The 138,949-nt window shown below is 42.2% G+C and overlaps 4 protein-coding genes and 1 long non-coding RNA gene across 9 annotated transcripts; 3 read left to right on the forward strand and 2 right to left on the reverse strand.

The window, feature by feature from the left end:
- The first annotated feature begins 23,976 nt into the window (after positions 1–23,976).
- On the forward strand, positions 23,977–27,297 carry b9d1 (B9 protein domain 1). Its single transcript, XM_080487175.1, has 7 exons — positions 23,977–24,170; positions 24,285–24,353; positions 24,722–24,833; positions 24,943–25,039; positions 25,379–25,441; positions 26,186–26,253; positions 26,991–27,297. The coding sequence occupies exons 1-7, from the start codon at positions 24,108–24,110 to the stop codon at positions 27,146–27,148; spliced, it is 630 nt and encodes a 209-aa protein (XP_080343301.1). The 5' UTR covers positions 23,977–24,107; the 3' UTR covers positions 27,149–27,297.
- Positions 27,298–30,241: 2,944 nt separating this feature from the next.
- Positions 30,242–49,003, reverse strand: epn2 (epsin 2). 4 transcript variants are annotated; one of them, XM_080487176.1, is made up of 10 exons: positions 48,756–49,003; positions 41,906–42,652; positions 40,881–41,035; positions 35,970–36,082; positions 35,684–35,788; positions 35,190–35,328; positions 34,614–34,766; positions 34,107–34,199; positions 32,035–32,268; positions 30,242–31,112 (listed from the first exon to the last, which is right to left on the reverse strand). In XM_080487176.1, the coding sequence occupies exons 2-10, from the start codon at positions 42,331–42,333 to the stop codon at positions 30,775–30,777; spliced, it is 1,758 nt and encodes a 585-aa protein (XP_080343302.1). In that variant the 5' UTR covers positions 42,334–42,652; positions 48,756–49,003; the 3' UTR covers positions 30,242–30,774. The 4 variants fall into 4 exon arrangements, with proteins under 4 accessions (XP_080343302.1, XP_080343303.1, XP_080343304.1 ...); XM_080487177.1 differs by lacking the exon at positions 48,756–49,003 and adding an exon at positions 47,916–48,165; XM_080487178.1 differs by having other exon boundaries at positions 30,636–31,112; positions 34,170–34,199.
- An 8,841-nt stretch (positions 49,004–57,844) lies between these two features.
- On the forward strand, positions 57,845–91,532 carry grapa (GRB2 related adaptor protein a). Its single transcript, XM_080487477.1, has 5 exons — positions 57,845–58,217; positions 64,073–64,170; positions 65,255–65,374; positions 76,209–76,377; positions 90,227–91,532. The coding sequence occupies exons 1-5, from the start codon at positions 58,140–58,142 to the stop codon at positions 90,410–90,412; spliced, it is 651 nt and encodes a 216-aa protein (XP_080343603.1). The 5' UTR covers positions 57,845–58,139; the 3' UTR covers positions 90,413–91,532.
- LOC308124475 lies at positions 69,991–88,258 on the reverse strand. The gene is made up of 3 exons (XR_013936303.1): positions 88,061–88,258; positions 83,228–83,299; positions 69,991–71,836 (listed from the first exon to the last, which is right to left on the reverse strand). It is a non-coding gene; the product is annotated as an uncharacterized lncRNA (long non-coding RNA).
- Positions 91,533–97,706: 6,174 nt separating the features above from the next.
- On the forward strand, positions 97,707–126,125 carry LOC308124473 (uncharacterized protein). 2 transcript variants are annotated; one of them, XM_080487476.1, is made up of 7 exons: positions 97,707–98,488; positions 99,373–99,540; positions 119,670–119,794; positions 120,323–120,856; positions 121,682–122,042; positions 122,439–123,512; positions 124,599–126,125. In XM_080487476.1, the coding sequence occupies exons 1-7, from the start codon at positions 98,036–98,038 to the stop codon at positions 125,055–125,057; spliced, it is 3,174 nt and encodes a 1,057-aa protein (XP_080343602.1). In that variant the 5' UTR covers positions 97,707–98,035; the 3' UTR covers positions 125,058–126,125. The 2 variants fall into 2 exon arrangements, with proteins under 2 accessions (XP_080343602.1, XP_080343601.1); XM_080487475.1 differs by having other exon boundaries at positions 120,323–122,042.
- The last annotated feature ends 12,824 nt before the right edge of the window (positions 126,126–138,949 follow it).

Raw genomic sequence — 138,949 nt, forward strand, 5'->3', positions numbered from 1 at the left:
GTCTGAGATGTAATCAACTGAAAGGGTAACCCCTTGTGGCCGAAATGTTCAATTAACTACTATTCTGTCAGTTTTTCAGACTTGTCCTACCAGAAGTTCCCTGCAACTGCTTTTCAGCATCAATGACAGATTAAAATCTCTTTGCTTCCCAAAAACCTGGCAGCAGCAAAAGTCCACAGCTGGACAGACAACAAAAACAGCTTCCGCCGTGGAAATTTCGACCATGGGACAGTGTTTGACAAATGATCTCTGCAAAGTGGATCTCAGAAGCAATCCAGCCCCAGAAGACCGTCTGGTAATTTCAGTGCAGGTTGCTTGCAAAGTGGTTGCTGTGACAGTGTGAGCGGTTGCAAACAAAGAGGGGACACTGAAATCAGCCGATCTTGTCAGCCATGCCACAAACCTTTAGGAGTTTAGATACTAAAGTGACCCTTCCTCCTCCCCTGTTGTTGTTCCTCTTTCTTTACATCATCCCTCCTTCTCCATACATTCCCTCCTTCTCCCACACACCCCCATCAGAATGGGGATGCTGGTCATGCAATGGCGGCCTTTAAAGTCATCACAAAGACAATAAAGCATCAGGCTTTAACGCTGATATGCGTGGGTCTATGCCAATGATGCTTGTATCCTGCCGAGATGAGCCTAATCACATTAATTCTGACCAAATAAGCTGAAATGACTGCAGACAGGCCTGCTGCACCTCATAAAGCTGCAGCCCCCGCGAGGTTTCATACGGCATCATTAATTTGGCAAGAATGGCACAGGCAGTGAATAGTACATCCTCACCTTTCTCTTTTAATGAAACTGTGGTGCAGTTCATTAACTTTGGATGTGTGATCTCCAACACCTACCCTCCACAAACAGGACCTCTGGTAACCAACCTATCCACTCTGTCACCTCAACCACTCATTGACTTTCTTTTATAATGCATGTAGTCTTAAACAGCAGGGTATTTAAACATATGGTGTTTGCTTTGATGAATAATCACAGAAAGATGTTTGTGGGCTCTGCTCCATGTGAGACTTGTTTCAATACATTTCTAAGATTGTAGTCATGCTGAGCCAGCCAAATACACTGCCACAAAAGTGCTGCTGAAGAAGGGAGCTTAAAAACGGCATCGATTTTTTTTTTCTTCAAGTACTTGAAGTTCTGTTTTCCTTTCCTCCGACTCGTGGAAATAATACCTGAGTCTTTCAGCGTTAAACCCTCCACTATGTTCAGTCATTTGCTGCTCCTGCTGATCCACTTTGTGTCTGTCTCCCGGCAGGCACTGTGGAGCTTTCTTTGCTTTATTTCTACAGAACAGCTGATTTGTAATCACTGCCATTGACCTTTTCTCATCCTCCGTTCATTGGATATGAATTAGAGCCACACAATCCCCCAAAAAGAATGAATTCCTGCTTGACACAGCATCTGCTTCACGTAATTAGTTTTCTATACCCGTTTTTCCGAGGGTCACTGGGGGGCTCGTGCAGCTTGTACTAACCAACAAGCCGAGCTTCCACTAACTGCTGGAGTGTCTCATTACTCCTGAACTAACTTACTTCTCCTGACAGCAACATGGAAGATGTCCGAACATCAGCATGTCACCACAGTCATTGTGTTTATATTGCACAGTTTAGACAATTAAGAGAAGCTAAAACTTTTTTGTCTAATTCTGTCGACACATAGATATATATGTACAACTTTGTGAACTGCGTTACCACATTTCAAAGTTCAACATGTTTTGAAGCTCCAGGTGAATCTTTTTTTTTAGAGGAAAGTTGCAAAAATGGTTCTCTTAGTTGGCAAGGTTGCAGATCTCTGATCTATAATGCCAGAAATGTCAACAACGAACAATGCTAATTGTTAGCAGCCTGCCAGCTGCTTCTGTTCGAGTTCCTGTTCCAGTCGATTGATCTGTACTAATGTGTGAATTGGATCATGTGAGTGCATTCGTCCAACTATGAAAACTTTGACTTCAGTCAAGCTCGCATGTTTCACTGTACTTTAAAAGGCCTGTTTTATTCAGATTTGTTGCCTTAATTCATTTTGGTTTTAGGTGTTACCACAAAGAGTCACTGAGCCCACCAGATCAAGACCCGTCAACATCTCAGTAGATTAACCTCGCCTGTTTTATAGCTGCTTCTTGTCATTGTCATTGCCTCATAAATCAGTTTCATGAATCGGACTGCGAGAGATTGCACCGTCCCTGGGAGAGCACGTCCAGTGGGACGCTGCCAGGAGAAACTACCAGATTTTGATAATGACTCATGAAACCACCAAACCAGAATAATGTGTGTGCAACACAGTTCCGGCAAACGGATGTAACTTTAACTTATAATATAATGGGTGAATCTGTTATTAGATCAGCGCTGACAGCTCAGATTACATGTATGTGTGAGCAACAGTACAATGTAGCTATGTGACTATTTTACGGTCATCCAAATTAAATTAAACGCTTCAGTAACTAGTTAACAATCATTAAAAATAAATACCGTAATAATTATGACGTGTTCATTTTCTTTTGTTTTAAATATGACATCTTTTAGCAGTGTTGAACCTTTTTCTCATATTTATATTTTTTTCTTTTTAAACATTTGGACAGTTGTGACGGTCTGTAGCAGATCATGTAATTAGATTTTTCATGACTGAGAAACACCATAAACAAAAGACACCAATAAAATTGTATCACACATCTCCATCTGTTTCGCAGAGGGCCAATCACATAAGAAAAAAGATTGCTGTAGAATATATAGGGAATTTAGTTCTTTGCTGTATAACGTCGAAACATCCAGGAAAGCTCCATCTTAGCGCTGTTGGCATCTTTATTTGGATTTATCTAGTTCCTGTAAAAGTTAAACAGACACAGCGATGGACATTTATTATCAATCTGCTGTGTCATTAAGAATCCAGTGTTGGAAGAAAGTGAATAAACGAAGACAAAATTGTGTCAAAAGAAAGCAATATGTGGAGTCATTATAACCGCAGCAGGCTTTAGATGTTATGAAGTGCCTTTCTTCTGGAAAGCCTGCCTTTGTGCGAGGCTGACAGTATTAGCATTTGCCAATCCGGCTTTGTTTTGCCTTCCTCTGGCAGGATTGAACTTTTTTTATTAATGTTTGGATTACTGGGTCATAACAGCCCCTCGTCTGGCTGTACTGTGAAATATCGTATTATAGCCATGTTTACATAAATCCAGCCTTCTCATTTGTTTCATGCATAATACTGCACACTTCTTTCTACATCCAGCACAAAGCATCCCCTTGCTTCACTCTGCGCAAAAGTCAGAGGTCATGCAGGCAATGGCAAAATTGTAAACACACAATTACGCCACAGATTTGATCCTAATCTTGACCGGGAGATGCACGGCTTTGCGGTGTTGAACTGTGTCCACGTTATACCCTGTGTCATGATTGCTGTTCAGTATGGAGATGACGCCTCCAGGCTGTGTGTGCCAAAATACATCAATACATCACAAGAGCATCTTATCTGGCGACACTGGCAATGGAGCGACATCAGAAGGATATCACAGCAGTCAAGTGGATAATAAAACTGGGTTTTGCGGCATCTGTTAGTACAGTGAATTATCTTGTGTACTACTCTGGCTGCAGGGGTAAATGAAGAAGTTATGCATATTTCTCTAACTAGGCCACAGGGGATGGGGGGGAGGAGGTGGGGGCAGCTGGGAGGGGGTGTAATGTGATTGTCAAGACATGCAGAATTCCCACTTTGCTGCACAAGCTGGGATGGAGGCAAAAGGTGGAAATAAAAGAGAGAGATGAGGAAAATTGCGAGATGAAAAAGTGGGCCGACGTATAGGAGCAGACCTCGCTGATATTCACTGAGTGAAAACATCAATATTCACCCTCTGCATATAGCTCAACAGTGGGCTTGATTTGCCCTCGCTTTCTTTCTCTCCCCCTGTAATGCTGCAGAGCTGGAGAGGACTTCTTACTCTTTCATGTGCTCAGCACTGTGGAATCTATAGATAACAAGCACACAAACACAAGCGGACAAACACAAGCGGACAAACACAGATACAAACACACACACACACACACACACACACGCTGTGGCGCTGCTGGAGCAAAGCAACACACTCGGATGTGAGCGTGTGAATGGTTAAGAAGGTTTTCAGGTTACTCTGTAGTTCAAACGCTTACACAGAAGAGAAGAAGAACAAGAAGAGAGGATGGGGCGGGGGGGGGGGGGGTTGTTGCTATGCAACCAGACTGCGCTAGTTTGAGAGCATAAGCATCTACTCTGCTATGATTTAATGCGTGTGCGCACGCACGCTCGTACGTGCACACATGCATGCACCCACACACGTGCAGAAAGTGTGGGAATAAGCCCAGACAGACATAAACAGTCCCGCGCCTGCTGCTTACCAAGTGTTCAAATGTTTGACATGTGTGTCACAGCACAATCTCCTTCACTCACACATCCGCACATTTTTCCCCTGATCACTTATCAGACATACAGGCTCTTTGGAAAGTGCACAGAAAATTACTTTTTTTTTTTTTTCTTCCCCTCAGCGTGATAGAAATCCCTCTTGCGGATAACAGCTTGGATCAGAAGAATTAAAAAAGTGTATTCAGTGAGAATGTCATTCCACTCTCATATGACCCACCAGGACAAATCATACGATATGTATGAATAGCTCCTTTTATTCATTGCTCTATTACCTCCATGTCCCACAGTGTAGTTTCCCCAGACAGAGCATACCTTGATTTCCATGTTTTAAGTGGTTGCATTGTGGGGAGAGCACCTCGGCAGGCCTGTCACATGACCCCTTACATCCATACTAATCTTTAGAGCACTATGGACAGGCGTGTCTAAATCGGTATCATTGCTGAAGGAAAATTTAATCTCTCTGGTACTGTTTCCCTTTTGGCAACAAACTCTTTTTGGACTGTGATTCAGCCCTCTGAATCATCCAATACTAATATAAGAGAGAAGACCAGAGGAAACTAATAACATGCTGTAACTTTTCACCTGACTCTGGAAGTCTTTCTGAAACCCTTTATGGGAGACTTTATGAAGGAAACGACGTTGCAATTTATTATGATTTTTACACTAAGATGGGGGTAAACCATATTTTATAATTTCATGTAATTTATTTACCAATTGAATAATATAAATAATTTCATCATTTTGCAACATACTATTATGGACAATAGTGAAAAAGTAAGGAATCACCATGGCAGTATGAGATTGCGTATTTAGGTATATATAGTGTTCAAAAGCATTACAAAGACCATCATTTTGTTGTCACGATTTTAAAAATAGATATTTATGCAGTAAAGTAAAATGAATGATATTGACATCCCTGTAAGCCACAGTCTACAATCACAGTGAATTCTGCCTGGTGCTTATAATTTCCATACATTTTCCATTAACATAAGAAATTCAGCCTCATTTCATGCGCTCGTCATGCCATATTGAAAATTACTCTTCTACCTGTCCATGGTGAAGATGTATTCAAATAAAAAATTAACTACAAAGGTGGTCATAACCTGCGTTAGGTAAGTTTCTAAACATTGCAACTTGTATAAAGTTACTAGTTACTTAAAAATTCAATATTGGAGTCACTTTACAAATTAGTTGAACAAAAACTAGACAGTTACTTGAGGAAGGTAACTATTAGGAAGTTACTGAAAGTAAAAAGTAAGTAGTTATTTAAAAACAAAACTTGAACATTACTTTTCAAGTGAAAACTTTTGTTGTTTACATGACATCAGTACTCGGCGTCACTAAAAATACCACCTTTTGAAAACGGCTCCCAAAGGTGGAACGTTTGGTGGAAATGAGGGGGAAAAGCAAACTTTTCTGAAATGCTGCTACTGTGCACGAGCGAGTAGATGGGCAATAACAACAACGTTTACCACCAGAGTGACATGACAACCAGCACATATTCCCCATTTACGTGCTGTGTTGTTGTGTAAACGGGGCCTCAATTCTTGAATTCTTTCTCTCAATTATGAAATCCTCATAATGTGCACAAATGCTATTTTGGTCTGTTTGAGTTAAATGATTATTAAAGCCAGGCGTTTTAGAGCAAATGATCCACTGCAAAAGCGCCAGCGAAGGGAAGCAATTATTCAGCATTTATGCAAAACTCAGCGTAACACCTGTTCTCAGTAAAGCAAATTAAATCAAGTAAGCTGGACTTATTCATATGATTAAGTCCAGCTGACTTCATTCAATTTTCTGTGCGGTGCCTCTTAACTAAACTAACCAAACTGATCATAATTTCAATAATGTCCTTGGGGATTTCTATCTTTTTTTTTCCTTTTTTGTTTTTGCCCCACCACTGCCTCCGAGCACCTGTTCCTGAAAGAAACAGATAAATGAAGGAATGACAAGGAGAACAACAAAACGGCTGAGGTGAACTAACAAGATGCAGAAAGCAGCAGCATCCGGGAAAGGAAAGATTATGTTTATTTAACAGTTGCACATGCCGTACTTTCTGGGCATTGCAGAAGTTAACGTCAGCTCATGTTGACTAACAGAGAAACTGTAGTAATTCTCACTTTCAGGATCTTCATTATGTGTGATGTAAAAACATGCCATACTGTACATATGGCTCGCATCATGTGATGCCAGGTTGGGGAAAAAAACTAGGTTTGGAGTGTTAAATGTCCCTGAAACATTATATCCTTGTGGAGCAGCACATGGATGCTTCAGTAATCCTTCACAGTTTTAGATCAACTAAAAACAAAGATCAGCACCATTTGCAAAACACAAATCTGGTGTGAAATCACACATTTTGATCGTCGCTACTTCATATGTTTTCTTTCATTCCTACTTGATTTTCCAAACATGCATTGCCATGTGGATCATGTTTGAGAGATGTAAAATAACCCTCACCAACATTATTAATCCAATTATTTTGGACAAATGTTGGAATAAGTGGAGAAACTGTAGGACGCTCAGGTTTTATGACAATTGAGCAGCATGATATCTACAGCAGTGGGAGTATCTTTTTTTACATATAGTTTATTCTACAATAGTAGTCAACCAGAATATTTGCTCTGTCCAAAGGGGACATTGGTAAAAACAAAATTCCTAATTTTGGTTTGGTGGCTCCTGTGGTAATCATCCAATCCCATAAAAAGTGGTTTGAAGCCCCCATTTGTGCGTTGAAGTACTCCTTGATTATGATCAAGTACCTTGGCTAACAGCTGCTTTGGAGTGTGTAGGTAAATGGCTGAATATGACTAACAGTTGTACGTATTTCAATTTGTATAAAGTGCTTGTAAGGTATAGACAAAACAAAAACAAACAACAAAGCAATGTATGGGTAGAGATTAATCCTCTGCTTTCTCGACTCCCCTCCAGAACCAAAGTTAGTCATTTCTAACCACCACAGCAGAGATCCACCCAGAAAGAAATTTGTTATTCATTTCCTAAGTATTTAAAATAATCATTGAGTGTCCTGTCAAAACAGAAAGTCAGGCCTTATCAGTACCAGGACCTGTGTGCGTGAGGATTTAATCAGAGCCTTTACTGACCACCCAGTGTTAGATTACTTGTTATAAACAGGATTGAAACACAAAAGCCGTTGGTTACATTTTGGGTGAAAGTCAAAGATTCATGTAAAAAAAAAAAAAATAATTACACCTGCCATGTCTGATTGTAATCAGCCTGTAAGAATGAATGGACACTAAATGGTAATGTTTTGTCTTATAAGAGCACTTTGTGGACAAATAGTTAGAGATACTCGCAGGACGTTGTCTTCAGTAAACACCCAGGAGTGCCTAAAGAGTGTCAAGAGACTATTTGTACACAATGTCAGTTCGACGAGTGAGTCACAATTTCCACCTAATGTCTTCTCCAATGTGCAAAGCGGCGATGCCTGACGCCAGCTATCATGTGGAGTGTGAGTTTCCCAGTACGGGACCTGGCAGCGTCGCTTCACCAGCACTTGTTCTTGCTGCATGCATCTGTTGATTATGATGACTTCAGATTTTTCTTCCTCCTTTTGTTCCCATCATTCTCAATTTATTACCGGTGCCACATTGCCCGGGCCTCGCAGTCCTTCGCTTCTGCTTGCAGCCTCGCCTCTTTCACCCACCACCACCCTTCTCGCTCTCCATTCCTCCGGCCTTCCCCTCCCCACACGGTCTTCAAAGCAGCAGACAGAAGTCTACAGCAGGCTCTGCAGCTCTTAAAATATAGATTGTATTGCCTGTGGGACCCTGCCTGCTGCTCTGTACATTTCAAACACCAAAACGCAGACTGTGGTACAGATGTATGTGTTACATATTCCACACCAGAGGCATCCAACACATTTTATCCCTACATATGTCCCCCAATTAAAATGCAGTGGTTGAATGGTGTCAGCGTGATGCACAAGAAAATGGACTGGAAGTATCACTGATCTTCTCTCTTAAGATATCGTTACACTTAATCTTTATATGTTCAACTCGACAAGACTGAATCAGCTGTCTGTTCTATTTGCTCCCTTTGCTCAGTACCCGCCGTCACCAACATAGTGTGGTGTGTTGACGCTTGTTCATGGTCATTTTATATTCACTGTCATTTATTTATGACACTGAAGTCAACCAAAATAAATAAATTAGCAATAAATGAAACTATAATAGAAGTGACAGACAGACCAAAGCTCTTATTCTGAGAATAAGCATAGGGGTTAGGCGCTGAAGGAACTCTAACATGGTTCACAGTTAGAATACGGAAAAGGAATATAGACTAGATAGAATAGATACATTAAGAATGACCAAATAAATACTGTATTTTCCAGACTATAAGTTGAACATTCTCCAGCTGCTTGGCTGTTCATGCGACTCATGTATCAAACTATACTGGTATGTACCATCTAGGAACCACTAGGCAGCGCTGTATGACAGCAAAATGCCAAAAATTCTTCTTTATTATTGCAATGGACAAAATAGCCCTCGTAAAATCTTGCTAAAAAGAAAAACCCACAAAACAGAATTAAAACGAAAAATAGTAAATGTGGTACAGAAAACAGAGGCGGAGCGTCGTAAAGAGTTTGAATAAATTAAACTTGTGAGGGACTTGAGAAAATTAGAGGAACTCTTACTGTGTTGAAGAAAACAAAAAAATGCTAATTGCGTGCTAAAATCATGACGGCCAGAGCTGGAGGGATAAATTCATTGGCTGATCGTTTTTACTGATCGTAGAGTTAATGTTGGATCGTCACTCTATTTTAATTCGTTCTTTTCTTTTTCCTCATTCTTCCCAGAATCCATTTAAATCTAGCCATGGCCAGTGCGAGTCGGATCGGCCCACCATCACAACCACTTTTCCGTCCATCGGTACATAATGGGGGGGGCGTAATCTTTCCACAAAAATGCTTTTTGAGGAAATGGGCCCGTATAAGTCCATTGTAACTGTACTCTCTTGGAAACGGATCTCGTGGGACAGTTCCCACACGTTGCACTCTGTCACTCTCATTCTCAGCCACTCGCCCCGTTCCCCTCGGGTTCCTTGTTCACTCACTTGTACGAGCTCTTGCTTTCATTTCCCATCATCCCTTCTTTCATTATTGATCACTTCAAAAACCTCTCAGATCCCTGGGAGTCGCCCTGCCCAGACTGAGTGTGTGCACGAGCGTTTTCCCTCCAGCCAAATGCGACTTCAGGACTCACTTTGCCACACTGACATCAGTAGTTGCCGGGCATGTTCATCTCTACATTGACCCTGTTGTCTGGGCAACGGCCATTATATTGTCACAGAAGCACTCAAGCTAATGGAATAGCCATATTAATGATGATGCCCTGTCCCTCCATTTGCACCCCCCCCCCCCTCCTTCCCCCCTCACGCACATACAGATATGCATATGTTACGTACGACTTCCGTGATGAACGGCTTCTTCACTCCTCAGACGCCAGCTATAAATCGATGACACTTTTACCTGACCTCGTTTCTTTCACTCGATTCCTGACGTGCACCCAGACACCGCCGCGTGGACGGAGACACAGGCGCCGTATTTACCCAGAGACGTTTACCGTGTCGATTCAAGTTTCACTCAGTCCATAATGTCAGCGTGTGAGCAAACACATGTACACGTTTGCCATTTTAATAGACATGAGCCGGGACACAAATATATACACACGCAGCAGTAGGAAACGTTTATGTCATGATTCGCTTTTTGTTGAGGAAACTCTACCAGAGGCGCGTCTCTTTCTCATGTGTTGTATGTTTAGACTCACTCAGCAGTGATCAGCCGGTCCTTCGGATAATGGAACAGACGTCAACCATGCCAGGGAAAGGAAATATTACAGTGGAGACTGGATGCACGGTGACGGATAAATGGATTCAGCTTGTCAGCAAGTGGAAATGTGTGTGTGTGTGTGTGTGTGTGTGTGTGTGTGTGTGTGTGTGTGTGTGTGTGTGTGTGTGTGTGTGTGTGTGTGTGTGTGTGTGTGTGTGTGTGTGTGTGTGTATGCTTTAATCCATTGGGAAACAAAATGTGATTCAGCACTTCTTGTACTTATTTATCTGATACTTATTCATCTTAAGCCATCAAGCCAAAGACTAAGGTTGAGTAACCTGGAGACTCACATAATGTGAAAGACTTATGACCTTAGACACCGGTTAAAAAAAAATAAAACAAAGAGCAACAAATAGATTTACAGTCTTCCATAAAGTTAAATGAAGTATGATTCTCCGTTCTTCTGGGTCAAGGCTTATTTTCAATTATAATTCTTTATAGTACAGAAGTAGATCAAATGGAAAGCTTAGTCTGGTCAGACTTTTTAATGACGTTAAAATCATCGTGAATTTTTACACTGAACTGGCAGCTGCGGACTCCACTGCTGGATGGAAAACTTTCATTGAATTTTACATGACAACGGTGCTCAGAGCCACTGAAAATGCAACATTTTGAAAATGGCTCCCAAGGTAGAACTTTTTGAAAACACTGAAAGGAAAACGTAAAAACAACGTGTTTCCACTTGAAAAGTTGTGTAAATGGGGCCTAAGTGTCAGTTTAGCAAACCTTCCCCCTTCAAATCAAAAGACTTCCTGACATGTCATAGGATCGGGTCACGGGAATAATCCAGCCAGATCACTGGCATCATCAAACATCTGAACAGCTCATAAAATAAGTGCAGAGGTTACCGAGTGAGAACCAGGCTGATTCTCTTCTCGCTCTTATATTTTGGAGAAACTAATTTAAAAAGGGTTCAAGATGAGTTCCTGACATCCGCTAGTGACAGTGAGGTTTTTTTTTTTTTCCCAGTGCGCATAATTCATGTGCGACATTGGCAAGTCTCAGCAATTTGTGTGAGTAAAATTGAGAATCTTTGAAAAATGTTTCAAGGTATTTTGGAAATTTCCTGGTGAATTCTGTTCAAAATTGGTTTCAGCTGTGACAGACAGGAGCTCAATACGTTGTTGTTTTTGTTTCAGAAACACATGTGATATCGGAATCCGGTTGTGAATCAACTACCAGGCGTGAAATGATCTTTGAGTCAATAAAAATCAGCTTGGTGCACATCCCGTGGGTTACTCCTTTGCATTTAATACAGTTTTGTTTGTCCCATAGCAGAGAGTAAAGTAAAATTACACCACAACAGTAATTTTGTCAGTCGGCTGGGTTTTTTTGGGGGGGCCTTTTCCTTCAAACGGCGTTCCCCAGGGAGCAGTTGTGGTACCTCAAAGCCAAATGCTGTACAAGCATGATATCGACTTTGATTAAGAAGTAAATTATATGCAGTTGCATATTTCATTTCAACCACACTGCATATTTATCCCCGATTGCCAACTTTAAACAAATTAAGGGCTGAGTATGAAAAGAGTTTCATAGTTTAACAACTCTCATTCATAAACAAAATTTGATCATTTTTCACTTTAAACTATTTATCCTTCGCTTAACAAACAAACAAAATAGACTGTCATGATTATTCTCTTATCCGACAGTCTTCTTCTGCACCAGAATAACCAAAGCTGTGCAGTCTTCATTTGGTCCACATCAACACAAACAAAAGAGCAGGTCATTCCTCACAGATTAGTTAGTGAGAGGTCAATTTTGTCCTCATATTACCTGGACTTGCTTACAGTAACACACTTAATTCTGGCATCACACAACATGTTTTAATGCAACTAATGCAGAATAATGCTGAGGGGCTTTTAACACAGAGCGAGAAGAGACTGCAGCACACCAGCTGCACTTCGTCAGCTTCCTGTCAGTTTATCAATTGATTTTAAGATTTTACTGCTTGTTGTAAACGTCCGGATTGTCAGAGTCTTGCTTACATATGTGATTTCATAGGAGCCAGTTTGCTGCCTGAGATTCTCCCGAATACTTCCTGGCTTGACACTGTGCCTTTGTAGTTGGACAGACACACGGTTGTGGAGCAGTCACATTAACCCTTTGACTCGCATGCATGTGTTTCGTTGTTGTCGTGAGGGTCCAGTCTTAGAAAGTGAACACATGAACAAAGGGACTGAACCACAACCTTGGGGTTTAAAGACAGCCAGCTCAAACTGAACCACAACAAACCACTCACTTTTATGGCTTCAAGATGAACCTATGTTTTGTTTTGTTTTTTAATGTTATTGTTGTGAACTGCCCATCCATCCTCTATACCTCGATCGGTTGCAAGGTTCTGGTACTAATCTCAGCTGACTATAATCAAAGGCACATCACAGACCAAACACAAAGGGACATCTTTTCACACACACACACACACACACACACACACACACACACACACACACACACACACACACACACACACACACACACACACACACACACACACACACACACACACACACACACACACACACACACACACACACACACACACTTCATTGTAACGTATTAACCTCAAGTGCATGTTTTTGGAGTAAGAGGGGAAACTTTAGTACCACTTATGTGTGCAGATGCTACTCAGAAAACTCCCTAAGCCCAGACTTGAACCAGATGACTTGCCACAGCACCACTACACCTCTGTGTGGTAAATTGTAAGGCGCATTTAAACTCTGGCTTCAAAAGGAGACAGGGGAAATCACAAGACATAATTTCCTTCCACTCTAACAATACTTAAGCAGTGTATCTGTTTGGGATTGTTTATCCTGCCCAAAAGTCCTCGTAGCCTCTGGGAGTTCCATCAGGAGAAATTATTTAATCTTATGATTTCATACAAAAGCATTCATACCACCATAGATCATAGCTTACATCTGGGAACATAGCTGAGTGAATCCCCTGGCCTCCTCAATCTGTCCCAATATAGGAAAAATGTGAAAGATGACCACTCAAGCCATTTATCCAACCATCCATTTCCTAAGGCTGTCTGTGTTCAGGGTCACAGGGGGGTTGGGGTCTATCCCAGCATTCACTTGGCCAAAAGCACTGACATGAAGGTTCCTCAGTGACAGATAGTTTCTATGAGACCTCACATAATTCAAAGGTGTCTTTCAAGAGCACTTTTTTTTTTTTTTCCTGATAAGAGTAGAATCACTTCGAGCATTTTTGAGGATCTCCATTCAATCCAAGCAGATGACAACCACTGTGACAAGAAACTCAATACCGGGCTGAAAACTTTCGCTGAATTAAATGGTGCATGTCGATTGTGCTTCTGGCCACAACACTGTTGTGTTTGACAAACCAGATGAGTGACACACTTACCTCATAGCACCAGTCAAACTGTTGGAGAGCTTCGGACAAAGTGGCGCCTCCTTTTCATGTCTGTTTGCTCCACCAGGTGCAGCCCTGCTGAATCATCACATTCAGCTGTGTTTCAGTAGTTCCAGGTGCCGGAGCAGGCATTGGGAAATTAGCAGGTGGAAACATAGCAGCAGATCACAGCATCTGGAAGCCCTTTGACACCCAATTGAAAATAATGAGCCCCCGATTATAGATGTATAATCTATGGCAAAACCTTTCAAGCCATTATATAACCAGCTGTTAGATACGGGCGATAGTTTTCTTCACATCTAAATAATTCAACTTTTTCATAACTGACAGTGATCACTCAGCAAAACAGAACAATCAGAAGGTATTTTTTTTAGAAAATGCTGAGCTTTGATTTTCGTGGGTCATCTTCAATGGACACGAAATGTGCAAATACTGAAATACTGAAGAGGCAAGTCATTGTCCACACTTGCAAACATGAACCTTTATTATTGTGATTCGGGACTGAGTTGAGCAAAAACTCCACAGTCTGGTTGAAGAGATCAACACTGTGGATGTTTAATTATGTGCATTAAACAGAGGAGACAAAAAATCCGCGGCTCCTATCCGACAGTCTGAAATACATGAAACATTCCTCCTGATCCCTTTTTTTTTTTTTTTAATCTGAGCCAACAGTATCATGACTTATTACTCCAACACTGGGGAGCTCAGCCGACCAGGCTGACCTTAAAGACTCACTCCAGTGATGAATATCTAAATAACCTCCCTCTGAGCTGTTCAAATCCATCTCTGCTTTTCCTCTTCCTCTCCGGCAGCTGCTTGATTCTCTCGCTCCTCTTGTGCCAACACCGAGATGGTACATGGAGACAGCTGTCTTTTTCAACTAGTCGCTCCTCCATTTTTTTATTTTTTTATTTTTTGTCCTTGGAAGTTTCCCCTTCACCACCTTGTTCCCTTCCCCCCTTCTCTTGGTTCCTCCTGTCTCCCCATGAAGGACAGAAGAGGTCACAACGCTGGGCCGGAGCCTGCAGGCAGAGCTGTCTCTTGGAGAGGGAAAGACAAGGGTGATATTGCTTGGAAATATACCATGAGAGTCCTGAAGTCAAAGGAACCCCGGCGGCTGTTTCGATCTACATACATGCATATTGATATGCTGTGAGAGCTATGAGCAGTGTTAAAATACAAGAGTGCAGGAAAGAAATTAGGCTTTAAAAATGAATCTGGGTGCCGCATTCATCCACGCCTTATTAGATTGTTCTTATCGCATGCTAAATTATGGTTTGAATTTCTTGGATCTTGCTTGAATGACACAAATCCAGGGGAGGAATTATAACGTCAATGAATGTGACACAACTTCTTTCCCTTAACAAATGCGGTCCTTTATGCAGTTTTTAAAAGTTGTAAAATGAATCCAAAGAAAAATGAACGAATGAATGAAAAGTATTGAATAAAATAGCTCACAAAAATGTCACGTAACAAGTAGAAATGTAATCTTCTTTGTCTTCCCAAGAAGAAGGCTCCCACCGTTTTTTATTGACCAAAACAATATAACAGCCTCTGTATGCTTACAGTACTCCAGCCGTCAATCATTCTTCTGTCTTCTGTCAACGTCTGGACAGGGCAAGCACAGAAAGACGGGCAATTACACACTGACATTCACACCTACAGGCAATTTTAGAGTCAGCAGATAACCTCAAACACGTGTTTTTTGACTGGTGGAGGAAACTAAGGGGAAATCTACACACTGCACACAGATAGTACTCTGTAATCCCAAATACTCCGGTCATTTCGAAGCAAATGTAAATAATTAATCAGAAGGTTGTGTGATACAATCGGTCTGTGAGGGCCACCTTTAAAGATTTTTTTTTCCACACGGTTTCCTTTCCATGATTGAATGAGTTTCATAGGTGCCGCAGTGGCATTTTCATGTGTGGATATCCTTTTACAGACCTGCAGTGCTCCATTTGTTTTTACTGTGTAAGTTCATAGCTCGCTGGCTGGAGCTCCATATCACTGCACAGATACTATAACGGCTGACTCAAGTGAGAGTGAAATCTGCTCACTGAGCACCTGATCTGATGTGTGCAACAGTTCAAGACGAAGCCTTGGGCCTAAACAGACCGGACAGATTCTGGACTGATAGGCTCATCATGGCGAAGAGGTGCCGGAGTCTGAGGCACAGGGAGGAAAAGAGGTGAGGGCAACGTGAGGGAGGGGTGAGATTATAGTGGCCTCTCTGAGAAGGAGTGCAAAATTATAACCGGGGCAACGTACCAGTATGGACACACAACTAACATTTCCTACTAGATAGTTTGGAGGTTTCTCTTCTTGACAGACAGAATGCATCGACTGTTGCAGGTATCGTTACGCAGGTAGTGGTCTTCATAAAGCCACCAAGACGAGCTGGTGTCGAAATGATTAATGTCTCCTGAATAAAGGGGCAATGCAACACAACCTGCCGTTACACGTTAATATCAACATATACTGTAAATGCAAAGGAAAAAACTCTGCTGACTTTCACACTCTTGTGTTCTTTCATTTGCACCTAATTTGATCATCTACTTTGACTATTAAATCACTTGTCTTTGATTTCATTATTCTTTTGTAACTTCAAATGTCAGTACAAAGTGAAGTACTCCCAAGGTGAGCAGCGGCAGTCCAATAACAGAAAAGGTGGGGACGCGTCACATGTGAAAAGTGGAAAAACTGGCTAAAGCTGAGCCTGTCATTGATTTTTAAAGGTCTCACATTCTCGATCCAGCTGACTGTCATGTTAAGCAGGGCCCCGCTTCATATGACACAAGAAGTCTGAAGGGCAACTGTGACTAAGATTGCAAAACGTCATTATTTTCACGGGGGGTTTCTTGAAATGTCACAGTTCTATTCATTGTATTCAACGAAAGCTGATTCCCACTGAATTACTCCATTAAGCAGAGTCCTGATATTGGGCATGCAGCCTCATGGGGATGAGGAGAGACGCTGCCAGAAACACCTGTGCTTTTGGACTCTGACAAGCCGAAATCTGTCCTGGAAAGAAAAAAAAATAAAAATAAAAAAAGGGCCTGCAGGAACGTGTTGAGCTGTCTCCTTCAAACATGCAACACAGCTCACCGAACAGTGAGAACGATGTCAAGCACGACCTGCGCACACCCACACAGTCCTGAGAAGAGGTGCTCTGTGGAAAACCGAGGGGAAACACCTGCGTGGGCGGCTCACAGACTTTCAGGACCTTCGGGAATCAAGAAAATGGCTGGTTAATAGTTTCTTCCTCTGCTCCGTCACTGTTCCTCTCAATAATTTCCCAGCAGACTATCTGCTCCTGCTCCTTTCCCTTCTTTTTTTTTTTTTTTTTTATTATTTTCTCATCAGTTATTCTTCCTCCCTCCCTGCCTATCTTTACCTCTCCAGCTGTATCCGTGCTGTCATTTCCTTCGGGCTCATGTCATTTCCTCTGTTGTTGGCTCTTCTTCTTGTCCACCCACGTGTCGTACTTGCTCCTTCCCGCAGGCAGTTGGGCAGCAGGTGAAGTGTGCTGGTCTCCTCCGAGGAGCCAAGTCACCGAACCGGTGGTCAGAAAACATTAGTCACGGTGTGAAACTTTAACCTCCATCAGCATGTCTCACTTCTCGACGCTGATTCTGTGTATACTCGTGGGTGTGTGTGCGTGTGTGTGTGTGTGTGTGTGTGTGTGTGTGTGTGTGTGTGTGTGTGTGTGTGTGTGTGTGTGTGTGTGTGTGTGTGTGTGTGCGGGCTCCTTTGAACACTAGATAAACATGACTCACAAGGTTCTGCTCGTCACACATAACAACTTGTGACAGGTAAAGAGAAGGCCATATATGGTAAGTGTTTCTGCGTGGAAGCCAAAACAAGAGTGTAGCATTTCTCCGCATACCTCCCTACCGCCGGTCCAATTCTGTTCCCTCTCTTGTTTTTCTCCTTTTCCCACCGCTGTTTTGGATGAATCACGCCCGCCCAGTGGATACCTGCGAGGAGCACTTCAGTGAAACACTATTTTCTCCATAGACGGCCTCCAGAAAGGAAGCCATGAGAAATATATGGAAGAAAACATGCCTTGTCACTTTCAATCACACGATGGATCTGTGAAGGACACTGGACAGCCACTGAAGCGTGTCTTCTCATGTTGAGTGTAATCACAAAAAGTCCCATTAAATGCACTCGGCCGTTTCCAAGCAAAACACATGGATGATGTATAGAAACCTGGTATCTGACAGTATCTTTGTAACATGTTTGGGACCCTTCATGTTCAAATTTATGTTGCTAAAATCCGTTATTGTCAAAAAAAGAAAACTTTGTGGGCTGCAGAGTGCCCTCTGGCCTCACAGCTGAAACATTCTTCCATTCCATGTGTGGGTTTTTTCCAGACACTCCGGCTTCCTCCAAGAACCCGAGCGCATGATTTCCAGGTTAATTGGTGAGAATAAATTGCCCGTAGGTGCAAATGTGTGTCCGTCTGATTGTCTGTCTCTCTGTGATTTGTCTGTGCATGACTGACGTCCTCAGCTGCAGCGTCTCTCTGACCAGTTGAATAAAGCGGAGATGAAAGATGGATGGAACACAATGTTTTTTCTCTTTTTTTTTTTTTTTGTCAGAAAATAGAAAGAAGAATATTCCATTGGTACTTGTGGTTAGACCTTTCCTCACTATTTAATCCGAGACCCATTTTGCAGAATTTAAAGTTTGTCGTCTTCCCTGATGTAAAAAGCTTTGCACAGTTGTGTTTTGTTTTTTCTGCTGGTCTTTACTGGTTCGCAGCTCTTTTGTTCTGGTCTCAGGTGGCCTCCAGTCCAGTTGAGGTGCTGAATACTATTTCGCAGTGTTTTACGGCGTTAGATGTATAATGAGTGTCCGATCATTTTTCTCCACAATCAAACAAACTGGTTTTTATCAGGGAAGATATCATTTATTACGGTCCGAAAGTCCTTTTCAGACTTTGTTTTGAAAACTCCAAGTAGATTTTATTATAATTTTGGCTGAGAAAAAGCCTTGTGTTTGGTCTCCAAAAATGCAACAATCGTCCTTAGTGAAGCTTCTCTTATCTCTTCAGAGAGTCTTGAAGTGGTGATCTATATTCTTGGTTACTATTACTTTGCTCTGACTCAATAAACAACCGTATATAGGAGCAGTCTTAGTTCTCTTCCAGATGTCTTCCGTCGAAGAAATATGGGGGTCACTGTTCCTGCCGGCTGACATTGCAGAAAACCTTTTTTTTTTAGCATTTCCTACACCTGTAACTTAACAAAATGTTGTCTCTAAGCTGTGCAGACAAGGTCATCCAGTTTCTTTTTGTCATTGTGTGTGGTCCAATGGGCATTGTCAGCTATATGGAGAGGATGGTGCCTTTCTAAATCCATCCATTCATCCATCTTCTACTTGCTTTATCCACGGTAAGGTCTCGGGGCTGGTCCCAGGTCGGCGGCCGATCACAGCTCTGACACAGAGAGACAAACAGTCGCTTACAGATTACTGCTAATCCACAGCCTCAAAGTCACTAAACATAGTTTGTAGATTTGGGAGGAACCTGATCTATGCAAGCACAGTGAGAACATGCAAACCGGAGACAAAGATGATATTGCATGTATAATAGTGTTAACTTCTTTCAAATCATGACCCGTCTTTAGGATTTAAAACGGGTGGAATTCAGTCAAGGTCTTAGGAAAATACTTAGTTTGTTTCACGAAGTATTAAAAGTCAAAAAATTATATGAAAGAATTTGGGAAGATGCAGCAATGCAAAGGTTGTTATTGAAGTTGCACTTTTAGAACAAATCGTGTTTATTTATTAGACTTTTATTTTCATTGGCCAAATAGGCTGTGTTGAGTTTCAAACTGAGTAGGTCTATTATACAATCTATTGTTTTACTTAAGGTTTTAGTGAGAGGCATAACATTAAGAAGTCTAATAATAGAATATTAAAACTTATCATTTTTTTGCATTTTAATCGTCTGATATTCAAAAGTGAATAACTTTTGTCACATTATTCATCTTGTTCTGTTCATGTCGGAAAGTTGTTTCTGAAAGAATCAGTTCAATTGCCAGACGACCCGAGTAAATTCTTTTTTTTTTTTTACCACAATAAAATGGATTTTGACCAAAAAAACATATTAAACCGTGCACCTGTGTGTGCGACCAAATTTGTCTTTGTGCTATTGAAATATTTAGCTTACTAGTAAGTGTACAGTCCCGTGATGACAGGATCATTTCGCTTTGTTTAAGACTCACGCCATTTTTGTTGCGGAAAAAGAAGGAGAAGTGGATTTTCTGAGTGGTTTGCGACGTAATTCATTTTTGACATTTCTGCTTAAACCACACAACCTTATTTTACTCGGGGAGAGATATACAGGAAAACAATGGAAGTAGTAAATGACGAACTCCCCCAAAAAATAAAACATTGGTTTGATCAAAATAAATTAGTTCTCAATGTTAAAAAAAACCAAAATATATAATATTCAATGACAAAAGAAACAGTGTTGATGTATCAATAAAAATAGATGGGATTAACATTCAAAAGGTGAAAGAAATAAAATTCTTCTGCTGCAGCCTCCAAGGGTGTGTGAATGTGTGTGAATGGGTGAATGTGATGAGCTATGTAAAGCGCTGTATAAGTTAGTCCATTTACCATTTACTATTTACTATTTTTCAAATGTATGCTGCTAAAATGTTATGATATAGTTGATTATAATATTCTTCAGGTTTTGTATAACGCCAATAAACAACCAAGAAAGGTATATATATATTTATATATGGAATAATGTGAAATATTAGATATTTGATTTGGGCAAACACCAAAATAATGGTTATCTTTCTTTTTTGTGTTTTTTTTTTGTATACTATAAATACTGTAATATAGAATGCCCCAAAAAAATATCGGTAAATATGTATATATTTAGAATGTTGAATATTGAGAAGATATTGAGAGGCAACTAAACTCTAAAATGTGAACAGGAAGTTTTGATACGAAGACTGTATATTTTTTATCTTATTTTAGATTTTTGAATGAAATAAAGAATTACAACAACAAACTATTTACGGATCTGTCCAGGTTTCCAATATGTGTCCCCCCTCCCCCCCCCCCCCCCCCCCCCCCCCCCCCCCCCCCCCGCAATGTTAAACTCATTCCTACGCCCTTGGCTGACAGTATCAAGACTGTTTCTCTGAATCAGACATTTTTGCAAGAACAAGAGGGACAGGAGAGGTGGAGGGAGAACAAACGGGGGTCAGAGAGGAAGCTGAGGTTTAGAGAAAGAGGAATATAGAAAGAGAAAAACAGAGGGACAGAGACAGGACCAGCGAGTGTGAATAAGAGGCAAAATGGAAGAAACGTAACATGTTGAAGAGATAATGAGGAAAAAGAAATAGGGACGCTATTGCAAGAGGTGGGAAGAAGAGGAGCTGATGGAGAGAGGCTGGATGTAAGGGGGCGATTCAGGACACCGACAGTTTGGAGGAAAAAATAATAAGGCACAAGGACAGAAAGGGTGAGGAGAGAGAGAAAACATGCCCCCGCTGTATCAGGGTGAAAGGGCACAATAGGTGGAGGAGGAGGAGACAGAGGGGGAGAAAAGGGAGCGTGTGTGTTGGTGACTTTAGGAATTCACGTTAGATGTCTGTCAGCTCCTACCAAGTCATTACTTCCTTCATTTCTTCATGGGAGGAGAAAAAGGGGCTGAAGAATGGACAGAAAGGCCAAAGAAAAAAAAAAGAAAAAGAAAAAGGCTGACTGAGTTTGAGGAGAGCAGACGGGCAGAGATGTGACGGGCTGGTGGAGGGAAAGGGAGCTGCTGTTTGGGCAGTGATAAAGGTCAGAGCCTCCGGGGGGGGGGCACGGCGGTCTGACAGCAGGACGCACAGAAACCAATCAGATAGTCAGAGATCGAGAGGTGAGGGGAGGGGGCAGTGTGTGTGTGTGTGTGTGTGTGTGTGTGTGTGTGTGTGTGTGTGTGTGTGTGTGTGTGCCGAGCCGATAGAAACAGCTGATTGTCCAAATTAAAACCCAAATAGTTAATTACATGAACAAAGGCCACTAATGGCAACGCAGACTAGTAATTAGTCTGTTGCTCTGCTGTTTGAGTGCAAAGTGTGAGCTCCTCATGGCAAGAGAATCATGTGGGAAACGTCGCACTGGACCCACAATAATCACCGTCTTCTCTATGACAGCTTTGTTCCTCTCTTGATGTTGGAGACAGTGTCCACGTGACCTCTGTCCCAGCCTCTCTCATTACTTACTGTTCTCCTTTCCCAAAAGGTCGAATCGTCTGCTGATGTCGGGACATCGCCGCCGCCACCGAAAGGAAATGAATGAGCTTGTAAAGTGCAGATGGAGATGGCAGCAGGACATCCATTTTCAAAGAGATGTTGAACGGCTGACTTATGAGGTGGATTCCCCTGTGTGGACGGAGTAGGGGCGGGCTCCTGAAAAAAAGACAAAAAAAACCTGCTGACTGCACATTATCTATTCATCCATCCACTTTCCAGACCACTCAGTTCAACCTTGGATCACAGGAGGATGATGATCCCAGCTGACCGCAGACGAAGGTGGAGTAAATCTCGTGCAAAGCTCCGGTCCATCACAGGAGACATACAGTCATTCTCATGAGCCATTTATGAATCACAATCGAACTCAAAGGCATGTTTATGTTTGATAAGTAAAAATGTAAATATTACTTTAATGTCATGTATTGAGACTAAAACTGATTAGTAATTAAAACAAGCATTCTTTTTTTTTTTTTTTATTATCAAGAGGGAAATTGTATAAATAAAGTGCCACTCACTCAAGTGAATTGTCTTCATACATCTATTCAAATTGAATAACTTCAGTTCTCTTCCAATACAGGAAGTTGTTGCATTTCGGTCGTGACGACTGCCAACATCCTCACTTCATTAGATAAAACAGATTTTAAATTCCCGAGAAACATACCTTGCTTGGAGGAGCTACTTATAGCTGAGCCAGCAAAGAGGATCAGAGGACACAGTTTCACAGGCTCATCCAAGTCTTGTGGACTCAGAGGGACTCCAAAAAAAAAAAAAGAAAAGAAAGAAAAAGCAGTAAGCTGTCATTGAGAATGCCCACCGCGTCTCCAGCCTCCTTCTTCCTGGGCGTCATTGAGTTTGTTTGGGTAGAACATGAGTGATCATCTGAGAAATGTTTAAAGAAGTTACCAAAGTTTTCTGGCAATTGGATCAAAACAGACTTTCCCACTCTTGATTGAATGTACTTTATCCAATGGACCATAAAGAAAATTGTGTATGACAATGCTAAAGGGGACTGAAAAACGTTTCCAACAGTGGGAATGCAATGTTGAGGTAGATATGAAAGTTATTCTTTGTCTTTTGGCTTCTCCGCTCAGGTGCAGCCACGGTGGACCACCAGCCTCTGTTATTGGCCCCCTCTGTTGTTACACCGCTCAGCCGCATGCAGATTTCTGAAGAGTAGCGGACACAATCCAACACTGGGACCCAAGATGAGATATTGGCATGAACGCTCTCTACTTTGTTGGTGAAAGTCATGTAGTCAGGGTGAGTTTGAAAAAAAACATAATGCAACAGCTATAGAAGTTTTTTTTGTTTTAGTTTTCACTGTATTTTGCACCAGAAGGTCGTATCGCAATTGGCAAGATTGTCGTAATTTTCAAGAGTAATTGTTTTTATTTTGCAAGACTATAGACGATTTCATCACATACACTAGGCGGCACCACAAAGAAATGCTTTAACATTTTTTTAAATTTTAGGTTATTATGGCACAATTTTACAGTTCTGGACCATCCATCCATCCATCCATCCGTTGTCCACAGCTTATCCAGGCCTAGGTCGCGGAGGCAGCAGTCTAAGCAGGGATGCCCAGACTTCCCTCGCCCCAGAAACTTCCTGCAGCTCTTCCGGTGGGACCCCAAGGTGTTCCCAGGCCAGCTGAGAGACATAGTCCCTCCAGCGTGTCCTAGGTCTGCCCCGAGACCTCCTACCAGTCAAACTTTAATTAAACTGTATTATTATTATTATCTGTCGTACTTTCTGTAGGATTGTTTTTACATGAACTATTCAGTCTGTGCTGTTTTAAATTGACCCTTGGGGATAACTTAAGTATTTTGAACCTTGAATCTTGAATCTTGAATCTTGAATATCGAAGGAGAGGCAGGCATAAAAAATTGCCTCTGGAATTTTCCAGTTCAAAACTATGCAGCTAACCATCAAATATACTTGTTCAACCCTCCACAAACCTTTTTTGCATGAAAAACAGGTCGCTCAGAGAAATATGAGGGGATGAATTTGGCACACTTTCGCCACCTTGTGGAGAGTGTTAATATTGCAGCAGAGCATCCGCGCTCTCGTTCATTTTGGATCCAATAGGCCGCCGTAGGAAGGAGGAAGCGTCGCCTTAGCAACGGGGGGAATTGTGCTAAATGTAGCTTTAACAGGTTGTCAAAGTGAATGTCGATACTCTACAAACGACTTAATTCCAAACTTTATCCAGCGGGGCCACAATGGCTACAAGCAACCCGTCCGTGTTCCTCCTGACGGTGAACGGACAGATTGAAGGAGCCAACGTGAGTAGCGCTTCTTGTTTTAGCCTCATTTTACAGCTAGCATTAGCCACGAGCTAACCAGGTCATGTTTACATTATACTCGCTTTTTAAAGAAGGATATTTCTCATATTCCAGTTTCCGGAGTTTGACAACTTGTACTGCAAATATTGTTTCGTCTACGGTCACGACTGGGCTCCCACCACAGTGAGTATCCATCACAACCACCCTCCCAGCCAGAAGAATTCAGTACAGATTAGAAGGATGAAGTATCAATCCATCATAGTAGTACTATTAGTACACACACTTCTCCTGAATCTAAAGTTCCAACATCGTTTTATTGTGGAAGAAGAGCTTGATAACTTTTTACACTTTACACATCTAATCTGATGTGCTATGTTTAAATGTAGAAGTAACTAAGTAATCTTGCATTTGATTACACCACAGATTTTTCTGATAAATGTGCATTTAAAGTAGATTTTCGAAGGAGTTTTACTTGAGCACAAGCTGGGAAGTTTTGTCTCTGTGTTATTTCAGCAATCTGGTCTGTTCTTTTGTTTGTTTCTTCCTGCCAGGGTTTGGAGGAAGGCATCACTCAGATTACAAGTAAAAGCAGTCAGTCTTCACACAGGTTAATCTGGAACTTCCCGCTGGAGACGACATTCAAGAGCACAAATCCATCTGGATGTAAATGTTTTAGAAATTTCTTTGTAAATTAGTTATTTGAGGAAAATAAACAGGACTTGTAATGATTCTTGATTTATAAAGTTTTTTGTTTGTTTGTTTATTTCTCAAGGGCCTCAGCTTGTTGTGAGTGTGTACGGTCCAGATGTATTTGGCAACGATGTGGTCAGAGGCTACGGAGCGACGCACATCCCCTTCACATCCGGACAGTCAGTAGATCTTCTGTCTTGATACTTTTGATTATTTGATAGAGGGGGCCCACTTTGTATTGAGACTCTTTCAATTGAGAACTGTAGTAGTGACATCACACTTCTCAATCTACAACACTATGAAACTGGATTAAGTTTGAGTCCTAATAAGTTAAAACAGTAAAATATCAAGCTGCAGATGTTTGTTTTTTTTGTCTAATATTGCTTGATCAGTTAGTTACTCTGTGTTACCGCACAGCTTTGGTGCCACATGAGATAACAGAATTGTTTTCATGTAGTCTAATGAGGAAGTTCTCCATTGTGTACTTTTTAACACTCTTTTTTTTCCTCTTACCTCAGCCATACGAGAGTAATCCCCATGTTTGTTCCTGAGCCAACGTGGCGACTTCAGAAGTTCACAGGGTGAGGAGAAAGGCGTGTGTGTCAATGTGTGTGTGTGTGTGTGTGTGTATATCAGCAGCTGGGAGGCTGATGAGCCGTGCCTGCAGTCAGTCTCAGAGCGTTATCACATATTTACAGGTGTGTGTGTGTGTGTGTGTGTGTGTGTGTGTGTGTGTGTGTGTGTGTGTGTGTGTGTGTGTGTGTGTGTGTGTGTGTGTGTGTGTGTGTGTGTGTGTGTGTGTGTGTGTGTGTGTGTGCTTGCTGGCCAGAGGCTCCAGTGTTACACCTCCGTTGGGAGGGAATACTGTGTGTAGTTTGTCGGCTGCTGTTATCGGTGCACAGTGCATGGAAAGACACGCGCACAAAGGTATTCACACTTCATTTACCCTCCTGACAACACAAGAGTTGTGTATCAGGAACTGGGAACAGTCGCTCTGGGTTCTTACAGTTTTTTAGGGGAAATTGGATACAACACTGAGGGGTTAAAAAAAAAAAAACTTTTCTTCTGAGCTGTGTTCAATTTTACTTGTATCGTCTGAGAAGTTCTCAGGAAAAGGTTAAGATTTGTTAATTAAGGTGATCAGCTGATCATCATAGAGTCTAATGGGCTCTTCAGGCTTTAACACTTAACCTTCACTCATCTGAAAATAAAAGGGTCTGATGAGACAGAGAGTGAAATACAATGAGACTGTAAAACCTTCTGATCTCCTTTCACGCAGTTTTTGAGGATCTGGTATCTGAACCTATTTCTCTTCTCTTGTTCAGCTGGTTGTTGGGACGGCGACCGGAGTACACGGACCCTAAGGTCGTGGCCCAGGGGGAAGGCAGAGAAGGTCTGTGCTGCATTTGTGTTTTCCCAAACAAACGCATTTACACTGCTCAAATAATGTAGTTCTATATTATGGATCGTGTAAATACAAGTAGTAGTTAATCTGCACATCAACGCTTGATAAGTAACACGATTACTTATAATCAATAAGAGGTCAGATGCAGAATTAGGAAGAAAGATTTCAAATCAAGGTCAGATTGAGAGCATAATTGGAAAAAAAGTACAGATGAATAAATATCAAACTGCATTTAACTGCACGAGAAATATTTTATCCGATCAGAGCAAACTGTTATAATTTACAGTAATCATCACCCGGTCTGTTTTTTCTGTGCTCAAATACCTTTAAAAGCCTAAAAAAAAAAAATGTCAGTGATCCTGTCAGGAATGAACCCAGTAGAACAAAAACAATAAACAGCTTTTGAGTATTTGTGTTGTAAATTCTCCATTTGACAAGCACGTGCAGGCCAACTGCCTGACAGCAGAGCAGCGTTTGACAAACTATCATCAGCTCTGAACCAAAAGAAAAAGTCAAACAGAGGAAAAAAAAAACATCACTATCCATCATCCAGACAGCTGCTCTATCTGAAACAATGTTCTCGTATATACCACTTATACATCGAGTTACAAAGTACTTCAATATCATGGTGGTCAGGGGGAATCTGTGGCTCATGGTGGAGTTTCACCCTAAACCCACAATCTTGCCGGTGTTCCACCGTGGCGTGTTTTTTGTTGTTGTTGCAGTGACCAGAGTTCGCTCCCAGGGCTTCGTCACCGTTTCCTTCCACATCATGACCAAAGACATGAAGAAAATGGGTTACAACACAGGACCGTCCGGCCCCAGCAACGCACCGTCCGCAACATCCAGCTGGTCCACAGAAGAGCGGCCCTTTGACCATTAGGGACTCAAGTTTTCTGCCCCCCCAAGAACTCTTTGCAACACAAACAACTAAAAAAAAAAGTTTACATCCTCAGATCTTTTATAATAGTCCTGAAATTTCAAGTTATGTTTTTTTTTAAGCTTTTTTTAAAATAAATTACTTTATCAAACTATTGTGCTTGAACTTCCATCTTTGCTGCTCGTTCTTTAATTCAAACGTGATCCAAATTGTCTTACATTTTCACCGGCAAGGTTAAAAGAATAGACGGACACCCGGTTTACAGAGCTGAGGTGATACACATTTATTTTAACCAATGCAGCTACAGTTGTCCTCCTCCCACTGTTTGCGGCCTGCTGCGTTTGTTTTAGATGTCGTTAAAATACCACAATGACTTTTCCTACAAAAAAAAAAAAAAAAAAAAACATTACACAGAATAATAAGGTGTACAGAAGAACAGTATGTTACAATAGTACAAATGATAAATTATATTATACAGTTATAATGCCAACGGGTTGAGCACGTATCCAAAAAAAAAAAAAAAAGCAGCCTGCTCCCAGTACTACGAGAAGGGTAACTACACAGACATTAAAAAGAATAAAAGGAGGCTGTGTGTGCATATAAAGACAAGACAGCCCGTAAGGTGAGTTAGTCCTCTTGATAAAAGCATAGTGAGTACAGTAACACCGAGGCGCTCGCTACACACAGGCCACATTATTCACTGCACCCGAGCCACGACTGTGAGACTGCTGCCAGGGACCAGGAAGAAGTGTTCAGTTAAAAGGCTTCTTTCGCCGCCGTTTGGACTTTTCTCACAATCGCTGGAGTCGAGCTTAAGGCCAGGCCACAGTGACGTCAAGGCCGGTGAGAAAGTGACGCGTCTCGGACAGAATATTGTAGTTTCTTTAAACAAGACTCGATTAGCAAATCTAACTTTGCCAAACATGTCAAGTGTAAAGTTGTTTTTTTTCTTCTTCCTTTTTTTCCTACCCGAATTTTTGCATATATGTAGTAGAGATTAAAAAAAAATGTTTGCTGGTCTGCAAGTGTCACATCTATTCATTCATTCGGGACCCCAGGAATTAAAAACAAAAAAAAAACACCACCACCACCACCCTCAACATCATACACACTGCTGGAGCTGCACTATGGCGCCATACTGCCCCTGCTTTTGCCTGAGAGTAATGAAGGTCTGCTCAATGGAAATCTCCACGGTCCGGCGAGTGTAGCTATCATACCACCACAGACCACAAGGGGGCGCCAACCCACGCAATAAAAACAGAAAAACAAAACGACAAGCCTTCCACAGTAACATCATTGGCAGTGAAGTGAAGACAGTGACTGTAACAGAAGATTATTCCACCTCATGGTGAAGCTCATCAACTCAACTTGGAAATGTGCTGATTTGTTTTTTTTTTTTTTTTCATAAACCAAAAGTAACACTTTCTTATACAAACTCTGGACAAAACTGTAAAACAGTTCTGAAATATAAAAGATTTCAACAAATGGGAGTCTCTGATAAAAGGGGGGAGGAGAAGGGGGGGTAGAGAAGTGTGGGTCTCCTGTTGAAAATTCTCCCGAGCTCGGCATCCTCAGAAATCACAGTCGTGTGACTTTGGTAACAGTTGTGTTTCTAAGAGAAGAGAAATACGAAGCCATACCCATAGGGTGAGAAAACTAGGGGGGGAAAAGAAAAAAAAAAACGAAAATATGACACATGGCTTAGCTAGTACACAGCTCAGCGGCTTGGCTATGGATTAACATCTAACGAGTAAATAAAAAGAAAGTAACTTGTAAAAGTCAAACTGCGGGACTCCCTGCGCTATCGTGTGTGTGTATGTGTGTGTGTGTGTGTCCCCGCTCGGGAATGTTCTTGTAGATAGATTAGCCGCGGCAAATCCAGTTGACGGTAAAACTTCTCACAATGCTGAGTAGCCGGCGTGGTCTTTAAACTTTCTTTACAGGCTCATCAGCTGGCGACGTTCGGCCACACGCACACACACGCGCGCGCACACACACACATTTAAGGCTGCCTCTGCCTAAACTTTGCTGCTTTGAGTTACACAAGTCAATTTCCACGAACTAGTGAGAAAGGGGGATAACCTGCTTGTTAAAGTACACTTGGAAGTTAAATGGATCTCATGGATCTCATGCACACACACACACACACACACACACACACACACACACACACACACACACACACACACACACACACACACACACACACACACACACACACACACACACACACACACACACACACACACACACACACACACACACACACACACACACACACACACACACACACACACACACACACACACACACACACACACACACAGCCTTCCCTCGTCCCTTTGACCCTAGAAACACTCTTTAAAGAAAACGCCCGAAGCCTCACTGCACCCACATCACTAAACGCCGACGCCATCACAGTTCATGTCGTTTCCTCCAAACGCAACAGGGGAGCAAATCAAGCGGCGAACAACCTCTGGATGTTAGTATCCGAGCAGTAACAGTACACCTGTATTTAAAACAGAAAAAAAAAAAAAAAGAAAATTGTTCACTCATCTTTTCATGTCCTCTGAGAAGTTCACTGTTAATCCTGTGACCCGTTCAGGTCAAAGTTCACGTGGGAGGTGAAGGGAGGGGGAGAGAACGGTCCGAGGTGAGGGGAAGTGGCCCGGACCAGAGCCGTGACTGAGTGGTACCAAGAGACGAGGCAGTGTGTGTGTGTGTGTGTGTGTGTGTGTGTGTGTGTGTGTGTGTGTGTGTGTGTGTGTGTGTGTGTGTGTGTGTGTGTGTGTGTGTGTGTGTGTGTGTGTGTGTGTGTGTGTGTGTGTGTGTGTGTGTGTCTCGTCCCAGTCGGGTTTATTTTAGCGGCTTTGACTTCGTCCCTAATCTAAGGTGTAAAGGTGAGCCCAACAGTCGCAGAAAAAAAGAAAAGTAAAGAAAAGAAAAGCAAAAAATTGTGCAAAATTCCTGCTTTGTAACATGCTCACTCACACGTACACAGAGTATAAACACATCTGACCATTTCGCATCCTTACTCCAGTGTGTGTAAGTAAAACTCACTGGAATATACACAGTGTAAAAGTACTGAGATGTGCACACACACACACAAACACACCCACCCACACACACACACACACACACACACACACACACACCAGCTGACAGGGCTTAGAAAAGATTAGCTCTAGTGAAGAGATAAGATCCTGGTATTAGTACAGACTCTCCTGTCGCTCCACCACAGACGAGGAAGGGAGCAGGTCCTAACAGGAGTGGTGAGGGCGAGGAGGCGAGTGGATGATGGGAGGACACACACCGGGGGAGGGAGGGGGGGTTCCTGTCCTCCATCAGTGGAAAAACTTGTAAACACCACTGCTACTCTCAAAAGAAAAGTCTGTGGACAGATGCAAACTATTTGTGGTCAGATCAGTTTGGGACACACAGGACTAGGCAGCTTGTAGCATAGAAAGGAGGAGGAGGAGAAGGAGGGGGGGGTTACGGTAGAGGAATATCGGTTATAAACAGGTAACTGGGACAAGACTTCTCTTTGTTCATTTGAAGCTTTTGTAGGAGCGAGAGTTGTGGAGAGGTGAGGGGTTATTCTGAGCCGAGACGTCCCCCCATCGGTCCTCTCACAAAAGGAAAGGGTTGGTGGTCCCGGCGGGCTGTGCCCCCGCCTGTGGGGGCATGCTCATCAGCGGCTGAGGCATGGACATGGAGGCCGGGATCCCTGCGCTGGCCCCCACCCCACCGACCCCCACCCCGGGCATGGAGTGGCCCATGGCGGTCATCCCGGCCAGGGGAACCATGGTGCCGGGATGAGTGGGCACGGAGGCCATGGACATGGGCTCAGCCATGGCAGCGAAGCCCGACGGCATCGGGCTGACGCGCATCTGGTTGAGGGTAGGGGGCACCGGCTGGCCCACTTGGAAGGGGTTGGCGAGGGGGGCTTGAGCAGAACTGCCGCCGCCTGGATGAACAAATCACAGAGGAACATCTCATGTTACCAGGGACCCTCGATATATTCAACCTGAAGCAGTAATGGCTTCTTGACCGCATGTCTAAGACACTGCAAGTCCTGGGGTTCGAACCAAGGTCCTCCCACACCCCCAAGACGTAACCCGATGCACCACCAGGACGACAATATGTTGAATCTGGAGAACTACATCCTATTTGGGGCGTGTAGTTATCTGAACTAGAGAGAAGTTGGCGTCTGGTGCAAATTAGGGGCAAAAGAAAGAGCACTGATACTGGAAGAAATTCCAAAGCACAAACAGATTCTTGTTATCGACTTGAGGGTTTTCATTTATCACAAACCATATTGTTGTCACAATACATGGCGACATTATCACAGCTTCATACGTCTGTTTGTAAAGAAAGCACACTGCACCGCGAGACAGCGTGTCTTTAACTAAACTAAAGCAAAGTTAGAGAATGTTTATAACTGGAAACGGTGACATATGAATGGATTTGGTCAGTTTTACACCACGTTGTTAGATATCAAAGTGAATATTTGTACTGAGTTTGAAAGTTTTGAAGCATATATACTTCCATTTACAAATATTTTAGTACCATATATCTATGGGCTCTCTAAAAGGTTGAGGAGAGGATCAGATTGTAAATGATATCTGTGACTCAGCACCAAACTGTCCTGTAAGTTCATGCTTGCATGTGTTCCAACACGCTTCTTGTGGCTTACCGACCTCACTCTCACTGCGTTATCTAATCACTGCAAATTAGCCGCCGTGTTTACTTCCCTTAGAAAGCCGGTCTGGAATGTCGATATAAAAAGCTTGAGTCGTTTACCTACAAACAGCACCGTTTAGGCTTTTTATTTTTTTCTCCTATGGAATCCAGGACAGCCAGTGAAGAAACAGAAAGTATGCCCCCACCTGTTGAAGCCAGGAATGGGTTGACCACCGGTGCTGGCTGGGCCGGTTTGGTCACCAGGGAGTCCAGGTTGACCAGGGCGGCATTGGGCCCCAGGAAGGACTCTGGAGTTTTTCTGGTTGGGAGTCCGCCGATGGAGGACGACATGGAAGTGGGCAGGGGGTCGAAGAGGTCCAGGCTGCCGCTGCTGGCCAGGCTGACTTGGGAGGGGACAGAGGATGCTATACCTCCTTCTCCTGAAGAAAGAGAGGAGGAGCAACAGCTGTATTTCACAGATTACAGAGGTTTTTTTTAATTCAATTTTTCACAACACCTAATATTTCTCCTTATATATTTTCACAGTGCAGAACCTATTAAATCTGTGTTATAACGTAACGTACGGATACAGTGTACCCAGAAAGTATTCACAGCACTTTTTATCCACATTTTGTCACGTTACAGCCTTTTTCTTGTTCTACACACTTATAGCCCATAATGACAAAGATAAAACACATCTACACAAGTATTCACAGCCTTTGCCATGAGACTAAAAATTGATCTCAGCTCCATCCTGTTCCACCCGCTCACTTCGAGACGAATTCTACAGTGTCGCTGGAGTCCACCTGGAGGAAATTCAGGTGATTGGATATGATTGGAAAATGCACACACCGTCTATATAAGGCCCCCAGAGGTAACAGTGAATGCTCGAGCACAAATAAAGCTTGAAGTCAAGAGAACTTTCTGCAGATCTTAGAAAGAGGATCGTCTCCAGGCATAAATGTGGTGAAGGATACTGAAAACTGCCCAAACTGCCCAAAGGTAGATGTGCCACGCTTGTGGCATCGTGTTCAAAAAGACTTGAGACCCTATTGCTGCTCAAGGTGCATCAACAAAGTATTGAGCAAAAGCTCGGAATACTTAAGATAATTCAACATTTGAAAAAACCCAGAAAACATTTATCACATCATTATGTGGTATTGCTTGTAGAATCTAATCCATTTTGGAATGAGGCTGTAATAGAACAAAAAGTGGAAAAAGTAAAGAGCTGTAAATACTTTCTTGATGCACTGTATAATACCTCAAATAGCTATGATGACTGTGCATCTTTGATAGGAAAAGGATTTGTTTTGGGGTGATTTTGGAAAGTCCTGAGCCAGTCATACACAACACAGTGTGCTTATGTGCACTCGACCACCCACATTCCCATTAACTGTAAAATAAAGCTGTGTTGATGCAATAAAATGGTTAGAGGACACTATTATGAGAGGACATCAGAGGCAGACAGCCTGGCTGTTTGTTGCGGAAGCAGTCAGACGGCAGAGGAGACATTCATTAAGGCACTCGCATGTGGACACACAAACCCGGGATACCAGCAACCCCCCCTCCCTCCCTCCCCCGCACACACGGAAACTACAAAGAGGAACTCTGCTCTCATGGAGCAGGAACAGAGATTTTGCTGAGTTTTCTGGTACAATCAGATTGAAAAATAATAAATGTAGAAGATTTCAGCCAGATTCAGTGAACAACTTGTCCGCAACTGGTTCTGCAACTCCACGGAGGCCGTGTCCTCTGAAGGTCCTTGACCATATCAGCATTGTGTTTGAGTTAAGCTGGCGTTACGGTTGGATACTGAGGCCATGCTTCCCACGCTCATAGATTACAGAAAGACACTCGCGTCTGTGCCAAAATGTTTCCTGGAAGACTTTCTGGCACAAACCTGAATTGGGTTTGATTTAAATGCATCAAGCGAGATTTTACAAGTAGAGATGGGAGTGTGTTTTCACACAGTGAATGACCTGGGTTCCATCATGAACTTACAAGATGCCTCAGATCGCACTACAGTGATGATGAAACCAGACATGAGCAAAGAGCCTTTTTTTTCTGCCATTAGATACAATGACGGATAAATCTAATAACATTTGCACCTTTAAGTCAATCTCTCCAAATCATCTCTTTGCCCAGGTCTGGTGACATTTACAACTAAAGACAAGACATACGTGTGTCTGTGCCCTGGAGAGACAGACACTGGGTCGGGGAGGACGGACGGACGGACAAGGACTCCACGTCATTAGAGAGACAAAGACAGGGTGAGTACCAGTGGGGACAGAGGAGGAAGAGCGCAGGCTGTCAAACTCTGAGAAGTCTTCTTTGGACGTACCATTGGATGCAGTGAACAGGTCAAAGCTACCTGGAAGGAGACATCGCATATACACAGACAACAATGTACAGAGTCGACAAAAAAAAAAAAAAAATCACAAAAACAAACAATAGATACACACAAAGACGGGTGGAAACAGACAACAGGCGTATGATTGATTATGAATACTTTGGAAATAGACAAATGAACACAATAAGCAACTAAAAGCATGCAGATGGGTGTAAACATGGGGTAGTGTGTTATTTGATCTCTACAAGTTTCAGAAATATATGAGACTCCAAAGTCAGCAGCAAAAAAAAGTATTGCGTACCATTGTAAAAAGTTTTCATGTATAGATTTTTACTTCCACATTAGTTCTGATCAAACTCTGTGCTGGATGTAAAGTGTTAGTGAGTGTAATGAACGCTGCAGTAAAAGTGAGTCGGTTTCTCGCCGGTAAGTCACCTGCGTTGGAAGTCTTATGACGGGCCGCTCCGGAAGCCCAGGGGTCAGAGGCAGGGGTGGAGCTGGGCGCCCAGGGATCACCGCTCTTCAGGGGTGGGACAGAAGGAGAGGCACCCCATGGGTCCGCTGGGGCTGCCGGCTTAGGCACAGACCCTGGAAAAATTCACAAACTCTCCTTGTTAGAAAAATACTCTTCACTTTATTCTGCTTATGTGTACTCCTAAGTCTTTCCAAAATCCCCCCCCCCACAGTGTTTCTGTCACTCCTTAATTAAGCTGAATAGAGTATTTTCAAGTATCCATCCTCACAACACCAGCCCTTCACACTGCTTTTCTTCACTATATCTTCCTCTAAACACTTCCCCCTCCCCGGCTCTCAGTGCAGTAATGCTGCCGAGCCAGTGGAGCGGCATTCCTATTTAACAAAGAGTCACAGTGCTTCGAGCTGCAGGTGGAGAGCCGAGATCTCTTTCACGGACGCAGCAAACCGAGTCTGAGTGATGACAGTCATTATGGAGATACCATGTGATGGTGCCGCTTCTTTTTACAGTGTATTATAGTGATCATGAGTGTGTACCATAAGGTTGCCACGGGTCTGCTGAAGCAGCAGCGGCTCCAGCTCCAGCTCCAGCTCCAGCTCTGGCTCCAGCACCCCAGGGATCAACACCGGCACTGGGCTCAGGAACATTCATCAGATCCATCAGAGTTGACTGTGGCTTCAAAGTAAGAAGAAAACACAAGGAGGGGGGGGGGAACCCACAAGAAACAAAGAGAATGTCCAAATCAATAAATACCAAGTGGGAAAATATTACTCATCACAACACAAAGCCTTGGCCGCTGAGATAAACATGAGCTCCAGTCGGGCAACTGTAATTCCAGAACATTTCCACTCCTCAAAATGGAGTTCGTTCAGGCAGAATAATGACGAGTAAACTCAGTCAGTTGCCAGTTAGTGGCGTCATTACTGCTTCCGAAGGAGCAGATAGGGTTGGGAACAAAAAGAGGATAAGGAGCAGCAAGATTATTTCAGAAGCATGTCTGTGATTATGGGGGAATTGAGTCACTTCTTACCTCTCTCTTTTTCTTGGGCAGTTTAGCCGAGACTGGGTCTTCTTTCTTGCTCTCCTCCAAGGCCATCTGTAGTCGAAGATCGTCTCCTCTGCGTATGCGGTCCTCCTAAACACAGAGGCAGCATTAGCAGCTCATATATGATATCGCTCATTAAAGATTATTTTTGTTACTTCCTTTGAATTCCCATCTACCCAAAAGCAAAGGCCAAATACTTGTGAATGTCTACTTTATTTCTTCATAATGAACACTGATTTGTGTGTTTGTGACGGTGTGTTTCGGTGTGTACCTGCTCTGCAGCTTCTCTGCTCATGGCCAGGGCGAGTTGCAGCTGAAGCTCTTCCTCTCCACTGGTCTGAGGTCTGGCCTGCTCCAGTTCTGAGCCCGCATTGGGAGATGTTGCTGCACGTGCACAACAGAGAACGTGTTCATGTCAAAGGAAGTCTGTGTCTGGGTGGAAAACCTTTTGATCCTCCAAAGCCAACAGATGCAGAAGGAAAGTGACTTTGCATATTCCCTGAACTTGGTAAAAGCAAGGTACTACCAGCTAAAACATTTTCTTGGGAGCAGGTTAAAAAGAAAACAAAAAACAAAAAACAAACCTCATCACAAAACATTCCATTCGTGTCACATGGCTGTACTCTTCACAGGTAAATCCTACAATACCGGTGAGATGGGCTATAAATGACAGTATCCGTTTGTTTGTATGTGTGAGGCTGAGCTATTATAAGTCTTCAGCGGGCCTGAGAGGGACGGCAGGTCTATTCAGCTTATTGGATTAGGTCGGGGCCATGTGGCAGCGCAGAAAACACAGACATCACACGTGGCAAACAGATACACACACACACACACAGGAACCATCTGGCCTGGAGGGAGGCGTTACAACATGTAAAGCCACTCATAAAGGTAGCCCACATTGTTGTCATTAATTCAGAGCGCGAGTGTGCGTTTTTCAGTGTGGAAGGACTGCATGTTGTTTCCATGGGAACTTCCACATCACCCGTCATTGTTTTGACTTTTCTCTGTATAGAATGTCACTCTTTCTCCTTACATCAGTTCTCTGTGAATGTTGTGGGTGTGCAAACTAAATGTTTTATTCTGCTTGATTTATCATTTCCGACACGATGATTCATCTGCAAAGAGGTTGTTTTTTTGAGTTGTTTTTTTTAAATCCTCTGTCGACAGTCTGCACTGTCGTTGTGTGAGGTGTAAAATAATATTTATTTGAGGTGAAGAAGAAGAACAGTAAGTCAAAACATTTGGACTTTCTTAGCTGCAAACACAGACCAGACAACCTCCCAAACACACTTGGATTTGAACCGCATCCCACCAGGCTGGCACAGGAAAGTCAAGAAACAACAGCGGCACGAATACGAAGCAGGAAAAGAGCGGTTCTGCGTTTCATTTTCATTCGACACAAATGGCTTCGAAAGTTCTGACTAACATCTTCCTGCTCTATGAAGACATTTTTAGCACCACATGTCGCATCATCAAGTTTTACAGTAAATTAGTCACGTCATCCGTTTCCATTATGAGGAAATGATACATTTCCTTTAACAGTCAATCTGTTTCGCCTTTCTATTAGATTGCTCATGATGTGCGCTGCTGTCTACCACGTAGTCTAATAATATGTGATCGAACTTACAGGCAGCCAGATTTTAAAATGTCTTATAAAGATTTTATTAATCCCGGAGGGAAATTCTTGAAACTAATCAACGTGGCTGCCAAATGTAAGGCGCCCTCTCCATCCAATGGGAGCAGTTTGAGGTTGCTCAAGACACTTTGTCCGATGGACCGTGAAGATTAGGAATCGAACTTACAACCTCCCGATCACTGAAACGGGTTGAACCATCTCGAAGCAGAAGATTTTGTCCCGCTTCATTACCATGCTGCAGAATGAGGTGCTAATAGCCGTGGTTACATGGACCGTAAGCAGTCTCATTAAAATCCCCTCATGTAAACAGCCCTCTGATTAGACTGGTCTACACAATACTCCGCACATAAGCAATAATCTTAATACAACCGTGTACTGCATTAACATTAATAGCTTTGTACGTTTAGATTTGTTCGTCCAAAGAACAATGCACTCTCTCTCTTTATACTAGCTGTGATCTGTGTTTTTTTTGTGTTTCTGAACTTTCCCCTGCTGCCACCATGAATGAAATAACTGGGACTGTCAATGGATTTTACTGTTTGAATAAGTTAATTAAGATCAGACTTTATTGGCCCCACAAGGAAAACTTTTATTTAATTTGTGTTAAACGCAGAGAACACGGTCATACAATATTCACAGTTCAGTCAGTGTTTTCCGTTATGTAGATTGAACATGTTGATATTGTAATAACAATAGATTTGCAGCCACAATGAGAGGTTAACAGAGGCTGTAATTCACAGATCCATCTTTAGTACTGGCCAGCTTCTTGGTAAAGCTGGATGTGGGATTATGCGTACATGACCAGAACAGCCATCCTGGTACCGTTTAATGAAAAACTAAATCTTATATTTTCTTAAACAATTCATTATATCGGTCTTTACAATTGCAGTCCAACTCTTAGTGTCTCCTCACACTCCTGCTTGTTTCCTTGTTCTCAGCTTAAAGTAACTCCAGGAAAAGTGACCAGGTAAAGGTGTGCTTGTTTAACTTACGGAACTTGAGTCACAGCTTTCACAGCTCAAGTGTCTCACAACAATGGACAGCTACTACTGTGCGTTATGCCTCCTGCCTATGTATTGTAAAACTCATTAATACATTCAAACAGTTCCTTAAGCATTTGACGTGAGACGTTTCTTTCCATTTCCTAAAAGAAAACAAAGCTAAAGTTTCCACTCCCCAAATCTAAAAAAAGGCCGGCACAAAATGGAAAGTATGTAACACTTCGGAGCAAGTCAAGAAGACAAAAAACAAACACGAGTTCAAAACACACACACCAGTTTCTTGCCTACCACCGTGGGAATGAACCATATATGGATAATCCAAATTTCTTCACGGACACGACTGCCTGCAAGCAGGAAACGTCTTAAAAAAAAACTTGATTTTCTGGATCACTCATGTTTCCCTCCACCTTTTATCAGATTTAAAAACGTGTACCAGTTATTTCCTGTAATTTTTTTTTAATACTTTCAACTTCTGATAGAGTGGCCTTTAGATAGGCTAAAGAACTCTAGTGTCACACAGAAGTATGTGAGGCAACCACAAACTGATCACATGTAAAGCCACAGCGTTTTATCAATGGCCCATTGAGTATGTTCTCACTATTTGATCCTATAATTTACAAGCAGAATCGTATGCCCATTTCGGTGTGGGGATTACATGTTCTCCCTGTGCGTATGTGGACCTCCCTGCAATCTTATTGCATAAATCTGTGCAATAAAACTGCCAAACTTTAGCCTCATCAGCTCATTTTAATATGTATGTGTACTACTGAAATGTATTTTTTTTTTCAAATACACTTTAAAAAAAACCTTTTTCTTAAAAAGAGGATAAAGGCAATAGTTAAGTCGATAGAAATACGTAAAACATTTTCAGTAATAGTTGGTTTTTGTTCAGGATATTACAGCCTTAAACACAATCAGGCTCTTTCATACCAATGCATGTTTTTATACTGTGTTTCTGAAATTGGGGCCACCAACACCCCAGGGGGTCATTTAAAAATGATCATTCACGAATGATTTATAAAAATGGAAATTTAAGGCCTGAAAAACTGGTCGTCATAATATTCTTTGTATAATATACATCTTAAAAAGGTATTTACAGGGTTAAACAGATTTTTTTTATTTATTTTTTTAACCAAAAATGAGAAGGTCATGAATGTATTGATGGGTGTACATTAAGCGTCAGATTGCCAATATAACCAAAATGCCAAAAGCAGACGTTTAAAAGGAGTTGAAAACATGATCAGTTTATAAGTTACAAACATGATTCGTGTATTTTTGCTCCAAGACAATTCATTGCTTAAGATAAACCAATGTCCACAGTTTCAGACAGTCTGAGAACTGTTTGCAGAGTTTACACCTGCACATATTCATTCATTCATTCACTGTCTGGCCAACAAAACTCGGAAAGTTGGACTGGAGTCCCACAAATCCCCCCCTGGCAACTTCCCACTGTGATAGCTCAACTCCGTTCTGATTGGCCGGCCTCCCATCAGTTTGCTCAACTGATGACTCAGCTGCGGAAGCTTCCGCCTCCGGACACTCTCAAACATAACGTACACGTAGGAATGTGAGCCACACAGTCAGCCATGAGCACAAATTCTGTGTTCCCCGTAAAGATCCATGCGGGCTGAAACCATATGCGTGACATTAAACACACACACACACACACACACACACACACACACACACACACACACACACACACACACACACACACACACACACACACACACACACACACACACACACACACACACACACACACACACACACACACACACACACACACACACACACACACACACACACACACACACACACACACACACACACACACACACAGAGAGAGAGAGTCATCCTGCTGTGTACAAAGACCTGGGGGTCAGAGTGTAAAAGGAAAAGAGGCCAAGGTTCACTCTTTCACTTTTTTTTACCATTCTTACTCTCCTTTACTACCCCATTTCATGACGTGCAAGCCATCAAATTATATATATCTATTCAAGTACACACAGACCCTCGGCTTAGATCTGAGTTTTGAAACACCATAAGCAGCTGACAGTCCACCGTCATGTACTCGGCTTTTCTGACTGTCACTGTCACTCTGCTTCAAGAGAAATGAGGAGATCGCTGAAAAGCAGAGCGGATTCCTCTGTCATGAGGATAAAAGATGATTGGGGCGACTATCCTTCCTCTTCCGTGTGTGTGTGTGTGTGTGTGTGTGTGTGTGTGTGTGTGTGTGTGTGTGTGTGTGTGTGTGTGTGTGTGTGTGTGTGTGTGTGTGTGTGTGTGTGTGTGTGTGTGTGTGTGTGTGTGTGTGTGTGTGTGTGTGTGTGTGTGTGTGTGTGTGTGTGAGTGAGTGAGTGAGAGCTGAGGAATGCAGCTCGACTACAGGACTCAGAAAAAAGGGGGAGGTGCAAGTTTCGGGATGTAGGCCAAAGTTACACCAACTGGGACACAATATCAACCAATGGCTTATATGCGATTGAATTGAACAAGGAACAATTCCTTTGCACGTATACGTGTGTTTGTTGAAGAAAACTCTTACAGCCGTGGTAGGAGGCAGGCGAGCCCTCTGATCTTCCATACTCTTCACTGTAAGAAGTGGAGAGGTTGGGCTGGGATGAGCCTCGGCCAAAACCCATCTGAGTGCTCCCTGTGGACACCTGGGCCATGCGCTCTTTGGTCTTCAAAGCTTGAGACCTATAGAAAGAAAACCACCACATGAACAATCCTCGACCCAAGTCAAAACGCTTTATTTCAAGCACTAGGTCCAACAGGACCAATAGTAACTGGAAATCTGAGACTAAAACAGAAGATCAAATCTATTACCGTTTTAAATGGATTCAGTTAAAAGAACCAAACAGAAGAAATGCTGGATTAGAATTAAACATGCATTGAAACAAATTATGAAGCTTTCCCTCGAGTCGGTTCTTGTAATTTACTTAATACTGATTGCCCTGACTTTCATCACTATTAATGAAATACTATGTTACAGAAACCAAGTTGTGTTTACAAGTGAACTGATAAATCATATTCATCTTCTAAATTTGGTGTGTCAGCATGTTATTCAAGCACAGACAGATTAATTTCATGAAAACCCATTATCACTTGGTATGAACACAATTGGTAAAAATCAACAGCAGGAGGCTCCACTTATGGTGCTACTTTTTTCCCCCATGTTCACGTTTGTAATAGACCTCTAAATGTACCATAATAAAGTTTCGGACAAAACCATCCAAGACAGACAACCGAATGCCAACAAATTGCAAATTCACTGCACACAGGAAGACATGGTTTCAATGTAAGTAGACAGTACAGCTCAGGAGTGTTCTTAAAGGCTTTTTCCAGCTCTGGACATCACACCACTGAACACAAAGTCGTATTCAGTCTGCAGACTGTATCGACAACAACAAATCACTGGCTGCACAGTGGATGGTGGAACTTTTAGGGTGCAGCAGGGATCGCATTGTATCCCTGTTGCATATTATAGCCAACTCTACGGAGTCAGGTATCACTTGGTATACGGGTCTTTGGTAAAGTCTTGAAACACCGTCTCATTGAAGGACTCACCTTTCTCCTTTCAGACGGTCCTCGTCTTTGAGAAGGACCACGAGCTGCTTGCTCTTCTCCCGGACGTTGATGCCCTGGTCTTTTCCGTCTCGGTCAATGTACTGAAAGTCCTTCAGTGTCTGGATGGCGAAGATGTTCTCCTTGCACTGCAGCGCCACTCGCTCCGAGCCCGTCTTGATCAGGTAGTCCAGCAGGGTGAGAGCCTTGTAGACGTGGCGCCAGTTCTTGCCGTGGTCGTTGAGACGCTTCCAGATCATGTTCATGATTTCGCTGAAGGCCACCACGTTGTAAGTCAGATCAGCGATCTCCGACATGAGCGAAGACGACGGGCCCCAGGGGTCATTGGACGTGGCCTCTCTGACCTTCTTCTCTGCGTCAGAGTAGTTGTTAACCATGTTCTTCATCTGCCGGCGGATGGTGCTGGGCATGGTGATGGCGGTGGTGATGGGACAGACGGAAAGAAATCAAATGCACACTCTCGCACAGGAGAGGAGGGCGGAAGCCAAACGTGTTTGAAGATGCAAAAAGTGTGAGAGCTTCAAGTGAAGCTTATGTTGTGTGTCTGCGCGTGTCAGTGTCCTTTCTCACAGCATGGCGGTGTTATGAATGTCCGTCTGGTTTGTTTGTGTGTGTCTGTTTATGAGACTTCTTCAGGCCAGTGCAGTGTTCCTGAGTCCTCCAGAACTGTGTCTGTTAAAACCATCTCCACACACACAGTGCAGGCAGCACACATGACCACGCCATCACCTGGGAAAAACACACAAACGACAGGAGAAGATCAGAAAAAAAGCCGTCCGGGGTAAGGAATTCTTGGGAGGGGAGTGATCCACATTAGATTGAAGGAAAACAAAGGAAGGTTGCACTGAATTGCCGAGTTGACAAATTTATCGTTTCATGCACTGAAATGTATTGTGTACATATGATGAACGATTCAACTATTCCACACTGAGGACTCTCATATGCTTGAACATCTGGTCGTTGCCAACTCATCAAAATGTCTTTCATGAAAGTGCCATTGTATTTGCAACTTCCACAGCTTATCAAACCAAGAGCGTGTGTTGATTTGCCTGAATATGAGCAGCTGTAGGACCTTCCATTCTGAAACTAGACAAACAACATGTTTCATACTTTCACACTTAGATAAGCAATTTCCATGCCTGCCTCCTTCATATTTCACAAGGCTGGGTGCTGTGACTAGAACGGCGTTTCCACTTTCATAATCTCCATTGAGCTTACAGAAACTTGAGACAATGGTAAAATCACCCAGCAGGGTGTTAAAACATGAATAATACCACAACAGTCAGGTCTGTGCAGTCATCCTGTTCCCAAGCTGTGAGGAGGAAAGGCACTCTTGAGGTGTGCTTGTGGGGACAATCAAGATATGCGAGATAGGAAGTTTCTATAAAACATCAGTATTCATAAATCCTACATTCATCTGATACGCAAAGCAGTCCACGCAATAAGTAAATAAGTGGACGTTCGCTAATATTCCACAACTTTTACCGAGGCCAGTGACCCCCAAATAATCAGGATGCATCATGACAGAAAAAATCTAAATCTTCTATCTCTTCTATGTTGATACTTCTCTTTACACGTTTGCCACACAACATTATGATCCGAAAACATGTGTTTGGAGAACTTGGTGGGTCTCAAAGAAGATAAACACTTCTAAAGTCTGATGATTAGTTGAGATGTGACAGAAGACGACTCATTTAGAAGGGAACAGCTTTCGCGTAAGGAGTAACTTCCTCGTAGACAGCAGATTGGAAAGTGGGTGTAGAGACAAACAGCTGTGTAACTTATGAAACGGAGCAAACAGTCATGAAGCAACTTTTTCATCACAAATTTGATCTTTTCTTCGAGTCTTCCCATTTTCATAACATTTAGTCACAAAACATGTATATCATTTAAATAATTAGCTTACTTAAAGCATTTTTTATTTTGATCTCCAGGAAGCAACTTGAGAACTGAGGTTCGAACTTTAGGTTGAGGTGAAATTACATCAATGTGGTCTAACAGTTCGATATTAACTGAACACAGCGAGCAGTCGCTTACACAGTTGTAAACAAGTGAAATATAAAAATCTTTCCTAAATGATTATTGGCAATAACACACAGTTTAGGGTTTCAGTCTCAACCATGTCCGGATACCTGTGATGAATTATCTTATTCAGTAATCTGATATCCGCCCTAAGCGTGCACAGACAGGCCCTACCAGCAAATGCTTTCACAAAAAGACGCGCAAATAACGTGTCAGTTTATTTACTCTCTTATAAATTTCAAAATGAGCTATGTGGACTGACACTTGTGTGTATGCGTTTTGTTTCGGGCAGCTTCCTGTCGAGCGGAGCCACTGAGAGACAGCTGGCTGAGGGAACCAGTGTGAGTGCATGTGCAGGGTGGGGGGGGGTACGAAAACAACTTGGCACATCCCATAAATTCACTTCACGCCAGTGAAACGTGATTCCTTTGGAGCATGGCAGTCAGCCCCCCACCCCCCATCATCCTCCTCCCGAACGTCCCCTCGTCACCCTCCTCCTCCTCACTCTGCATCCGCATGAATACGGCTCAGACCTAATGACACATCTGCTGTTATAATCACCTATTCACCCGCAGAGGACAGGAGGAAGAGAGGAGAGTCTGTCTCGTCCGTCCCACCCTCCGGCACCCCCATCGCATCCCGGAACAGCCCCCACCAGCAGACACCGCGGCCGGCCTCCGCTCGGCCCCTCTGAGCTCGCTCGACTCAGCACACAAGACTCGTGTCTGACTGTGCAGAAAATATCCGTTCATGTGTCAGCGCAGGTTAACTGCATCCTAACGACTGATCCCGTCAGGAAGCTGCAAACTAACAGCAGAACTGAATCCAGTTTTAAACTGCAATAAACACGTTCAGCTGTATCGAACAAACACTGAGGCCAAGAAGAAACTCAAGGGAGACGTTTCCTCTCGTATATAATCGAATCAATTAGTCTGTGTTACTAGACTGTTATTTTAAGAAGCCATGCAAGCGACTCGTACTCCATCGGGAGCAACCCGGAGTGCAGTGGATTGTTGAAGGACAGTTGGACATGTGGACAGGGCGAGATGGGGGGATTGAACCTCCAATATTGGGACTGGAAGATCAATCAGTAAGCTAAACATCCCCCCGCCTCGCCACAAGCAAGAGCCGCAGTGCTTTCAATCTGCCTCCCTTTTACAGGGATGGCTTGGACACAGCTTCAAAACAGCATTGTGGGAAATAAAAGTATTGCTAATGACAACGTAAAAAAATAATAACGGATGTAGGCTGAGTGAGAAAAAAAACAAAACAAACTCCAGATGACTGCTGCTGGTGCACTGGCTTGTTTGACATTGTGCACGTTATCGCACGCAGTCTCGTATGATGATCTCTCCTTTTGACTTATATCACTGAGCCCGGATGCCAAGGCTAACCTCCAGAGTGCTACAAAAACGTGATAACTCGGCAGAATTTAAAATCCAAATTACTTATCAAAGACCTTGACTGAAGGCTTCAAATGGCTTTATTTAATACACACACATTCCAGTGGCCATGCTTCAAATACTTTGCAATTAGTTTTGCTACATTTTTAAATTTTTGGAGCATTTTCCCTGTTTCCCACTTTGGTTAAATTTTTGGTTTAGCCCACAAATTAGTGAACACAGAGATCTGTCCATGTGTAACTCTTCTCTGATAAGACGGTGTTAAATATTTAAACTGGACCATATTTGACAATACAGATTTGTGATAATTTTCTTTTAAAATAAAGTAAATATTCAACTTTGGAAGTGATTCTTAAGTTTCACAATACAAATAAAAAGCCAATAAACTCAGAAAAGTAAAAGAGAAATCCTCCTGTAAACACAAGTCACAGTAAATTAAAAATCCATGTTTATCGAACTCGGCCTCAAGTGATCACCGCTTTATGCAAAGTCATGCAGAGTTGAAAAACTGGAGCTAAACGATCTTGAGGATTTCTGTTTCATGCAAATCAAATCTGAAACCAGGTGAACTTCTGATTATCTATCAGATAATGCGAAAGGAGTTAAGCTGAATCCCCCCCGGAGGAATCTGGGGGCTGTGATCTGATCAATTCAGCTTCAGGGCAAACGTATGAGTGGAACACAACAGCTGCAGACTACTTATTAAGACTAAACAAATAATTCTAAATAAAACCAGCTAACGAGCATGTGAGGAGTTGTGTTTCAGTTTTGATAGATCAGCTGTTATGTTATACGTTATATTTCAGGCTATGAGGCTATGATCGCAAATAATCTTTTTTTTTTAAAGGACAGTGTGAACAGCAATCCGCACACATAGAAGATGTGACGCAACACAGCTCACTGTGTCCACAGAGACACCATATTTCTCAGGTTGTGAGCTGATAGCTAACAACTAGCATTGTTAGTATTTCAGTATAAAAGGTACATTTTAGTGCAAAAACATCCTGTTTCATAATGGGCAAAAGGTAATGCTTGAGCGGTCCCCAAAGTGCTTTATAATGTTAATCACATTCACCCACACACCAGTGGAGGTAGCTGCCATGCAAGGTGCTCGATCCATGCATAGCGAGCAATCTGAGGTTCAGCTCAAGGACACGTCGACATGTAGATGAGAGGTATGGAGAATTGAAGCAGCAACTTTCTGATCGGGTGCGCGGTTTGTAACAAATCAAACCATGTCAAAGAGTTAAGGGAGTTATGATTATTTTATTTGTGTCAAGACCTCCATCCGCTCTCACGATTTCTGGGAAGTGAAGCAAGGACCCATCCAAGATGGCAGCCATGCAGATCAGTTTCAAATGAAAGCAGAATTGACATGAAAGTGGGATGAAATGTGACATGATTGTTCAGAATGAGGTAACCATCTGATTCGGGACCACGTGTGTGAGGAAAATTTGATCCACTTTCACCCGCTGTGTGATTGTAGCCCGAGACACCGGAGCTCTGATCAACAGGTGGAACGCTTGGGCTGATTTATAATTCAGGTACATCCAATTTCACTCTCAATTAAAACACTGCAAACAGATCGGTGAGTGGCTGACCTGTCAGTGACCTGGCATCGTCCATCTAGAGCACACAAACAGACAATCACAAAAAGACACATGTGATCAATGAACTAAATGACCAAATGGATGGTAATTACTGTGCTGTTAATGCTTTAAATGGCTTCATTTTCAATGCAGTCATTTAACTAGCATGTGTGCGCTTAAGGTTCTCATATAAACAGAAAAGATTCACTATAAACAAAACTGGGAGGTCAATCTTAAGACAGCCCAAGTGTTGGTAGAAGCTGGTAACGTGTGATTAGCATTAGGAGCAGAGGGGAACAGGTCCACTGATCTGGAGATAGACGCTTGCACAACAGGACACCTGACCGTGTTTATTTGCGTGTTCACATGAGGTTGCCCTGCCCATTCCTCCACTACCTTCTCAGAAGCTCTCAGTAGAGTGGCACTACTACATGCAACACACACTAGTAATTAATCCTCAACTGTGAGAAGAGGATTAAGTTCCACATCGCCAAACGAAGAGTCGTATCAAGTCCATCCGAAAGACAATGACGGCAATAACTGCCAGGTTTAAAAACCCTGAAGTGTGGGGAGCATAAATCCTGATCAGAGTGAGGTGGAGACAGGAGAAGGAGCCACCGTCTGTGGGCACATCAGCCCCCCTTTTGTCCTCCCTGTCTGGTGGAGAGAGACAAAGCCAAGTGAGGGACGGTGATGCTGCATCTGTCACCCCCTGTGACTGACCGATCATCCTCACAATGGACAAAAGCCCTGCCCCTCACTCTGGCCACGTTAATATAGGATCACTACAACTCAAAACCAAACACCAACTTCTGCCACTGAGCTTCATTTAACTAAAAACAATGTTATAGACGTGTATCGTTAATATCCGCCGATTTAAGGCGAAGCGTGTGAACAGACAGCGCCCAAGCCCAAAAGGAAGATCGCTGAATATATTTAAAAGAACAATTTATATGAAGTCTGGCATTACTGACTCACGTTTGCGTTGCAATTAAGCTGTCATTTGTATGAAAGGACGATCCACCAAGGAAGAGGAGATCCAACAATATCTTGACATGAAATCACGGCGCCTCTTTGAATGGATGTGATTGATAGTTAGCGCTGGAGCTAAATCGGCTCAAGCTAAAAAAAGAAAAAATTAAAAATCACCAAAAAACTCATCTAAATCCGCTTCGATGTTGGGTGGGATGTTCCAACGATATATTCCAACAAGTTACCTGCTCGGATTGCGAAATAACGAAGGGTGTAGCAGAGGGCGGAATAACAAGCAGCCGATAGCAAGTTGAGAGCAAAACTTGCGTCAAGCTCGCAGAAGAAGCTAGCGAAAGACGTTAACCCCGGCTCCGAGGAAAACTAGTGTTAAAAAAAAAAACCTAACAAAACAAATAAAAAGTTTGACAAATCTCACGCGCTGCCGCTCTCGGACAACCACTCCCGGATGCTCGTGCTTGACGTATCGATCACCAGCGCCACGTTACATCGATTTTCTTCCCGTTATCAAAACTTATCTGTTGAAAAGTTGGATCAAAAGCTAGTTCTCGTCACTCCAGCCGGCCCCGAACGTTTAAAGCCACGCTAAACGCAACAACTGTTGCTCCCTCTCTCCGTCCGAATGTAGCGCACAATTTAATCGCATTCGCGGGTCTCCTTAATACAGAAATACCGAGAGCGGATAGTTTAGCGTTTGAGCGCAGTGAAGTAGCATGCTAAGCTAGTAGCCGCTAGCAGCCCAGACGGGTGCTCGGTGGAGACATCGCCACGGTAAAGCCTGGAAAAACAAAACAACTCGGCTCTCTTCAAAACCCCACGACCACTCACCTGGGTTCTAGGGGAGGCTCCGTCACGCTCTTTTGTCACTCCCGGGGGCCGTGCGCCCATAAACGGGTTCGGCGAATTCCCCCCACCAAAAAAAAAGACGGAGGGGTGGAGAGGAAATCAAAACAAGAGGACTTATGTCGGCGTCCAAAAAGAAGGAGCTTGTTGCGCCTCCGCCTTTAGCTTGTGCCGCTGCTAATGCTAAGCCAGCTAAAGCCAGGGACTACACGTATCTCCTCCTACCAGAACATGGCGGGCAGGCCCGGGGGGGGGGGGGTGGAGGTGGGGGTGGAGTGGGCTGTGGAAGCCGGGAAGGGTGTGACCGAGGCGGCTCGACTTGTCCGGGATACGAACTGAGATCCGCCTCATCCACCAGGCCGAGGAGTTAAAAAAAATAATACAGTGCGGGTTCCAACTTTACAGCAACAGGGAGACACACCGTCTACTATAGTGAGACACTGGTGGGTCTCGAACTGGTCACACCAGATCAGATGGGAGAAAACTACTGAGGACATCGGGTTCACTCTTCTTGATAAAGAATAATAAAAAACAAAAACATCACCTCAGTTTTTACAGGAAGCTTTTCCACACATCTACAAGCAAAAGCATGTCTTGATGTGTCCATACAAGTGCGTGTTGCAGGTGTGTCCAAACCACAAAGTTTGCAGGACAGCATTCCATCAGTCAGATGTGTAACTGTCTCCTCCTCCTCATCATCATCACCATCCTTATCAGGATCATGAGGATGGGAGGGACACAGTGACACGCACATTTTTGACACACATGCCAAGCACACATGCATAACCTGCTTTTGTGTCTTCTCGCCTGTCTATGAATAGACACAAAAGGTCTCATGCAGAGTGTACAGCGAGCTATGAATAGAACTGCATGTCTGTTGATGAGTGTGTCCTTAGAATAGGCACCGAAGTGTCACAGTTTTACCTCGGTATAAGTCCGATGTCCCTGTTAATACACCTTCCCTTCTGGGTGGCAGTAAGTATTTCATTTGGGTGTTTTATCCCAGGTCTTTATATAGTGTGTCTCCCTGAAGCTTCCCCTGCTGCGTTCAGAGCCCAGGATAAGCCAGAGGAAGTCTAAGCAGAGCTGATTTAGGCCTGTTTGTTGTTGTCTGTGTGAGAGGGGGGGAAAACGTGGAGTTCGTTGTGTGACAGTACGTCATTACGCGCTGTACTTGTAGTATTTGAAACATAAAAGAGCTAAGGGATGGAGGATAACTGCGTGTGTATTGCATCTGAGTACAAGAGAAGCAAAACAAGCAGAAAACCTTTAAACAAGTGTGGCACTTTATTGTTGAGCGTGATCACATAGAGCAGGTGATCCAGAGAGAAAATTAGGATTTTGCTGAACGTATAATCCAACTCCTGTGTTCAAATATATGTACTTGGCATATTGGGCTATATATTCGGTCTCCCAGAAAGCTTTCTTATCTTACCCAACACAACGTGATCAACATATTTCCCTGCAGGTCACTGAATCCAGGAAAGGTGAAGTCACAGTGCGTTTGTCTCGTGACATCACCTCTCTGCAGGTACTGTTTCAGCCAATAGATGTCAGGATTGTTCCATTTTTGTAATGATCGGCGGCTTCACGACTTCTACTGCCATCCAACCTTCCGTTTATATTCAAACGTGCTTTATCCAATGTATGGCGCTGCAGCTGATCCCAGCTGACTGTGAAGGCAGGGTATACACACGAGAGGTCAACAGTCGACCACAGGACAAACAAAGAAACAGACAAGCACACATACTCATACGTCAAGGCAATTTAGGGTCACAATTTAGCTTTCAGTACATGTTTTTAGATTGTGAGAGAATTCCCACTAATGCACAGGGAAAACATGCAAACTCAGCACAGAGAAGCCACCCAAAGCCAAACATTTTCCTGTTAAGCGATACCATCACAGATCGTCTCTTTTTTAATCAACCTGCTGCCTACATGTCGGCCAGCACTGCACCTATTAAGAAACTCACTGGCCTTTAAAATACTATTGGAAAAAAAAAAAAAGGGAAAATGTATCTTATAAAACCTGAATTTAACTTCAGAAATGATCTTTACACATGAGGTAAACTCTAAAAAGGTTAGGCCTGGACTTCTCAAACCACACCTGGACTTTTTTAAAACAGAATGTCATTTTAAACTTGATTTACAGGTCTTTGAACTCCACCTTTTTCTAAAGCTCAGAGCAGGACTCTTCAACCCCTCTCTGGATCCTCAGACCCAGATTCCTGAAAGTTGACTCATTACTCCCCAAACTGGACAGATCTGAGTTCTTTAAAAGAGATCCACATTTGTACCCACTAGACTTAAACACAGTTTCCCAATAAGTTGGTCAGAACTTTTTAATACAAAAACAGGGTTCTTTAAATTACAGATTAGGAAAATAGACGTTTTCAAACACCAGGATTCATCAAGCCTAACCTGAACTTTTTTAACGATCATCATAAAACTATGAGATCGAACTGTCGTCAGCATAAGAATACTGAAACTTTCAAAAGTATCCAAACACCATGACATAGATCAGCTGTACAAATAATTCAAAGCTCAAATGTTCCACGTATGAGAAGCAATATTTCGCCTTCATCATATAACTTGTTTCTCGTACAACAGCTCAGGCACGTCCTGCGCTAAATTCACTATTAAATGGCAACCGCACATGTGAGTCATGTCAATCTGAATATCTTTTAGCAGCGTTAGTGTGAACATACAGGTTTCAGGCTGAAATGCACGAGTCGGATGCTTCAGTTTCAAAACCTGCAAAGTTACACAATGTGGAGAAAAAGACGGGCTGGATTGATTATTTGGCCTGAAGTGACACGCTTGGGCTCCAGATGGAGTCAAAACCAGCAAAGAAGGGAAAAAAAAAAAAAAAAAAAAAAACCCAGACAGACAGCATGAAACAGGATAATGTATAATACCTTTCACTTCAGCCAATTTAAGAGCTCAATCTTTTCATATGCAAATGTGATCATGCCGGAGTCGCGGTGGATTTTACCTGAAAAAGAACTTAGCTGCTTCGACAGCTGACATTTCCATAACTTTACAGCACACTGCCTTCCTAATGAACTACTCCGTTTACTTTCAAATGTTGCTTGTCAAAAGCCTCAGCAATTAAAATTCTTTTTGATTTCCTGTTAATATTTGCATGAGTTTGTACACAATGAGCATGAGCCACTAAAAATGTATTTGTACAGAAGCATATTGCACAAACATTGAGTGCGTACAATTTGAATATATGTTTGCGATAGTGTAAAGTACTGGGAGAGGTTTATGCTGCCAGATTACCGTGACTGATTCAACATGTCTGAGGAAAAAAAAAGGTGCAAATCAATTTAGGCTTCAGCGGAGACGCTGCTGTTATTCAGACTCAGCTGCCCCCCACGTGACTTTCATTCGCAGACTTTATTATACGATACTTTCTGTGTGACACTTCTGAGGTCTTGAAATCTATTTGGGGTCGCACACTTTTTTTTTTTTTTTTTTTGCCTTTGTCTTTTATGTGGTCCCAATTTCAAATGTATTTAAACACTGATATGTTTGATCCGACTTCATGGTCACTTGTCACTTTGTGCTTGTTCAGTCTTCCCATTGCCAACACGAGCGATTCAGTTTCCATCAGCTCTCTCTCTTGCGTAAACAGGGCGAAGCATGCAAAAATCATTTGATTTGCTCTCGTTTCCGCTTGACGCCTCTCACGGTGTTGACCGAAAAACACGCACCAACTGAAAACGCAATTTATTTGCACGAGGATTCAATTGACCAAACTTTACACAGGATTGTAGTAAATTAGGACCATTGCGGTATAGCTTTCAATTGTTCCACAACTCATTACGGGCAAAGGCAGGGTACTCCCTGCCAACAGATCACCAGTCCGTCACACACACTCACACCCACACCGACAAAAACACGTGCTTTTGAACTGTGGGAGCAAATGAGCTGGCCCCCAGAGAAAACCACCCCACACACAGTAAGAACATACCTTACTACCATTTTTTTTCAATCTGTCCATGTGTGTCAACCTTATCCAGACCGGGGTTGAAGGGGGAGCGGTAACCTCTTCAACGGCTGGACAGAGTCATCAATCAACCAACGTCTATGTCTTTCATGGGAGTAAGAAAACCCACTCAGGCACAGAGAGACCAAGCAAACTGTGAACAGAAATACCCTGTAGGAAATTCAATCTTCTGGTTTTGAAGCAATAATGCCCCCTTCCTTATTTTTTTTTTTTTTTAGGTGACAGCCACTGTGTGACGAATAAACCACAAAAAAAAAAGAGAAAAAAATCACCCAGAGTGTAAGTGTAAAACGGAAAGACAAGATGTTTGAGCGGTGAGCTATTTTTCACTGGCATAATGCATTTTACCGTCAGAAGTCTGGATGCAGTCACTCATTTGTGCATACAATCACACACTCGTGGTGGCGGCTGCAAAGAGCTCTACTTCCAATTGGAGCAACTTCAGCTTTAGTGTCTTGTTCAAGGACACTTTGACGTATGGAGAGACGGAGATCGAACCATCAACTCGAGCCGCACGATAGGAGTTAAACATGCAATAATGTTAAGTATTGTGATCGCGAAATAACTCGGAATAAATAATTAAAGAAACACTTAAGTACATAATATACATATTTACTTCAATAACAGTGTTTTATTTCCCTTTCTTTGATCAAATTTTAACCAGATGCAACTGGGAATAATATAAAAATGATACTGGAGGCAGCATAGTGGACAGAATTAACATTTTTCAGATGGAAGTTGCACAAATGCTCAGAAAGAGTGGAAACAAAACTGATGTGAAACTGAGCCTGAGACTAAACTGTCTTTGAAGGGAAGTTGAAACACTCTGTGCCCACCTGCTCTCTTTCAAACATTGCCCACTTGCTTCCGTTGACAGGCACACACACACACACACACACACACACACACACACACACACACACACACACACACACACACACACACACACAACACACACACACACACATGCACTTGCTCATCTATTTCATGGCCTCTGCATCACTGCCCTTAACAGGATAGAGCATTTGTGTGTCACTCAAGCAGAAAAAGGCACAAGGCTGCATACTAGATGAGCCTGTGTTGTATGTGCTGACAGACATGCACCACCAGTGTAGCAAAATTAAAGAATGGATGTCAGATAACGATGAAAAAAATAAGACGATATCGAGACTTTTGAATCGTCATTCTCATTCTCTCATCAAGAAATGTCTCCCGGTGTATGGACAGCTGATGTTACGCAATGGTGGTAAGGCCAGTTCATAAAAGTTTTAACCCGCCATTTCAAACATCCGCTGCTATATTTGCCAAAAAAGGACAGAGGAAGTGATGCACGTGCATCAGCTGAGTGGCTCGAACAAAAGAGTGTGAGCAGGGAGTACCGCTGTGGCTGAGACGACAAAGAAGAGAACCACCTACATACCCTCAAACTCAACAAACTGAAAAAAAAAACTGAAACTCAAATATCATTAATTCTGTTTGAAAAGTGAGGCTGACACATAAATGCAAAAACAAAACAAATGAATCACACATTTGAACATGTGCATGATTTAAAAAAAACACATGTTTCCACAGGAATGTTGGTCTGCAAATGTATCGGTTTCAGAATTAGGCAATGATTTAAAAGATGTTGTTTAATGACCATGGTTTGTGTGGACATTTCAAAGGAAACTTAGAAACGAATGCACATAAGAAGGGAAAAAAGTGAGGCCCCAGACTGGACATTGGCTCCTGTGCTGAAAAGCAGTTCCACTTCCTCTTCTTTTGTTTTTCTAACACCACACATATGTAACCCGCCTCTCTTCCTCCTGCAGCCCGTCTTCTCATGGTTGAGTCAAGCTGCCATCTGACCGGGGATTTCCTGGTCAGCTCATTCGAAAGAAACCATCGTCACAGCTTCGCTTCTGTTTCCTGCTTTGTCTCATTATCCATTTTTCCTTCTTCTCTATCTCTGATTTGCAATCAGTCTCCCCTTGTCTTTGACATGCAACCAGAATTGAGCCCTTTGGCAAACACTTCTGGCACCTAATGTGATTGTTGCATTGTTGAGCAGGGAAGACATTTATCAGGACTCTTCCTGTTTCCTAGCACTCACAAGAATCCTGAATCTCATTTGACAAATGTGTTTATTAACCGTTTTACACAATTGCCAACACACAATTCTTGGAACTGCGAATGCAAAACACAGATTCCAACATGAAGTTTTCATGTCATGTAGACGTCTGTTAAAATTCATACTGATATAAACACCAGTGGTCAGACTGCTCCAGAGAGACATTGAGATTAAAATCAATTCATAGACCTGGTTCAGATAAAGTACAGTCAAAGTTACTAAACCTTTACAAAAAGCTTTGCCTAACATACAACTACTGTGATTTTCAATTTCACTGGCGCATGATCAGTGTTTTACCTCGGGTTTGATCCCCACTGCCCCCTAATCCACTTCAGGATTGTATTATGAAGAGCATCCGGCCTAAAACTTGCACCAAGTCAGTAAGGATCCACTGTGGTGACACCAAAACGGAGCAGCGGGAACAAGATCATCAATTCTCAGCTTTTTTTGCCAAACCACGTCGTCCGAGGACTTGATGAAAGGAATCTGTGGTGGAAGCCAAACATGGAGGGATTCTTGATTCAAACAGAAAGGCTTCCACTTCTAAGTTCACGACACAAACAGGATGCTCTTCCTGTTTCTTATCCCGCCGTACGCGAACAAACAACACATCCCAAAGTCCGCCCAGGACTGTGAGAAGGTGTGTGTTGAGTGCTGGCTTACTTCCAAACTGTCCAGAACTATGGACCAATGATGTTACGATCATTCTTTCCTTTTCTATATCATCAATAATACTTTGTTAAACTTACAGCAAAACATGCTCACCACCAGAATTATGGAATTATGTTACCCAGTGTCCTGTACTGTTGCTTTCACATAAAAGCAAGGATGGCGATTTCAGTGGAATTTTCTATATTTACAGATCTGTTTCTAAAAAGAAGACGAGAGAGACTTTTTTTAAAAAAGCTTGTTGAATGTAGTTTTCTCTCTTTGCAATCCCCACTATGTTTTTATATTGTCAGCTCTACATAATGTTGTTAATTTAAAATGCAGCTACACTCCTCGGAGCCAGAAGTTCATCTCGACAATGAGCTCTAATGGTTATTGTAATTACAAGAAAAGGGAAGCAGGGTAAATGGTTTAACGAGTGAAAAAGTCTTGGAAGGAGCAATGGGGATGATTTTAAATAAGAGTTTGAGTTAAGATGAGATAGAAACAATAAAGGAAGGTGAACGTCACAAAACATTACTATTGCGAAACATTTTTATTACTTATCTTAGAAGATGTTATCGTATCAAAACATGATTATTGTTAGCATGACAAGAAAAGTGTGACACACATATTCATGAAAAACTCCAAAACTCGTGTTTATTATCCATACAAAGAACGAAAAGTACAAAATGTTGTATTTGATGAATTACTTTTTTGCTTTAACACTGAAATTAATCTTATGCAATTAGAAAGATATTATGGCCATTTCCCTTTTAAATGTGGGATGAGCAGCACAGCTGAGTATGTGGTCTTAAGTTATATGGTTCATGTCTGTTGAATGAAAACATGATTAAATTGCCAACTTCTCTGGTTTTCATCAGAGTTCAATCATAATATTCACAAAATGAGAGTCATAAAAGTCAAAGGCTGCTTGGTATTGAAGTAGATGTTGTCACATTTTGTCATGAAAGCAATCCACATACTCAACTCTGCTGCTCATCCCACAAATGCACTTGTTGCAGTTGTTTGGTAAAGTTGACTAATATGGGGAGAATGCGGAGAAAACGCTGATAATATCATTCTATTAGAGTGACACTATTTGAAGCGATGTATGACTCAGTATCAGAAACCAGAGCGACAAAATGATGAAGGTTGTCAGATTTTTTTGGTTTTTAAGTTGAAGTTTCTTCAAAATAGATCTGCACACAGATGAATTATGGGATCAAAGCTGAACTCGACTGCTATCGGGGCCTTGCCCTTTTCCCAACGGCATCAATAAACTGAGCTTTAAATTAAAATGCATTTTTAGTGTTTTCGTTCAAAGAAGGAACGTGATCGATTCTGCTAAATTGAACAATACAAGCATTCCCTTTTACAAGCCTACTGTACTCTGCAGCACCTCCGGCAACTCAGATGACATGAGTTGGGAGAGATTATGATAGCTGTCTGCTGCTGCTGTCAAACGCTGACAATATGATGCAAAATTTCACATTATGATTCATCAGTCATGGTAAATGTTTTCTTCTTTTGTCTTAGAAACATTCTCACGGTTGCCTGGAAATCCTTTCTGGCATTTTGATGTGTGAGAATAAAAAAAAAAATGCACTGTCGTTCCAACAGACGCCTCTTCACAGCAACCCTGATGCCTCACAAATGTGAAATTGTAATACAATATACAGTACATGTGCAAGCAGGGAGATCGAGAGGACTGCTTTCCTAAAAGGAGAAATGTGCTCGTTTCATTACGTCGAATTGAATTCTATCAATTAGTTGTTGTTTTTTTTTTATCTTTAATTGAAATCCTTTCATATGATTAGTTGATGTTTTCCTCTATCTGTCTCACCGTATACTGACCTCAACTAACAACAACATTTTTCAGGTGACGCAGGTGATGCGGTCGACAAGTGTGAAACGACAAACCTGCTCTCGATTTTCTCTCCAAAAGGTGTGAAAACTTAAGCATGCTCACAGTTTGACAGAAGCTTCCATCCAAACCACGCGCGCACACACACACACGCACACGCACACGCACACACACGCACACACACACACACACACACACACACACACACACACACACACACACACACACACACACACACACACACACACACACACACACACACACACACACACACCTTCCACAAGCGGAAGCCACATTGAGCATGTAAGACAAATATATACACAGGAAGTGCCTCCCACTCTCTTGCCCCTACTTGCTCTCTCTCTCTCTCTCTCTCTCTCTCTCTCTCTCTCTCTCTCTCTCTCTCTCTCTCTCTCTCTCCCTGCATGTTACTCATGGTAGTGTGTTGCTGAGCAGCAGCCAGTCGTGCTTTTCCCCGCGCCGAGCTCACTCTCTCTTCTCTCATCCTGTGCTGCGACTCCCTCATACATTCTGTTGCTCAGCGGACAGAGGAAGACCTCTCTTCTTTCACTCCTCTCTCCCCTACTTCTCTGTTACTCCCCTTATCACCCTTACTCCTTTTTCCACATTTCGACCCCTTGCTGCCCCCGCCCCTGTGACAGGGGCATTAGTGGGGGTCCCAGCGTGTGTGTGTGTGTTTGAGTGAGTGTGAGTGCTGGGGGGTTCAGTATGGAAGCAGTGGCTTTGTATACGTTCCGTGCCACAGAGAGCGATGAACTCAGTTTCAACAAGGGAGACTTGCTCAAGGTAAGATACTCTTTAACTTTTCTATCTATCTATCTATCTATCTATCTATCTATCTATCTATCTATCTATCTATCTATCTATCTATCTATCTATCTATCTATCTATCTATCTATCTATCTATCTATCTATCTATCTATCTATCTAGTTCTTGGTGCATGTGTAACACAGTAGAGTATCAGAACAGTGGACCAAGTGATCACCCACCTCTCACTTTTCTCTCTCTGCCTCCGCTGTGCTAATTACAACAATTATAACTTTCATGTCTGACAGCTCTCGCCACTCTGTATCCAGGTGCTGCTGCTGCTGCTGCTGCTGCTGCTGCTTATTAAAGAGAGATTAGTGTGAACATCCAGCCATGCTTGAACTTACCTGGTAGACGAGGCTGGTACAGAACAAAGAATCAGCTGTGGAAACTCTTTGGTGGTGTATGAATCTTGTAAATGTTAACCCAATTGAGAGAAACCTTTGAATATTTTATGGTATGAATCTGGCTTTCTTTTCTTGAGTTAAAGATGCAAATAAAACAAAAGCGTTTAAGATGGAGCCAGCAGCTGCTTAGTTTAATTTAGCCTAAAGCCTGGAAACAGGAAGTAGTCTCAAGCTTCACTCGTGAAGATCCCGTTAACAGCTCCTCTAAAACTCGGTAACACGTTGTAGCACATTTGTTTTATACCAACTGAACCAGATGACTAAAAACAGTCATTTTGTTAGTGATTTTTCTTTAATGTTCAGACTTTGTTAGTTGCTGATCACTCCTCTTAGTCAAGACATAACCCGACACATATTGCTTCCTGGCATGGCAGTGGTTAAGACCATCACGTCACAGCAAGCTGGGGTGGGTTTGGACTTTCAAGCTTTGTCCTCACTTTCATATCATTGGACCAAAAGATATATAAAAACCACAAGTCATCCAGCAGTTATGATGTACAGAACATTCTATGAATTCTCTTTCACATCAATCATGATGAACTGCGACGGTACGGCACTTCGAAAGTCTGTCACGTCCTGTGGTTGCTTTGTTTCAAACTCTTTGACCGTTCTGACTTCAATCAAACTTTAATGATCTTTAAATGAACAACCCAGGAGAAGTGGGCCGCTTCAAGGCTTTCAATCTGACTCAGTGAGCTTCTTGTGCAGGGTGCAGCTATCACACTTCCACAAACAAAACCACTCCAATTCAGCCAGGGTTCATTTGCACCAAGTATGAAGTATGTTGGCCCTGAGTTGTGATGAACTGGTGACCTGACCAGGGGTTAACAGCTCCATCCTCCACTACATTGATCCAGGCAGCTGATATAACAGATGACTGGATGGATAGTTCCCCACACAAAAAATGAAAACATGTCATCTTCAGGCAAGCAATTATTCCTTTTGCCAATTTGTTGGCCAAGCAAGGATAACCGTCAATTTAGTGACAACATTCCATCCGTCCACATGAAACTTAACCAGTATCTCTTAAAACTATAGTTGTGATCTGGTCGAACCTTTCAATAGCTTGCATAATGCTTTGTTTTTTTTTCCTCTTCCTGATGGATATCAGGCCAAATGCAGTGTTGAGATTGTTTCTGCACAGCTGGAAATTACCGTAGTAGAAAATTGTCCCTCTAAGACATCTGCAGTAAACCTCAGATTTACAGAGAAAGCGCTGCAGACTGTGGCACCAGCTGTTTGACTGTCATACACAGACAAATCCAGGACTGAGCATACTGGGAGATCATTTTTATAACTGGATTGTGGGTCAGGTCAAACTGTGTGTCTGAGGTAGCTGTCTTTTTTCACCAAGATTGTACTATTTACGGCTGATTTTGTTCTCTGAACGGCATTGAAAGGCATTTTGTGGCTCATATATTCATCTAAAGCTGACTGTAACACGTGGACGAATGCTTCTCATTTCTATAGTCTGCCATGTCTTTTATATAAAGCCGAGTGTCTGTGTGTAAAACGGCCAACATGAGGTTTCCTTATGTTTTGATATAATCAATTAGCAGTTACACTCAGTGTTTATGGTAACTTGTGCGTTTATGGATGCAGTGACGCACTTACACGACCTAAACTGGGACCAACACGAACGCTGCAGAGTTTATGTGCCACACTTTCTCTGCTCCTGCTGGGATAAATGGCTGTCTTGTCTCTCGAGCTCCAACTCTGGTTCAGACTGGGGTCAAACAACACTTTTAAATAAGTTTTCACATTTTTGTTTTTTTCCCCAACTTCCTCTTTAAAGCTTTACATCACTATATTGACTCATAATTTCAATTAAGAAATCACGACCTTTCTAGCCGAAACACTTTCTTTAGGGGACAGATTTTTCACAGCTTGTTGCCAATGTGGACGAGAGCAGAAACGTCTGTGTGTAAATCTACTGGGGTGCATTGTTGTTCGTGTCTAATTGTGCAGCAGCCATGTGGAACTGGATCAATCAGACTGAGTGGAGTGTTGACTCATAAAGAAATGATAAAAATAGCTTCATAGAGGAATAAAAAAGTTGTGAGCTGGAAGACAGTTTGGACAAGTTTTTACTCCCGTGTGATTGGTTTTCCCTGGCAAACCGTGACTAAAGGCTCCTGCAGACGGTTTTAACACTGCTATAACTTTCTTACCTGCACAGAATTCATAAATGTGTGTGTGACAGTAAGTTTGATAGCACGGTGTTGCCCTGCACAGAATTAGAGTTATGACATACTTCAATATTCTGTAAATCATTTACGGTCCGTGCTATCAGGAAGGAAACAAAGTGAACTGAGCATAAACTCTCCACTGTGGTAGCATTTATGTTCTTGGACAACGTTAGTACGATAGTCAAGTCATTTTCCTCCACAGTTCTACTGTTTGCTCTGAATTTTGAATATATATTTTTATATTTTTTAGTAACAACATTGACTACTTGTCAGATTGGACCTCTTTCCAGCCTCATTAAATATTTTGAGTCCAGTTTTTGCAGTCAGCTGCCATATTTGTGTTGTACATTTTGTTTTAATTTCAACACTCAATACCTACATTTCATAAAAAACACAATTAGATGTTATTCATATGTAAAAGAAATTTCTTGGAGCAACCGGCTGACCTAATTACATCGTATTCCACAACTTATACTAAAAATAAATCTCTGAATAGCCATATAGGCAAAAATTTTCACTGGATGTGTTAATGTTCTGCAAAAACAGGGTTTCCATCAGAAAATAATGCTCTGTAGTTGTAGTTGATGGCTGAATGTGGGCACGCATTGTTGTTTCCCCATTTTGAGGGTTAATTATGTAATTGTTAAAATTTATCAGTAGCAGAGTTAGTCAGAGCTGAATCATTGTGGTGATGGTTGTGTCCAAACGTCAACAATTTTCTGTATACAGATTTGAAAGGATCTTATATAAGAGCATAATTTAGAATGCGTGCCCCACATGAATAATTCACATCTAATATTGGACATGTTCAACATTCAAAACAGCTGGATCAAGCAGTGCTGTAAGATACAGTGAGGTGTGTTACTCTTATTTAACAGCTTCACTTCCTCAATTCTTAAAAATAAGAAAACAATTTAAAAGTAGACATGAAGGCTGAGTTTTCTCTTCAAGTTGAGATCTTGTGCAGTTCTCTGAAAAAAGTTCGATAAAAGTTATCCAACTAAAATGTTTGGGATTTTTCTCCTCGTAATACTTCATGCATAAATTTTTTTTTAAAATGTCAGTCGCTCCTGGAAACAATAAAATTAAAACAGCATAGCAAGAGACTGATACGTGAAGCGGAAAGGGTGAGGAGCGAGGGTTGGTTTTTTTTTTTTGCTTCAAACTGTGGTTAATAAAGTTAACATCTGTGACTCATATATTCACAGAGCTAAATTAACTGAGGTTATGGAACAGTTGCTTCAATAAATGAGCAGAGAAGAGAAAAAATAAAAAATAAAATCCCCAACTGTGATCCTCCAGATTGCAGGCCATCACGCCGTATTAAAATGTCTGAATCTGTTTCAAGAATCGTTGACGTCCGACACCGAAACCACCAACTTATTAAGAGGGCAATCATTCTGGTCTGTGAGTGAGCTGCCGCTGATGCCATGAAGGGTAAACGATTTCCAACAGGTTTTAAAATGCGTGTACAACTGTGCAGTGAAAAAACTGCAAGCAGCTGATGCATGAAATGAAGTTTAAAGGCGGAGAGGAGAGAGGGCAGAAGTGACCCCGGCGCTCACCATCACAGTAAAGAGAGGGGATTAAACTCATAAAAACATTTTTGTGATGAAGTGGAAAATATTGTATTCACGATGCAATTCGGAGATCAGTATAACAGTCCCAGGCAGTGTGAAAAAGATTTATAAGCCCACGTTCATTTAATTAAGAAGTGCATTGGATTACTTGCTCTTTGAGGATATTGTAACTTAACTACAATAGATACATAAAATCTACTTTCTGACTTCAAGACTACTATAGTAGAATTTTGTTTAAATGCCTTGCATTTTTATGACATATAATATCTTTCTTTTAACAAAGAAAATTACCATTTTGTATTTACATTTATGGTGGGATTTATAAATAACTTATTTCTTATTTTATAAAATTGATTTAAACATAAATGTCAGTAAATGGGCTCAAATCAAAGCAATTAAATAAGGTTTAAAAGTAACTACTTGTACTTTTCCTTCAGTATCTGTACAACTGCTCATCCCATACCGAAGTTTTGTGAAAACAATGTGGCGAAGGCACAAAAGAGCGAGGCGGCTCAGCTCTGTCTGGGAGATAAGGTATATAAGAGGTTTATGAAAATGTGTCACTGCGGGCCGGGCAGAATAAACAAAACAACATCCTAAAATATCAAAATGACAAGGCACGTCACAGCTGGATTAGAATACAAAAATGACGAAAGAACATAAGCTGAGCATCAGGCAGTGAGACCAGAGAGAAACAAACAGGTGAGTATTAAAGTGGGAAGCTATCGCCGTCTCTCATAATTACAGACTGTCTTCTGCCGCCCTTGTTGTCTCATGAGCTTTTCTAAAAGCTGCCAAAATAATAATAATCATTCTGATTACCAGTCCCGGCTTTATTCAAAATGAAACTGAATCCTGAAGCAAAGCAACCAGAGCAAAAATGAGTAGCTGTCACTTGTTTTTTTTTTTGTTTGTTTGTTTGTTTGTTTGCTGGTTTCCAGCCACTTTCTGTTTTTGCAAGAATCCACTGAAATGTTGTGTTTTCAACAACTAAAAGTGAGCTTTATTTGCAAGTATAAGTCAACTGAACAAGTCAGTCTTCTCTACAGCCGTATACCGTGGTACTCCTTGGACAGGCCACCATTTTATTACAGTGCAAGCACACAGAGACAAAAAAAACCCCACTCATAGTTCCTACTATAAACAATTTAAAGTCATCAATAAAGTTCAAATACATGTTTTTGCTTTGTGGGAGAAAACCCAGGCACGTGTGGAAACTCCACATGAAAAAAAGCCTACAACTGGACTCTATGTGGGGATATTTTCACTGTCAAATCAGACGATATTTGCATGAAATGAAGCAAAGTGTGTCAGTTTTGTTGATTACATAATCATGCTTGTGACATTTAGGTAAAATGGCCAGGTTAAGGTCACTCGTGTCTGCTGGCCATCATGTGTGTGAAGGCTTAATGTGGCATTTTGAACTTGCCAATATCCCCCTCCAATTGGAGTGAATCGAGGGCCACACTTCAATTCAAGGATGGATGAGAGCCGCAGTCCTGGATAATAGAAGCAGGGAGGCCTGGCGAGGCGGCTGATGTACAGCGAGAGAGAGAGGGATGACAGTGGCCTTTCAACTTAAAGTAATAGCCTGCACCAACGTCATTATGGGCAACATTTCACTTCTGTGCGTGTTTGTGTGTGTGTTTGCTTCCAGATCACAAACATGGAGGATGATCCCAACTGGTACACAGCTGAACTCCACAACAGGAAGGGCTTTGTGCCGAAAAACTACATCAACCTGCGGCCGCACGCGTAAGTTGAAAACGCGCCGACACATCTCGGGCTAATCTGCGCGGCAGATGAACACATTTCACACGTCCAGCGCTGTTTTATCTGAGCAGCTCATCAGTGTGAGGATGTGTGCAGCATGCAGCTCCGGGCATTTTGCTGCTCTGCTTTGGACATCTGCACTCCGGCAGAAGGCTGCGATACCCAGAGGGACACACTCACTCCATCCCTTACGTAATCACGCATGATACAGCCGTGTGTATGTGAGTGTGTGTGTGTGTGTGTCTGTGTGTGTTTGTGTTTACAGTGGAGCTGCTGGTACACTCTGTATCTCTATCAAATGGTCAAACACCAGCTGGGCTGTGACAAACACTAAATTGACAACAAAGCCATTCCAGCGGCTCCAACTTGGTATTGAGCACTGACGCACAGTCCAATTGGAGATTGTAAACTCTTCTGGGGCAAGTTTGTTGCTTCTTTGTCTGTTTTCCATATACTGCCTCTTACAGATTTATTTCCGGCGCAACAGAACTTAAAGAAAACAACAATCAATCGTGACCTCACTGAAAGCGTGCTATAATTTGTGCACAGTATTGGATAGGATGCGCTCTCTCTCCTTGTTTGAGTCATCAAATGGACCGTTGTTGCAGGTTCACAAAAGCAGAATGCCATTTATGCGAGGCTTGCATCCAAGCAAGCTGCTCGTCTGAGCAAGACTAATGAGCAAGAGATTGAAATGAAAAAAATGACACTATTACTTACGCTCCGCAGCTGACATCTGAAATACAGCCGTTGGAAATTTCAGTCTATCTTAAAATAACTTCACAAATGTGTGAGCTGTTTGTAGTTTTTTCTGTCGTCGCAACGCTTTCTTTTACTGTCCTGTGAGGATTCATCTACTGTTTCGAGCTGCTGTGATATGCAGAAACATTCTCCTTTCTCAAGTTGGGAGTGTGGAATTGTGCTTGAGCTGCTCCACTAAACAAATACAGTTCATGCATAAACCAGTAACATGACTGACCTCCTTCTTTCTTGCTCACTTAATTTTTCTCTCTTATTCCCCCCCCCCCCCCCCCCCCCCCCCCCCCCCCCCTTGTTTGGCCTCCAGCTGGTTTGCCGGTCGTATATCTCGTGGCGTGGCAGAGAGCCGGCTCAGACACCGGGAGTGTGGAGCTTTCCTTGTCAGGGAGAGCGAGAGTGCTCCTGGAGAGTTTTCCATGTCCGTCAGGTACGGGATTATTACTCACACATGTACACATACTGGAGGATCCTCTTTTGCACTAAACTGCACGTTTGCATTTGTATCCATACAATCGCTCTTACACTCCCATAGCCTCTAATTCCTGCACAAGACACGTTTCCAGCCTCAATCCCTTTGATCTTATGCAGTCTAATTAAATCAGCCGATCTATCCAGACAGATACTGTATGCCTTGTTTGTTCATGAATTCAAGGGTGTTTGTGTTTGTAGTCTACATGATGGTGGCGTGAGATCAGAAGAGGAGGTGGAGGATGAGGGTTAGAGGATAAGGTGTGGGGTGGAGAGTAAGAGGGAGGATCTGCAGCCCCTCTGGCCTGATGTGAGTTAATCCTGTCTGGCACAGCGCGGCATCTGGAGCTGCTGATGGGGAGGATCGGTTGTCTTGTCAGTGGATGGCGGTCAAGAATGCAGCTGAGGCTTGGTGTTCTGCCCTGAGGAGGTTGGGGGGGGGGGGGGTTGTGGGAGGTCCAGAGTTTGTGTTCTTGGTGAAGATCTGAGGTGTTTGTTCCTAAAGAGGCTCCTGGGGCTGTAAGAGAGCCTGGCTCAAATCATTAGTTAGTAGTTGGAATTGTGGGTAGTTCTGTGGTCTGTGGAGCAATTGCCTGGGCACAAAGGGAAAGAAATAGGTTGTCAGTATTAGGAACATCTGAAACAAAAAATTACAAAGGGGGGAGTGAGGGGAAGTGAGGTGTAGCTTGTAAAAAAAAAAGAAAAAAAGAAAAAAGAAAGATTTGCCAAGAGGAAGCAGAGCAGATTTGGATGCGTCTTGTTCTTTTTTAGCTGTTTATAGATGTCTTTCTGGCAGTTGTTGTTGGATGGTGTAGCAGCTTGAAAAATGGGTCAGGTGTTTGTGTGAGTCTGCAGAGCTGGTGTGTGGTTTTTTTCGGGCGCTGACAGGACTCCTGTCAGAGGAGACGTCCTGACAGCAGGAACTGTGGTGACTTTAGTCACAGCTCAGCTCGATCCGGCTCTGACGTCAGCCGGTGGAAAACTGGATCCATCCTCACAGACAGGAACGAAGCCAAGATGAGACTTCTTCTCCGTAAATTGTTGGTGAAGACAGAAGCCGTACAATATAATGCGTCCAGCGTGAAGATGATCTAATAAAGTAACAATAGTATAGTAATATTTGGCTCCCATTTCTTAAAATACAGATCTTGATCAGATGCACGGTGGGTTTTTAAAGACAAAAGACTTTGCAAACAGTGTGATGATATAACGCACTGAAATTGCAAAGATGTGAAAAGTAAAGCCATTCTTTGCTTTAGTCGAAGTACTTGTATTAAAAGCATTACCACAAGGTATAAAAGTAAAAGAGGTCATTTGAAGAAGATTCCTATGTCCCTTCTGTTCTTCAGTCTAATAACTTCCCAAAAAGGTTTATTCTCTGAATCTGTTCTGTCATCGCTCCCAGTTCTCCTTGTCACGAACATCCCATTCAAGAGGCACCATTTTACTGTGGCTTTTTCTTTTTCAGTCTTTTTTTTTTCTTTCCGCATTTTGTGCAACAGTATAGAAAAATGCATCATCAAGGCAGCAGCAAACAGAACGACCGTCAGCTTTGTTTAAAAGAAGTCCGTTTTTTTTCTCCAGCTTGAGTTTGTAAGAAAAAGAAAAGGAAAAGAAAAACGGCTACTGCATGTCTGACTGTGAACATACAAAGCAGGTTTGATCAGAAATCGATTCAGGGCCTAAAGTAGAATAAAAAAAAAGTATTTGTTTGTTGTTAGTTCAAATGTGTTAAAAAAAACTAACGAAACTGTGTCACACCTATTATATATATTCAGACCCCCGTGATCCCCTTTGACTTTGCTATCACTGTGAATATGCCTTTCTCTGGCTTTATTTTTCACCACAAATCTAATTAACCATCCAAAAAGATTTGCTGCATTATTTAACGCTGTGCTCTGCCTTGTCCTTCAAACTGAGGACGCGCTGACCCTCATTCTCTGCAGGTTTTACTTTGTTCACAAATTACACTGCCTCATACAGCTGCCCTCCAAATAAAGTAAAGCGTCTGTTTAGCCCCTCGAATGAAAATATCCGAGGTAAATTCCATTATTAAACTTTAATAAATATAGTTTGGGGGTAAACACGGTTCAGAGTATAAAATCAATAAATTCAACAAATCCTTATGTGTTGTGAATTGAACAATTGTTTTGACCACGCAAAGCCTTTATTTTATTTTAATTTTTTTTTAAACTCACCGTTTGCTACTTAATACTTTTTGAAAGCTGGAATATGTGGCAGGCCACAAGCTGCAGACGATGTCAGTGGGACTGTCCCAATGGGTAATTTAGTAGCTTATTTTTGGAGAGTGACGCGAAGCGGTGCCAAGCTCGAGTCTTACGCCGAGAGATGAGGGATCCATTTTGCCTCGCCGGCCGTTTTCCCCTTCTCTTTGACTCAGCAGTAGATGTCCCCGAAGGACACAGTCAGTCTTCGCTGCCATGTTAGATCTGTATAACTGCTCTCAATTAGGAGGTTGTATTTCTTTCTGGGGGGGGGGGGTACGCTCACATTGCTGCAGAGAAGACGTGACTTTCACCGATTTTCCAGTGGAAATTCTTACTTCCTTTCCACACAACCAATATCAGTTACGCCACCTCCATGAGTCGCTGAAAGCAACAACTGTGTCTCTGTGAGTCATCAAAAGACATTCTAGGAATCATAACTGAAGCGAAGACAGACCCCACTCAAGAATCAACAACATGTCAAGGTGTAACTCACCTTCATCACTTTGCACGTGGTGTTTTTTATTTTGTTCGTCCCCGGCTTCTTGCAATCCACACAGAATTTATATTTCTCTCTTGCTTCTTAGTATGAGCGGATGTGACCTTCTTTTACCGTTCCCACAGTAGATTTTTATGATGTGGTCAAGCTTGTTTCTCTCTCCGTTACCGTGCAGTCACAAAGCTATGCACGTACACTCACACACGCATGCATGCATGTACACAATTGGTTTTCCTGTGGCCTTTATCTCATAGGAAGTGAAGTTCATGTAAAACAAAAGGCATTTTTGTTGCCTGAGCAAGTTGCTTGTATGAAACAGATGTTGGGCAACAACAACTTTTGGAGTATCAATTCAGGTGCAATTCACGTGAATTGATTTATACACTCTGTGTACTTTTAATCTTATGTGTACGGCCTAACTATGCATTTGTTAATAAGTCGTTATTGAACAAATGATCAAAACACATATATATATTTAAGATTAGATTAAATTTCCTTTTTTTTCTCTTCCTCTGTGGTTATCAAATCAAACTGGTGGAGATCATGCACATTTAGCATGATTGGCTACCCCATTTACCCCATTTTCACCAGAAATACAGGAATACTGAAATGAAATGTAACTCAGATGTATTTTCACAAGGTATTTAAACCCTGTGTCCTCACTCTTGTTCTTGACTTGTAGAAAAACACGTACCTCAATTTTTCATTGAGCCAATCCAATGTAGAACAAGCCCCTCTAATTTTAATTTCAACGCCCCTCTGTTTTGTTTTTGTTTTGAAAGCTTTATTTTCCCTTGTCGTTCATGATCGTGTGGGTAACCATTGGATGTGTTGTAAAATCAAAATTTGACTCAATATCGTCAGTCAAAACATAGAACAATCCAAAGAACTTGACTGTTTGATTGCAGAAACAGCATCTAAGCAAAATCGACTTTGTTTTACACAAATGTGATATCTTTAAGTGTTGCACCCTTATTAATGCCATTCAAGTGAACTTCAATGCTATCATTTCATCTTATTAAAAAAAATGTATGTACAAGTCAACATTTCCAGTTGCAAAACAAATCACCAAACAGTGCTATAGAAAGTTAAAACGGGTCACTATCTCTGACTCAGCTGACAGAGCTGCATTGCTCCAGCTAATAACTGCTAGTACTATGCTGTGTTGATTTGAGAGGTTTCACACATGCTCGTGAAAAAAAACAACAACAAAAAAACAGTTTCTCTGTTGCTCGGGCATTTCGGTGTGTTTGCTGCCGTTTTGACAAGCCCTCGCTGATCACTGACTCATGCCTCCTCTGGCTGATGGCTCATCCACTAAGTGCTGAATCGGGCTTTTCATTCAGCTTCCTTGTCATCGGTCACCATTAGTCTGTTATCAGGGACATTACTCCCAGAGAAGAACCATTAAAGGGAACTGACCCTGTGGGCAATATGCTTATTTTACAGCTACATGATCGTCTCTGAGCTTAGGAACACACACACACGCACACGCACACACGCACACACACACACACACACCCACACACACACGCAGAGCGGGTCCACCACCCTGTGACTGTCATCACTTCAGGGGCAATTTCACACTTGGCGCCCCTCAGAAAGAGTACATTCGTTTACATTTCAGTTGGATAAATGAAGGCATGTGAGGGAAGTGTGTCAAAAAGTGCATGTCAGAGTGAGGAAGTAAGTCCGTCTTTGCTATTTGTTACTATGCCACTAAGACATACTTTGTGAAATTATCCTTTTAGTTCCATCACACATCTTTGAATAATTTCCACTCATACTGACTCCTCGCAAAATTAAAAGTCTGACAATTTTTTTTTTTTCAAAAAATGTTTTTTTTTTTTTAGCTCTTTTCATGCAGATAGCCACTGCTAAAACAGGCTTGATCCTTAGCTGAACAGATCACATGGTTTCACCTCAAACATCCAACAAACAGATGATTGTATTTAGTAAGGCAATGTTATTTTAAATATCAAATAATCTTGATTTGGTTTCTTCCTTTCTTTTCGCTGAAATACTTAAAAAAAAATGACCTTGCTCATGAGTTTAAGGGGTTAGACAGTTTGATTATTCTGTTTTAGCTGAAAACCAGATTAAACTTGATACAAAGTCTGGATGGTTGTCAGGTTAGTTTAGATTGGCATAAAACTTTAAGCATGAACGAATCAAGCTTGATTTTATAAATATAAAACCACTAAACAACACCACTAATGATGGCGATCATCTTCTGCTTTCATGATGAATAATAATCATGACATTTACATGTTTGTTTGGGCTTGGGTGCTAAAAATGCAACTGGTTTGATAACAAAATATTTGTTTGGACACATTTTACCCATTATTATTTTAACTGATGTTATTTTTAGTGCACTGTGGTCCTCTTCTTTTAATTATCCAGTTAGGCTTTCCAGTTTACACCACAACTCAGGCTGGCATGATTTAATCCCACAGTTCAGTGACCAAAATCCAATTAAAAGAGACGAGAACATAAATACGGAGAGGAATAAACAAGATGGAAAATGTAAAATGAGATCAAAAAGAAAGGGAGAGGAAAAAACAACAGGGGGAGGGAAAGTTTATTGCTGTAGGTGTGAGTTCACTTTTTATTTGTCCATGTTGTCATATGGAGAAAAGGCTTAAATAAAATCCGACAGGAAGATAAACCTTCTGGAGGGATTGCCTTCTCTCTATTAGCATCCTCTCTTTATTCATTTATCTCATGTTGTGTAATCCGTATTTTATCATTTGACTTTTTGCTCCATCTTAAGTGAAATATGGACATGGCATCATACACGAAAACAGTCATATATATGTCAATAGATCATAATCTCTGCACTTTGCTGCGGTTTGAGGGGTTATAAATGATTTTAAAGAACTCCCGAAGGATGTCTCTGTAAGTCTTTACATTTTGCTTCAGTATATACGCGTAAAAATAATTCACAAGGGACCTTACAAATTGGAATACCTCAGTTATTACTTATGGCAAAGTGACTGTTTTAACTAGTTTGTTTGTTTGTTTAACAATGATAAAGCTAAAGTTGTATTTCATCAAGCCAATAAAAAAGAGTAAGAGTTAGTGAGATTAAAAAGGAGTAAAAAAAACCCTGAAACCTTGATGCCCTCAGTCTGATCAGAGATACAAAAATTAGTTGATGTTTTCTCATGTAAAGCACTTTGAGTTGCTTAGTTGCCCAATAATCTCTTTAAATATAGTTTTCACCCCAAAAAATAAAATAAATATTAACATATGTTCAATAACTTATTTGTGTGGAATTTAAAATGTTTTTTGTTAAACGATGAGAGGGTATCCAACTGTAAATCAAAATGTATTAGTAAAGAAAATCAATAAAGTATACAAAACAGCACTGGTTTTTGACATTAATTAGATCCTTTTTCCATAATATCAGGTTCTATTATGTATAGTTAACATTAGATGACTGTACAGTCGAACACATGCTGTTTTTTTTCTTCAACGGTGATTCACTATTTTGGACTTTACAGGCTTTTATACTAATTGACAGTTTGTGCTCTAAGAACAACACACACGTTTACATCATTGATACAGTTGGTCTGCGTAACTCTATATCGTGACTGCAGAAAAACTCATTCATTGTTCTTAATGTTTTGCACACTAAGGGTCATTGTGAAGTTTCTTCTCGCTCCTGAAGGCAGAATCCTCTCTGAACACATCACTGTGGAAACATACAAACACAGAGGCACACAATCTTTAGATCATGAGAGGAAACCACAATCTAAAGAAAATATCCCCCGTGCAAACTGGCAAAAGAGCTCCAGCCCAGTGTGCTGAAACTTGTTACCTTCACGGGGCTGAACAAGATTTCAAGTGTTTCAAATCATAGCAACACCACGTATTTTCCCCCCGTAGCTTTAACCTAGTTTTGGTGGTTTGTTGCTCGTCGGCTCTATTCTGCTGAAATGTATCTAAACTAATGAGATTATACATTCCCTCGAAGCAGCTGCAGCTCTGACAAAATATTTCATGGCACCTCAAATCTATATTTATTACTTGGATTGCAGTGGGAGGATGACTCCACAATGACTCCACCTGTCCAATGATACATCAAAAATACAACAGCTTGCCTTGTTTTTAATTCGCATTACTTCTTCCCTCTCACCTCACCCATCTATTGAAACCAGTGATGCTTTAATAATGCTCCAAGCAGTCCCGAATCCCTCCCACCTTTGCTGACATGCAAGGACACACTGAGGAACGCTGTAAAAAATCACACACACGAACACACTCAAAGACAGTATGCAGCTTCTGCAAGACACGGAATACTCCAGACAGTCTTGCACACCAACGCTGGGACGCTGGTTGTCACAAATGCATGATGTAATCAGTGATCCGTGGCACATGCACGCAAGCGCGCGCGCGCGCACACACAATGCACACGCCGAGTTACGTTGACAGCTGGAGGTGTCACTGTGTGCCTGTGAAGTATTCCAGACATCTGCAGCGGTTGAGAGGCTGAGCAGCCGATTAGAGGAGGAGGGTTGCCAGAATGAGAGAGACGGCAAGAACATGGAAGTGAGAATAGATTGATGGAGGAAGTTCAGAGACGGATGGATGGATGACCTTCACGCATCTTAGACTTGTGCTGGCGCAGAGTAAAAGTTTTAAAAATAACTTCTGCATTCAGCCACAGTGTCCTATCTCCACATCTATTTCATTTTCTCTCTTCCAGTCACTTTCTCACCCTCGTTGGCTCTTAGTTTCTTTCTCGCTCATTTCCTTTAACTTGGGCAAAAAAAAAAAAAAGAAAAAGAAAAAACATAATCTCTCTATCGCTGTGGGCCTTAATTACACTGGATCAGAGAGATGAGAGGGCACTTGGAGGGAACGCTTTGTGCGTGTGTGTGTCGATGTGTGTGTATGTGAGTGATCAAACTGAGACAGATGCTGTCTGCATTATATCAGCAGACTGGTTCTCCGCTGTCTCTGGGTAATAATTAATAAAAACTGTCAATGTGACATCACCTAAAATCGGTATTAACTACAAAAGCACACATTATCACTCTCCTCTCCTTCACGGTGTGCCGTTTGTCTGCTTCCGCAAATCTCGATGTGTAACCACATTTTAATTGCACATCATAACTGTGAAAATAAAACTCCTAAAACGAGCAAAGGGGTCAAACATTTACTCATCAGCATGATTAATAAAATGACCTTAATAAAGCATGAAGGATATTATATCTGATCTCTACTTTGACACTCGCATGTAATAGCTCCCAGGAAAGCAGTGATGTGGATGAAAGTGTTGCTTGTATTTGCACCTTGTTAAGTGGTCTGTTAGCTTAGCGCGTCAAACATAGTTGTACGTCTTCCATTTTTTTTTGTTGATATTTTTAATATTCTTGCTTCAAAACTCCCGTAAAAAATTCAGACATGGGAGGCTTCGTATGGTGTTATAGCGGTTATATATATATATATAACCGCTATATATATATATACGTTTTTGTTTAGTGTAGGTTTTAGTGTGTGTAAACGATGGGAAGACGGTCCTACTGCAATGTTTTTTATTGAAGTTTCTACAGTATTTTAGTTAGTATCTGTGTATTTATGCAAATAGTTTGCATATTGCTCAGCAGGTCAAACTGGGTGTGAAGCTTGGTGTGGTTTAAGTTTTGCTTTTTTGATAATTGAATGGATTCCGGACAGACAACCACACTTAAGTACCGTGACATGGCGCAGTCTGAGTTTTTAGTGGTTGCACTTTAGTGGCAACATCAGTACATTTCAGTGTAAACTGAATGAATTTAGACGTCATGGCACTGACGTGCTGCGCCAGCTGGACACATGACGTTGATGTGGAGAACAGGTGGCAGGAAAATTGAAAAAGATGCGTTGATAATGATGCGCTCTTTTTCTCCGCTGCATAATTGCGAATTCCCAACAGGGAAAGGCTGTGTCCTGTTTACACCCTGTCTTTATCCTCCTCTCCTTTCTTCTCTTCTCACCACACCTTTTTCTTTTTTTTTTCTCTTTTTTCTTTTAATTATGTCTGTCATCTCTGAGGACTCATTGCTGGAAGAGACGGGTCAGTAACTGAACCCCACCAGTAGGGAGTAGCAGAGAGCACCAGACAACGTGGGGCCAGAGTCGGGGGCTGGTGGAGAAAGAGTCTCAGAGAAAACGTTAAGTCGGTGCGGCGTCTGTGTGTGAGCGAATCAGTGGAGTTCAAGTCTGAAGTGATGGAGACAGCAGATAATAAGAGGAGCTGAGATATGGAGAGAAAAGTTAGATAGAAGTCAGATAATAGAAAAGAGTGTGAGAAACCAGCCCACAGGCGAAGCAGAGAAAGGACAGATAACACTCCTGCTCACACAGAATGAGTTAATTTTCAAAGGCCAGCTACAGCAACGGATTCGAAAATACGTCAAAAACTTCAAATTTGACTGAATGCAGCCCGCCTGCTTTATTTTCCACTCCGGTTTCATCATTTCTGAGCAGTCTGACTGATGCTGCGAGGAGAGAAATGAGGACGTGCGGGGTGAAAAAGAGGCGGCGGGGGAGAGAAGGGCAGGGTGGAGGTGCAGCTGAATGCCATGCAGTCATCAGGGAGTCAGCTCTGCTTGTTCACAGAGCTCAGTGTTGTGAATAGAGAAAGGAATTGTGGGTGAAACGAGCCGGTGCTCATTTACTCTGTGTGAGCTTGGAGCGGAGCCCATCAGACTCGATACAGGAGGAGATCGGTGAGGTTAAACCACAAGTGTCACATTGTGCTTTTTCTGGGACAAGTGCATCTTATTAATTGGGAGGATCTGCGGAATTTAATTCCACACCAATTGTGATTTTATGATTCAAAAAATACTGGAAAGGCAACATTATGACTCATTGTATACGAAGATGACATTTTAACAATCATTAACATAAGCCTTACACACACACACACACACACACACACACACACACACACACACACACACACACACACACACACACACACACACGCACACACACACACCTACTCTGTGAAGTGTTTAGAAATACGGGGGCGTTGTGCTGATTTCTGCCGCATATTAGATGCAGTTATATAACGGTGTAATCATGGTGAGATGTCCAGATTTCTAAAGATAAGCTGGCAAGTTACTTAGCAACAACCACAGAGCAGGACAGGAGAGCAGGTACGACTGCCAAAGAATCCCAGCCAAACTCCTTTAATCATAACAAGGCCCGCACTCCGGCACCCAGGCTATTCTGGGCTGTGCCATCGGCCTTATTTTACTATCATTCCCGACAGCCAATTTAACACTTAATTTTCAAGGGTGTTACACTGTGTGATATGATTTTTGAAAATGTCATTTAAATGAGCGCAATGTCGTTTTTCTGCTTTGCACACAAACCCCGAAGACCCACAGTGCAGGCCCATGGAAATGTCACTGTCTCCTCTTTTAGTTCCAAGAAATTACGCGCACAATAACAAAAAGATTGCACTGGTAATTGCCTCCAGTCTGCACTCATCATACTGATTTAGAATGTGCACCAGGGTGGGATTTGCTTTCTAAATGTAGTGGCCTTATGAACTTTCTTGCGTACTTTGATCAAATTCTTCTGTTTTAGTGTTACTTTATTATCTGTTTTGGCTTCATCCAGTCATAATGGATAGGAATCAAACATGACACAGAATAAGGGTCATACTATTTCTTTCTTTTTTTTTTTCTTTTTTTTGGGAGGACACAACAGGACTTCACTGAATGCACGCCAGCTCCAACAGCTGACAGCTGTGTAGTTAGAAGGGAGGCTTTGCAGACTGAAGGCCAAGACCGTTGCGTTCAGCCCAATGCTGGTGGAAATATATTGTATGCAAAAAAAAGAACATTTTTAATGTTCCATTATAAACCACCATAGTCAGGCTTCAACATACATAAAACAGAGATTTGACCAAATGAAGAGAAACCTAAACTAAATGTTAAATGTTTCCTCTCTTTACATTTCAAGAGATGCTTGAAGATATGCTGCTATGTGCCGATCATCACCCCGTTTTGACCAACTTTTTAAACTTGACTAATCAACATTGATGAGATTTTCTCTGTGTTTTGCAGTTATGGGGACCACGTTCAGCACTTCAAAGTGCTGCAGGATCGCTGTAGTCAGTACTACGTATGGGACGAGGCCTTCTCCTCTCTGAACGAGCTGGTGGAGTTTTACCACAGCAACAGCATCGCTAAGGAGAGGACGGTCTTCCTGAGGGACCCCGAGCACTTTGCCAGGGTGAGTCGGCAACTCCTGCTGTCAAATTCCTACTTCAGTCACACAGGGAGCAATATTTTTGACCAGAACGTGTTAAAAACTTTGGAAATTATTGCACAGATGTAAGGGAACGTATGAGTGTGCAATTTTTTGGTATATTCACTACTGTTTGCCAGGGCTGGTAAAAAATCAAACCCAACCAGAAATAAATATATTTCATAATCTAGTTAAAGCAGGGCGGCCAGCTTTCACACAGAGTGAAACTTAAAATTCTCTGTCATGCCATAAATGCTTTGTCTCTCGCTGAATAAAAAAAAAAATATTACTTGTCATGGTATTGTACATTTCAACCCTACTTTCCTGTAAATTCCTGCACCGGGACCAGCCCATATCTGTTCTGAAGAGGAAAGTGTTGCCATAGAAAATGGAGCAATCAAAGAAAAGGCTTCCTTGACGAAAAGGGGTGTGGCGTGTGTTTGAGGCTCAACACAGCTGAATCAAACTTGTTGAAGTCGCAGTTGTGGAAATTTAGAACAGGTTGAATAACCTCCGTGTTGATGACTCACACGCATAAGTTGTCATTTACACTGTAATTTCCCGTTTTTAAAAGGTCAAATAAAAAGGTCGGATTTCTCGGAAGTTCTCAACCGTCACTGCAGAGGAAGGATGAAGGGACTTGCTGTTTTGCGGGATTCCTCTGAGTCTACCTTATTTATTGATCCCAAAGTAGCTTGTTACTGACTCAATTTACCTTTTCATGGTTGACAAAAGAACAGCATCAAATTCAAAGTATTAAACTGACAAATAAAGCGGCAACGATAAAAGTTCATTTGAATCGACGTGTATTTTTATAAACCACAAATAACAGATACTTTTATTGTAACAGAGTCGGTCTTTCGGGTTTCATGTATATCAAAAATCCTTTTAAACTTTGTCTAAGCTGTTTTTCACTATTGGATGCATCTTTCCTTTTATTTTACTTATAGCTCTGGTGTTTTCTCTTAATATGCTGCTCATATTTCATATATCCACTGTAAATCACTTTTCTACCCCATTTTGAACACGTTCATTTGTACTGCTTCACGCCATCCCGCCCCTTCCCTCATCGTACATCAGCGATACAAGTTGCTCTGTATCAAAGTATAAGACAGCGTGAATCATCTATCTGTTGTCAAGTCAGAATGTCAGGACAATTATATCCAGCTATTCAAGTGTTCATTTTTGCACTTCACTCCGACTGCAATGCATCACCAGCATTTTTATAAAAAAATTTTTTAACTGGAGCTGACAGCTAAGGGGAGAGCTCCATATGTTGGAGAAATGTCTGAAGCTGCGATTGCGGCAGAAGGGTTTGACGTAGAGGTGCAGCTTGTAATAAAAGATCACAGGCCTGTCGACAGTTTGGAGCAGAACCAAACCCGTCATCCAACACGCTGAGTCAGAAAGACTGAGCATCGCACTGTCAACCAAACCAGAATTTTGAAGGGAGTCATTTTACGAGATTAAGGAACATTCTCATCAGTCTCAAATACTATAGAATGAAATGATGGCTATGCATTATCATATATGTGTAGACTTATAACAACATACTGGGAAAAAAAACAAAACAACCTTGTCATCAGTATAACAACAGTATCAGTCTGAGCGCTGAAAGGAGGTATAACTGACAGGTCGTTCCCATGATGGCGTCACCATGGGAAAAAGCTGTTGTTACTGTCATTATGCAGGCCCGATCACATTGCATGATAACTATTCCTGGGAGTGGCAGGCGAGCCGCGCCCGCGGGCCGACGCAGGTTGCCGCGGAGGGATTTGATCCACAGTGATTCTGGCGTGACAGCATGTTTACGTCACTGTAACATCAACCGGATGCTAATACTTATCGCATTATGTTCATGTGTGGCCCGACACCGGTGATCCTCGGTTCAACACACAGCCGAACATGAGACAGTTCACACAGGATGGATCTGCCTGAGTCATTGGCCACACGAGGCTGTTTCATTACATCCAAACAGGCCTGTCACTTCACAAGGCATTGTTTTGAGCGAGGCTCACACATAGAGAAGTTTGTTTCGGTGATCGTGTAGGACGTTTGTGTATGTTCTGTATGTCTGACAAATAATAAAGAGATGATAAGGGAAGTTTTTTTTGTACAGAAATTCTTACATTTTTCCAACTTATCTAGAAAAACAAACAATTGACCTTATATGGACCAATACCAATCAACGTAAACAACACAACAGAGAAAATGACATGTTCATTATTATCGTGGAGAGGGTTTGCTGGTCCCTTCGCTCCGCGGGACTTTGTGAACGATATATGTATAACGTTGAGGTATGTAAATTGTATTTAGACGAGATGTTTCATTCCAAGTGTTTATCCGTCATTCAAACAAATTGACATTCAAATAACATTGATGCTACAACAAAGCACAGGAGTTGCTATTTTACAATATAAATTAGTATAAATTACTTGTTTATGGATGAGCAATCATATCAGGTAAAAAGGAGGTCAACGTGATAACGTTAATTTGTCCATGATGAATTTTTCAGCAGGTTCTCAAACTAGTCCTTCATTCCCCAATGCAAGCTGTAATAACATAAGTACATATTTGTCAGCTCGAATTATAATTTATTTTTTTTTAAGAAAATGATTCATACAGACTTTAATACAAATCCCAGAAGGAATAAGTAATTGACATGAACATGTTGCACTCAGCTTTATCTGGATCTCATTTTGTGCTCCCTATGCGTCGAGGATTAAAAGGATGTGGCGGGTTACATTGAGGTCATTTTACTCAGAAAATATAGTATGTGCCTTCATGTATGTGACCGGCCTTCAGCTCTTATGTATCGGTAAATAGAACAGCATAGATGTCGAAACGTCATCTGACCTTTATGGTCAAGGGTGATATGGTTAATAGGCCTTCAACTTTTCTTCAATTAGAGACACCAGTAAATAAAAACAGGAATGATAATTACATTTGAATGTGTCTTGAGTTTTCTCACGTCTCAAATACCTATGAAACGTGGCAGGATAAATATCTAATAACCTTTTTCTCTGATTTCTCCACCAATATATTACATGTTCAGCGATGATGTGACAGTCTGACTGTGCGAGATACTTAAGCCGTATCTCTACTTACGGTTGCACAGTGTCGAATACCCTCATTAAGGCGGCATCTTACCAAAGCATCTCTAAAACAGATGGGAACCATATTCAGGTGCTTTGTCCTTAATGCTACCATCTGTTTTCAAAGCACTTCCGCAGATGGGATCTGTTTGTGACCTCTGCTTTGACTCCCCTGCTTCATTTTGCCTTAAAATCAAGTTTTGGCTGAAAAGTGCAACGTTCAGAAATTCAGTTAGTTTCACACAGAGAACACAGGTCCTCTTAATATTACTACACCGAACACAAACATAAACACAACACTTTGGTTTTTTGCCCCCATTTTTTTATGAGACTTTTTCGGTGTACACCAAAGGCTTATTTCTCTTGAATATTGTTCACAGATGTGTCTGTGATAGTGACACGTCTCCTTTCCTGAGATAATCCATCCACCTCACAGGTGGGCCATATGTGTGATTAGACAGCAGGATTATTGCACAGGTGTGTTTTAGGCTGGCCACATTTAAAACGCCACTTTTTAAATGTGTGATAAGATTTAGACTAAAGTGTTGCATTTAAATTTTTAAGTGTACATTTGACATTGTGAAGTGTGATTCGCCATGCAGATAAACCCAAAACACACGGACTCTGCTTGCTAATAAAATCAAATCTATTTTTGCAAATAGAGTCCTCTTAATCCTGCACTGTGGACCTTAACCAATTATCTCACTAACACGCCTGCAATAAAGAAAACAAAGCAAAGACGCACTGACATCTGAGGTGGTGGCCTGCAGATAGCCAGTCACTGCTGCTCTGCAATATATTGCAGATAATTAGATAGGAAGTGGGGTTAGTGGCCAATGAGTCACTGCTGTTATTAGAACTGAAGTGACAGAGGAACTCGCACATACAAACACTTGCCTGACAATATTTAAAACAAGTTGACACATTGTGTTTTCTTCCCTTATTTTCTTCCTTTATTTGATGTGATTCAATAACACACAGAATACCTGTACAGAATCAATTGGTGAAAAAGTTTAGCGGAAAGTTAATTGTGCTGGATATTTAGGATGGTGTAAATTTAATGCTCATTTCAAGATGATCCACACTCATCGATTTTAATGAAGAGTGAATGCTACTTCAATAAATTGTGTTTTTTTTTAGATCGATTTCCATGTGTATTCCTGAGTAGATTGTGTCTTTAAAGGAAGCAGGATTTGAGCTTTTAATCGTCTTTTATTGTATCACTTGGATGGCGTTACTGTCATAGGATGGCAGATACTGTAAGTTTGATCATATATTGTTTGGGTGTGAGGTGATGAGTGTTTTCAGTGCAGGTATAATTCACCGACTGGAACAGGCAAGTTTCAAATGAGTGTGACAGTTCTGAAACCCAAAAATAGACTTTGGTTTCTCAGAGCAGCTCCTCAAAAATGTGGGACTTTTTTATAGAAGCAACCTGCCTTCCTCCTGCACACTTTCAAGCTCGCTCCAAAGCATTGGGGGAGGTGAATGCTATACTCTAAACCAATGCAGCTGGAGCAGGTGCCAGATATGAATTTAGCTTAGGGGCTTCATGATGGTAGTTAAATGGATGAACAACAACTGTCGTCCCGGAGGAGACTATAAAACTATCTGGCCTAAATACTGTGACAATCCCCCTAAAAGCAGCAAATAATACATGAAAATATCAGCAGGTATTTGTAAGCATTTGTATTTCTGGGATTTGAATTTATTCATATTAAAAAATGACATGCAAATGTGCAATGCCAATATGAGTTGTTTTGAACCAGTGCACTGAAATTGTAATGGTTATTAGGTGCATTCATAACTCACGACTATTTGTTTTATACAAACAATATAAAGTTGAAGAAGATTCCTTGACACAAACAGTATGTTTTGATGCCTTGTGGGAACATTGCATTCACGTATATTTATTTCTTGCAGATATAATTTAAACTACGGGGTGACACTTACTTGTGTAGCACTAATCTTTATCTTAAACTAACCTAAAAATATTTTCCTAATAGTGACCTCTAGTTATGTCCCCTCAGTGACATTAAACACACTCAAACACATGCAAGCGCCCTGAACCTTGCGTGCACACTCTGGTCCGAAACTGAAATGTGATGTTAGGACTTCTAACCTTGTTGTCGTTAGTATAATGATAACAATAGCTGCTCTTTCTGTCTCCTCAAACAACTCATTCAGATAAAGGTCATACGTCGTACTTCATTTCACTGGATCTACTTGTTTGACTTGATTTAAAACAAGCTCAAGTAACAAACACGGTTACAGTTTCTTTAATCAAATATTTCTGTTTCATTTTATATTCATACTCCACTTATTCTCTTTATTATATTTCTCTAAACACATTCAGTAGCCCTGACTCTTTGTTTCCATAATAAAGTTGATTGTCTGCTGTGACTTAGCTCATTTACCTACATTCATCCATTCAAAGTCTCTTTCTGATCTTTAGCATGGCTAAAATATATATATCCTCATAACAAATAATTTAATTCAACACTGTTGCAAACATGACTAACTTTTTTTTTAGAAGAAGTTGGATTTACAGTTTACTGTATATAGCTACAACCAACTACTCATTAGTTAATTCAGCTCTAATCTTGAGGTTGTGTCTCCCCCATTAATAACAATACACAGATGAATCTCCATGTTAAAGATATGTTTATTTAAAATGTACTGGGCTGTCTGTGCTGTAACATGACAACAGAAACAACCTTTATTAGTGTGGGTGAGTCTATAAAGGACTAGTCAGCAAAGTATATGGCATGTAACATAAGTGTAGATTATCACATTAAAAAGTGTGTTTAATTTTATTTCTTGGTCTTTACTGTTACTTGACTATTACTTGATAGCCTTCCCCTGGTTCTTTGATGTGAGTTTCTAGTCGCCTCCATACACTGTATAAAATAACGCAGGCTTTATATCATATAATGTAAATTGCCTCAGGTTGGAAAGCTAAGGCTATCACATCAGGAGAATGCATATTTATGTTTGAACAGGATGGTATTCTGCATTATTCTGCCTCGAGGTTGAATCCCATGGTCAGAGGTCACCTTGCAGTTTTATATCAATGTAGAGCTCTAATAAGAGTTGCGTGTCAGCTTGACACTGGATACATCTCCCGCTATACAACTGTATGGAAATATATTTTTCTAGAATTATGCTGGAAATAATGTAAAATTGAATTAGCGAATCCACCAACCGAGAATACTTTGAAATAGAAGTCTTGTGATGGCGTGTCATAGAATTCCTTCCTTATTTATCAAGATGTGGCATCATTTACTTTATACACAGACGTGTGTTTCGATATATGTGGTTGTTAATATATTAGTGGTTAAGCTAATTTGATGGTTTCTCTCTCATAAGCACATTGGATGTGGATTTATTGTACTCCATGTGGCCATGTTGCTCTGTCATATCCAGGAGAGATCATTTGAGTCTGAATCACATCATGTCCCAAAGGTCAGCGTGGCGTGCTGAAGGTGCTGAATTTACCTCTATTGCTTTGTACCCTTAGAAAATGTCTGTCTTTCCACGTGAGATCACAGCTGCTTAGTCATCCCTGTTTGTTTGTACACGCATTGTTTTCTGTTCTGTAATTGTTTCTAATTTTCATCTTGTGCTTTATCCTCCAGTTATTTTAGGGAAATAAAAAAATATATATCAGCAGTGTTAACCACACATTCAGTCTGTATGCAGACAGAGAACAAAGAACAGCCACAGAAACTCAGTCCAACCTTTTGGAGGTCCTGGTTTATATTGGTCTTCCAGAAGTTACATCAGTGGTCTCAGTTTCCCTGTAGGTGGATCTGCGGATTAAAACCACATGGAAACATTAATTTTAGCTGAATTCCCAACTGCCTTTTTGACTGTCAAGTTATATAAAATCACAGTCGGCTGGTGTTTGTATCTGTGGGGTTTTATCTTGGCCTTCGGCATCAACAAAGCTCTTACGCCCACCGTCTCTCACTGAGTGTTTGCACTCCGTCCTAAATTCTCACTCTATAAAGGCTTTATTTCACTTCCAGGCTATAGGCTATCTTCACCTGACCATGGCAGTAATGGTGATGCTATATTGATCATATTCAATTGGCATTTGATGTTAATATTTATTCATTTGTGGCACACAATTCAGTCGCATAAAAAGCAGGTTTGCAATTGACTTTGGTTGTTTTGTTTTTTTTTGTTTTGTTTTGGTGAACTATGAAAGCTAACACAAATTGGGGGGGGAAAAAAACAAGAAAAGGCTAGAAAGTGGCAAAACGGAGGAGCAATAACTTCTCAGCCTTTGTCCCGAGGGCCAGATAACAAGACAACTTCAGTGCCAGACGTGGAAAACAAGCCAGTTTCTCATATATCCTATATCTGCTCCCTCTGTCTTTTTTTTTACACTTGTTCTGTATGCTGCTTCAGTTCGTACTAATATAATAGTACACAATTCTTGTGTTATTATCATCACCCGACTTCCATCCATACAAAAGCAAGCTAGGAACATTAATATTAACAATAAGTAAAAAACTACTTAAATCTGTTCCATCAGATTATCAAACCAATGATGGCAAAAGGTTACCGTGTGGACTTAAACTCATGTTGGAGGGAAAAAGTGTCAGTCAGGGGGTGGAGGGAGTACTCAAAATCAGATCAGGTCCAATTAAAGGTTCAAAGACGCTGAAGCCCTGAAAAACCAAACAAGCAAAGGGAAGGTGCAACAGGGAGTTCAGAGGAACATGGCATGAATAACCAGAGTTACGACGGGAGAATAAAACTGGTAGAATGGAGACAAGGATGATAAACGGAGATGAACAGAGAAACGTGGACAGACTGAGGCCAGGTTTACGCGTACCCGAGTTCTTAATAAAATGAATATTTACCCCTCTACGTTTACCAGACAAACTTGATACGCAGACCCGCATATACAGCTGGTTCAGAGCTACTATGAGCATGCCAAACCTGTAGGGGGCAATGCAACGAGAAGCACAGAGCCATGAGAATCCTGGAAAAAACACAACGTCACGAACGGTGTAAGTTATTTCCTGTGCTGCGATAATGGCGAGCGGTTCGTTTATTTCTACCGATAAAGAAGCGGAGCTCCTCCTCAATGTGGCGGTAGAACATAAAACGTAAAAACAACCACGGCGTTCACTGTATCCATTTTCAGCAGTCTGCAAATGAAGCTGTAAACACGGGTCGCACACTGCTGACGCGTCTAGCGCATATTGTGACATAAATTTTCTCTTACCCCCCTTTAGACGCAAACAGAGGCGCAGAGGTTTTCTAAATCTCCACTGTGGCCGGAGTTTTCAGCAACCATCGTTTGTGGTGACTCGTAGTTGTGTTTATGTGTAAATGCAAGGCCCAAATGCAGAGAAAGATCACAGTCTTTGTAAATACACGGGTACGTTTAAAGGAGACATATCATGCTTTTAAATCCTTCCTTTTTACATATAAATCATACAGTTGTGGTCTATATAAAGCGGAACTGCAATGCTTGGGTCTGAATTCCTCATTATTAGAGCTCCACAGGCCCCTTTTCTACCCCTTTTCTGATGTGCTTCTGAGAGCAACTCGTTTTGGGGCGGTCTCTTCAAATGCAAATGAGACACTTCATACCCCGCCTCCTCTCCAGGTTGCAGAGGTGACACTCAACGCCACCCTGTTCGGCCATCTTTGTAGTTTGATAGAACAGATACAATTATCTAGCGGCGCAGAAACTTTATATTCACACATTATTTACAAAATGTCAACAACGGAAGATTTGTCCATCCAGCCATACATGTTGGAGCCAGAGTCGGACCCGGCGGAGCGAGATGAAAATGACGATGATGCATCTGAAGAACAACGTCTTCATATGGATGTAACGCAATGGTGTGTTACTATATTTACACTAACTTCTCCATCCATGCCCACTACTACAATACTGCCTGTATTACAACGACTATTTAACACAGAAGTTACATTATAATCTAAAACGAGCACACAGCGCTAACATATGAAGACGGTGCAACTGCTAATGCTAACAAAACAATGACAGGGACGTCTTATCATCAAACTTTTTAGCGTTATATACAGCTTACCGAAGTGCTCTGTTCGTCGTCTCCATAGATAGAAGGAACTGACCGCTCAATCAGACGAAGTCTTTCGGCAAATCCTTCTTTATACTGGCGGAGGTTGTTGAAGCAGTCGTCCTTAAAGTGCTTCGCGCACACAAAAATGACCTTACCCACAGATGTGGGTACATTTCTGTGAAAAATAAAACTCAACCAGGCACTTCGAAAAGGTTCTGATGCTGGGAGACGGTGTAACGAAGCATCCAACAACCAAACATTTCGACTTATCCTCTCGTAACTTCGGCACCCTTAGGTTGGACTACAAAATCGCAGCGAGAAACAAAAATGGCGGATTGCTCGAAGTGTCGATGTCCTAATTTGGCAGTTCCGCCGGGAATACTGTGACGTCATTGTTCAAAAAACGTAATAGAGAATAGAAAAATCGAAACGGATAGCAAAATATGACCAAAACAGAATATAAAGATATCAACGGAGCACCTGAAGAGACTACTTTGAACTTTTCTGTACTTCTAAACACTCTAAATATACAACAACATGCATTTAAGGGCTAAAAAAGTGGATTTAGCATGATATGTCCCCTTTAAAGGTGGCCTTAAACTACACAACATGAAACATACCATAAACAAGTGAGACCAAACAATCTTTTTTGTCCCCATATGTTCACTTTTTACTTTCAGTCCAGGGCATCCGGAGGGATTTTATAAATTCAATTACATTTTTTTGTTGCCGATTCCACAAACTATAAGAAAATATTTAAATTGAATGGCACTTTACAAAGAAAAGCAAAGCCAAATCCAAGTCTACCATGAGCAAAATGGCACAATATGAAGACCCTTGAAAAGAAATACTATTATCTTGTCACCGAGTTTTGATTTTTTTTATACCGAAGAGGTTCATTCATATGATTGTTTCATCATTATTACAGATTGTTTTAGAAAGAATACATTATGTTGAGTAACTCATGAGAATCCTCTTTAATTGGCTCTTTGTTTGAGATGATAAAAATGTGTCTGTCAAATAACTGAAATTTCCACTCATACAGAGGAAGCATACTTTAAATATATTATAATTATGAGGCATCTTTGAGAAAACTTTAAGCATCTCCAGGCTAGGGGTCCTTTTTCTGGTTAATCCAAAAGTATGTTTTCCCTATCTCCAACTAAACCTAAACTAACCTAAACTTGACAAACATACCAGGAACCACAAGAAAAACAAAACGTGATCATATTGAAGCACAAAACGTTTTTTTTCCAGATTAGGACAATTAGAAATAGTTTCACAAACATGGAAATATTTTGATTACAGCTTTAATATGAGTAAATTAATAAAAAGATTTGTGTTTCGTGCCCTCCTATTGTACAGTCTTTCCAAACTTATTTCACATCAACTCATCGTATAACTTCAAAATGTTCTTATGTCTGCATGGCAGATTTTTTTTTTCCCCCATTTCATCTCCCAACTTATCCTTAATATCCCTCTGTCACCGTGTCCCTAAGCTTTCTCTTCCAACAAAGACCTTTTTTGTGCAAAACTTGGACCTTTTCTTGACACCTTGTCATGTTTCCTCAAGTGCAAACTCAAGCCATATCTTTTTTTTTTTGCCTTAAGTGCTCCCTACATGAGTGCAGAGACAAATCTAGAGCAAAGCTGCAGTCCATTGACGTTGCAGAGTAATTTGTTCCACTGTCAGAGCTCTCTCTGGTGCTGGAGTGGCTCCTGGAGCTGATGGTGATCACAGAGTAACAGAGCGCAGCTGATATGGACAGACTGTATTTTTCCCTCCGAACCTTTGCTCCCCACAGCCTGGCAAAGAAAAAAACGAATGGCCTCTCCCCGCGCTGCCACGTACACTTCAACAGAAATACTCGCAGAGAAAACAGAGGCCTGCACATACATGCTTGTATATGTGGACACTAATAGTCTAGACTGGATCCACAAAACAATGAGATATAAAACCGGGAGGATTTATAGATCTGCAGGCTGATTGGTTCCATGTCTCTTGGTCATAATCCCGCGGTGTGGTTCGTGTGTGTGTGCCGTTCCCTCTGTCTGCTTGGCATCATATTGGATCTCACTGTGAGACAAGTGCACTGTCCCCGCGAATAAAGTCAAGAACGGGAACATTTATGCCAGGACGCACGCACACACACACACACACACACACACACACACACACACACACACACACACACACACACACACACACACACACACACACACACACACACACACACACACACACACACACACACACACACACACCACATCTACTTCCCTCTATGCGTCTGACAGCTACGAGGTTAGTTAGGTTCAAGATGCTGTTCTTAAAATAGCCGCTTTTCTTCTGCTACTCCTAAACTGCTTTCACTTCACGAGTCAACAGAGATCAGAGAACAGCGGTTATGAGGAGGGAAGAAAAAAAACTACTTTGGTGAATTCAAAGACAGGCACCGTGAGACGGAGACGTCGCTGCATCTGAGGACTGAATTAAAAGCGGCTCACCTTCCCGTGGACCGCCGTCAGACGTCGCGGCGACAAACGTGTCACTGTTGTTTTGCGGTTGACGTCTGCGTGCAACTGTCTCCATAACGCCTCTTCGTCTCACGGCTGCCTCTCTTTGTGCCCAACTTGATTTCCTTTTCTCACTTATGATCTCCATGAAGTACAGTTATGTCGTGGACTGTGTAAAAATGCTTAGCTCTGACAAAAAAGAAAAAAACAAAAAACAGATGTCGCTTGTGAGGAGAGACGTTGTCTTGTCTCATTTTAAACAGACAGTCTGAAAAACACAAGCTGTTTACCAAGACAAAACTCCAACTGCTGTTTGAGTTTAAGTATTTACCCTGACTAAACTATGGGCACACTGACAAAAACCTGAAAAAAGTCACTATTGTAACTATAAACCCCAACGGGGGAATCTTATTGGTGCATTTCTGTCAGTATGTCTAATTCTACTCAGACCTTAGGAGTTGTGTCGGTTTATCTTTTGTCATTCCTTGACATAGTTTAACAGGCAACAACTGACAATTGGCAATGCCAAATGTGCAAAGCCTACAGTAAATCCAAGAATTAATACCACTGCACAGAGAGTGAAGTAGCGTAAACCAGAAAGAAATCCAATAAAAACCAAAGATTACTGCATGTTTGTCTTGAAACAGTGCTGGGTCTGGGGTTAATTGTCGGGGTTTGCAGAAGGAAGGGCTCAGTTGGTGAGACGCCGCTTCACAATGAATCTGAAACAATAAATATTGCTTGAATTGCACTGAATATATTCAAATAGTATTCAGTGAGACAGAAAAGTAAGAGTGACCCTTACAGGATTAAATTAGCGTAAAAATAATAATTTAATTTGGCAGCATCACGGATGAGGCATTGTGCACTGATCTATAAAGTAATACCAACAACAAATTATTCTTATGGTATCTGTTGCCCAAAGCCATTTTTCACTATATAAGAAGCTTTTTCTGCAGTTGACTAAACCCCTGCAGCCACTCGAAGGCAACAGAACAGAGATATTAATAAATCTGCAGACCCTGATTTTTTTCTCTAATTTTCTTTTTGGGGGGGGGGGGGTACTGCACGAGCAGACTGTTACAGCACATACAAACAACAACTGGCTGTACAGTCAGTGTAGCTTGCCGAGTGCTTGAATTCTCACGCATGAGGAAGCTGTTGGATTAGATTTGGCTCATCAATCTCATGTACAGCATGTTTATTTTAGGCTTGAAGTTTAATTCTTGAATTACACAACTGTGTCTCGTTTATGGGTGGGTTAATGGAGGCAAATTGATGCAGTTGTAACATAAATATTTTTGAGAATGTATGAATTCTTTTAAATGTTAAATTTGATTTAAATAAGCATGCCTTAAGTTCCTCCTTGTATTTTAATTTTGTCACTAAATAAGACACCCTTCATCGATAGTAAAGTGACTACATGCCATTGATTGTTATAAATATGCATTACCCACGAAGAAAAAATAAAAATAAAAACCTGATTTATTAAACTCATTTATAAATGTAATCGGTCGAGACATTGCAAATTTTGTTGCCCTCAAAACGACCAATGACAATTCCATCATTTTGAAGATTAAAATGAAATACATGTATCAAACATATCAATATCTTCTTTATATTGATTAAAGTTGCTATATGTATATGTATATGTATACGGTCCTATTTTGGTAAACACTCTTATAACAACAAACATCCAGGTCGAGCCTTTCTTTGAGGAGTTTGCATGTGTGGGTTTTCTCGAGATACTGGCATTTAGTAACACAATAAAAATATCTGTTTGAGCTTAATTGGTGTCTTGAAATTGCTTTTATACCTGGAAATCAAAGTGTGTATGACTGTAAAGCTGTTGTGCTATGTGTGTCTCTCCGTGTTTGACCTGTGACGGGCTGTTGAAGTGTCCAGGATGTACGCTAAGCTTGATAAAACAGCATAGAAAATGGAGTATGTATAAAATTAATTTTCCATGGCTTGGTTCCAGTTTGCACTACACGGGCTGACAATCACTGATGTGACTGTTGTGTATGTTTCATTACTTTTATCGAGCGGTTTTGCGATAAGCTTTTCCACCCCATGAGTCATGGTTATTATTGTTCTCAAACTTTTTGACAGGATTTTGATCAACTCCTCCCTCTTTCTCTCTCTTCCCCTCCGCAGCGTCCCCATCATGCCCACGCTCTCTTCGACTTCACACCCCACCACCCGTCGCAGCTACGCTTCCTGCGGGGGGACGTCATCGAACTCCTTGACTGCTCTGACTCGCTACGCTGGAGGGGTCGCTGCCATGGACGTGTGGGATGCTTCCCCCCAGAATATGTGCAGCCCATTTACCAATGCCAATGACCTGACATGGCTAAAGAAAACACACAGCCGTTCCTTGGTGGGTTTTCAGAGAGACCACCTCGACACCGCCCACCCCTCAAACACACAAACACATTTTCTCTGATCTGTACTTCATTTTTGGGGGTGAATGACTGATGGAGCTGCCACCGAGCCGCTCATTATCTTACTGGCTCCGCCCATTTCCACGTGACGTCCCCTTATCGGGAGGAAGCCTGTCCAGGACTGCTGCCGAAGGCCCGTCGAGTTCCTCCGCCTGACCCCACAACTGCACTTCCTTTTAAACATGTTAACATTCACACATGGACCTACACACTGTGGACCTCTCTCACACTTACACACAGTGAAACACACACACACACACACACACACACACACACACACACACACACACACACACACACACACACACACACACACACACACACACACACGCTACCAGCCATAATCATTTATTACAGCTTATCAGCACGGGTGCAGACTTGATCGAAGTAACACATGCACTAACCTGTTGGGGGGGGAGGGGGAGGGAATGTGCGGGGGGCCTCAGCCAGCTGAAGAAAGGAGGTCAGCGTTTCCTCCGCTAACAGATCTGCTCCAGTGTTTTGTCGGCATTCCCACGAGGAGATCCGGTGAGCTGAGCTGGGACACACAGAAAAGGCCTTGTGTTGTGAACATTTGAGCCAGACTCTCTGAGCAGACTGACACAGCAGATTCCCCTCTCTTAGTCTCAGACCGGGCTTGTGTTTGTGTGTGTCGGAGAGAAGCAGAGTGTTTGAGTGTGAAGGGCGTTTATATACAGTCGTAATGCATGTCGTGCTACTGAGAGATTGATAGATGGGAATCACATCAGTTGACGTTGTCTGGATGTGTGTGTGTGTGTTTTTTTTTTTTTTTCTTTCCTTCGGGGGGGGGGCTAGCAGCACAGTGCACAAACGTATTAGAGAGAGCACTTTGAAATGAACACTGCCCAGATGTCGCTTTCTTTTGACAATAATCTGCCGAAAAGTGTAAGATGCTTAAGGGTTTGTTTCCATGTATTTATTCTTATCCATGTGTAATCCTAATATACAGACATTGCAAGTAAAATGGAAACGTCGTATAAAAGTTTGGTTTCTGTTGCAACGAATGTTGAAGAAAAAAAAAAAACAACCAGTGATTAACATTGAGAACATGGACCGGTCTTTCTCAACCTGTAGTGACAAATCATTTCAATAAAGTGATACATTTACCTCTTTGAACCTGGAGATTGGACATTATTCTCACTAAAACTGTGTCACAATAAGCTCTCGAATTCTGTTTTTTTTTTTATCATACCAGGATACAAATGTTTCCCATTTGCTTGGTGGTTTGGCGGATTTGAGCCTCTTTTGCCAGTCGGTTTTGGCCCGTGGGTCTTATGTTTGACACCCCTGCTCTAAATTGCTGAAAGTTCAAGAAAATTCTCATTCGGAAAGTTTCATCGTCAACAACATTAAAGCCACGTACAATAGTTTCTAACTCACTTTGACAAGTTATAAAATTTAAAAGTCTCAAATGTTCAATTGTGTTTTAGTGGTTGCACAATTTGACATTAAACAGGCATCAAAGTCTCATCTTCATTGCAGAATTTCTCTATTTTATCAGTTAGCATGTTTTTTTCTTAGTTTTGGATTAAAAGAAACAATTAACAAATATCCCTTTAAAGCATTGAGAACCTAAACCTGTATTCTTTATTGATTATGTGGATTATTCTGATAATAACATAATTGTATCAATGAATAAAGTGACTTAGAACTACACTATATACTAGATAAGCTGAATATAAGTAACTCCAGACACTAAATTAATTTCATTATTACTTCTGCCAAGAGAGAGTTTATTGACGTGTGTTTTTTTGCCGCCAAGACAGGATAAGTTAATACCCGTGCAATAAAAACATTACATGTCCCTGACGTTGGCGCTCCGAACTCATCATAAAGTGACGAATGCAGCACCGCCTCTCTCACCAGAGCACCATCAACTGAGGCAGGAGACAGGATCATCTCTCAGCCCTGAACCGCTTCTGTCGGGTTGCCTGTCTCTCTTTTGTGTGGTGTTTTTTGCTTTCTCTCACTCCTCCTGACAAAGTCACCTCCAGCTTGTCAGTGACAGTTATTCGATAAACCTCGGGCATCCAACGGGGCAGAAGGGGAAGAATAAAAGCGTGAAAGGTGTACCAGGAATAGTAACGCTGTGTTCTTCCTCTGATCTCTTCAGAATCTGCTGAGTCACATTCAGCAGGAGCTGAACGCTCGGTGGTGCGCTTTGTTTTTTGTTGGGGTTTTTTTGTCTCCGTCATAATGACATATCTGTGTCATACACTAAAACTGATGTGGTAAAACTAAACTAAACCTCTTAAAGAGGCAAACAGAGAGAAAATTGAAATGGAACCAGACTAGACACTGAGCATGGTACAGAGTAAATAAACAAGGAGAGAGAAGGAAAAAAAAGCTAGAATCAGAAGAAAGGCGACAAAGAGGCACGTCAGCGGCTCAGATGTGATTGACAGCATAAAGCGGGTGTGAGCTGTGACATCAACGCTATTTCAATTCCAGGCCTCAAAAGTAGAAGCAGTAAAACAGTTGAATCAGTCTGACTGATGCCCGGTTATTTGGACGAGTGTGAAGATGGAAATGATCTGCGCACAAACCAGTCAAACATTATAAATCAGAAGGTTATGAGACAGTCGCATTCTTCTAACCATTAAGTCAATAAGTAAAAGGTGACAGGGGTGATTGATGAGTCAGCAGACCGGATTTACCTTCCGAGTCACGACACAGAGCATCAGTTGTGACAGGCAAACATAGTGAAGGTTGTAAATAATTCTGGCTCCTTTAGCTAATGCTGCCTCATGAAAAGCCACATTGAGCCATAATTTCAGAAGTGATAACACAGCTGGCCTGCAGCTTGAATATATAAACATGCCAGGCATGCAGCAAATTGGTTTTCTTGTTAAATGACTCCACAAGCTTCTGTCCAATCCTGAAGAAAAAAAAAATCTTTAAGTTGTGGAAAAACTAAAGCAGATTGCAACATTATTTTTTTTTTTCATTCTAGGACGCTGTAGTTTCAGCTTGAGTATCTACAATAGCACATGATCTGAGTTCCTCAGCCAAAAATCACAGAAATTTCACAGGATGTGATTAAAAAGCGGCCTGAGAAATGAGGGGGGGGGGGGGGGGACAGCCTTGCAATGCATGAAACGTACATGGTGCTGGGGATATTTCTGAACACCTGCACAGCATTAACTCCACCCTGAATCTATTTCTCCAGAGGACTGTGGCACATCTCTCTACAGGGACAAGCTGCCCTCTCATCGCGCAGAGGAACATTTGCCAGATCCTGCAGAGATTAGATTGGGTAATTGACATGATCCAGGTGAACACGTACACAACAAAACAATTTGCACGGCCTTAGGTGTTTACATCTTTTTAGAAAACATCCAAATTATTAATTACATTTAACAAATCTTACAACATTTCAACGACTGCTGTGATTAATGAGGGATAAAAGTGCAAGTGTCCATCCTCTTTGTATCATCGGCTATCATAAGATCAGTCTTTCACTGCCTCACCTTCAACAGCTCATCAATAACTGTAAAAAACAAACAAACAAAAAACAGGTACGCTGTGGGATTTTGTCCCTCCCAGATAGAACATGGGAATGTTTGTGCCTGCTGCTACTTCATATAAATACATATCTGTCAAAAACAAATACAGAGGAAAATGACAAAATGTACAACGGGACACTGATTCGACAGACATTTGATTATTTGCAGGTTCACGTGAGTATAAAACAAACTAAAAATGTCTTTGTCATGTATTTACACTGCCAGAATAGCCGATGGCTCGGTCTTTCACTTCAGCAGAACCCGGCCCACGTATAGCATCTCTTCTTTCCATGCTCTCAATTCCTGGTGAGCTTGGCCATCTTTTGATGATACTGCTGATGTGAATGGTTGACGTACAGTATGAGGGTATTTTCCTCCATCATCTCCCATTCAGTAGAGGCTGACTGTCTCCAAACATCTTGTATTGCCCACGTTTATTGAAGTGTAACAAAATCAAGGACAGCTGAGATTGCACAATCCATAAGAGGCTGTAGCCAGATTAGTTTATGATCTTTGCTAATCCTTAATTCACACAATGCACTTTAACATTATAAAAAAAAAAAGGGGGAGAAGCTCTGTGGAGCTGTCAAACAAGTGACTGTAAGTTGCTCCTAACAGAAGTCAAAACCAATCCGACCAGTGTCAAAGTAAACAATATCTGCTGTCAGGTTGTTGGTATGTGAGTTCAAAAGATTGCTTGTAATTTGAAAAGGATTTGGAAATTTGCATCATAACCGTGAAAATCTCAATCAGTGGTGTCAGACTCATTTATGGAGCTTGAACTTATGTTGTCCCGCAGCACAATAGTGAATCAAAATGCATTGACCAAAACCAACTTTAGTTTCACCCAGTAAACATTTATCAACACATATTCAGTAATCCCAAAAACACATTGACTGACATGTATTGATAAACAGTTCTGGGTGAGCTGCAGGCTATAATACCTCTCTACTCAAAGTAACACCTTTGTGAACTCCTTCCCTCTGATTAATGTCAAATAATTACACAACAGATCATATTCCAGGCTGTATATTGACAGAAATCAATACTGATAATCAAATCGAACTAAGGTGAATCATCTCTTTGACTTCATTCAGATTTCAAATTCGCTTATAAAAACGTTTCGGAAAAACTTAAGGCGACAACTTTGATGGTAGTGTCTGTCAAAATGGATTTATTTTTTATTTTATTGCTGTTACATGTTGCGTAAATGTAGCCATCATTAAGTCTCAATTATCATACTTGGGAAATTTGATATATTCTTTAATCACCACGACATATATTGGGCCTGGTCTACTAAAAAGCTTGTCTGTGTAAAACTGAGCACAAACAACACAATAGAAGCTGATCTATTGATAAAAATAATATCACACACTATCCATTTAATATGATTGGCAATAAGGAAATACGGGTGGTGGTCTCAGATCACCCACAATAGTGCTGATAGATGAATGTATAATGATGATATTTCCTACAATTACACTACAAATCTGATCATTATGCAGTTTCTGGTTTTATCAGATTATACAAGTGATCATGTAAACAGCATAATGTCATTTAATTGATCAGATAGTGGAAGTTGCCTGAATATGAAGAATTGGATCAGCACACCTAGATTTCTGATGTACATGTATACCCTTTAACATGATGTATTCCATTCATTTACATATGTGCATCTGTTGTAAAAAATTTAAAAAATCAACAGTAATAGGTGGCATTACATGCAAACAGCAATATTTTTCCATTAATATAGTTTTGCATGCTTCAGAGACCCTGTCTACATGAGAACGATGTCCTCAGAATGATATCACTCCCTTGTTCATTTGCTTACACTCACCATTACTTGAATACAGTGATGAGTCCTTTTCAAGCACAAAAATTTGGAGTTTGATGTTTGTTGAGGAAGGAATGGAAAATATATATTTGTGCAAATAAATTAGAATTTGACACCCAAAAAAAAAATACACAATCTAAGAAATGATCCACAAACTAAAGTCATGGAGAGCCCGGTGTAGAAACCCTTCGTCTCAGTAGCGGCAGCGTCTCTGCTGAATGCAGGTCAGAAGATGTGTTCTTTTGAGGGTTTGTCAGGCGTGATCCTCAGTCCTTCCTGTGTGTGGATCGGCTTATGTTTGCACCTGTCTTTCTAGGCACAAGCTTTTAGTAGATCAGGTGCGAAGAGCATTGGGCGGATCCGCAGGATGTTTTCATAAAAACAGAAAGTTTAAGTCGTTCACCACTCACACGTACTCCAAAATAACCCGACTGAAATATTTAAAGCATGGTTTGTTGGACAAACCACGTTTTGTCAGATCTGATTATTACAATGATGCGATTACTTCTAGTTTTTATGTTCATGTTAAAAAAAAACAAAAAAATCTACAAAAAGCAAACAAAAAAAGTTACACATGCAGTAACTCTCTTGTAAAAAATGTCAAACCCTGTTCTGACTTGTTTTCAAGTAATATGCTGCATTTTTCACGTTTCAAAGTCAGGTTGAGGCGCTGCTATTCTGGCAGGGAGATAAATTAACATGACAGAACAGGTAAAACAGCCCCGCACAGTGCTGATGGTTTTCACGTGATATTTTATCTGTGTGCAGAGCTGACGGCTAATGATTTAACAGAGCTTGAAAGAAAGTACGCACCGCCTCATTAATCACCTCAATGCTTTAGTCAAAGCTGCAGATTGCATATTAAAACTGCTGGTCTGTAGGTCCAGTAGCAAAAGGTCTTTATGAGAGGTGTCAAACATACAGTCCGAGGGCTGAAACCAACTCACCGTAAATTCTAATCTGGCAAACAGGAAAGCCTGGCGTTACAAAGTGTAAAAAAGTATAGAGAAGAGATTGACTAAAATGTTTTTTTCAATGGAAATTGTTGTTTCAGCCTCACTGTACCTCTGGCATAACCACCATGGTGGTCCAGAGCCTTCAGCCGCTCAGTCCCCCACCTCTTGAACTCACTTCATTGAATCCCTGGACACGTTTAAAACTCATCTTTTTTTTTTTTACTCTCTTGTTTTTATTTTGCTGCTCCCATGTGTTGTGTTCCCTGGCTTCTTGCCTAGTTTATAGGACCTTTGTGTGGCTGTCCACTATGCAGCTGCGACACTGCAATTTCTCACCTGTGGGATTAATAAAGGTTTATCTAAACAAGCATATCCATGTTAACAACGTTGCTCTACTGCTAATCCCTGAACATTTTGATGATATTACTATGTTTTTTTAACATGTTTTTTTTTTTTAATATATGTTCATTGGACATTGACCTTGGGTGTCCTGAATGGCACTGATAAATAAAATGTATTACCATTATCCCTATTGTTTCTAGTTCATTTATTAGGGGTGGAAGTGTTTTAATCACAACAGCCCATGTCACGCAATACCTGAGCTGATAGGCCATTATTGATGTAGCATTAACATCAGATACACTGTGAGAACACATTCACAAAATATGCTGTCGTGCTGCATTCTGAAAATGTGGGTCTTGTTTTGTGTTTGTTTGGAATTGCTTTTTAAGTTTGCCCCAGTGATCACAGTTGAACAGTTAATGGTTTTTCAAGTATTGTTAAAATATATTGAACTGAAAGTAAAGTTTCTTCATGATGTATTTATGCCTGTCTGACTCATCCGCTCTGTATAATTTAGTTGTTGCGTGGGTAGGCGTGTTTCACCTGTCAGGGTCACACCTGCCGGGCGGTGCTCAGCCGCACTCGTTCAGTGTCTCTCGCCGGGTGCGTGAGTCCGTCACTGAGGAGAAAACGACAATGGCTGAGTTTTAAACACACGATGGCAAGAAAAAACAAGGCTGACAGAATTGGGGAACAACGTGAAAAAATAAAGTGTACCAAGCCTCCAGCGGGTTCACTCACATGCTCCGGCCGCAGACTGGAGGACAGAACGCTTTTATACAACTTTGTTAATCACAACAAGCCGGGAGAAGTTCAGAAGAAGTGAGAGGATTCTTTTTTTTTATTGTTTTTGTGACAGAATCATGGCTCTATCTCAGATACAATGCCTGGACGAAAACAACGTGAACCCTCGGACGCACCAGTCCAAACCGGAGTTCTTCTACTGCGAGGACCAGCGGCTCGCGCTCGAGACGCTGCTGCGCGATGGACGCGAGACGTTCCTCAAGTACCTGGAGACGCGCGGCCTGAGGGGCTTCCTGTCCGACCTGGAGCTGGACGCTCTCTCCGCGGGGGTGGAGACCTACGACCCGGGAAAGGACGTGTTCCCGGAGACCATGGAGGACGAGCCGACGCCGCTGTCCCAGCACTACTGGCCCGACCTGTCGGACACGTCCATCCCGGAGATGGACCTGGGCTGGCCCGACAGTGAGGGGTACCGGGGGGTCACGCGCACCACCGTGTACACGCAGCCCCCGCTGGACGGCCAGGCCCACATCAAGGAGGTGGTCAGGAAGATGATCACACAGGCACAAAAGGTGCGTGGGCTCCAAGAGTAAATATTTAGAACAAAAAAAACTAAACATGATACATTGTTATTATGTGTTTTTTGTTTTTATTGAAAGTGTCAGTTTCACTTTTTAAATCATTATTCAATTCCATTTTCATTGAATCGCACCTATCTGTGCCACATTTGTGGTTTTAAGTGCTTATAATGTCTCCAAGCAATGTTTTTCTCTTGCATAGAAAGGTGGTCTTCACTTTCTTCTTAAAGCAAAATAAAGGTTCCACATGTCTGTTTAAATGATAGATTTCATAAATATTAAAGTCACCTGACCTGTCTTGTCACGTTGACATGGATTTACAGTGAGTGGCCATGACAGTGAGTCACTGTCCGGTCATAGTACAGAAACTCAACCAAATGAGACTATCCAGAGTAAAGTACAGTTGGATTGAGCTGCTTTATCAGGACTTTGGAGGCAGCTTTCAGCACGCTGTAGCCAAATATGCATGTTATGCCTGTTATTTGCATGGGTATGTAACAGTTTTGCCTGCATCTGTTAGCTGACTAATCTTGAACCACAAGTTTTAGATGGCTGTCATTTTCAGTGCAGCTGCTCAGGCTGAAGATTAGCCCCAAACACTGTTTGATTGTTCACTGAAGAAGAAAAAAATAGATGTGTCACATGTAGAGAGCTGGGGGAAACACTCAAACCGCACAAAAACTTCACCAAAACCTGGAGAACAACTTCAGTATTGTTTGTTTTGTGTCGTATTTTCATACACAAGCATACTCGCCATGTGCTCACCCCTGAGGCAAGCCTCTACTGTTGAGCAGTAAACGGTCTATATAGTATGATTATCTTCATGTGTGTGAAGAGTGTGTGTGCTGATCTGTTTTGTGAATCTGTGGCCTCTCCAGGTGATCGGCGTCGTGATGGACGTCTTCACTGACGTTGACATCTTCAAAGACTTGCTGGACGTCGGTTTCAAAAAGAAGGTTTCGGTCTACATCCTGCTTGAACGCACACATCTACCTCATTTCCTGTCCATGTGTCGCAGGGCAAACATGCACTTGGGACACCTCAAGGTGAGGACAGTATCACGCACCTCAAAATGTTTGCGTAGTGGTTGGAAAGTGAAACGAAAGTGTTTCCTAAATGTCAAATCATTTTTGAATTGTCACACCTTTCTGCAATTTTTCTTTTGCGTTACAGTCTTTTACAGGAGTATTAGAAAAGTCTTTCATAAAGTGCAGTTCTCAAACAAGGAACGTACTCATTTAGGTGAATCAATACCACTGGGAAAACTTCAGTATAAATCATAGAATTTGCAATGACTTACCTGAATCTTTTTCTTTTATATATGTATCGTTTTAACCTTAATCAAATTTGCACTTCCTCCTCAAGACACATTATAAACAGATTTAAAACAGACTAAACGTCTGAAATATGATTTGGACCATTCACAAAGTTCGAAAAGTATAGATGAACGACCAACGGAAAAAAGTATAAAACCCAGTTGCAGCTGCCAAACCTGAAATGATACTAAAGTGATACCACGTGTTGTTGGTACAGAGCAGCTTTGAAAACACAGATGAACAAATACTTTGACTTTAGTCTTGGCACAGCTCAGAAGGCCATTGCACGAACTTGCACCTGTATGGATGGCGTCCAAGCAGAACTCATTGACTTGTCGTTTAAAACAAAACTTAAAGGATTAAGAACATCAAAAGAGACTTTGTAGACATTGAGATCACTTTTTTTTTTTTGTTCACCTGATTTTTTTCCCAACTCAAACAGGGTCCAACACGTCTGGAGTGAGCGCTGCCCGGACTAACGCGGTGAATGCGCGGTCCCGATAGTGAATCACAGAGGGGAACGTGTGACGATATGAGCCTGAAGGGCTTCACAAAATGTTCAGGAGATACCATTCATTGATTGCTCCAAACACGAGCTGCTGTAGCAGAATGACTTCCAGGCTGTAAGAACAAAAATAACCAAAAGTGTACCGCCACATTCATGTTTGTGAAGCACAAAAAGTGAAACTTATAGCGTGACCAAGTATGTGGTGTGACAGGAATCCAGGCGACGATTACCTTTGGGCTGTTTCAAACAGACAACACAACTCTTTCAGCAAAGTGCACCAGATCACCTCCCGGAAATGTTTTCAGAACTCCCAAGTCATTTATTGAGTTAATTCTCAACAAATGACTCGTAAAAAAAAATTATTATGGGCAATCGTGAAATGTTAGACTTCATTTTTAATGTATTACATATACACTGCATGTTTTTTTAATTAGTGAAGCGCAGCGATACTGCTGCTTAACTTAAAAGTCAGACGATCCACGCAGGTCCAGCAGAAGTAGGCCCTCCAGGTTTGAACATATTGTGCTTGTTTTCCGAGCTTTGTGCAGAGCTTGTTGATGATTCAGCTATTTTGGAGAAGAAAGCCATTCAAAACATGGCTTCTTAGGACCAGGATCACACATCACGCCTTCAAAAAAAACCAAACAGTTAAGACATTTTTTTCTCAACACCGCAGGGCAGACACCCTCACTGAATCAGCACGTAAAGGTAATAGTATTTTAAGTAAAATGTGTTATTGTCAAATGTGTGAGGAATATTGAACAGCCAGAACCAGCCTGTCAAAAGGTAAAAACCAACAGGATGACATTGCAAAGTGGGGGGAAAAAAAAAGAAATCACAAAGAAACGTCGCAGAAGCAACTGCTCTGCTTTTCTCAGTTTACATATTGGGGATTGACCAGTTCTAGTGAGAGTAGATGACATAATACATTACAAGCATACCAAGCACTGACTGACAGACCAGTGATGCCTTGAAGCGGTGAAAGTTAGTAACCTTTAAGCGAGAGAAGTGACATTAGCATGGAAACCATACTGTGAGGGCGGACTTGGGGAAAACATGCGTGTGACTGATTGGTTTTCACCTACATAAGCCTGAAAAGAAGACATGATTTCAGAGCTTTAGCAGATTTACCAAATGAAGTACAAACACAGAAACACCAGAAAAGACACAAGGAAATAGAGGACATGATTTTTGGACATTTAATAGTATTTTTGCACGATAAGAAAATTTGAAGTCGTTATCATTGTGAGGTAAATAACCCATCAATTCACTGTCCCGTCCCCTCACTGTGAATTAGTGATGTATGCGTCGACTGCGCTAAATTTAGTTTGTGATGAGGAGTAAATCCTTCTTTATTGAACCACATTGGAACTGCACGTGCATTGAAACTGTGTTTTCCAAATAGAGATCCTCACCTCAAAACGCGTGACTAAACTAATACTGCAGAAAACAAGCACAAATTGTCTTGTCAGAGAAAGTTGAAGTCAAGGGAAATTTGTTTTGTGTTGAGAAACTAAAGAATACGACAACTGTTTCTTTGCCCCTGTGTCTCTCTCCCACACATGCATTTACACGAATACCTTTGCGGTGTCTCACCTGATTATTGATTACCATGGAATACACAAGCTATAAAACCGATATGACGCAGGTTTTTTTTATTTATATATCGTGTCAAGACATGAGAAAAGGAGTTCCATCACAAATGGTGGAAGAAAAAAAATGTCTCAAGAGGTAAACAGTTTGATGAAGCTGCCAAACCAGAGATGACTGTTTTCGACTGAAGTCGGCCAAGACCAACATTTCTGATGAAGTGCAGTCATTTTCCAAGAACAGTTGGTGGTGAGCCCAGGGTGCAATTAGTGAATAAAACAGACTATTTTCAAGGGTGTCCTTGTTTAGACTTTTCCCAAGTCACTTCGCATTTCTAAATAAGCTTCAATTACATTGTGGTGTGTAAAAACACATGGTACCTCATTTACTAAGATCCTGTATGAGCCGTGCTCACTGGAATATATTGCTGTTTTGGTTGGCATTTGTTTTGCAATTGACCAATGAAGAATGGCACCACAATATACATCACAGGCAAACATAAAGTATTCAAGTGAGGTGTTTGCATGTTCTGGGTCCTAAATACACAAGTACAATCTACTGGAAACCGTATTGTTTCCATGTCCGCTTGCTGGAGTTTGTGAAGTGATTTGCTGGAGCGGTAAGCCCCCACAAGTACAGAATGAAGTTTTGGTGTTAGTAGAACAAGTCAACAGACAGGAGAGTTACAGCAAATAAATCAGAACTTGGCAAAGAATGTAAGTATGGGAGGAGATCCCTTACAAAATCCAACTTGTGAAAAAAAGATAAGTAATGGAGGTTATTCAGAACGTATTGGAGTGTATAAGAAATGGTACAACAGAGAATATCTTATAATAAAGTCGGCTAATAAAAGTTGTAGGGAGACAGCTGAGAAAATAGTTTTTACCTCCTTTTCTAAGTTAAAAAAAATATGTTCATGAATTGAAAAGCTCTAAATTGACAGTTATTTTGCACGTCTGTCAGATGCCTAAGTTTATGCTTAAGGAATTTTTTTGACATGTAAATGTTTCCAAGACCCATGAAGGCCCATCGAAGTAGACCTTTGTTTTTGAGGGATGGAAAGAAACCCACCTCATCGTGAATCAGCCTTCAACGGGGAGATTACGAGCTGGTTGGCTGAAGTCAGAGGCGTTACTTAATTGATTCGGTGAGAGTTCATTTATAATTCAGCAGCTTCTAGTGTGACTGTCAGATAGTGCTGAGGGGGTTTGGTACTGCTGAGGGCTTGTATGGGTGCGTAGCTGGTTGCAGAAGGCAGTTTTTTTGTAACCGCAAGGGATGAAAAGAAAAACATACAAATTGATGGGCGCACGCCGCCTGCATACTGGTGTTTACACACACACATACTGTACGCATGTGGACATGCTGTGCAGCACTGTGCAAAGACTCGAGGCCTTAAAATGTCGGTCAGCCTAGTTTCAAACATTTGACTGCTCCTATTTTCCGTCGAGTATATGTTCAGTGAAATGAAATAATATTGGTAATATTATGTAAGACGACTCTTGACTTACAACCCAAAGTTCTCCTGAACACCCTCGCTGTGGATTGACGCTGTTTCATAGTTAGTTTTTTTTTCTACCCTCTTGTGATTAGATTGATTTGATGACGGCTCTGTGGAGGCTATACCATCTGCTGTAGGACGAACTGAATATCTGTATGGCCACTGTCATGCTGCAGAAGTAATTTACCGCCTACAAGAGGTTTTCCCAAAGGCTCTGTCTGATGGATAATAATCTAGACGTGCAAACCGCCTAAAATCTTTGCACTTTATTCTACATATTGATTTGCACACATACCGATCCTGCAGATATGCGCGTACAGAGCCAAAGACTGACACACACACACCCCTGCCAATGTATGCCTTGGAGGAATTAAAGTGAAGCACAAAGGCTGCAACAGCTTGACAAGCTTTCAGGACCATCCGGATCTGAATAGCGAGCAAAACAATGGAAGAGGCCACAGTCTCTATTTTTCATAAACATAAACACACATTTCTATGGCACCGAGAAGGATAAGTAAGTGGAAATATTTTCGGTAAATACGTTTTGTTGTTTTAATCCACATCACAGCTGCTTTCATTTAAAAAGAATATATATATATATATATATATATATATATATACACACAGTATATATATATATACTGTTACCATTGCTGTGATGTTTTTGAATGCATTATATGTAAGTACTGCATATCTTTTTTTTAACCAAGTGCTCCCCTGACCACAGTAAAAACTCTACAAAGACATACATTGACATAAGTCAAATATTTGATAGCACACTCTGTCTATGTGCAGAAAGAACCACAGCTCCCTCCAGTGAAGTGTGTCACATAAACATTCAGATTTTAACAGCATCAGTTATTCACCTGGGAGAGATTCTTTTCTTCTTCAGCCACAATGGCGCTGCACCCGGCGACACTTCTTGTTAGAGTGAATCTCATTAATTGTACCAGCTGGCTTTTTTACTTTTATCTGACCCGTGTGGCGCAGTCACACTTCCAGTTAGAAATGGATCCAGTGCTTTAATCGCATATGGTTAGGTGTGTGTTTGCCAGCTGGAATGCAGTTTTCTGTTTTAAGCTCCATTTTTAATGGCGTACTAATTATCAGATTTCACTTCCTGATGTATCTCGCTGTTAATTTAATTTACTACAGAGAAGCTTTTGGTGCGGGATCTTTAGATCGGAAGAATATATATTTCCTAAACTAATCTTCCTGTATGCATTAACATGAGTTCATAGAGGAGGGTTATCGCTGTGGTTTCTATGCAATAACTTCAAAAATGTGATTAGGGTTAACAGATGTACAACAATAAAACATTTCCAGGAGTAACAAGTCTGTTGGGAGGCTGAGATTGTGTTGGTGAATGTGAATGTGACTGGCAGGAGGAGCAGAGCACAGGTGTGACAGTTTTTCCTGCAATCTCTAAGTGAGGAGACGAAGTCGGAGGAGGGCGGATACGCACAAGCTCACGGGCTGACGGATGTTGGAGCCAAAATCCTTTGTTCACTCACCCTCATGAGGAAGGGGGGGGGGGCGAGGAGGGGGGTGAGCCACGTTTCTTTGAGAACAAAGAAACCATGTGCTCAACCCTGGAAAATTCGCCATTGATCACATGACCCCCCCCTGGGGGGCCCCCGGGTCCCCCCTCCTCTAGCTGCGGCACTGCAGCTCGACGGCAGGGGGACCCAAAATCCCGTCATCACCGGGTCACCGGCCCGGTGACGCGCAAGCCAACCCCGCGTGGATTGGCTGAACCACGGCCAACGCCGCGGGGAGCCCGGAAGACATCATAACGGTATAAATTCAGGCCCGGGAAGAGATCCAGCCTCTTCCAAAACGAAATCGCGTCAACCCAGACGCACCTTTTCGTAAGGAGACAAAGCGCCTCGTGTTAACGCACCTGGACCGGGCCTGAATTTTCTTCACCTCGCTGGACGAGCTCAAGAAAAGCGGGAATTCCCTTTATTTTTGGTTTCCCCTTCTTTTTTTCTTCCTTTTTTGTTTGCATCATCCGGACCCCGAGCGCGCGCTGCAACCGCACGCTCGTCTGCAGACCGACCTGAGCATCGCTTCTTCACTCCCCCCCTCATCGCAAGAAGCTGCTGATCGCCCCTCGGATCACACTACGGGTTTCCCCTCCGTAGTCCACGTCAGGTCTCTATTTTCTGGGACGCCAGAGAACCGCCCGCGGCCACAAATCGACGGATTTCACCTGGCCACGGAAGCACGTTTCCCCCTCGTCCAACCAAGTAAGGCTTAGAGTCTGGGCAGGAATTAGAATAACGTGATATTATTATTGCTGTGTGTTTATTGTTGGTACTTGTAACTTTGGGACGCCGATCCCTGTTTCTGAGTACTTTTGTGTCTACGCGTGGACGGCCATCCACGCGAATCATCGCACGCACGCGCGAGCCTCCTCATCCTCAGCTCACGCTTCTGCTCCCAGAGTCCATATCTGCCTGAACAGCCGTTTTTGGACTCTGTACGTGTAAGCTGAGGCGGTCGCGTCAGTGTACACAGTCAGACACCCCCTCCTCTCTCCTCTCTCTCTCTCCTCTTCTCCTCTGTTTCCCTGTTCACTAACCAGCGCACGGTACGGCCGCCGCTGCCTCCAAGCGCCTCCTTTCAGTGCGTCCCTGGGACCGTGTGTAGTTCACTGCGGCTCGGATTTCTCGGCCACAAGGAATCCGGCGCGCTCCCGACGGCTACGGCCCGTGCGGAGCTCAGTGACGTCACGCTATCCCAGGCAGAGCACGCCGAGCGCCTCTGGTGACCGGGTGGGTAATCACATCGATTTCCTCGCCGGGTCGCCGAGCCGTTTGGCGCCCTCTGGTAGTCGCGTGGGTAATTGCAACCGCTCGTACCGCCATCTGGTGGTTGCATTAAGTCATCACAACTGCCCCGCGCGCCGACGCGCACCTAGTGGCCAGATCGGGTGATTACACCGGACCGCCGACGTCTACCTCCCTCTGGTGGACGTTCGTGGTCATTACCCTCTCACCAAGTCACGCCCCTTTCGCTCCACAAACCCGCACACACACACACACACATCGCTCCCCACACTCGAACACACACACACCCACTCACACACATCGCTCCCCCACACTCGAACACACACACACACACACACACACACTCACACACACACACACACACTTTATTAGCCGGCTTTGTTTTGTATTGTGTTGTTTTATGAGATCTTGCTTGATGTTTATTGATTAGATGTGATTCATAGATTGATGATTTAGGAATAGACGTTTGTTAATAAACACTTAATAGTTGAATTGAACGATTCTTGGTGGTTTTTGTGTGCTTTTCAGCGACAACTGCTGGTTGTAACAGTCAGTGCTCGGATTTACAGCCTTCCTTTCCTGCTTCAGTTAAATTGCGATTATCATTTCAATCAGAAATAATAATTTAAACATTTTAATTGAACTTTCTTTTTTAAGACTGATGTTTCGTTTAAGACCCTAACTTCAGCTGGTGCCCCGACTTTGATTAAGTAACGGTAATATTCAATTGATTAATAGTTTGAATGGTTTAAATCAATTTCAATGATTTTAACGCTTTGGGTAATTTAACACACCTAGGAGGCGTTGGCGAATGAATGCAGGTTTTCCACGGGAATAACCCGCATTGCTTTTAAATAATTTTAAGTGTTTCATCGCATTTTCTGTGGTTAATTACCCGCACTATTATTGATTGATCTGTTACCCAGTTAACCTAATCACAACTTGAATTGTCTCTAAGCTATTGTTCATTTATTTTTGTTGCAGATAGATAATTTGTATGCTTTATTAATTAATAAATTAGTCAATTTATTCAATTAATACTCAAGAGTGCTTTTAATCATTTTTAAGTGGTTTTCGTGCATCTCAGCATCCAATTATCCAGTATTATTAATTCATAAAGCGCAAGTTTATCCAATTAATAATCCTAACTGCATTTAATTCAATTTCAATGGTTTAGCTCATTCAAATAACTCATTGTATTTAATTAGTAAACCCCGACTTTACTTAATTAATTCCAACTCCTCCTTGATTACTCCCGATTGTTATTAGATAAATAACCAAACTTGTTTGATTAACAATCCATTCTAAATTACTTGCAGATCACCTTCGGTGGTCCACTCCACCGAAGTAATTCAGCCTCCCCTCAGTTATTGACTTACAAATCGCAGGTTTGTTTCATTGATAACTTGAATCATAGGTTGCTCTCCGTAATTTAATCATCACTCGTAATCAAGTACCGTTGTTCATTGATAGGTCAATAGCCATTTGTGACGCCTTCGCAGCTTGAGCTTTTCCCCGGTTACTCCAGCGAGTCGCCTCCTGTGGGTCCACAGGCGCTTCGGTAGGTCACGCCACTGACCCGCAGTTGTCAACAAAGGAGTGACCCGTCACGCCTGTTGACCGGTCGTGCCACTGGTGGACCGCCTTCGCGATTGGACCCCGTGGAGGTTCCTCCCGTCAGGCGACCCTTTTTAGCTCAAAGCTGTTGGCCGATAACTGACTATTTACTCCAATCAACCTTTATAGCTTTGCATAACTTACACTTGGTACATTACCTTAGTAATCTATTACTCCAGTAATCCATTACTTTGGTGGCCTACCGCTAGTGATCAGTAATTGTCAACCCGTAAATAACAATTTACTTCTGTTTGGCGATTCGTTTATATGTAAATTACCTCTGACAGGGTAGAACCTTCCGGTAGCCTACCACTAGGGTAATTTGCATATTCTGATCACACGCTGACCCCAACATAATGGTGCCCCGTGTGAGGGTGTTGTAAACCAGCATTGTTACGAATAACTGCACAAAATAATCCTGAATCGTTCACTTAAGGTGTAGCCGTTAACTTTATTCTCCCAGAATTGGTTTTCAAGATACACTTTTTCAGCACTGTCGAACAAAGTCACTTGTGGTGTGAAATCAGTTGTGAAGTGGTTAGTGCCTTGCTTTCCCTGCATTCTACGCATGATTAACACGCTGTGTTAAGATTTCTGACTACGATTAATAGACACTAACAATATTGCTCGCCAAGGTGTTAGACGCATCTGACTAACTTGGATAGGGTGCAGCTCGAGCAATTAACGAAACCGAGAGGTTTGTAAGACACAGGTACAGCCGTTACCTGTGCAGTAGCAAAGCTAATTTGCCGTTAACCACAGCTAACGTTGTTGACTTCGGGCGTAAATCTCAACCACTCAATGGAGGGTAAGAGTTCCCGGGCACAGGGAGCCGAGGCTCCGCCGGTGCTAACTGAGCCGGCCATACGAGACGTGGTGTCCCACCTCGTCCGTCTCTCCTTGGAGGAGAAAGCAAATCTCGAACGCTACAGCGTTGAGATTTGCGAAGAAAAGATCCGAGAGCTGGTAAGTTTTGTCAACAACCCAGGGGACAAGCCGGCACGTACAGTGCCGGACGTCCTGGGCCAGATCAGCCTGCTCTACCAGCGTAGAGCAGAGCTACAGTCAAAGGAGGCGGAGGAGCGTACGGATCGGCTGCGTCTGGACAACCAGAGGCTATCCAAGGACAACGCTCGCCTCCGACAGGAGCTGGACGCCTCCAAGGACGAGGATCAGCCTTCAGAGCCCGAGAAGCAACGGGCTCTGCCTCCTCATAAGGAGACGAAGGTCGATGAGTGCACACTAGAGAGTGAGCCTCAGATCCAGGAGTTAAAGGAAAACCTAGAAGAAGCTCAGTCGCTAATCGCGATGGGCATGGAGAGGGAAGAAAATCTCCGACACCAGCTTTACACTGCCACCCTAGGTGCGCAACGTGACCCTAATTGGGGTCGTCGTAATCTGGCTTCGCCAGAGAGGTCTGGCACTATCGACTCCTCATGCGCCACAACGCAGAGGTATGACGCCTCATATAGCTTAGATGGTGATTCTTTTCAGCCCACGCGCAGCCGCAGCACGGTGCGCTTCGACGACTCCGCCACTCCTTCCCATCTGCAGCCCCCACGCGACGCTAGCAGTCGGGAGCAGGGGTCCAGGAGGGTGCCTCTACACCCCAGTAGACCTCCCTTGTATGGCCCTAGCGGCCCCGACCCGCGTCAGACAGCAGTCCACGGGGAACTGTCGTCAGAGGACTCTGACGGCCCCAGTCCCGTGAGGGGGTGGGATGTCCGGACCCGCCAGCTCGAATCCCTCGCAAAGGACATCGAACGCTTTGACCCGAGCAACAAGGACGCGAGTATCGAGGACTACCTCCGTGAGGTTGAACGCTGCCTCCTCGACATCGCACGTCCTTCCATGCGGGAGAAGCTAAAGCTTCTCTGGAAAACAACGTCCAGAACAGTCCATGTTTTCATGGAATCCCTGCCGCCAGACACCCGAGACCGGTACTCCACCCTCTGCCAGGCTCTCCGGGAAGAGTATTCATTGTACAATGACCCTGCTTCGGCAACGTTTGGTGCATTCGCGATCACCCAACGGAAGTCTGAACCTCCAAAGGAGTATTACAGGCGCCTACGAGTGGCCTACTTCCAAGGCCGCAATGCACCGGGGTTGGAGGAAGATCACGCCTTCAAGTCTCTGTTTGTCAACAACCTCCACGACAGTGGGAGGTTCGATGTGGCTCTATTTTGCAGGACCGCCAAACCCACCATGAAGGAACTGCGCCAGCACGCGCAGATGGTGTGGGAATTGCGTCAATGCCCGGGTAAGAAGCCTGACATTGACCAGAGGGTCCTGGAAATGGAGCCAAGGGAAAACACGGATTTGAGGCTTGAGGGCGATGAGTTGCCGACACCCAGAACGAATGCTGGAGGAGGGTCTGGTACACCCTCTCCGTCTGAGCAGAAAGGCGCACAACCAAATCAAAAGGGGGGACAACAGAGCCAGAAGGGTATTCCACCGAATCAAAAGGGTGGAAAATGGGCCAGGTCAGAACAAAACTTCCAACCGAAGAAAGGGCCCGACCCGAATTCAAAGTGGAAAATGAAAGGTTCGGAAAGGGACCACGGTCGCTACAGAGCTGACCAGTTAAAGACTGAGCTACAGCAGTGGGTTCAAACCTGCATCAAAGAGGCTGTACAGAACTTGGACCTGTCCAACCAAAGGGGGCGCCACCCCCCCTCAAGGGGACGGGGACGTAGGCCCCCTCCCTCCTGACTAGAGCGGCGGCCCCGACCCACCACAAACAAGGTTTACCTTGTCGGGTGGGGGGGAGAAACAGGTGAGGCGGGAGAACGTTCAAGAACGACAGCTTCCCAGTCCACCGATTTGCCGTTCCTGACTTTCTTAGGCAATCTCGTGCACCGAGAGAACGCCAACCGCATCTACACATCCGTGGTGGTGGGAGGATGTGTAAACGCCCTCGCGCTGTTAGATTCCGGGTCCGAAATAAGCCTAATGTGTTCAGCCACCTTCGCCGAGCTTGCGAGAGCTCTGCTGTCTCTTGGAAAGCCACTGCAGGTCGAAGCTTGCAGCATTAACATCAGAAGCTTCACTCAGGACACTTCACCCATCACCCAACGCGTCTGGGTGGATGTCACTTTCCAAGAGATGTCTTTGGTGCATCCCATCTATGTCACCACGCTGGACACAGAACCATTACTCATTGGCCAAGATCTCCTTAACCGATTAGCCCCACTGATCGATTGCCGTCGCGGGTACCTTTGGGCCCAAGTACGCAACCCGACTCGAATCGGTCCAGACATGGACCCTCCCTCTTCTGACAGCATGAACGCTGCCATCGAGTCCAGAAGTTCTAATCCCATGTGTACGCCTTCCAAAGAATCTGGCTCAAACACCCCTCTTGTCATGCTCCCTGACGGCCAGCAGTCGCGGCAGTCTAGGAGCTATCAGTCTCTGAGAGAGCATCCATCATTCCTATGCGCACTGGCGAACGATGGATCTCCACTATACAATCCCCACATCGTGGGGGGGGTACACCTGAATGGGACCTTGGTCCCAGAGACACTCTTGGCTCTGTGGTCAGAGAAATCTGCCATTGATGCCGATCTTCTAAAGGATCTGTGCCAACACAACGCACTCCTTGTCCAAGTGCAGCACAGCCATCGCCTGCTTGCTGCAGGGTCGCCGCAGACACTAATCAAAGCAACTGGTGTATGTGCCCTCTCCGTGCAGATAGGGCAGAAGAAAGCCATGCACTATATGAGTGTCGTCCCGCAGCTCCGCCCTCCTTGTCACATAGGAGCGGATCTCCTTGTCAGGCTTGGAGTCCAGCTGGACGCCGTGAACCAGGTTTTGTGGTCACTGGCGAGCGCGGACACGCAGCATCTGACGACCGAGCCGGAGCAAATGGCATCCGGTCAGACGATCCCGCAGGCGTGTCACGCTGCTAGTGAGTTGGAAGCCACAATTCCAGCACGGACAGCCGGGTTCCCAATCCGTCTCGCACTGCTCAAGGGGCAGAGGATGCTTGGCCCACAAGCATTCTTTCAACCCTTACCGTGCTTTTCTGACCTTTGCCTGACAATTTGTGGCACACCCCTTCTAGAGCTAACCAACCGCTCAGCCTACCTGCTAATCCAGACCACCGACACCATCGAGCATGCGAAACAGGCAACGGTTCACATGCTTGAACAGTTGGACAAATTCATGGTCACTGAGAAAGACCTCAGCGACGGTAAGCGACCCAAGCGGTTCCTCGGTGCACTGCTCTCCGCAGCAGCAGGCATCGGCTCGCTGTTCTCGATTGGCCTCTCCGCAGCCAACTCGGTCAGCCTGAAGGCCCTTCAGAGACATGTCGGGGAACTCGAAGAAGAAATGCCGGAAATCCAACAGAGACTCCTAATACAGAGTGAACAGTTACAAGGCTTGACCAAAACGGTTCAGGGAACCATACTCACTGTAAACTTGCATTCTGCTTTAATCAATAACACCTTGCATGCCTTAACAACCTTGTCAAGTATCGTCAGTGAGGACATAACGTATGTGCGAATAGTCAGGGATCTTATGCAAGATCTCCTTAGAGAAGTCAGTTCCTCCGTGAGTAGCCTCAGTACCGGGAAGATCCCCACGTACTTAGTTCCACTAACACTGGTTGAACAGATTCTCAAGACCACTACCACCACTGTTGTACAACCTTCACAGGTACATCTGGCATATAGTCTCGGCAGTGCTATTCCGATCTCTGTGAACCCACAGAACCTAGAGTTAGGATTTATCCTAAACCTACCAATCATTGAAAAGCAGAATGTGTACCGTTTAAAAACCGTATTGAATGTGGGATTCTGGGAGGGTAACACACACGTACACCTCCGAACGCCACCCACACTCGCCTACCACGACGACAACCCCTCACTCTACCTGGTCCCCAATCTCAGCATGTGCACAAACACCAAAGACATTCACTGGATCTGTCCCAGCAACCCTTTCATTAGAGATGTCACCAACTATCTATGTGGGCTGAGGGCAGACGCCCCGGAGCAGAAATGTCAAGGTAGTTTGTCCATCAAAGATGAAGGAACCGAGACCAGAGTAGAGAGAGCAGGTAGTCGATGGCTCGTCAACACACCTCATTCTGAAGCGACCATGTCCTACGACCGCCATGATATAGCCACCAAGCTCACCCTGCCCAATCAAACAATATTCCTCAATGTCCCACCAGGGGCTACAGTACACATTGACGACATAATCCCCCATCATCTCGATGCCGACCGACACGAGGTGGAGATTGAGATGATGGATGCATTCGTCGGGCACAATTTCACAATTGATGCCACCCTCCAAAGCCAGCTTCTGGCTGAGGGAACCAAATTGATTAAATTCAATTTAAAGCCCACAGGGCTCTCAGCCACTTTCCCTAGGCGGGCAGGTGGACACCCATACCAAGACCATCCCATCAGCATGGCAGCGCTCGGAATGTTGCTCAGTGGCTGGATCATCACGGCCGTAGTGGCGTACGCGATGTACAAGTACATCCAGAAACTACAGGCCCGACTGGATTCCCTGACCCTGGTCTCGCCACGTTTTGTGGGCCCATCCACAAACACACAATAGGCCAGCCCTCACCCAACCAAGAGGTGAAGGCACGGCCTACTAACCCTTTTCCTAACCACCCGTTCCCTTCCTATTTCTCACTCTCCTGTCCCTTTCCTACCTCTTTCATGTTCACTGGTGACGACCCTTAAGAAATGAAATGTATGTGTGCTTAGATAGTTAGAATAGAAATAGTAAGTCTGCCCAGACTAGCCTTAGCCTGCCCAGACTAGCCCAGCCTGCTCAGGAAATAACCTCACATGTGAACTGGTGGACAGAGAAGGACAGTATGTTTCACAGGACATGGGGACGTTCACAGATTCTATGGATTGTTCGGCCCAGGTTTGCTCCAAAGACTGTGACCTGCATCCCACTCTTCGGAACAAAGGGGGGATGTTGGAGCCAAAATCCTTTGTTCACTCACCCTCATGAGGAAGGGGGGGGGGGCGAGGAGGGGGGTGAGCCACGTTTCTTTGAGAACAAAGAAACCATGTGCTCAACCCTGGAAAATTCGCCATTGATCACATGACCCCCCCCTGGGGGGCCCCCGGGTCCCCCCTCCTCTAGCTGCGGCACTGCAGCTCGACGGCAGGGGGACCCAAAATCCCGTCATCACCGGGTCACCGGCCCGGTGACGCGCAAGCCAACCCCGCGTGGATTGGCTGAACCACGGCCAACGCCGCGGGGAGCCCGGAAGACATCATAACGGTATAAATTCAGGCCCGGGAAGAGATCCAGCCTCTTCCAAAACGAAATCGCGTCAACCCAGACGCACCTTTTCGTAAGGAGACAAAGCGCCTCGTGTTAACGCACCTGGACCGGGCCTGAATTTTCTTCACCTCGCTGGACGAGCTCAAGAAAAGCGGGAATTCCCTTTATTTTTGGTTTCCCCTTCTTTTTTTCTTCCTTTTTTGTTTGCATCATCCGGACCCCGAGCGCGCGCTGCAACCGCACGCTCGTCTGCAGACCGACCTGAGCATCGCTTCTTCACTCCCCCCCTCATCGCAAGAAGCTGCTGATCGCCCCTCGGATCACACTACGGGTTTCCCCTCCGTAGTCCACGTCAGGTCTCTATTTTCTGGGACGCCAGAGAACCGCCCGCGGCCACAAATCGACGGATTTCACCTGGCCACGGAAGCACGTTTCCCCCTCGTCCAACCAAGTAAGGCTTAGAGTCTGGGCAGGAATTAGAATAACGTGATATTATTATTGCTGTGTGTTTATTGTTGGTACTTGTAACTTTGGGACGCCGATCCCTGTTTCTGAGTACTTTTGTGTCTACGCGTGGACGGCCATCCACGCGAATCATCGCACGCACGCGCGAGCCTCCTCATCCTCAGCTCACGCTTCTGCTCCCAGAGTCCATATCTGCCTGAACAGCCGTTTTTGGACTCTGTACGTGTAAGCTGAGGCGGTCGCGTCAGTGTACACAGTCAGACACCCCCTCCTCTCTCCTCTCTCTCTCTCCTCTTCTCCTCTGTTTCCCTGTTCACTAACCAGCGCACGGTACGGCCGCCGCTGCCTCCAAGCGCCTCCTTTCAGTGCGTCCCTGGGACCGTGTGTAGTTCACTGCGGCTCGGATTTCTCGGCCACAAGGAATCCGGCGCGCTCCCGACGGCTACGGCCCGTGCGGAGCTCAGTGACGTCACGCTATCCCAGGCAGAGCACGCCGAGCGCCTCTGGTGACCGGGTGGGTAATCACATCGATTTCCTCGCCGGGTCGCCGAGCCGTTTGGCGCCCTCTGGTAGTCGCGTGGGTAATTGCAACCGCTCGTACCGCCATCTGGTGGTTGCATTAAGTCATCACAACTGCCCCGCGCGCCGACGCGCACCTAGTGGCCAGATCGGGTGATTACACCGGACCGCCGACGTCTACCTCCCTCTGGTGGACGTTCGTGGTCATTACCCTCTCACCAAGTCACGCCCCTTTCGCTCCACAAACCCGCACACACACACACACACATCGCTCCCCACACTCGAACACACACACACCCACTCACACACATCGCTCCCCCACACTCGAACACACACACACACACACACACACACTCACACACACACACACACACTTTATTAGCCGGCTTTGTTTTGTATTGTGTTGTTTTATGAGATCTTGCTTGATGTTTATTGATTAGATGTGATTCATAGATTGATGATTTAGGAATAGACGTTTGTTAATAAACACTTAATAGTTGAATTGAACGATTCTTGGTGGTTTTTGTGTGCTTTTCAGCGACAACTGCTGGTTGTAACAGTCAGTGCTCGGATTTACAGCCTTCCTTTCCTGCTTCAGTTAAATTGCGATTATCATTTCAATCAGAAATAATAATTTAAACATTTTAATTGAACTTTCTTTTTTAAGACTGATGTTTCGTTTAAGACCCTAACTTCAGCTGGTGCCCCGACTTTGATTAAGTAACGGTAATATTCAATTGATTAATAGTTTGAATGGTTTAAATCAATTTCAATGATTTTAACGCTTTGGGTAATTTAACACACCTAGGAGGCGTTGGCGAATGAATGCAGGTTTTCCACGGGAATAACCCGCATTGCTTTTAAATAATTTTAAGTGTTTCATCGCATTTTCTGTGGTTAATTACCCGCACTATTATTGATTGATCTGTTACCCAGTTAACCTAATCACAACTTGAATTGTCTCTAAGCTATTGTTCATTTATTTTTGTTGCAGATAGATAATTTGTATGCTTTATTAATTAATAAATTAGTCAATTTATTCAATTAATACTCAAGAGTGCTTTTAATCATTTTTAAGTGGTTTTCGTGCATCTCAGCATCCAATTATCCAGTATTATTAATTCATAAAGCGCAAGTTTATCCAATTAATAATCCTAACTGCATTTAATTCAATTTCAATGGTTTAGCTCATTCAAATAACTCATTGTATTTAATTAGTAAACCCCGACTTTACTTAATTAATTCCAACTCCTCCTTGATTACTCCCGATTGTTATTAGATAAATAACCAAACTTGTTTGATTAACAATCCATTCTAAATTACTTGCAGATCACCTTCGGTGGTCCACTCCACCGAAGTAATTCAGCCTCCCCTCAGTTATTGACTTACAAATCGCAGGTTTGTTTCATTGATAACTTGAATCATAGGTTGCTCTCCGTAATTTAATCATCACTCGTAATCAAGTACCGTTGTTCATTGATAGGTCAATAGCCATTTGTGACGCCTTCGCAGCTTGAGCTTTTCCCCGGTTACTCCAGCGAGTCGCCTCCTGTGGGTCCACAGGCGCTTCGGTAGGTCACGCCACTGACCCGCAGTTGTCAACAAAGGAGTGACCCGTCACGCCTGTTGACCGGTCGTGCCACTGGTGGACCGCCTTCGCGATTGGACCCCGTGGAGGTTCCTCCCGTCAGGCGACCCTTTTTAGCTCAAAGCTGTTGGCCGATAACTGACTATTTACTCCAATCAACCTTTATAGCTTTGCATAACTTACACTTGGTACATTACCTTAGTAATCTATTACTCCAGTAATCCATTACTTTGGTGGCCTACCGCTAGTGATCAGTAATTGTCAACCCGTAAATAACAATTTACTTCTGTTTGGCGATTCGTTTATATGTAAATTACCTCTGACAGGGTAGAACCTTCCGGTAGCCTACCACTAGGGTAATTTGCATATTCTGATCACACGCTGACCCCAACACGGATGAGTGAGAAAAATCTGGCACTTCTGTAGGCAAAAAGGTGCCATATTCTTCTTATTCCTCTGTTGTCCAAGAAGGTTTCTGGAAGGCTTACAAGTATTTAACAGCCACTCGTTGGTCTGGCAGACTCAAATACTTTAACAAAACGTGAGCTCTACTGTACGACTTACCGTCCAAGTTTTCTTTCCTTTTAATTTGTGGTTGCGTGTTCCTGACAACTTAATTCCTCATTATGCACAAGTGAGAGTTGAATACACAGACTGAATTACAGTTTCACTGATTCGTTATGTGATCTGCTAAGCGATGGAATGCTCTGCGGGAAGGTATGAAATTGGGCGTGACCTCAGGAAGGAGGCAAACAAGTGCTTCTGCTGTGAAACAAGCCAGGCCAGGAATAATCTGCTGCATCTTGATGGGAGGTTATATAATGTTTTGGCTGGCTCCCTTGCGCAGCACCTGGCCTCTCTCACCGACCTGGCACGCAGAGAAGAGCGCAGACATGCTAAAGGCCAGACTGCATATCGAGGAATGAGATGGCTTTACTCAAAACTCACACCTTAGAAGGTATCGGAGAGGTCATTTATAATTATTATAATAAGTTCAAAAAAAGATTTTTCTATTGAGTTTTGTAATTGAGTTTGTTATTACTCCAAAAATGTGCAGAGGATATTTGTATCAAAAAATTACTGACGATACAGTTATCTGGTGTATATTCACTTGGTTCTGTCTTAAAGTTAGTTTTCATGAGGAAGGAGGGGGGTCCTTCTGAGCTTAAACTACAGCTTGTGGTGAGTGGGAAGCAGACTTAAACATCAGAAGGGCACCAGAAGATTTTCTGATCTTTATTTTAAGTGGACCTTGGCATTACTTAGTTCAGGCATAGCTGCTCCAGAGTTTTGGATTAAAGATACTGCAGGCTACAAACTTTACACAAGTGATATTTTACCAAGATTTACAGCAGGATGTGTACATCTTTACTTTAGCAGTGAGTATCTCTTCAGGGAATAAATGGTGAATTTGGACAAATATTTTCTCATCAAAACATAAATATTTGTGTACTGTTGAACATTCCGGTTCGAGTGAACTTCAGGGTCTTTCGGGGAGTTTACATTTCCTGTTGTCCAAGAACATGATTTGCCCTGCGTTGCACTGGTGACCCATCCAAAGTGTATCCAGCCTTCTCCTATGCTATACGTCCAGCTGAACTCGATGGATCAGTGCAGATAATGTATGGCATGGACCTCTATTCTCATAATTTACAACTGCTGAGGGGTAAATTTAACAAAGAGGTGGTCTTGTGACCCTGCACAGTGTTAAGCAGGATGGATGGATAGATGCATTGAGAAGAGGTGGGAGTCAAAGTAAAAGAACTGAGGAATATTTGAGATATTTGAAGGACTCTTCGGTTCAACGCTCCTCACTTTTATTATCTCTTATCTGAAACCTTCCAACACCCTTTTATGATTACCAGACCTCATATCAGTAGTATCGGTCTATACAGCAGGCATAGTATTTGGAAAAAGAGCAACAGAGGGCCTCATGCTTCTTGCAATATGTTAAGTTTTTATTTTTTGTCCTTATTGACAAGGTTACATTTTTCAAGAGGTGACCAGAAAAAAAAGGAGACTTTGTACTTTTGTTTTAACACCATTTTATAGATGAAAAAGCATGAGTTAATGTGAATAAGTCTGAGTCTAGATGTCATAGATACTCCTTTTTGAACAGTTTTTTTTTTTTTTTTATAACTTTCATTATGGAATACTGTTACTAAAACCAATGATACATGAAAACACTGTAAACCATGCAAACTGCTTCTGTTTATGTTTTTTGAGGAGATGATTACATTTAGTAGATGATTAGCTGCAGTGACCTGATGCAGAGAGTGCAATATCCATATATATATATATATATATATATATATATATAGATGATCAAAAAGCATAAAAAGTACAGTGAAAATCATTAATACCTATTATTTTCATACGTGTTAACAAATAGCCACAGCTTTTAGGAACATTCAAGTTTTTTGACCACAGTAAGCATAAGAACAAACCTTTTGATCCTGCAGGAACATGTGAAAATAAACAAGAGCTTATTTTTCTAATGCTCCTGAATTACAACTCAGATCATAGAGGGAGAAATGTAAAATAGTTGATGTGTAAATTATTAAGGTTTATTCATGAAGTTTTTTTAAGAACTGATTCCTATGGTATGTCAGATTATTGTATTGTGTGTTGTGCAGAAATCATGTTTTGTAATGGAGACAGACATGTCAAGTTCCAACTAAATCCAACAATGTTGGCCAGGGAAGTTTGAGAATCAATTCAATGATGAATGCCGCCCTCAAATCAAGTCCAGACAGAGATTCACATGACAGTTGTGTAAGACTTAATAATAACGTTGACGCAGTACACTAACCTGAATTAATGGTCTCAAGTAGGGAGTTACTGATCACACTGTTTTTTATAGCGTCACCCATTAAAAGTAACAAAATAACTTGTGTTGTTTGTCTTTTATTTGGTCAAATACAGGATGAGACACACTATTTTTCTGGGCTCTGATTAAAAGGTTGGTTCTGTATCATGAATGATATTTCAATAGAATGCTCTTTGTGTGTGTTTCAGCATCTCCGAGTTCGCTGCACAGAAGGAGCAGAGTTCCACACTCGGTCCTGCTGGAAGGTCAGAGGTCGAATGGGACACCGATTCATGTTCGTCGATGGAGACAAAGCTGTGTCTGGGTCATACAGGTCAGTGCACATCATAAATCTGGTATTTGTCTAAAAAGAAGAGATTAAGAGACAAGCTGTAATTGAAAAAACATTACCTCTGTCTGCCCCACACCTGCCTTTGTTTCTGTGTTTTGGCATGGGATGGTTCGTGTCCACATACCTCTGTCTCATTTCCCGACATTGCAGACAAACAAGTTGTAATTGTAGCCAGTATGCAAGACTGACATGCATATAAAGAGCAGCTCCTGATTTATGGTTCATTTAATTCTTCAGATTACTTAGGTTGGTTCAGTGTAGACATTTTAACTACACATGCAGCAGTTTACTTGTCTGAATTAAAATTTTGAATTATATCTTCACATTTCAAGTAGATAACATAAGAATTAATTGGGGCACAGCAAATAAAACAAAAACAACAACAACTGGATAACAGCTTGAATTGTTCTTCCTGTCAGTCATTTCTTGTGTATTTGCCCTCGAGTGTTCTTTGATTTATAGGGTCTCAGGGCAGATGAAGAAGCCTAACCTTGGATTTGCTTTGTGTAGTTTCACCTGGATGTCCTCTCGGCTGGATAGAAACCTCATCACAGTGACCACAGGACAGGCCGTGGATGGCTTCGATCGGGTGTTTCGCTACCTCTACGCAAACTCTAGTTCTGTTGACCTCCGTCAGGTTGTTATGGAGCCTGAACCTGAGCCAGAAGCTTTGCCGCAGCCAGTCACCGTGGTGCCCCCTTCTGCTGACGTTGCAAGAAAAATGTACAATCCAAAATATGCCCTGCTTGTTGCCTCCAACCCCAGCACCACCACCTCTCCCGGGCGCGAGAGTCCCAAAGAGCCGGAAGTGTCAGACGACCCCAAGAAAAAGAGGCGGAGGAAGGCTTTTGAAGAGGATCCTCCCCCGATTCATCCTGGACTCGTGAATCTAGAAAAAGCATACTTGATCCCATACTTGCCCACCTGGCCAGAGCCTGACCCATCGAGTGATGTAATAGGGTTCATTAACATTCGGGATGCCAATAAACCCACTCAGGTCCATCTGCAGCGCTCAGAGATGTTTCAAACCAGCCAGGCTATCAGGTATAGCTCTCCCTTTAGCAAGCCAACTGAAATATTACCAGAAGTCGCCATACCTAGACAGATGACTGTGAAATCTGAAGACCTGTATAAACCCCAGCCTGCACTAAATAAAACCATAACTGCAGAGTTGGAAGTAAACAGAATGGAAAATAAAGCTAAAGAGTTTACTGCCGACAAAGTGCTGCCAGCACACATCAGTGTAACCAACAGTACAGAAAAGGCACCGGAACAGAATCTTCCTGCTTCTGTGCCAAAGTCCCACTTTGACAAAGACACCAATAAGGCTCTCGACACTGACAACAAACTGTATGTAACAAACACAAACACTAACCATGTCCCAGGTGGTGAGACACCTTACACCAGTGCACACATTGGCCTCAGATCAAGCAGCAAAACACCCATTCCCAGCAAGGGGACAGCTTCCCACATAACAGAAACTCTCTCCAGAAACAGTACTAAGTCAGACTCACTCAGAGATTCAGACACTACCAAGAAGGCAGACACTATGTCGAGTTTAAACACAGAAGGTGTTCTGGTGTACAGGGCACATACCCTGGAGTCAAACAGCACACAAACCTCTCAGCTACCTGGTTTCTCTGGCTCAAACGCAAAAGCAAAAGTAGAAACACAAGAACAGACTGTAGCATTGCATACGGATTCGGGCACACAGGCTGTTCGAATGCAACCAGATAATGTTTCCGCCTCCTCTGCAGCTGTTAGTTCCCCGTTCATTTCAGAAAATAATATTACTTCTACGACCCCAATGCACTCAAACACAACTGCTGGTGCTTCTGTTTTCACCGATACAGCCTCCTCTCCCCTCAGTACCCAGCGTTCAACAACACAAAATCCTTCCCGCTCATCCTCTACATCCTCTTCTTTGACCTCATCTCTTCCTGTTCCTAAGCCTCGAACCGTCCAGCTTCTTATCAAAGATGACAGCAGCAATAGCCAGGTGTGTCTTGTCAAGAAACCCGAGACAAGCTCGGAGCCGCAAGTGGTCCACAATGAGTCCCCTGTACAAACTACAGTCCCATCATCTTCAGTAACCGGGCCTGACAGTAAAGCAGGCAAACAAACATACAGCGAGCACACAAGAACTACCAAAGAAACTGCACATCCCAAAGAGAGTCTGACATCCAAAGAAACAAAGAGTAAAGAAGCAGACGGACGACTTGATGGCAAAGTAAGACCTCCATTATTTATTGGAAACAAACTGCAAACTCAGTCAGATAGTTTGTTTCCCAATTCATTAAATGCAGCCAGTGTGAATTTGCATGGAACCGTAGCCAATGATGTTGATGCCAAAACTGTACTATCGACAGATTACAAGATAACCCCAAAGAGGGACTCTGTATCTGCAGGGCAGGAAAACGCCAAGGTCCCAGATAAAATTCTAACAAGCCATGTATTTCACCAAGTGCTAAATGAAAAAGTTGAAAATGTGCCAAAAACATACCTTGCAAAACAGATTGACCCCCAGAGAATATCATATTATAGATTGACTCCTCAAGATATAGCCGTATTTGATCATGGCAATTCTTCAAAAGATCTTATGCACTCTCCTGTTTCTCCCTCACAGAGCCCATACCAGAGCAAAGACAGTGCTGGCAGGAGTAAACTCAAAGTTTCTGCAGAAACGCTCAGTGAGCAAGGGAAACGAGCAGGGTTCATACCATCACACAGTCAGGATACATCACCACAAAACTCCCAAAGTAACTTTCAAGAATTGATTTCCAAAACACGAGGAAATGTACAAGCTCCAGATAAAACCCTGCGATTACCGCTGACTGACACACACGTGCCAGGGCTGTATACACAATCCCCTGACCGAGAATCGCACTCAATCCTGTCTCCTGTACGAACTCTTACTCCAGATAGATTTTCTACCCCTGATTCAAGAACGCCCACGCCAGACCTGCGATCACAGACGCCAGACTTTCGAACGCCCACACCTGATGTTAGTGATGGTTATGTCTCATCAAGGGATGATTCTAACCTATCCACCACCTCTGAAGAGTATTACGAATGTAGTGACTCCCCTTCCCATGAGCCTGTTTTTGAACATATGTATTCCAGCGCAGGTCCTGCGTACAGAAATCACAGCCCTGTTTCTGCCACGTTAAGCCCTAAAGACAGGAGTAGTGTTTGGAGCGAAACATTAGCTGGGTCCGATAGAGGCTCTGCCTCTTCTGTTATCGATAAGAGAGTGAAAGCGAGGCAGGCGGAGGATGAAGAAAATGAGAGAAGCGTGGAAGAAAAGAAGGCCAGATGGAGGGCAGAGCGGGAGTCCCAGGAGAGTGACAGGAGGGATGGTGTGGAGGCTGACAGAATGGCGGACCAGCTTAATAAATATAAAGATTCAACACAAACAGCAGAAAAAGACAAAGGGCCCCATAGTCCGAAGAAAAGGGGAACTCTGAACCAATTAGCTACAGATAGAAGAGTGATTCCTGGAGAATCGACCACTGAAGGAGCAAGCCGGACACGACTTGCCAGTGGTGACCCTAAACCAGTGCGGATTTCTGCTGATGGCGAGAGACCAGCCAAGGTGCCCTCCGGAAGAGAGAAGGCATTAAACCAGGAGGGACTAAGGTCCAGTGCTGTGGAGAGGAGAGAGAAGGCCCAGACAAGCAGAGAGACTGAAGAACAAAAGGTATGAACAGCAAGGCAGCAGATTTTTCATCTTTGAATTTAAATCAATTAACCCATTAACAAAGCAGTAACTCATGGTGCTGACCCTTGGGGGCGTTTTCACGAGAGTAAAGTAGTCCATTCACGCACTGACATTCACAACATGTAAAGATGCAAACAGAACTCAACTTAGATTTCACTACATAATGTTCACAACAATGTCGTGTGTTGTGATTGCAGTGCAATTCTTTCATGTTTGCGACTTAGAACTCACCAATAGGCCAAAACAGCCGCTCTATAAAGTGCTCTATGAATAAGGTTGAGTTGAGTTGAGCAGGGATTTCTCTGTCATGTACAGTTGTCAAAAAAATGTGAAGATACAATTTGTGAAAGTCAGTCACGTCCTCCTGTGATAGACAATCTGTCAAGCGTCACAATTATGAATATAAACATAAGCAACAAGTCTGATCCCTTTTGAATATATTATGAAAATGTTAATTGTATATCATGTAATCACCCAAAACCACCTCACTATTTTCCTGTAGCCCTGTGGCTCTTGTCTCGCTGCGTGCAGTCCTGAAGACGAGCATCGCTAAGTTGAAACACGGCACTCGTTCATTATTGAGCAAGGAGACTGTGTGAATTAAAGTGACATCCCTTTAATCGAATGCCACGTGCATTCACACTAATGCAGTATTCATGACCGCGTAAAAGATTGATATATTCACTTCTATTGGTGTTCAAATGTCTCCTTCACTCTTGGATCGTGTTGAGTCCATTGCCTTTCATACGGAAGATTGTTCCAGTCAGCGGGGTGTTGCTAGCATGTTTTAACTTTGTTCAGTCGTATATTAGTAACAGAAGATTCAGTAAAAGACACTCCCAATGTTTGAAACTAAGCAATAAGCCTCTCCATTTAGAAAAAAGATTTGATGTCATTTCGTAGAGGATTTGTGAACGTGGAAGTTTCACCCTGCATTGTAAATAGGTTTTTTTTTTAATCAAACTAATAGACATAAAGATCTGGGCTTTGCTCTGTTGTACTGACTAGAGTCAAATGTTTTTTGTGTTTTGTTTTTTTTTCTTTGCATGTTCATCACAAACTCAGAGGGCTCAGCAGCATGACGGTGGGACTCCCTCCTCTCGACCACCGAGAGCAGGTCGGCCTCTCCTCGGAAACCATAATATGGGTGTTCGCCCTTGGGGAAACCGTCTGTTGACCCAGACAGAAAGCAAGGTGCTTGAAGTTTTGGAATCTCGCAAATCACCAACCAGACCGTCACCTCCAGCCGCCGCTGGGCAGAAGCAGGTCTCCCCGAGCCAACAAGGCAGCGCCGCTCGACAGCCTCCGGCAGCGCAGGGAAGGATGAGAGCTGGACAAATGCAGAGCCAGGTGGCGTCTGCAGCGGAGGCTCACGGGCAGGACGAAGGGAAGGGTCCTTTCAGCCTCACGTTTAGCAAGCTGTACAACCTGACGGGCCTAAAGGAAAAAATGAACAAGTCGCCAGCGCCGAGCAGAAGAGGCAGCTCCAAATCTCCAGCAAGGTCGCGTAAGAGCACGAGTTAGTGTGCTGTCATCAGCATGCATGTTACTGTAACACGCCAGGTAAGAGAAACTCCTGTACGTGGGGTTACTCTGTGTAGGAACAAGCAAATGTGCTTGGCTGAACTGCCATACGGATTACATTGAATATTTTTATACGGAGCTAAAGCTTACCTCAGTGTTTATTCTGATGAGGTTTGTGTCTACTTTCTTCTCGGGTATTTTCTTCTCTCAGGGTTGGTGCAGTGTGAGCACCACGACAACGGGATCATTAATCTGTGATAAGGTTTTATTGGAATATCTTGTTTTTTATCAAAATGGACATAATTGTTCTATATTTTCATCAGAAATATACAGACACTTCTGTATGATAGTTTTTTTTTTATTTCTAATAATGTCGCTGTTCTGTGAGCAGACAGATTAGTATTTGCTCTTATTGCTCACATTCATTTATTTTCCATATATGTTTGACCTATTATCTTAGAAGTGTCTTTCTTCTGCAACTGTACATTGAAAAAGAGCTTTATGATAAAAAAAAAAAAAAAGGAAAATATACACCTAGTGAATTCTTGTTTTTGATACCTCAACCGTTTTATTATAGTCAGGCTATTGATTTATTCTTTGTTCATGAAAAAATCCCACTCACATTCAGAAGTGAATCAATTCTGTGACCTAAGTTTGCTGTGTGTGGGTTTCCTCCCATTGTCCAAAAATGTGCATATGATATCAATTGGTGACGAAATTTGTATAAACTGATGGAAGTATGTGTAAATCCAGCCACTCTAGAATCACTGTTTCTTAAACCATTATTCTTTTCACTGACAAATATCACTATCACTTATTACAAATGGATTGATTACAGAATTTGCACTGGGTGACAATCTCTGGGCGACTCACACACTTATCAAGTAACATCCCTGAGACCATTATTCATTTATTCTTAAAACCAATTCTTTTCGATTGATTTCAGGTTTCTTATATCTATGTTATCAAAATGTGCCAAAAGGAGCAGCACAAAGTAACGGCGAGAGGCAGACAAAAATAAAATCCTCCTTATCAGAAGTGACGGGAACAGAAAAGAACCGTGAGCACAACAAAACTTGCAGAGTGTTCCTTGTTTTACTACGCGACTTTAATGCCGCTAAATCCAATTACAGACGACACAAAAAACAGCTGAAGAAAACTTACGACGTATGAATCGAGGAGCAATTTGGGTCAATACCTCTTAAAGGTTACTTCGACTTTTTCTGACTTAATAAACGTGCACTTAGCATACATCATTTCCACAGCTTGTGAAGCGAGGCGTTTGCCGATGGATGTGATCCTATTTGAAGCCACAGAATCTTATCTCACAATCCTGGATGGTATTTAGATGAATCAGATATAGAAACTTTTAAAAAGGAGATGAAAATACTCCAAAAAAGTGACTCGCGGGAGTGTTTGCCATTCGTGGGGATCCTGTACAGTGGTGAGTGGGAAAACCAACGTGAGGCTTCATTACCTCTCTACTCAGATAAATTGTAATCTCTTTAGCAGTGCCACACACACACACACACAAACACACACACGCACTATGAAAGTCTGATGAGACGCTCTAGTTTGCGTCGATGACTGGACTGCATGATGGAGGTAGTTCAATACTGAAATTGCACACTTTACACATGCTCACAGAATTTAAATGGCAAACTGCCTCTCTCCCACAGATCGTTTATATGGAGATGAGAGGCTTGGTTACACGGCGAACACACACACAAACAGACACACACACACAAACAGACACACACAAACAGACACTCACAAACAGACACGTGCAGCTCATTGTAACATCATCCATTCCGCTGAGCCCCTCAAGCTCATCATAAATGATAATGCCAAACTTCCATTCAGCCTCAGAGGTCGCAATTCAAACACGATCACACATTGAGCTTTGCACAAACACACACACACACACACACACACACACACACACACACACACACACACACACACACACACACACACACACACACACACACACACACACACACACACACACACACAAAGCAATGACTCGGCCATATTTTGTGTCTCTGCTGTGTGTACAGGCCTTGGGGCTCTTCAGCTGCCACATAAAAGACACACACACACACACACGAACATGAGGACAGGATGCACAGATATGTGACGGCTTCATGTTTGTGCGATCAGAAAAGAGGATGGTTGGCAGTCAATACATCCTCTGATGTCAACAGTTTCTGACACTTGATGTGAGTCATTTTTTAATTAGTGCCTTTTCACATTCACTTGGTCCTTTCGGTAATGAAGTGTCCCATTAGCCTGTTTTGGACCTGATTAAAGGCACACAAGTGTCCCTTCAGATTTATTTATACGACACATATTATCACTTTATGTTAATCCTGGAGCGTCGGCCTTGCGACTAAAGAGGAAAAACAAAGATCTGAAGAACGCATCAGCTGGTGATGGCATATTGACACATCTTAAGGAATCAATAGCAAAGGTCCAAGTTCTATTACAGTGTTGTGTTTTCTAATTTCACCAGGTCAGTGACATTCTAAACTCAAGAATGTGAGGTTCATAAACATTTTTGAAGTCGATACAAGTTCGATAAAGTCTGTCGAAAAGCACTTTAACTTTTTCTTTGCTCTGAATTTTTAAAATATTTCTCAATAAATTTCTGTCAAACATGAGCTGAACACATTGGAGCACGTCCGCCGTACTCTATAATGTTATTTACACTAAAAATGTCCAGTGTGACTAACTCATCGTCTTGGGGATACGTTTAGAGTGCAGTACTGTCATGTGACAATACCATGGGTTCAACACTACGTCTGAATTTTCTGTACGGAGTTTGCATGCTCTGCCAGCGAGGGCAGGACTTCCGTTTCCTCCCACAGCTTTCGTGTGAATGCGAGTGTGTGTGTGTGTGAGATCTTCTGTCTCTCAATGATTGCCATGCGAGGGACCGCTGTGGGTGTACGTTGTCATTTGACATTGACATGTTTTGAAGAAATGGAAAGTAATGCTGAAATTCACAGGGCACTCTTCCGATAAAGGGTTAAATAAGGGGAATGACAGAACAAAGTCAGCGACCACGTGCAGCGAAGTGAGTTGACAGGACGAGCTTTGTGGTAACATGTTCAAGTACCGAGATGCACGAAAACAAATTGAAGGGAAACCCCAGAGTGGCGTCATAATTGTCGTGTTCTTGGAAATCGTCGTCCTTCCTCAAAGCTGCATGTCGGCTTGTTTCGCCCTCAAACAGGTGAAACCAGACGTTCAATGAAATAGTATCTAATCAGTCGTCAGAACAGAATGACAGGCTGTGTTTTACTCCTGGCGCAGGTACTGAGTTGAGGTGAACTTTGAATAGAAAAGCTTTTTCCATTCAGTTTGCTGTGGTTTCACATTTGCTTTTTGAAGACAATAAAGCCGTGAGAAAAGGTCTGGAGTACCATTTGGTGACAACGATGTGACCTGAATATCATTTGGTTGTGTTTTTAAAAACCAAAAGAGTCCGAAAGGAGTAAAGACGAGGAAAATCTGTTGTGCCCACACAGAGACGCAGACGATATGATCTGAACATTGTTTGTCATGGTCTGTCTTTGGTTCACACCGTTATCAAACTGCGTCAGAGCTGAGGAATGAGTGGAAAAAAAGTCTGACGACCAAAACACGTAAACAAAGCAAGTCAAAACAAATGTTTCTTCCACTAGCCACTTATTTATATGCCAGCATGGCTTTATCTCAATTGAGCCAGGGAAGTGATACCAATTTTTCCATTTTGGGTATCATCTTTTCATTGTAACCTTTACCCTTAAGGTCTATACAGACTTTACTTTAGAAAACTGTTCTTTCTCACAGGACAGAGAGAAAATAATGATGTCAATCCTGCGTGTTTGGATTTCCCGCAGCTTGCTCTCTCTTTTTCGTATCGTATGCTGGCCGACAACTTTTTGGTGTTTTTTGTGGAAAAGCCAACTTCTTTTTGTCAATTCTTAGCGAAGGTCCTGCACTTAAGCTTCTCTTGAAATATGAACTATGATGGCAAGATTTTTTTGTTTGCTTGCCTGTTCTTGCTATTTCTAATTTCAGAGTATCTGTCCAAGTTTACTGAAACAGTGTGACACCTAGTGGACAAATTTGGAACCGCTGCTAGAAAAATGTCATTGATTTATTTATTTTTTTCCATTTTGCGAAGTCGTCACTAAATATACCCTCTTGGTGAATAGTTTAGCTCTCTGTTCCATTTGTACCTCTGATGTGTCGAACAAAGTTGCAAAGCTTTCCGTCTTTATTCATCCATTGTTTGAATGAAATGTAAAAGCGTCCCTGTCACATCGAAATTAAAAAAAGAGACCTCCTGGTCCGACATAGAACATCAGCCCACAATTGCAATCATGTTAAAGCAAAGACACTATAATTTATGGTGAGCTGCACTTTTTAAACAAGCTCTGTCTCCCATCTCACATTAACTTCTTGTGGCAGTGAGCTCAGAGCACCATTGATTGAGATGTTGACGGTAAAGACTTCATGTATAACAACTCTCCAATGTGCTCTTTATGCAGTTTCTTATATCATCTGACACAGTCCAACAGGTTCACAGAAAGTGTGAAGCACCGGATCTGACGCCCTATTTGGGCAACAAAAGAAAAAGGGAATGAAGATGACAACGTTTTTTTGGGGTTTTTTTTGAAGCGGCCTGACTGTGCAGCGCCTCACCCAAGTGAATTATGTGTCTGAATCTGTAGGTACGAAGGGTGTGTTGCATATTTCACTGGGTCATTTGCTGTATAGACCTGTTTCCAGCGCTCGGAAGAGCAGAGCTTGATGCCAGCCTTGGTTGTTGGATTTACATGTCAGAGCTGATGCTTGGTATTTTGTTTTATTGTTATTTCACTGACAGATAAAGAAATTACCCAGATCAAAGAGACACATTGAATACTTTTGGGTTTATTCACACTCCAGAAGAGGAGTTGAACTCCAAAACTGAATCCAGTGAGTAAGTCATTACGGCATTATTGGTTTTAATACGTTGGATTGCTGAACACAAAAACCTTAATTTCATGCATGAAAGAGACGAAGAGGGGAAAAACACACACACACACACACACACACACACACACACACACACACACACACACACACACACACACACACACACACACACACACACACACACACACACACACACACACACACACACACACACACACAGCCCATCCCCTGGAAAATTCCTTCAGCGTTAGCTGGCACATTTTGAAAGAAGTGTGGTTGTCTCTGTTGTAAACTACCATTCATGGCTGACAATGGGCCGGAGACCAATCGATCACATGTCAGACAGACAAACAAGTCAACACGCCTGATCTCGAGATGCTTAGATTATACTTAAAGTTTACTCAGAGAAGCCGTATGATGTTAACAGTTTGCATGCAATTATGTTTTATTGCAAAATATTATTAACAATGATATATTTCTGTAATCAAACACATAAAATTAGACAGGCTTCCCAGAGGTCATTCCACTAAGTACTAACTAATAATCACCCAACTGACATAACTTGAAAATATCTATCACATCTGAGCCGGCCGTATACAAATAAAATGCACTTGTATCCCATTACTCAAATTTAATCATTTATTCATTTCTTTCTTTGCAAAGCGCCACTCAATTTGAAAGCGTGATTAGTAGTCCATTGAAAATGGACATCTGCTGTCAAAAAAATTTATGAAGAAGACCGGAATAAAAAAAAAGAAAAGAAAAAAGGAAGTAATATTCAAACAGTGTGAACAAATACATTATTTGTCATTCGACATTACGAGTTTCTTGTGAAGATCCACTGCACCATCGTCAAAGCAAAGCACAAAATTAGTAAGAGATAGAAAAACCACACAATTCATGTGCATGGAGTACAAAATAGTACTAAATACCACAAGAGTTCGGTCACGAACATCCCACCTCCTGTTCCTGCATACTTCACGTTGTCATGACATCATTAAAAAAAAGAAAAGTCAATTTTAAGGACTGGCGTATAAAATAACATTGTGTAAAATCTCGTAAAACGCATATCTTGTTTTACTATGCGGTTTATGTGGAAGAAGCTTCAGGGGCGTGCAGGAAACTGACATTTTTCATGGTGGATGTTTTAACTTGGCGTGGTAGAAAAAGCAGCCGTGTCAATTACTGACAGTAGAGGAGGCTCTAAAATAGACCCGAGTCTCTATGAAAAACCAATAAGGAGACTATTAGCTTTAAAGTGCAAATATTGTGCCTATAAAGTGTCTATGAATTGCTTCTTACGAAGTGGCTCTAGAGATCCTACAAAATGACAATCACGTGTCTATATGAGCCCATGAAGAGCTTCTAAAATGCTTATAGAGTGAGTCTATTCTAAAACTTGAATAAATGCTGATGAGGTGCCTATGAAGAGCCTCTAAAGGGACCTTAAAAAGCCTGAAGAGCTTCTAAATGGTACGTGAAATCCCTACAATGTGCCTATAGACTCTTCAGACACTCTATAGTATAGAGAAGGGATAAGTAACTGCATGCTTTAGGTCTCTCCCAGTTGGAACACACTTCATTACAATCAGGGGCTCATTATTGGGCTTTTTCACAAGCTTGACGATGACGTCAACATCAGACTGACGTATGCTGGAGCCGAGAGACATCCAAAACATGCAGCACGTCAACCCTGGATGCCTGGAGTGGCCTACCCCTGGTGTGATCTGTGGAATGCTTATTAAAGATCTATAAAGTGCCGACAGCGCCTATAAAGAGTCTATACATAAAGCTTCTACAGAGGTTCTAAAGTTGCACCTAAAAATCGCCTATACACAGCATATAAAGTCTCTATAAAGTGCCTATAGAGAGCCTATGAATTACTCAAAGACAACCTAGAAAGTCCAAATAAAGAACTATTAAAGTACCTATAAATGTGCAGGAAAGTGATTATGAAGTGCGTATTGAGAGCCTATGGACTGCCTATGAAATTGCCTATAAAGTGATGAGAGAAAGCCTACAAAGTGTCGATAAAGAGCTTATAAAATAATAAAGAACTGGTAAAGTACCTATAATGAGCCTACAATTAACCTCTTGGATAAATTGGAAACTGAATCTATTCAAATTACAATTTTTAATTGTTGTAGAGCATTGAAAAGGTCTTTTTTGGTCACTCCTGCTTTAAAAGGGTTGTCTTGAAAAGCTTCTTTTTTTGTTGTTTTTTTAAATTAAATTTCTGGCTTTGTGAGCATGAGACAATGCTTTCAGTTCCAGTCTTGTTTTGCCGCCCTACAGGCTGCCCCGCAACAACAAGACAACAAGAGACAGACAAGCAATCAGAGCTTTGACAGGCTTTGGATATGTTGAGGCAAAGCATCAAGGAGGGTCCTTGTTTAAAAACAAGAAAAAAAAAAAAGCTTAAGGTCACATACACACACACACACATACACACACACACACACACACGCACACACACACACCCATCTGCACGCATCCTTTTCTGGCTCCACTCCCTCCTCTGGCATGCAGCGGATTGTCAGAGCGGCAGATAATTAATCCTGTCACAGAAGGTTAAGAAAAAAACAGAAGTAAAGGAGGAAAAGTGAATCAAAGGCGTAGACCGGGGGAGAAACTTCATAAAGCGCTCGACATGCCGGCTGAAAAACAATTAATCTCTCCGAAAAGCAGTTCATCTCAGCTGCACTCTGGAAAGGAGTGATTTTAGTGTATCTGAAATCTTCCTTCGCCACACGGAATGCGTTCTTGTACGGTGGCAATGTTGTGAGCGCTTCAACCGCACAGCAGGTTATTGGGAATCACACGTGGCGCAATAATTGACGTCAACCCTCCCTCCTTGATCGCCGGGTTTAGTCTATGGAGTGAAAGTTAAATCCCCTTTCTTAAGATTTGTTACCAGGTATTGGAGCGAATGATTCAGCCCTGGGATTGGGCGCACACAGTGACTTGTTGTACAGGTGGGATTGTATGCAACGAGGTGTTCTAGTGGCGAAAAGAAGATACATTTAAAAAAATTAAAATAAAAATCATCAGCACGGGTTAAAAAACATGGAAGGTTTGTGCAGAATAATTTGTAGATGGAGCTATTTTCACAGCAGCTCAGAGGCGTGACAAAGGGTTCTGATACTTTATGCCACATGATGGAAGGAGCCTTTTCAGGTGAAAGAGGTTATCGATTACTCTTCCAGGGGTGTCAGTTTTTCTTATGTCAAAAGTAAATTCTCAGTTACTCCGCATTCACTGGACTGTAAGAATTGTTCACGTGTTCATCCTCTCACTCCCGCGGAGTCAGGAGCTTAAAGATGCCTGACCCGGAGCAGAGGCGTCACACTGCACACTTAATATCTCCGTCTAATCAAATTTCATCATAATGCAATTATTTTTTTCTTTCATATTTTTTTATTTGGCTCCTCAGTGTCTCTCCTCTCTTTTTCTTATTTTCTGCATCATGTTCACAAAACCCACCCTCACAATGTGGCGTTGAGGTTAACGCTACTTGGTTAGCATCCGTTAGCTTTCACTGCTGCACACTGATCCGTGTAAAACACTGCAAATGAAAGTTCCTGTTTTCGTTGTAATTGTTGCACTTTGCGTGGTTTTGGGTCAGCAGGTGATTGATAAACCTGCTTTAGAGGTCAATGTAAAGGAAAGTCATGATTCAATTCTGTGGCTTTTGTTGATGTTGGTGGTGTTAAAAGTCCATGAGGCTTTAATGTGTATTTGCATATTAGCGGCAAAGGTGCTTAAAGATGACCTTCAAGTCAGACTTGCACAGACTTGGCACACACACACACACACACACACTCACACACTACATGCATGAAGTATCTGTGGAAACATGTTTCAATAATCCCCCACCTACACACACACACACACACACGCACGCACGCACGCACAGTCATCTGCAGGGGTTTCAATGACTCACAATCAGCTGCCTTTTTATTGAGAACATTTTGCCCAACAACAACGACAATCATTAAAAACGGAATCAGATCTGGTAGGGGATTTTCTCTGTTAAGGTCATTTCACGGCAGAAAGTACGAGTGAGTGAAGACCCAGCCTCTGTCTCCCTCTGGTGGAGGAAGAGGTGAGGCGCAGGACAGTGGTCACAGCGGGGTGTTGTGCAAATTAATCACTGTTCCTCACCAGAGACTTCTTTAAAAAAAAAAAATAGCTAAGACACTTTGGGCCCCGTTTACACGACAACGAATTCGAGTGTATCCGCAAAACTTTCTTCACTTTTGGGGGGGTCCGTTGACACGGCACCAGTGTGCAGATGCACTGTATCCGCTAAATTTTTAATCTGGCTCCCAATGTGGAAAGATCCTTTGCCTGGAGGCTACGGAGCCTGTTACTGCGCATGCTCATCTCTCCCCCTCCCTCCTGCTTATTCAGTTGTAAACAAACATGGCGGCTGCGTAGTGGTACGACCCAAGGTCTATATTCTAGTTTTATCGTCCATATCAGCAGTTTAATAGTTGAGACTCACCCCTGATAGCATCCGCTGCGTCATCAGTCCATGCGGATGTCGGGTTCTCTACATTTTCTTCACGTTTATAGTGTTTTGTTCTCTGCACACACGTCTGTGTAGTTTCATTACAAAATCAAGAAACGGCGCCCTCCAGTGGCCCGGCATACTAACTACACCGTTGTCTCTGTGTCCGCTGCTGCAGTGTAAAAGCACAAATTTTGTTTTAAGCAGATTAGGTGTTGTCGCGTGAAACATTGACGTGTAAACAGGGCCTAATAGTACATATTTTGTTACTTGTGTCGTCCTCACTGAGCCCAGTATTAAACACTTCTCTCTTATGGGGAAGTCTTCATAACTTCACTCAGCTGTTTTGTTGTCGAGTTGCAGTTTGAAGTCACATCAGGTATGTGTTGGACAGATGCACTGTAATCCTGCTGCTTTTTGATTTATGAAGTGATGACAAGGGAAAGAACCATTTCTGTCTTCTCCCAATAAACAGGAGTTTAGTGAAATGAGCTGCTCTTAGCTGGATAAAACAGCTTCATATGATCTGAACGCTAAAGCTATGAGAAAAAACTGCTGTTTGATAATCACGTGTTGTTTCATACCACCGTTTCATTTCCTGGTTGTTTGAGATCATATATGTGTGTCACAATAAGCCCAAGCAAAAAGGTTTAGATATCCATTGGGATCGTGACAGTGGTGCTTTATTGTAATACAAACACCGCTGCAAATTTATCCAAATGAATTTGACTCACATTTTGGCCATAATGGCCATATTGATACACCCAATGGTCGGACGTCTAATTACAGACAAATGCATGCAGCACAAATTAGTGCTGTAAACCTTCTTTTGTCCAACGTTTGCCCAGCTTGCACAACAAGACAGTGATGTTTTTATGTTTGACGTAACACCTAATTTGGGCCAAAAGCTAAAATGTTAATAAACCCACAGAACATTGTATTTGATTTTTGCTTCATTCTAATTGTTATTGTACTTTCCTGAAAAAAATTGGCGCAAAGGCATTTATATTAGCTTTACCAGTGTATTGGAGTCATTTTGATGCCTAAACAATATTCATTCATTTAACAGTGTAAGTGATACACTTGGCCACAAACCACATGAAATATGGACGCTAAATTGAAATATATGTTGATAAAATTGTTTTATTCTGGTCTAGATTTCCATTGTGATTGTACATTCAGAGGTAACTTCGTGTGAAACACATCATTCCCACTATTTCCTAATCTTCCTAATCCAATCACATGGGGAATAGACTTTAAAATAAAAACATTATGAGACCACATGCTTTACCACCCAAGAGCATTTTTCAATTTAAAGCATGTAATTGTACAGTTTTCCTTCAATCTGGAGGCAAGAAAATATATAAAGAGAGAGATGATAAACATGCAGCTGTATAATCCATAAAGGCCAGAGGTCTGCAACCTTAATCACATTTCAATAAAGTAAATTTGTCTGGAGCCACAAAATGCATTTAACCTTTAAAGTTAGAATAAAACAGCTCACTAATTATACGTTTGGGTTGAATTTATAAACTTCCCAAATCACAATTTCTTAGGTGTTTTAGTTTTTCAAGATTTAAACTCCCTTATAACCTTTTCTATGGAGGTGCTTGTTTCGTGTAAGTTTGTTTTTTCTTTATGTTTATTTCCATTTCTAGTGGTTTTAGCATCTTTACCCCTTTGTCTCAGATTTTGGCAATTTTAGAAATAATAATTTGTAGCTAGGAAATAAAATTGCTAGTTGATGGGTGCAAATAAAAACCATAAATTGTTTTGAAAATAATAACAGTGATATTTACAGATTACATAGATATTGTGTGAAAGCTTCAGGGAGCTAGTACTGAAGCATCTCATTCTTTGAATATTTAACAATTTGATGCAGAATCTCTGTGTTCAGTCATTGAGGTTTGGAATAAAACTTTACACATATCATCTCCAGTACAAAACGTTAAAAAAGTAAAAGTATAATGTTGAAATAGATGTACTCCCCTGTTTGGCTATGATGAAGCTTTGTCATAAACTAAGACACAAAACATGTTTACAGTTTAACATAACAACGCTACGTTTCAACATTAAGAGTTAAATCATTCCCCATATTAACAAAACAAACAAAAAAATGTTCTTTAAAATATTTTGGAGCTGTGTTTAGCAATTTCACCTCATTTTTAAATGACGTTTTAAAGGATTTTAACTGTTTTTAGTGGTTCAAACTTTTTTTTTTTTTGCGTCTTTTGTTTTCTTTTTTTCCACAATTTTAAACATTGTCATTGTTCATGTTTCTTTCGTTCATGTTTTGTTGTCGTTTGTTTTTTGGGAGATTCTCAGACTCTTTGATTTCCCCTCCTCCTGTCTGATTGCTGCTTCCTGCCCTGATGCCTCTCACCTGTGCCTGAGTGTGTGATTGTCGTCACCTGGTGGCAGCGGGGTATATATATATAGGTTCCGTCTTCTGTGTGTTCTGATTGTTGGCTCGTCTGTGCGGGGAGACGTCTGTGCGTCCCTCTGCCTTCCTGTGTCCTGCGTCCTGCTTTCTAGTGCCTCAGTAATTATCTTCTGTTATCTTGAGGACTTTTGGACATTTGAATTTTGGGTTGGAATATATATATGAGCTCCTGTTCCACCGATAACAGTATCCTGAGTCCTCGGGTGGGATTGGCTCCATCCCTCAGTAATGGGGATAGACAGAATGGAAGATGGATTGATCCGTACATAAAAAAAAAAAAAGGATCACGAACAGCGATCATTTTCTTTTCTAAAAATCTTTATTGATCTTAAAAAAAAAGAAGTCCAAAAACAAGGAATTACAAGAAGAAGAAAAAAAAAGCGAATGATGAATGCTTGGTTAAACCAACTACTTCAATGAATATATTGGTAACTTCATATGGATGCTGAAGGATAAAGTCAGTCAAACCCCTGCTGATGTGCTCTTTATGTATGCAGACCAAAGAGCATGAACCAGAATCAGTAGAACACTGACATCAAAATGTGCTGCTCCTCAAAAAGCTATATTTGGTAAAGAATGTTCCTCTTGAAGTCTGTTTTTCCATCTTTAGTTTCTTTTTTTTCTGTTCACCACCAAACTTCTGTCTTGGATAAAGACTAAGGCACTTTCTAGAGAAACATTGTCGCCTTATTTTCACCTATTAACACGTGAAAAACTGCTAGTATGTGGCACAGTTTTTGCAAACTGTACCATAGTTTGTTTGTTTTTTGTTCATGACACAGACAGTAGAACACATTCCATTGATTTGCTGCTCTGAAACCTGGTTCAACACATGAACCAAATACCAAATGATTAAACTGTCGACCGTGGTAGGATATCTGGATTTTGACACATTTTCAAAACGTAGTGTACATGGTACAGAAAGAATATTCAAATTCTTCAAGGATCCCTTTTATCATTAAGTGTGTCATTCCAGTTCAAAGTCTTTCACACAACTTTCTACAATCATTTATAAAATGCCATGGTATTCATATTGACAAAGAGAAATATGAACATTAGTGTTAGAAAAAGAAAGAAAACTGCTGTCAGGATAAAGCAGCCAGTGAAATACGACGGTTTAACAGTATAGTACCATAAGATAACAGTAATAACAACGCCCTACACCCAAATGGTGACACCAATTATTATTTGCAGCTGTGTTTCTACGAAGCATCGAAATGCAGTTCTCAGTGGATGAATTACAATAAGCTGGATGTCAGTAACTCCAAAGAATGCAGCGTCCCCTGCAGTGGAGCTTAACCTTTGTTACACAACTAATCCACCAGCGCTGCTGCAAATGCAAAACGCAGGAAACAGGTGGCAGTTTGACGAGAACGCACTGAAATGCACCAAGATAAAGCCTCCACGCCGCGTTCGATTGTACAGCCCAGCAGAGGGACCCCTCACTCCAAATATCTGCAGCCATGACAAGGCGTTTGCATAGCTCATCTCCACCCTTATGAGATGTACAGGAATGAACAGTGCATGTAAGCAGGCCTGCAGGACATGATAATGCATTCAAAGCACCTGGTAGCTCCGCTTGAGAATACAGCAACGATTAAAATAATGTACAGGATCTCCTCACGGGAGCGGTCGCTATGATCGTATCAGTGTTTCCAAATGGAAAATCAAGTGGTAGGCAAAAACATGGCATTGGAGTGTCGATTAAAACCCAAAATTATATAAGAAATCAGTCAATTTCATGTGCATTTCACTTACATGAAGGAACTGGAGGGAAATATTTTTGGTGCAAAACGTTCAGGAAATTATGACGTTGTCACCATTTTTTTTTTCTCTTAAAGAAATGTTATGTTTTGTCAAATTCTTTAATTAGAGACATGCATAAACGCTGTTTTTATTCAGGGGCTAATGGAACTGATTCGTTCAAGAAGCTCAGTCATATCAGTTTGGTTAAAATGTGAGAAA

Source organism: Lipophrys pholis, assembly GCF_963383615.2.
Source record: "Lipophrys pholis genome assembly, chromosome: 19".
NCBI lineage: Eukaryota > Metazoa > Chordata > Actinopteri > Blenniiformes > Blenniidae > Lipophrys > Lipophrys pholis.

What these genes read in the sequence shown, in the direction of transcription:
- epn2 (XM_080487176.1), bottom strand. Translation starts at nt 42,333, where the DNA reads ATGCCCAGCACCATCCGCCGGCAGATGAAGAACATGGTTAACAACTAC. An exon ending in GCCTGCCTCCTACCACGGCT is followed by an intron (nt 36,083 to 40,880) that starts GTAAGAGTTTTC and finishes GTGCACGTGCAG; the next exon opens with CAACATCTCCCAATGCGGGC. An exon ending in TCATAAGACTTCCAACGCAG is followed by an intron (nt 34,200 to 34,613) that starts GTGACTTACCGG and finishes GTCTCCTTCCAG; the next exon opens with GTAGCTTTGACCTGTTCACT.
- b9d1 (XM_080487175.1), top strand. Translation starts at nt 24,108, where the DNA reads ATGGCTACAAGCAACCCGTCCGTGTTCCTCCTGACGGTGAACGGACAG. An exon ending in ATCCCCTTCACATCCGGACA is followed by an intron (nt 25,040 to 25,378) that starts GTCAGTAGATCT and finishes CTCTTACCTCAG; the next exon opens with CCATACGAGAGTAATCCCCA. An exon ending in CCAGGGGGAAGGCAGAGAAG is followed by an intron (nt 26,254 to 26,990) that starts GTCTGTGCTGCA and finishes TTGTTGTTGCAG; the next exon opens with TGACCAGAGTTCGCTCCCAG.
- LOC308124473 (XM_080487475.1), top strand. Translation starts at nt 98,036, where the DNA reads ATGGCTCTATCTCAGATACAATGCCTGGACGAAAACAACGTGAACCCT. An exon ending in ACGGACGACTTGATGGCAAA is followed by an intron (nt 122,043 to 122,438) that starts GTAAGACCTCCA and finishes TCTCCCTCACAG; the next exon opens with AGCCCATACCAGAGCAAAGA. An exon ending in GAGAGACTGAAGAACAAAAG is followed by an intron (nt 123,513 to 124,598) that starts GTATGAACAGCA and finishes TCACAAACTCAG; the next exon opens with AGGGCTCAGCAGCATGACGG.
- grapa (XM_080487477.1), top strand. Translation starts at nt 58,140, where the DNA reads ATGGAAGCAGTGGCTTTGTATACGTTCCGTGCCACAGAGAGCGATGAA. An exon ending in ATCAACCTGCGGCCGCACGC is followed by an intron (nt 64,171 to 65,254) that starts GTAAGTTGAAAA and finishes TTTGGCCTCCAG; the next exon opens with CTGGTTTGCCGGTCGTATAT. An exon ending in GAGTTTTCCATGTCCGTCAG is followed by an intron (nt 65,375 to 76,208) that starts GTACGGGATTAT and finishes TGTGTTTTGCAG; the next exon opens with TTATGGGGACCACGTTCAGC.